We start from the raw sequence: 144,179 nt of genomic DNA, 5'->3' as shown, positions 1-144,179 counted from the left end.
TACACTGTGTGTGTGTGTGTGTGTGTGTGTGTGTGTGTGTGTGTGTGTGTGTGTGTGTGTGTGTGTGTGTGTGTGTGTGTGTGTGTGTGTGTGTGTGTGTGTGTGTGTGTGTGTGTGTGTAGGTCACTCACAGCACCCCAAGGGCATGTTGCATTACAGCGACACCTCCCATATAGGTGCACACAGAGAGGGGGGGGGGGGGGCTCGGAGAGAGGGGGTGAGAGAGGGAAAGAGGGAGAGAGAGTGTGTGTGAGAGAGAGAGAGAGAGAGAGAGAGAGAGAGAGAGAGAGGGGGGGGGCTCGGGGAGAGGGGGTGAGAAAGGGAGAGAGAGGGAGGGAGAGAGAGAGAGAGAGAGAGAGAGAGAGAGAGAGAGAGAGAGAGAGAGAGAGAGAGAGAGAGAGAGAGAGAGGGGGGGGGGGCTCGGAGAGAGGGGGTGAGAGAGGGAGAGAGAGAGAGAGAGAGAGAGAGAGAGAGAGAGGTAGAGACACAGAGAGAGAGGGAGGTTAATTACATCACGCTGTGTGCACTGGAGGATCACCCAGTGTTTTAAATGAGGAGACAATATGAGGCTGTTGGATAATGATTATGGGAACGTTAACACATTGAGTGCCACCTGGTGGATGAAAGTGGCGGTGCTTCATGAGGTGCCAGCGGATCAGAACGTGTGTTCCTCTATATGACGCGCGTCCAGTCTGAGATTAATTAAAACCCATTTTGGGGCGGGAACCCCTTTTGGTGTTATAGCATCATGTCATGCTTTTTAGCTATTGAAAAATAGCAGACCTACGAGCTTGTAGGTCTGCTATTTTTGAAAAAAATTGAAGAAGGACTTGACATATAAACATAGCTTATTCAGAAAACTATGGCATTTTCAAAACAGACATTTTTATAGAATCTGATCTCAGGTCAGAATGGGTTAACTTAATGAATTAACGCATTTAATCGCAACTATTCTTTCCACCGCGGGACGTTAACAAATAGCATCGAGTCAACGCTATAGTGTCGCCACTCTCTCACTGTATTACCCCAGTACAGATATGTACTGTATACTGCCTCTCCGCTGAGTCTGGATGGAAGGTTAAACATCTACTGTATAGCTTCCATTCCGTACATACTTCTACTGTATAGCATCTACTGTATAGCTTCCATTCCGTACATACTTCTACTGTATAGCATCTACTGTATAGCTTCCATTCCGTACATACTTCTACCGTATAGCATCTACTGTATAGCTTCCATTCCGTACATACTTCTACCGTATAGCATCTACTGTATAGCTTCCATTCCGTACATACTTCTACCGTATAGCATCTACTGTATAGCTTCCATTCCGTACATACTTCTACCGTATAGCATCTACTGTATAGCTTCCATTCCGTACATACTTCTACCGTATAGCATCTACTGTATAGCTTCCATTCCGTACATACTTCTACCGTATAGCATCTACTGTATAGCTTCCATTCCGTACATACTTCTACCGTATAGCATCTACTGTATAGCTTCCATTCCGTACATACTTCTACCGTATAGCATCTACTGTATAGCTTCCATTCCGTACATACTTCTACCGTATAGCATCTACTGTATAGCTTCCATTCCGTGCACAATTAGCAGAGTCTCAGTGGCAGAGCTATACTTGGCAGGTGCACAAACGCACGCACGCACGCATTGCGCACACACACACACACACACACACACACACACACACACACACACACACACACACACACACACACACACACACACACACACACACACACACACACACACACACACACACATCAGTGAATATCAATTACAATCAAACTCACTGTTTGCCAGCATCTGGGAGTTAGGGGGGGGAAACACAGTTTGATTTCCCTGTGCAGGACAGCTGAGAGACAGACAGTGTAGGAGAGACAGACAGCAGGACAGCTGAGAGACAGACAGTGTAGGAGAGACAGACAGTAGGACAGCTGAGAGACAGACAGTGTAGGAGAGACAGACAGTAGGACAGCTGAGAGGGAGACAGCGTAGGAGAGACAGACAGTAGGACAGCTGAGAGGGAGACAGTGTAGGAGAGACAGACAGTAGGACAGCTGAGAGGGAGACAGTGTAGGAGAGACAGACAGTAGGACAGCTGAGAGGGAGACAGTGTAGGAGAGACAGACAGTAGGACAGCTGAGAGGGAGACAGTGTAGGAGAGACAGACAGTAGGACAGCTGAGAGGGAGACAGCGTAGGAGAGACAGACAGTAGGACAGCTGAGAGGGAGACAGTGTAGGAGAGACAGACAGTAGGACAGCTGAGAGGGAGACAGTGTAGGAGAGACAGACAGTAGGACAGCTGAGAGACAGACAGTGTAGGAGAGACAGACAGTAGGACAGCTGAGAGGGAGACAGCGTAGGAGAGACAGACAGTAGGACAGCTGAGAGGGAGACAGTGTAGGAGAGACAGACAGTAGGACAGCTGAGAGGGAGACAGTGTAGGAGAGACAGACAGTAGGACAGCTGAGAGGGAGACAGTGTAGGAGAGACAGACAGTAGGACAGCTGAGAGACAGACAGTGTAGGAGAGACAGACAGTAGGACAGCTGAGAGGGAGACAGTGTAGGAGAGACAGACAGTAGGACAGCTGAGAGACAGACAGTGTAGGAGAGACAGACAGTAGGACAGCTGAGAGGGAGACAGTGTAGGTGAGACAGACAGTAGGACAGCTGAGAGGGAGACAGTGTAGGAGAGACAGACAGTAGGACAGCTGAGAGACAGACAGTGTAGGAGAGACAGACAGTAGGACAGCTGAGAGGGAGACAGCGTAGGAGAGACAGACAGTAGGACAGCTGAGAGACAGTGTAGGAGAGACAGACAGTAGGACAGCTGAGAGGGAGACAGACAGTAGGACAGCTGAGAGACAGACAGTGTAGGAGAGACAGACAGTAGGACAGCTGAGAGGGAGACAGTGTAGGTGAGACAGACAGTAGGACAGCTGAGAGGGAGACAGTGTAGGAGAGACAGACAGTAGGACAGCTGAGAGACAGACAGTGTAGGAGAGACAGACAGTAGGACAGCTGAGAGGGAGACAGCGTAGGAGAGACAGACAGTAGGACAGCTGAGAGACAGTGTAGGAGAGACAGACAGTAGGACAGCTGAGAGACAGACAGTGTAGGAGAGACAGACAGCAGGACAGCTGAGAGACAGACAGTGTAGGAGAGACAGACAGTAGGACAGCTGAGAGACAGACAGTGTAGGAGAGACAGACAGTAGGACAGCTGAGAGAAAGACAGTGTAGGAGAGACAGACAGTAGGACAGCTGAGAGACAGACAGTGTAGGAGAGACAGACAGCAGGACAGCTGAGAGACAGACAGTGTAGGAGAGACAGACAGTAGGACAGCTGAGAGACAGACAGTGTAGGAGAGACAGACAGTAGGACAGCTGAGAGACAGACAGTGTATGAGAGACAGACAGTAGGACAGCTGAGAGGGAGACAGTGTAGGAGAGACAGACAGTAGGACAGCTGAGAGGGAGACAGTGTAGGAGAGACAGACAGTAGGACAGCTGAGAGACAGACAGTGTAGGAGAGACAGACAGTAGGACAGCTGAGAGACAGACAGTGTAGGAGAGACAGACAGCAGGACAGCTGAGAGACAGACAGTGTAGGAGAGACAGACAGCAGGACAGCTGAGAGGGAGACAGTGTAGGAGAGACAGACAGTAGGACAGCTGAGAGGGAGACAGTGTAGGAGAGACAGACAGTAGGACAGCTGAGAGACAGACAGTGTAGGAGAGACAGACAGTAGGACAGCTGAGAGACAGACAGTGTAGGAGAGACAGACAGCAGGACAGCTGAGAGACAGACAGTGTAGGAGAGACAGACAGCAGGACAGCTGAGAGGGAGACAGTGTAGGAGAGACAGACAGTAGGACAGCTGAGAGACAGACAGTGTAGGAGAGACAGACAGCAGGACAGCTGAGAGGGAGACAGCGTAGGAGAGACAGACAGTAGGACAGCTGAGAGGGAGACAGTGTAGGAGAGACAGACAGTAGGACAGCTGAGAGGGAGACAGTGTAGGAGAGACAGACAGTAGGACAGCTGAGAGGGAGACAGTGTAGGAGAGACAGACAGTAGGACAGCTGAGAGGGAGACAGTGTAGGAGAGACAGACAGTAGGACAGCTGAGAGGGAGACAGCGTAGGAGAGACAGACAGTAGGACAGCTGAGAGGGAGACAGTGTAGGAGAGACAGACAGTAGGACAGCTGAGAGACAGACAGTGTAGGAGAGACAGACAGCAGGACAGCTGAGAGGGAGACAGCGTAGGAGAGACAGACAGTAGGACAGCTGAGAGGGAGACAGTGTAGGAGAGACAGACAGTAGGACAGCTGAGAGGGAGACAGTGTAGGAGAGACAGACAGTAGGACAGCTGAGAGGGAGACAGTGTAGGAGAGACAGACAGTAGGACAGCTGAGAGGGAGACAGTGTAGGAGAGACAGACAGTAGGACAGCTGAGAGGGAGACAGTGTAGGAGAGACAGACAGTAGGACAGCTGAGAGGGAGACAGTGTAGGAGAGACAGACAGTAGGACAGCTGAGAGGGAGACAGTGTAGGAGAGACAGACAGCAGGACAGCTGAGAGGGAGACAGTGTAGGAGAGACAGACAGCAGGACAGCTGAGAGGGAGACAGTGTAGGAGAGACAGACAGCAGGACAGCTGAGAGACAGACAGCGTAGGAGAGACAGACAGTAGGACAGCTGAGAGGGAGACAGTGTAGGAGAGACAGACAGTAGGACAGCTGAGAGACAGACAGTGTAGGAGAGACAGACAGTAGGACAGCTGAGAGACAGACAGTGTAGGAGAGACAGACAGCAGGACAGCTGAGAGGGAGACAGCGTAGGAGAGACAGACAGTAGGACAGCTGAGAGGGAGACAGTGTAGGAGAGACAGACAGTAGGACAGCTGAGAGACAGACAGTGTAGGAGAGACAGACAGCAGGACAGCTGAGAGGGAGACAGCGTAGGAGAGACAGACAGTAGGACAGCTGAGAGGGAGACAGTGTAGGAGAGACAGACAGTAGGACAGCTGAGAGACAGACAGTGTAGGAGAGACAGACAGCAGGACAGCTGAGAGACAGACAGTGTAGGAGAGACAGACAGCAGGACAGCTGAGAGGGAGACAGTGTAGGAGAGACAGACAGTAGGACAGCTGAGAGACAGACAGTGTAGGAGAGACAGACAGCAGGACAGCTGAGAGGGAGACAGCGTAGGAGAGACAGACAGTAGGACAGCTGAGAGGGAGACAGTGTAGGAGAGACAGACAGTAGGACAGCTGAGAGAGAGACAGTGTAGGAGAGACAGACAGTAGGACAGCTGAGAGGGAGACAGTGTAGGAGAGACAGACAGTAGGTTTCCATACTGCAGAGTCAGTCATTTGTCTTAACACATTCTGAACGGGAACCCCTTTTGGTGTCAGCATCATGTTATGCTTTAGTTATTGAAAAATAGCAGACCTACAAGCTCGTAGCGCGCCACCGAGTGGCGCGCTACGAGCTTGTAGGTCTGCTATTTTTGAAAAATCGAATAACGACTGACATTTTTTTTAGAATCTGATCTCAGGTCAGAATGGGTTAACAACTCAGTGACACGCTTGAAATACAAAATGTGTTCTGCGGCCATGCAGCAGATGTTATTTCCTGAATAATGTGCCAGCGGACATGCATCGTTATGTGGTGATCATCAGGGCCGATGTTGATGGAGTAGAAAGTACAGAAACTGGAGAGTTATATTTCTAAGAATCATTGCTCTATATGTAATGTTCTGGCTTCCTCTTTGGGGCGCAGAATCATTTCCATGGATCACAACGTAAACACCTTCCTTTCCTGTTGAGTGGTGCAACCCCTCCTATAGACAGCTATGGGTGTCCCCTGAGTGGTGCAGCCCCTCCTATAGACAGCACAGCACAGCACAGCACAGCACAGCACAGCACAGCACAGCACAGCACAGCACAACACAACACAACACAACACAACACAACACAACACAACACAACACAACACAACACAACACAGCACAGCACAGCACAACACAACACAACACAACACAGCACAACACAGCACAACACAGGACAGGACAGGACAGCACAGTACAGTACAGTACAGCACAGTACAGTACAGTACAGTACAGTACAGTACAGTACAGTACAGTACAGTACAGTACAGTACAGTACAGCACAGCACAGTACAGCACAGAAAAGCACAGCACAGCACAGCACAGCACAGTACAGCACAGTACAGTACAGTACAGTACAGTACAGTATAGCACAACACAGCACAGCACAGCACAGCACAGCACAGCACAGTACAGTACAGTACAGCACAGTACAGGACACAGCACAGAACAGCACAGCACAGCACAGCACAGCACAGCACAGCACAGCACAGTACAGTACAGTACAGCACAGTACAGGACACAGCACAGAACAGCACAGCACAGCACAGCACAGCACAGCACAGCACAGCACAGCACAGCACAGTACAGCACAGCACAGTACAGGACACAGCACAGAACAGCACAGCACAGCACAGCACAGCACAGCACAGCACAGCACAGTACAGTACAGTACAGTACAGTACAGTACAGTACAGTACAGCACAGTACAGGACACAGCACAGCACAGCACAGCACAGCACAGCACAGCACAGCACAGCACAGCACAGTACAGTACAGCACAGTACAGGACACAGCACAGAACAGCACAGCACAGCACAGCACAGCACAGCACAGTACAGTACAGTACAGTACAGTACAGTACAGTACAGTACAGTACAGTACAGTACAGTACAGTACAGTACAGCACAGCACAGCACAGTACAGTACAGTACAGCACTGTACAGCACAGCACAGCACAGCACAGCACAGCACAGTACAGTACAGTACAGTACAGTACAGTACAGTACAGTACAGTACAGTACAGCACAGCACAGCACAGCACAGCACAGCACAGGACAGGACACAGTACAGTACAGTACAGTACAGTACAGTACAGTACAGTACAGTACAGTACAGTACAGTACAGTACAGTACAGTACAGTACAGTACAGTACAGTACAGTACAGTACAGTACAGCACAGCACAGGACACAGTACAGTACAGTACAGTACAGCACAGCACAGCACAGCACAGGACACAGTACAGTACAGTACAGCACAGCACAGCACAGCACAGCACAGCACAGCACAGCACAGCACAGCACAGCACAGCACAGCACAGCATTTGACATTACAATGACATTTTGTGTTATTATTTCCAAAGCAAAATAAAACTACAATTTTCAGAAATGAAAAAACAAATCATCCTTTTCTCTATTTATCTAATGTCTATTAATTTCAACTGGATTGAGTCCAATTTGAGACACAATGTGTCTTTTGGGTCTCAAGATATAAAAGGTCTGTTTACTACTGGACTGTATCTCTGTCACCCTGTAATACAGTCTATAAAGGTATGGTTCATATCACTGTATCTCTGTCACCCTGTAATACAGTCTATAAAGGTATGGTTCATATCACTGTATCTCTGTCACCCTGTAATACAGTCAGATATAAAGGTATGGTTCATATCACTGTATCTCTGTCACCCTGTAATACAGTCTATAAAGGTATGGTTCATATCACTGTATCTCTGTCACCCTGTAATACAGTCAGATATAAAGGTATGGTTCATATCACTGTATCTCTGTCACCCTGTAATACAGTCAGATATAAAGGTCTGGTTCATATCACTGTATCTCTGTCACCCTGTAATACAGTCAGATATAAAGGTATGGTTCATATCACTGTATCTCTGTCACCCTGTAATACAGTCAGATATAAAGGTATGGTTCATATCACTGTATCTCTGTCACCCTGTAATACAGTCTATAAAGGTATGGTTCATATCACTGTATCTCTGTCACCCTGTAATACAGTCAGATATAAAGGTATGGTTCATATCACTGTATCTCTGTCACCCTGTAATACAGTCAGATATAAAGGTATGGTTCATATCACTGTATCTCTGTCACCCTGTAATACAGTCAGATATAAAGGTAGGGTTCATATCACTGTATCTCTGTCACCCTGTAATACAGTCAGATATAAAGGTATGGTTCATATCACTGTATCTCTGTCACCCTGTAATACAGTAAGATATAAAGGTCTGGTTCATATCACTGTATCTCTGTCACCCTGTAATACAGTAAGATATAAAGGTATGGTTCATATCACTGTATCTCTGTCACCCTGTAATACAGTCAGATATAAAGGTATGGTTCATATCACTGTATCTCTGTCACCCTGTAATACAGTCTATAAAGGTATGGTTCATATCACTGTATCTCTGTCACCCTGTAATACAGTCAGATATAAAGGTCTGGTTCATATCACTGTATCTCTGTCACCCTGTAATACAGTCTATAAAGGTCTGGTTCATATCACTGTATCTCTGTCACCCTGTAATACAGTCTATAAAGGTATGGTTCATATCACTGTATCTCTGTCACCCTGTAATACAGTCTATAAAGGTCTGGTTCATATCACTGTATCTCTGTCACCCTGTAATACAGTCTATAAAGGTATGGTTCATATCACTGTATCTCTGTCACCCTGTAATACAGTCTATAAAGGTATGGTTCATATCACTGTATCTCTGTCACCCTGTAATACAGTCTATAAAGGTATGGTTCATATCACTGTATCTCTGTCACCCTGTAATACAGTCAGATATAAAGGTATGGTTCATATCACTGTATCTCTGTCACCCTGTAATACAGTCAGATATAAAGGTATGGTTCATATCACTGTATCTCTGTCACCCTGTAATACAGTCTATAAAGGTATGGTTCATATCACTGTATCTCTGTCACCCTGTAATACAGTCAGATATAAAGGTATGGTTCATATCACTGTATCTCTGTCACCCTGTAATACAGTCAGATATAAAGGTATGGTTCATATCACTGTATCTCTGTCACCCTGTAATACAGTCAGATATAAAGGTCTGGTTCATATCACTGTATCTCTGTCACCCTGTAATACAGTCAGATATAAAGGTATGGTTCATATCACTGTATCTCTGTCACCCTGTAATACAGTCAGATATAAAGGTATGGTTCATATCACTGTATCTCTGTCACCCTGTAATACAGTCTATAAAGGTCTGGTTCATATCACTGTATCTCTGTCACCCTGTAATACAGTCTATAAAGGTATGGTTCATATCACTGTATCTCTGTCACCCTGTAATACAGTCAGATATAAAGGTCTGGTTCATATCACTGTATCTCTGTCACCCTGTAATACAGTCAGATATAAAGGTATGGTTCATATCACTGTATCTCTGTCACCCTGTAATACAGTCAGATATAAAGGTCTGGTTCATATCACTGTATCTCTGTCACCCTGTAATACAGTTAGATATAAAGGTATGGTTCATATCACTGTATCTCTGTCACCCTGTAATACAGTCAGATATAAAGGTCTGGTTCATATCACTGTATCTCTGTCACCCTGTAATACAGTCAGATATAAAGGTATGGTTCATATCACTGTATCTCTGTCACCCTGTAATACAGTCAGATATAAAGGTATGGTTCATATCACTGTATCTCTGTCACCCTGTAATACAGTCAGATATAAAGGTATGGTTCATATCACTGTATCTCTGTCACCCTGTAATACAGTCTATAAAGGTCTGGTTCATATCACTGTATCTCTGTCACCCTGTAATACAGTCAGATATAAAGGTATGGTTCATATCACTGTATCTCTGTCACCCTGTAATACAGTCAGATATAAAGGTATGGTTCATATCACTGTATCTCTGTCACCCTGTAATACAGTCAGATATAAAGGTATGGTTCATATCACTGTATCTCTGTCACCCTGTAATACAGTCTATAAAGGTATGGTTCATATCACTGTATCTCTGTCACCCTGTAATACAGTCTATAAAGGTATGGTTCATATCACTGTATCTCTGTCACCCTGTAATACAGTCAGATATAAAGGTATGGTTCATATCACTGTATCTCTGTCACCCTGTAATACAGTCTATAAAGGTATGGTTCATATCACTGTATCTCTGTCACCCTGTAATACAGTCAGATATAAAGGTATGGTTCATATCACTGTATCTCTGTCACCCTGTAATACAGTCTATAAAGGTATGGTTCATATCACTGTATCTCTGTCACCCTGTAATACAGTCAGATATAAAGGTATGGTTCATATCACTGTATCTCTGTCACCCTGTAATACAGTCTATAAAGGTATGGTTCATATCACTGTATCTCTGTCACCCTGTAATACAGTCAGATATAAAGGTCTGGTTCATATCACTGTATCTCTGTCACCCTGTAATACAGTCTATAAAGGTATGGTTCATATCACTGTATCTCTGTCACCCTGTAATACAGTCAGATATAAAGGTATGGTTCATATCACTGTATCTCTGTCACCCTGTAATACAGTCAGATATAAAGGTATGGTTCATATCACTGTATCTCTGTCACCCTGTTATACAGTCAGATATAAAGGTATGGTTCATATCACTGTATCTCTGTCACCCTGTAATACAGTCAGATATAAAGGTCTGGTTCATATCACTGTATCTCTGTCACCCTGTAATACAGTCAGATATAAAGGTATGGTTCATATCACTGTATCTCTGTCACCCTGTAATACAGTCAGATATAAAGGTATGGTTCATATCACTGTATCTCTGTCACCCTGTAATACAGTCAGATATAAAGGTCTGGTTCATATCACTGTATCTCTGTCACCCTGTAATACAGTCAGATATAAAGGTATGGTTCATATCACTGTATCTCTGTCACCCTGTTATACAGTCAGATATAAAGGTATGGTTCATATCACTGTATCTCTGTCACCCTGTAATACAGTCAGATATAAAGGTCTGGTTCATATCACTGTATCTCTGTCACCCTGTAATACAGTCTATAAAGGTCTGGTTCATATCACTGTATCTCTGTCACCCTGTAATACAGTCAGATATAAAGGTATGGTTCATATCACTGTATCTCTGTCACCCTGTAATACAGTCTATAAAGGTATGGTTCATATCACTGTATCTCTGTCACCCTGTAATACAGTCAGATATAAAGGTCTGGTTCATATCACTGTATCTCTGTCACCCTGTAATACAGTCAGATATAAAGGTATGGTTCATATCACTGTATCTCTGTCACCCTGTAATACAGTAAGATATAAAGGTCTGGTTCATATCACTGTATCTCTGTCACCCTGTAATACAGTCAGATATAAAGGTATGGTTCATATCACTGTATCTCTGTCACCCTGTAATACAGTCAGATATAAAGGTCTGGTTCATATCACTGTATCTCTGTCACCCTGTAATACAGTCAGATATAAAGGTATGGTTCATATCACTGTATCTCTGTCACCCTGTAATACAGTCAGATATTAAGGTATGGTTCATATCACTGTATCTCTGTCACCCTGTAATACAGTCAGATATAAAGGTATGGTTCATATCACTGTATCTCTGTCACCCTGTAATACAGTCAGATATAAAGGTATGGTTCATATCACTGTATCTCTGTCACCCTGTAATACAGTCTATAAAGGTATGGTTCATATCACTGTATCTCTGTCACCCTGTAATACAGTCAGATATAAAGGTATGGTTCATATCACTGTATCTCTGTCACCCTGTAATACAGTCAGATATAAAGGTATGGTTCATATCACTGTATCTCTGTCACCCTGTAATACAGTCTATAAAGGTATGGTTCATATCACTGTATCTCTGTCACCCTGTAATACAGTCAGATATAAAGGTATGGTTCATATCACTGTATCTCTGTCACCCTGTAATACAGTCAGATATAAAGGTCTGGTTCATATCACTGTATCTCTGTCACCCTGTAATACAGTCAGATATAAAGGTATGGTTCATATCACTGTATCTCTGTCACCCTGTAATACAGTCAGATATAAAGGTATGGTTCATATCACTGTATCTCTGTCACCCTGTAATACAGTCAGATATAAAGGTATGGTTCATATCACTGTATCTCTGTCACCCTGTAATACAGTCAGATATAAAGGTATGGTTCATATCACTGTATCTCTGTCACCCTGTAATACAGTAAGATATAAAGGTCTGGTTCATATCACTGTATCTCTGTCACCCTGTAATACAGTAAGATATAAAGGTATGGTTCATATCACTGTATCTCTGTCACCCTGTAATACAGTCAGATATAAAGGTATGGTTCATATCACTGTATCTCTGTCACCCTGTAATACAGTCTATAAAGGTATGGTTCATATCACTGTATCTCTGTCACCCTGTAATACAGTCAGATATAAAGGTATGGTTCATATCACTGTATCTCTGTCACCCTGTAATACAGTCAGATATAAAGGTCTGGTTCATATCACTGTATCTCTGTCACCCTGTAATACAGTCTATAAAGGTATGGTTCATATCACTGTATCTCTGTCACCCTGTAATACAGTCAGATATAAAGGTATGGTTCATATCACTGTATCTCTGTCACCCTGTAATACAGTCAGATATAAAGGTATGGTTCATATCACTGTATCTCTGTCACCCTGTTATACAGTCAGATATAAAGGTCTGGTTCATATCACTGTATCTCTGTCACCCTGTAATACAGTCTATAAAGGTCTGGTTCATATCACTGTATCTCTGTCACCCTGTAATACAGTCTATAAAGGTATGGTTCATATCACTGTATCTCTGTCACCCTGTAATACAGTCTATAAAGGTCTGGTTCATATCACTGTATCTCTGTCACCCTGTAATACAGTCAGATATAAAGGTATGGTTCATATCACTGTATCTCTGTCACCCTGTAATACAGTCAGATATAAAGGTATGGTTCATATCACTGTATCTCTGTCACCCTGTAATACAGTCTATAAAGGTATGGTTCATATCACTGTATCTCTGTCACCCTGTAATACAGTCAGATATAAAGGTATGGTTCATATCACTGTATCTCTGTCACCCTGTAATACAGTCAGATATAAAGGTATGGTTCATATCACTGTATCTCTGTCACCCTGTAATACAGTCTATAAAGGTCTGGTTCATATCACTGTATCTCTGTCACCCTGTAATACAGTCAGATATAAAGGTATGGTTCATATCACTGTATCTCTGTCACCCTGTAATACAGTCAGATATAAAGGTATGGTTCATATCACTGTATCTCTGTCACCCTGTAATACAGTCAGATATAAAGGTCTGGTTCATATCACTGTATCTCTGTCACCCTGTAATACAGTCAGATATAAAGGTATGGTTCATATCACTGTATCTCTGTCACCCTGTAATACAGTCAGATATAAAGGTCTGGTTCATATCACTGTATCTCTGTCACCCTGTAATACAGTCAGATATAAAGGTCTGGTTCATATCACTGTATCTCTGTCACCCTGTAATACAGTCAGATATAAAGGTATGGTTCATATCACTGTATCTCTGTCACCCTGTAATACAGTCAGATATAAAGGTATGGTTCATATCACTGTATCTCTGTCACCCTGTAATACAGTCAGATATAAAGGTATGGTTCATATCACTGTATCTCTGTCACCCTGTAATACAGTCTATAAAGGTATGGTTCATATCAATGTATCTCTGTCACCCTGTAATACAGTCTATAAAGGTATGGTTCATATCACTGTATCTCTGTCACCCTGTAATACAGTCTATAAAGGTATGGTTCATATCACTGTATCTCTGTCACCCTGTAATACAGTCAGATATAAAGGTATGGTTCATATCACTGTATCTCTGTCACCCTGTAATACAGTCTATAAAGGTATGGTTCATATCACTGTATCTCTGTCACCCTGTAATACAGTCAGATATAAAGGTATGGTTCATATCACTGTATCTCTGTCACCCTGTAATACAGTCTATAAAGGTCTGGTTCATATCACTGTATCTCTGTCACCCTGTAATACAGTCAGATATAAAGGTATGGTTCATATCACTGTATCTCTGTCACCCTGTAATACAGTCAGATATAAAGGTATGGTTCATATCACTGTATCTCTGTCACCCTGTAATACAGTCAGATATAAAGGTCTGGTTCATATCACTGTATCTCTGTCACCCTGTAATACAGTGAGATATAAAGGTCTGGTTCATATCACTGTATCTCTGTCACCCTGTAATACAGTCTATAAAGGTATGGTTCATATCACTGTATCTCTGTCACCCTGTAATACAGTCAGATATAAAGGTCTGGTTCATATCACTGTATCTCTGTCACCCTGTAATACAGTCAGATATAAAGGTATGGTTCATATCACTGTATCTCTGTCACCCTGTAATACAGTCAGATATAAAGGTATGGTTCATATCACTGTATCTCTGTCACCCTGTAATACAGTCTATAAAGGTATGGTTCATATCACTGTATCTCTGTCACCCTGTAATACAGTCAGATAAAGGTATGGTTCATATCACTGTATCTCTGTCACCCTGTAATACAGTCAGATATAAAGGTATGGTTCATATCACTGTATCTCTGTCACCCTGTAATACAGTCAGATATAAAGGTATGGTTCATATCACTGTATCTCTGTCACCCTGTAATACAGTCTATAAAGGTATGGTTCATATCACTGTATCTCTGTCACCCTGTAATACAGTCAGATATAAAGGTATGGTTCATATCACTGTATCTCTGTCACCCTGTAATACAGTCAGATATAAAGGTATGGTTCATATCACTGTATCTCTGTCACCCTGTAATACAGTCAGATATAAAGGTATGGTTCATATCACTGTATCTCTGTCACCCTGTAATACAGTCAGATATAAAGGTATGGTTCATATCACTGTATCTCTGTCACCCTGTAATACAGTCAGATATAAAGGTATGGTTCATATCACTGTATCTCTGTCACCCTGTAATACAGTCTATAAAGGTATGGTTCATATCACTGTATCTCTGTCACCCTGTAATACAGTCAGATATAAAGGTATGGTTCATATCACTGTATCTCTGTCACCCTGTAATACAGTCAGATATAAAGGTCTGGTTACCACTGGACTGTATCAGTGTTGTTTTCGTCGACTAAAACTAAGACGAAGAATGTTCGTCGACTACCTTTTTTCACTGACAAAAACAAATGGAAACTAAATGAAAACTAAGCTACGGTGACAAAAACTAAGACTGAATATACTGACAATTTCGTCAACAACTAAAAACTAGACAAAAATGTCAGGAAGGGACTAGTGGACAAGAGATCCACTATAAGTCATTTTAAACTTGGTTGCATGCTGAAAATAGCCGATCTACAAGCTCAAAACGAGCTTTTGAGCTTGTAGATCGGCTATTTTCAGCAAGTGTAAAAACACTCATTACGACAGCATCAAGACCCGCCAAAATACATTTTAGTCGACTAAATCAACTGTAGATTTAGTCGACTAAAATCTTATGACATTTAGTCGACTAAAACTAGACTAACACTAAGACATTCCAGGTGACTAAAATGTGACTAAAACTAAATGAAGTTTCAGTCCAAAGACTATGACTAAACTAAAATAGAAATGTGCTGCCACTGTATCTCTGCTACCCATAGTTAAAAGTTTAGTTTATTGAACACATTGATAAAGGTCCCTCATGCTGCGTTTCCAGTTGCTGCGGTTATACAGCGCAGTGTGAAGGCAAACCGCAGGGAATTAAATATGCAACAATCCCAACTTCTCGTCCACGCCCATTCAACATCAGTACCGAAGTATTAGGTGGGAATGTGACCTATAATGCACAGTCTATGTTAACGGTTATATAAATGCACCATTTACCATTTATTTACCAACACAACGTTTAGGAGCCTCTGGTTTAGAGCCCTTGAGGGATGCGGTTATCTCCTCCCCCCCCCCCATGTTAACCCTTGGACTACCAATCCCAATTATTTTGTTTGGGTAACAAATTGGCATATTTTTAATTCATCATTTTCACATTAATAGAAAGATCTGGTGGTTTGAACAGATTTTTTTTTCAACGATCGACAACATCTGGTAGTATTTTGACCCTAGTCACTAGCTTCAGCTTGGCTGGTCCGGATTGCTAAGCTAATGCTATATTTTTCATAACTAAGTCAAATTAACCTCAAATCAACCCCAAAACATTGCAAAATATCACATTTTTTTACAGCGACGCACATAGAGACGGCGCACGTGCACGATCACACGGATTTCGGCCGTTTTCTGGTAAATTACATCCAACATTAGTGATATTAGCGAAAAAATACAAATTTTTGCTCCGTTGAACCCTAGATAACTGACATTTATTGACATTCCGTTAATTCCGTGAACGGGAAACGGATTAGCAATAATCCGTTTTTTCCGTTAATTGTAGCCCAGGGGTTAATACATTTGCACTGTAGTAAAGTTTCAACGTCGAGTTGCACTGTGTTAACCCATTAAAAGGGACGCGATTTTCGGAATTTTTAGCAGCGTTTTCGGTTTTCCGAAAAACGCATCCAGTGTGCCAAAACCACCTTTAGACCTGAGGTTGATTCTAAAAAAAAAAAAGAGTCTTCTAAATCCTAACAGTTTAGTGAAAAAACATATGTTTCTATGTCAGTGGTGCTCAACCTTTTTCATGTCAAAGACCCTAAAAACATATATGTAATTGGCCTGCCGATGACTCCCATCCAAAGCAAAGATTTGAGTTAAAAACGTTCGCTCTAGAAGAATATGAGAAAAGGATTTGTGCCAGGATTATTTTTTTAAATAGCAAGCTTCAAGCTCATAGCGTAGCGCCGATTGCCGCGCTATGAGCTTGTTTATCTGCTATTTTTCAATATAGCTAAAAGTATAACATAATGCTTAAAACACCAAAAGGGGTTCCTGTCCAGAATGGGTTAATGACTCTCAATGTACAGTTGCACTGTATTAATGTCTCGATGCTGTGTGTCTGTGTGTGTGTGTGTGTGTGTGTGTGTGTGTGTGTGTGTGTGTGTGTGTGTGTGTGTGTGTGTGTGTGTGTGTGTGTGTGTGTGTGTGTGTGTGTGTGTGTGTGTGTGTGTGTGTGTGTGTGTGTGTGTGTGCGTGCGTGTGTGTGTGTGTGTGTGTGTGTGTGTGTGTGTGTGTTCCAGGAGCTGACGGATCAGATGAGAGCCTTCGTGGAGCGCTACGGGGAAAAGGCAGACGGGAAGATCGGCATTGTTGACGTGAGTGTTGTCACCGTCACCGTAGATTAGGAGTTAGGTTAGGTTAGGTTTTAGTCAGCCTGTATAATGGGAGGTGGACGGCAGCGTAATCCGGTCTACGATCGCTAAAGAAGGAAAGGCAGAGCCGAGAAAAATAAGAAATAAAAATAAATCAGCGATCCGGTTTGATATCAATGAAGCTCATCAGACGGAACGTTCCGCCAGGAGCAGCTCATTTGTTAAATCCACGCAAACGTGGGACTCGTAGCCTACTCGTGTCCAATAATCTTATATGCGGTAAATAGTTGAAAAAACTAAAAACAAAACAAACTAAACAATATATACAGTAAAGACTATAGTTACTTGTAAGATTGTGACTCATTAGCAAAGTACCAGAAGTGTCTATTTTCTTTTTTATTTATTTAATCCATTCTGATCGGGAACCCATTTTGGTGTTAGCATCATGTCATGCTTTAGCCATTGAAAAATAGCAGATCTACAACGCAAACGTGGGACTCGTAGCCTACTCGTGTCCAATAATCTTATATGCGGTAAATAGTTGAAAAAACTAAAAACAAAACAAACTAAACAATATATACAGTAAAGACTATAGTTACTTGTAGTGTGTGTGTCCAGTGGAAACCTCGTATGAATCTGATCTCAGGTCAGAATGGGTTAAATGATGTACATTTGAGTGTATAATGCTAAAAACGGCCTGCAGTGCAACATGTGGGCTATACCGTAACCGTAACACCAGCAGATGTTTCTGCTTCTGTTATAGGCTTCATTGAAGTCGATACGATGTGGGCATCGTTCATGAATACATGAATACATGAATACATGAATACATGAATACAGCACGCTGTGGAAATAAAACCAGTTTAGATGTTACACCCACCAAACCTGAGACACATCACTGTAAATCCCTGGAACATGTGACGCGTTTAAACCTAAACACCATGTGTGTATTTGTGTAATAATAAAATGCCAAATGTTTATTAATGGTCATAAAATACAGTAGAACACGAGTTCACTCAAACACCTCACGAGAACACCTAGTGTTAAAATTCTAAACACCTATAATATAGCCTCGATACCCAGGCTTTCATTTCGTCTGCGCGAAAGATGAAAGCCTGGAAAAAGCCGTGGGCTGAACCAGTCTAAAAGTGGGAGTCAACCCTTCCGGGTGGGCGTCGCTCTAAATGATGTGACGTAGCGCTGCACTAGGGGGGAGAGGAGGGGCCGGGGGTGACGGACAGATCGATGAGATCCAATCAGGGTGCGCGCATTTCTGAGGCGCGACCCGCCCCTCTAGACCAGAAATGTCTCTGCTTAGGTCAGGCTACCTATAATATGACTGACTTTGATTGTAAAAACTAAACACGTTTATGTGTTTAAAAAGTGTTACAGGCGATTAAACATGTTCTTCTGTTCATAATCTAAACACTGTGACACGTTTAAAAAGTGTTACAGATATGTGTTTAAAACGGTTTATAACCTAAACGCTTGGGTTTAGCGTGTAGGGTAGGTAGAAGCTCATTTAAATATACAGGGGTGGAGGATTGGAACAAAATCCCAAGGGAAATTACATTTGCCCAGTCTCTGAACATTTTTAAAAATATGTTGAAAAAGTGGCTGATGGGCAAGTTAGTATAGTGCTGTATTTATCTATTTGTATCTATTTATTGTCTTTTGTTTATTGATCTATGACGGCCGGTTGTAAATGTCATTAGTATTGTAATGTTAGTACACATGTTCTTCTTATCATATGCTGTAACTATTTATTTATTTATTTGGATCACAATGGAAATAAGTCCTCTGACTTCTTGCGCAATCCTGATAATTCTGTACTGCTCTCCTATGAATTGTATCATGAATATATCAAATACATCAAATCAAATCAAATCAAATACATGACAGAGGAAAAGCACAATCCTCCATTCCTGAGAGGAACTCAGAGGGCTTTCCTGTCGCTAAAACCGTGGCTCAAAATGCCGAATTAATGATGGACCTTGATATGAAAAAGGCTGACAGAAAAACCCACTGAATATAAGTTAGAATAACTACACATTTGACGGTGTATACATCTTGCTACCCACACAGGCCACGGGTCAGGAGTCTAGTCTCCTGTTCCCTAGGGTGCGCTGCGGGTCGGGAGAGGGTTGGGTTAGGTTTAGGTGTCTGCCCCGGGGGAGGTTAGGGTTAGGGTGAGGGAGGAGGTAGGTTGTCGTTCGGACCAATGCTCCGTCGGATGAAAGTACTGCACTCGTTCCCTAGCGGGAGAGTCTGTAACAATTATCACAATAATCACAATACACAGAACAGAATTACACGCTTATACAACATGTGTGTGGCGCGTTGAAAGCAGTTTAGGCAAACTGACCTGAACTGGACCGGGGGGGGGGGTAGGCGACCGGAAATAGGCCAATATAACGGCATAAAACCGCCCCAAAACGGCTCCAAAAAACAGCAAAAATGTTGCGCGCGGGTGAAGGGGGGCCCTTCGAGCTTCAGTGCCCAGGGGCCCTCAGAGGTGTTAATCCGGCCCTGTGGAAAGCGTTCATATCGAGGCCGGGCGGGCGGACGGACGGACGGACGTTTGATAGACTGAGGAAATGAATAGGGGTGTATACATACAGTAACATTACATTTGCAGCACAAAGTGTCAGCAGATACATTAGCCAGTGGAACGGAGCGGCTGGTAGCGTTATTCTTATTATTATTATTATTATCCCAGGCTGAATGGCTTTGTGTAACGACTACGCCGCTGAACAGCAGCAGCAGCAGATGGAATGGAGTTGATAACATATTGATTCATGCTCAGGACACAACCCATAATCGCTTCTTGTTGCCGGAACCATTTGAGGATAATTGCGTTTCTGCGCACATATATATATATATATATATATATATATATATATATATATATATATATCCCATTCTGACCTGAGATCAGATTCATACGAGGTTTCCACTGGACACACACTGGTCTGATTAACCCATTCTGACCCGAGATCTGCAGATTCTAAAAATGTCAGTCGTTCTTCGATTTTTCAAAAATAGCAGATCTACAAGCTCATAGCGCGCCACTCGGTGGCGCGCTATGAGCTTGTAGATCTGCTATTTTTCAATAGCTAAAGCACGACATGATGCCGACACCAAAATGGGTTCCCGTTGAGAATGGGTTAAATATATGAGTCCAACATATGTCTTTCTTTGTATCGGCAAAAACAGGCACAGTTGTGTATACGGATGGTGGCGGTATTGTCTAGTCTAGTTTACCATTTACAATAGTAGGCATTTAGTTAACGCAGAGCGAGTTAACAAGCGAGTTAACAACAAAAAGCTAAATACAAAAGCAGGCGAAAAGTCCAAACAAGGTATAATGTTATATTGCATGGGATACTCTCTTTGGTGGAGCCTGGGAGTCGATGGGCGCTGAGGTGGAGGGCTTGTTTTACTGGTTATAGGGTTATAGGTTCAGGCATAGTTTTAGGTGAGGTTATATTATAACCCCGCCCTACTAGTAGCAGCTGGCGCTGTGAAACAAGCGCCCCATCAGCGAGCGTTAACATTAAGGAAGTATTTAGACCTGTGTGTTATTTCATCCACAGTTGGTCCAGATTTTGCCCACAGACGAGAACTTCCTGCTGTTTTTCCGGCAACAGCTGAAGTCCTGCACAGAGTTTATGCTGGTACGTTTAACCCCTTCATCACCACCAGTGTTGTTTTCGTCGACTAAAGCTAAGACGAAAAATGTTCGTCGACTACCTTTTTTCACTGACAAAAACGAATGGAAACTAAATGAAAACTAAGCTACGATGACTAAAACTAAGACTAAATATACTGACAATTTCGTCGACAAATAAAAACTAGACTAAAATGTTAGGAAGGGACTAGTGGACAAGAGATCCAGTATAAGTCATTTTACACTTTGTTGCGTGCTGAAAATAGCCGATCGGCTATTTTAGCAAGTGTAAAAACACTAATTACTACGGCATCAAGAGCCGCCAAAATACATTTTAGTCGACTAAGTCAACTGTAGATTTAGTCGACTAAAATCATATGAACTTTAGTCGACTAAAACTAGACTAACACTAATACATTCCAGGTGACTAAAATGTGACTAAGACCAAGTGAAAATTATTCAGGAGACTATATGACTAAAACTAAAATAGAAATTTGCTGCCAAAAACAACACTGAAACCAAGAACAGTCCAGACTATTATTATCCATAATGTATGAATAAATCATGGTTAAGTGGGTCAGGACAGCCTTATAGGCCTTTTCAGGGAGTTGTCAGAATAAATGATGGACTTCGTGTTAACTGCCGTCGACAGTATTTAGTTTGATGACAAGTATAAGACGCGCGAACGCGGCTCGTAAATTGCAATAACAACAATTTAGAATACATTTATTGAAAAAAGCGTTCATATTTTTGCGGGAGAGACGGATTAGGAGCAGAAATGAAGCACCAGCATATCGATCCATTCATCACCACGGAGAGCGCCCTGGATTAGGAGATACGAGTCATTCTTTCCGCCGCGCTAACATGGGAGTCAATGACAAGCTAATAGTTACACTGAGCGTTAGCACACGGCAAGCGAAAAGCGAAATGCCAAAAAAAAAAAAATTAAAAATTCAGAATATTCTTATCTCGCCCCGCGTCTCTAGGACACAGACGTCGTAGGCACTAATATTTCGGGATCCTTATGACGACCTCACACGTCGTATGAACTGAAACGGTTAAAGGAGAATCCAGACTGTCTGTAATCTGATGTTATCCATGAACCAGTTCTAGAGGCAACGCAAACAAATAATACATCCGTCCTGAGCGAACCTCAGCTCTGACCGTGCACAGAGGGGTTCATAACCTCAGCTCTGACCGTGAACACAGAGGGGTTCATAACCTCAGCTCTGACCGTGAACACAGAGGGGTTCATAACCTCAGCTCTGACCGTGAACACAGAGGGGTTTATAACCTCAGCTCTGACCGTGAACACAGAGGGGTTTATAACCTCAGCTCTGACCGTGAACACAGAGGGGTTCATAACCTCAGCTCTGACCGTGAACACAGAGGGGTTTATAACCTCAGCTCTGACCGTGAACACAGAGGGGTTTATAACCTCAGCTCTGACCGTGAACACAGAGGGGTTCATAACCTCAGCTCTGACCGTGAACACAGAGGGGTTCATAACCTCAGCTCTGACCGTGAACACAGAGGGGTTCATAACCTCAGCTCTGACCGTGAACACAGAGGGGTTCATAACCTCAGCTCTGACCGTGAACACAGAGGGGTTTATAACCTCAGCTCTGACCGTGAACACAGAGGGGTTCATAACCTCAGCTCTGACCGTGAACACAGAGGGGTTTATAACCTCAGCTCTGACCGTGAACACAGAGGGGTTCATAACCTCAGCTCTGACCGTGAACACAGAGGGGTTCATAACCTCAGCTCTGACCGTGAACACAGAGGGGTTCATAACCTCAGCTCTGACCGTGAACACAGAGGGGTTCATAACCTCAGCTCTGACCGTAAACACAGAGGGGTTCATAACCTCAGCTCTGACCGTGAACACAGAGGGGTTCATAACCTCAGCTCTGACCGTGAACACAGAGGGGTTCATAACCTCAGCTCTGACCGTGAACACAGAGGGGTTCATAACCTCAGCTCTGACCGTGAACACAGAGGGGTTTATAACCTCAGCTCTGACCGTGAACACAGAGGGGTTTATAACCTCAGCTCTGACCGTGAACACAGAGGGGTTTATAACCTCAGCTCTGACCGTGAACACAGAGGGGTTTATAACCTCAGCTCTGACCGTGAACACAGAGGGGTTCATAACCTCAGATCTGACCGTGAACACAGAGGGGTTTATAACCTCAGCTCTGACCGTGAACACAGAGGGGTTCATAACCTCAGCTCTGACCGTGAACACAGAGGGGTTCATAACCTCAGCTCTGACCGTGAACACAGAGGGGTTTATAACCTCAGCTCTGACCGTGAACACAGAGGGGTTTATAACCTCAGCTCTGACCGTGAACACAGAGGGGTTTATAACCTCAGCTCTGACCGTGAACACAGAGGGGTTTATAACCTCAGCTCTGACCGTGAACACAGAGGGGTTCATAACCTCAGATCTGACCGTGAACACAGAGGGGTTTATAACCTCAGCTCTGACCGTGAACACAGAGGGGTTTATAACCTCAGATCTGACCGTGAACACAGAGGGGTTCATAACCTCAGCTCTGACCGTGAACACAGAGGGGTTCATAACCTCAGCTCTGACCGTGAACACAGAGGGGTTTATAACCTCAGCTCTGACCGTGAACACAGAGGGGTTTATAACCTCAGCTCTGACCGTGAACACAGAGGGGTTTATAACCTCAGCTCTGACCGTGAACAGAGGGGTTTATGGCTAAATCGCTTACTTTGATCGCTCAACAAAATGGGGGTAAAAAGGCTAAACAACAAAGCAACAACAAAGTTAACAAGCAAGCAAGCACTTACTGTATGTAAGTAAGTTTACAATTGCTGACATACTTCGTTCTGTGACTGGTATCAGGGGTAACAAGACAACTCACCCCTTTTACCCTTTTTGGTGAGTTGTCCGGACAACTCACCAAAAAGTGACTTTTTACGGGGTGAGTTGTCTTCACTTTTGGCCACTTTGGGGGTGAGTTGTCTTCACTTTTGGCCACTTTGGGGGTGAGTTGTCTTCACTTTTGGCCACTTTGGGGGTGAGTTGTGTTCACTTTTGGCCACTTTGGGGGTGAGTTGTCTTCACTTTCGGGGGGTGAGTTGTCTGACTGAATATGTACATTTTGAGCTCTTTTATATACTTTACTGAATATTTCACAAGAATATAACACAAGAGTCAAATGTAATGTATTTTATTTAAATATAGAAACAACAGTTTTTACATAAAATATAGAAAGGTAAAGAACTCACCCCCCCGGAAAGTGAAGACAACTCACTGGGGTGAGATGTCCAGTATATTCATATCAGGGCCCATGCTGGCATAATGTTGGTTGTTTTTCTGCCCCCTGCAGGCCTGGAGGAGTTACGACGTCGACCACAGCGGCTACATCGAGGCAGACGAGCTGAAGGTGAGAGAGAGAGAGAGAGAGAGAGAGAGAGAGAGAGAGAGAGAGAGAGAGAGAGAGAGAGAGAGAGAGAGAGAGAGAGAGAGAGAGAGAGAGAGAGAGAGAGAGAGAGAGAGAGAGAGAGAGAGAGAGAGAGAGAGAGAGAGAGAGAGAGAGAGAGAGGTGCATGCTGGGAGTTGCGGTCCGTACTGTTCAGTGTTCTTTTCGTCGACTAAAACTAAGACGAAAAAAGTTCGTCGACTACCTTTTTTCACTGACTAAAACTAAATAAAAACGAATCTATGATGACTAAAACTAAGACTAAATATACTGACAATTTCGTCAACAAATAAAAACTAGACTAAAATGTTAGGAAGGGACTAGTGGACAAGATATCCAGTTTTATGTTGGGTTGCATGCTGAAAATAGCAGATCTACAATCTCACAACGATTGTAGATCTGCTATTTTCAGCATGCAACCAAAGTGTAAAATATGTCATTACAACGACATCAAGGCCTGTCAAAACACATTTTAGTCGACTAAACCTGTAGATTTAGTCGACTAAAATCGTATGACATTTAGTCGACTAAAACTAGACTAAACACTAATACATTCCAGGCGACTAAAATGTGACTAAAACTATAAGTGAAAACTATTCAAGAGACAACGACTAAAACTAAAATAGAAATTTGCTGCCAAAAACAACACTGGTCCGCAGAGAGGTGCATTCTGGGAGTTGCGGTTCCGTGCTGTTAGGTATAACTGTGAGAGGATGAGTCCCATATAGAGCCATGAATGAAGCTACAGGAGGAATGCTATGAATTATGACCGAAGCAATTCGCGGCCAAACATCATTTTCGGAGGTCCCTGAAAAAGTGTGAGAACTATACAGTATACTGTAGTTATCTGTGTACATATGAATGAACTCTAGTGACCTCCGGTGTGGTTTGCCTATGGCGTCGTTTAAAACCCATTCTGACCTGAGATCAGATCCTTACGAGGTTTCCACTGGACAACACACTGGTCTGATTATTAACCCATTCTGACCTGAGATCAGATTCATACGAGGTTTCCACTGGACACACACTGGTCTGATTATTAACCCATTCTGACCTGAGATCAGATTCTAAAAAATGTCAGTCGTTCTTCGATTTTTCAAAAATAGCAGACCTACAAGCTCGTAGCGCGCCACCGAGTGGCGCGCTACGAGCCAAACTATCCCGACAGACAGGTGCGCACGTGCACGTGCACACGCAGTCACACACGCACACACACACACACACACACACAAAGGGGAGGACATGATATAACCACCAAATTGTGCGTGGTCAGACGCATGCCAAACAGCACTGACCCTCCTAACGTCAGACTGGAAATAATATGCAAAGCACCATTTAAAAAAAGGAAAGCGCTGACTGTGTAAAAAAACTAAATGTTAATGTGAAGCTGGCCTTCCTCTGCAGGTGGTCAAAGAGACAGGAAGGATGTGACCGTCGCCCTTATATGGGCCTCAGTCTTAACCTAGAGTTTATACTTAAGCAATATTACACCAGAGGGTGTTAAGGGGTTAACGTGATTATTGCCACGACAGGGTCGAGTTCCGCAAGCATCACTGAAGTGGCAATAATCACGTTAAAAATGATGTGACCGTCGCCCTCATAGCCTCATTCTTAAGGATGTGACCGTCGCCCTCATAGCCTCAGTCTTAAGGATGTGACCGTCGCCCTCATAGCCTCATTCTTAAGGATGTGACCGTCGCCCTCATAGCCTCATTCTTAAGGATGTGACCGTCGCCCTCATAGCCTCAGTCTTAAGGATGTGACCGTCGCCCTCATAGCCTCAGTCTTAAGGATGTGACCGTCGCCCTCATAGCCTCATTCTTAAGGATGTGACCGTCGCCCTCATAGCCTCATTCTTAAGGATGTGACCGTCGCCCTCATAGCCTCATTCTTAAGGATGTGACCGTCGCCCTCATAGCCTCATTCTTAAGGATGTGACCGTCGCCCTCATAGCCTCAGTCTTAAGGATGTGACCGTCGCCCTCAGAGCCTCAGTCTTAAGGATGTGACCGTCGCCCTCATAGCCTCAGTCTTAAGGATGTGACCGTCGCCCTCATAGCCTCATTCTTAAGGATGTGACCGTCGCCCTCATAGCCTCAGTCTTAAGGATGTGACCGTCGCCCTCAGAGCCTCAGTCTTAAGGATGTGACCGTCGCCCTCATAGCCTCAGTCTTAAGGATGTGACCGTCGCCCTCATAGCCTCAGTCTTAAGGATGTGACCGTCGCCCTCAGAGCCTCAGTCTTAACCTAGAGTTTACTTTACTTTATGTTGGTCCTTTTTGAGTGGTGCAACCACTCCTATATAATGAGCTTTGTGTGTCTCTGGCTGGCTGTGTCCCTGTGTCCATGACTGTGTCCCTGTGTCCATGGCTGTGTCCCTACCTGTGTCCCTGACTGTGTCCCTGTGTCCCTGGCTGTGTCCCTGGCTGTGTCCCTGACTGTGTCCCTGACTGTGTCCCTGTGTCCCTGGCTGGGTCCCTGGCTGTGTCCCTGGCTGTGTCCCTGGCTGTGTCCCTGCCTGTGTCCCTGGCTGTGTCCCTGGCTGTGTCCCTGGCTGTGTCCCTGGCTGTGTCGCTGACTGTGTCCATGGCTGTGTCCCTGACTGTGTCCCTGACTGTGTCCCTGACTGTGTCCCTGACTGTGTCCCTGTGTCCCTACATGTGTCCCTGGCTGTGTCCATGGCTGTGTCCCTGTGTCCCTGGCTGTGTCCCTGACTGTGTCCCTGGCTGTGTCCATGGCTGTGTCCATGGCTGTGTCCATGGCTGTGTCCATGGCTGTGTCCATGGCTGTGTCCCTGGCTGTGTCCATGGCTGTGTCCCTGGCTGTGTCCCTGGCTGTGTCCATGGCTGTGTCCATGGCTGTGTCCCTGTGTCCATGGCTGTGTCCCTGGCTGGGTCCCTGACTGTGTCCATGGCTGTGTCCCTGGCTGTGTCCCTGGCTGTGTCCATGGCTGTGTCCCTGGCTGTGTCCATGGCTGTGTCCCTGGCTGTGTCCCTGGCTGTGTCCATGGCTGTGTCCATGGCTGTGTCCCTGTGTCCCTGGCTGTGTCCATGGCTGTGTCCCTGTGTCCATGGCTGTGTCCCTGGCTGTGTCCCTGGCTGTGTCCCTGTGTCCATGGCTGTGTCCCTGGCTGTGTCCCTACCTGTGTCCCTGGCTGTGTCCCTACCTGTGTCCCTACCTGTGTCCCTGGCTGTGTCCCTGGCTGTGTCCCTGGCTGTGTCTCTGTGTCCCTGACTGTGTCCCTGTGTCCCTGACTGTGTCCCTGACTGTGTCCCTGGCTGTGTCCCTGACTGTGTCCCTGTGTCCCTGGCTGTGTCCCTGGCTGTGTCCCTGGCTGTGTCCCTGGCTGTGTCCCTGGCTGTGTCCCTACCTGTGTCCCTGGCTGTGTCCATGGCTGTGTCCCTGGCTGTGTCCCTGGCTGTGTCCCTGGCTGTGTCCCTGGCTGTGTCCATGGCTGTGTCCCTGACTGTGTCCATGGCTGTGTCCCTACCTGTGTCCCTGGCTGTGTCCATGGCTGTGTCCCTGGCTGTGTCCCTGGCTGTGTCCCTGGCTGTGTCCATGGCTGTGTCCCTACCTGTGTCCCTGGCTGTGTCCCTACCTGTGTCCCTGGCTGTGTCCCTACCTGTGTCCCTGGCTGTGTCCCTGGCTGTGTCCATGGCTGTGTCCCTGACTGTGTCCCTGGCTGTGTCCCTGGCTGTGTCCCTGGCTGTGTCCCTGGCTGTGTCCCTGACTGTGTCCCTGGCTGGGTCCCTGGCTGTGTCCCTGGCTGGGTCCCTGGCTGTGTCCCTGGGTCCCTGGCAAAGATACAGGGGACAACACAAAGAAAATTTGAGAGAGAGAGAGACAACACATTTCAGTGACTTTGTGAATGATAGGATAAAAGGAGAACTGCCAAAACGTTGTTGGTACGAAAGTGTAGAGTTGCGTTGTGCCAGAGGGCACAACGGTGACATTCCTTCTGTCCGGCAGCTGTTATTTTGTTGTGTGTGTGTGTGTGTGTGTGCGTGCGTGCGTGCATGCGTGCGCGCGTGCGTGAGTGCGTGTACTTCAGCACAAAGTTGCAACGTTTGCAAAACACAAACGAATGGTTATTTGTCACCATATACTGTCCAATCAGATGAGAATAGAGTCTGCCATCAGAACATTTTAAGACCTACCTATTAAAGCATGATCAAGTCCTTAAAGGGCCACTTCACCGCATATACAACCAGACCTCATTTTAGGGGTTTGGGAGACAATGTTTGGAACTATAGCCTCAATGGGATAGTTCCAATGTGTGGAACTATAGCCCATAGCACCCGCTTTGTCTCAATGGGATAGTTCCAATGTTTGGAACTATAGCCCATAGCACCCGCTTTGTCTCAATGGGATAGTTCCAATGTTTGGAACTATAGCCCATAGGCACCCCGCTTTGTCTCAATGGGATAGTTCCAGCCATTAGGAGCAATGTTTGGAACTATAGCCCATAGGCACCCCGCTTTGTCTCAATGGGATAGTTCCAGCCATAGGAGCAATGTTTGGAACTATAGCCCATATAGGCACCCCGCTTTGTCTCAATGGGATAGTTCCAGCCATTAGGAGCAATGTTTGGAACTATAGCCCATAGGCACCCCGCTTTGTCTCAATGGGATAGTTCCAGCCATAGGAGCAATGTTTGGAACTATATAGCCCATAGACACCCGCTTTGTCTCAATGGGATAGTTCCAATGTTTGGAACTATAGCCCATAGCACCCCACTTTGTCTCAATGGGATAGTTCCAATGTTTGGAACTATAGCCCATAGGCACCCCGCTTTGTCTCAATGGGATAGTTCCAATGTTTGGAACTATAGCCCATAGGCACCCCGCTTTGTCTCAATGGGATAGTTCCAATGTTTGGAACTATAGCCCACAGCACCCCGCTTTGTCTCAATGGGATAGTTCCAATGTTTGGAACTGTGGGCAGAACTGGGGCAGAAGACAACCATTGAGCAAGCTTGTCTGTTCAAAACCACGTGAGGCCCGTTGGAAATTAAGTGTGAAACCGTCCGACACACAGAGCACACAGGAGACACCGAGAAGACAACAGGGTGTCAAGGGCCTGCTGCTGAAGACTAACAGGTTGTTGTTGTTGTTGTCGTTTGTAGAACTTCCTCAAGGACCTCCTACTGAAGGCTAACAGGACATACGACGAAGACAAACTGGACGAATACACCCTGACCACGGTACGTTACATATACCATCCCTGTACTACTTCTAAAGATACAGACAGATAAAGGAAAGGAAAGGTACTATGTTTCCTACGGGCCAACAGATCAGTTTAAAACCCGTGGCTTTCAAACATTTTCATATCAAGGTCCAATTATTTTTTCGGCATTTGAGCCACAGACCACCATCTGAGCCACAGACCACCATTTGAGCCACAGACCACCATCTGAGCCACAGACCACCATTTGAGCCACAGACCACCATTTGAGCCACAGACCACCATTTGAGCCACAGACCACCATTTGAGCCACAGACCACCATTTGATGGCATTTAGCTTCTCAGACCCAAAATTCTTTGTCCACATTTCCATGCTGTAATACATTTAACACAATCTGTGCTTCCCCTATAAGCCAGAACGTGGCGCCGGTGCCAAAGAAACCCATGCTATAAGCTGTTAGCCTGCTTAATAAACCAGACTAATATCGCACGGACCGCGGATATTAGTCTGGGGAGGCTCAGCTTGGATTTAATTTCCAGGGGGGGGGGGTTGAAACATTTTCTCTTTGACGCAATTGGTCAGAGGTACTGTCAGTCAAAGGTCTCAAGCATTGAAAGTCACTGTACCAAAGCCCGCCCATACTGCATACCGTGTCCCGATTGGCCGCCCCATTTCTCTGGTGTAGGAAATGGGCGTACAATTGAGCCTCTCCAGACCGTAATCGACCGTAAACGGCTGATTCGGTCTGGTTTATTAACCAGGCTAATAAGCTGTTACATTCACAACTACTGATAGTCTAGACTATAGTCTTTAATAACTACAGTAATGTTGCGTTTTTTCTTTCAGCTCAAAATCTTTGACGCCAACAACGACGGGAAGCTGTGTCTGTCTGAGATGGCCAGGTGGGTGACACTCTGGGGGTTCATGCCTGCGCTGCCGGGTAGGACTAACTCTGACCTGAGATCAGATTCATACGAGGTTTCCACTGGGACACACACTGGTCTGATTAACCCGTTCTGACCTGAGATCAGATTCATACGAGGTTTCCACTGGACAACACACTGGTCTGATCAACCCGTTCTGACCTGAGATCAGATTCTATAAAAATGTCAGTCGTTCTTCGATTTTTCAAAAAAATAGCAGACCTACAAGCTCGTATCGCGCCACTCGGTGGCGCGAGATGAGCTTGTAGGTGAGCTTGTAGGTCTATTTAGGTGGTCCCGTTTAAAAAAAGGTCCCAAGACTGGTGGTGATTGAACCTGCACCCAAAAAGGTATAACAACGTGTTACAGTGCGTTTCAATAATTATACAATTCCAATGACGTTTGTTTTGAGACATTTGGTGTAGAGGGAAAAAGAGGATGTGGAAAATAGCCCAATATATATAAGTTCACAACACACATTTTTTTAAAGGTCCTTGACATGAAATATTGAGAAACACGGATACAGAAACATGAGGTATTTCAGAAAAGACTTAAAGGTTTTATGACATTAATTTTCATTTCTTTTTCTTTTTTCTTTTAGGTTTTATGACCTCAATTACACCCAAAAAACCTGAACTTTGAACATTCAGTGGATTTTCTGTGGTCTGAAGTTTTCTTTGGGGTTTTTGGGGCCTTTTGAGCTACAATGAAAACAGGCAGCACAGTGAAACAGTGACATCTGCTGGCAAATCCCATTGACATATATGGGATTTGCAGTAAGTGATGTCACTTACTGCCGGCAAATCAGAGCAGCTGTTTGAGCCAGAAAACCCCAGATCACAGAAAATCTACTGAATGTTAAAAGTTCATGTTTTTTGGGTGCGATTGAGATTAGACAACCTAAAAAAAACAAGAACAATTCCAAAACCTTTTTTTTAATGTCACAATCCCTTTAAATGTCGACGTCAGGTCTAAATTGGTCAACATGTTGATCTGACACCGGCTGTGTTCCATTTCTAAACATGTTGATCTGACACCGGCTGTGTTCCATTTCTAACATGTTGATCTGACACCGGCTGTGTTCCATTTCTAACATGTTGATCTGACACCGGCTGTGTTCCATTTCTACCATGTTGATCTATAACACCGGCTGTGTTCCATTTCTAACATGTTGATCTGACACCGGCTGTGTTCCATTTCTAACATGTTGATCTGACACCGGCTGTGTTCCATTTCTAACATGTTGATCTGACACCGGCTGTGTTCCATTTCTAAACATGTTGATCTGACACCGGCTGTGTTCCATTTCTAACATGTTGATCTGACACCGGCTGTGTTCCATTTCTAACATGATGATCTGACACCGGCTGTGATCCATTTCTAACATGTTGATCTGACACCGGCTGTGTTCCATTTCTAACATGTTGATCTGACACCGGCTGTGTTCCATTTCTAACATGTTGATCTGACACCGGCTGTGTTCCATTTCTAACATGTTGATCTGACACCGGCTGTGTTCCATTTCTAACATGTTGATCTGACACCGGCTGTGTTCCATTTCTACCATGTTGATCTGACACCGGCTGTGTTCCATTTCTAACATGTTGATCTGACACCGGCTGTGTTCCATTTCTACCATGTTGATCTATAACACCGGCTGTGTTCCATTTCTAACATGTTGATCTGACACCGGCTGTGTTCCATTTCTAACATGTTGATCTGACACCGGCTGTGTTCCATTTCTACCATGTTGATCTGACACCGGCTGTGTTCCATTTCTAACATGTTGATCTGACACCGGCTGTGTTCCATTTCTAACATGTTGATCTGACACCGGCTGTGTTCCATTTCTAACATGTTGACCTGACACCGGCTGTGTTCCATTTCTAACATGTTGATCTGACACCGGCTGTGTTCCATTTCTAACATGTTGATCTGACACCGGCTGTGTTCCATTTCTAACATGTTGATCTGACACCGGCTGTGTTCCATTTCTAACATGTTGATCTGACACCGGCTGTGTTCCATTTCTAACATGTTGATCTGACACCGGCTGTGTTCCATTTCTACCATGTTGATCTATAACACCGGCTGTGTTCCATTTCTAACATGTTGATCTGACACCGGCTGTGTTCCATTTCTAACATGTTGATCTGACACCGGCTGTGTTCCATTTCTAACATGTTGATCTGACACCGGCTGTGTTCCCTTTCTAACATGTTGATCTGACACCGGCTGAGTTCCATTTCTAACATGTTGATCTGACACCGGCTGTGTTCCATTTCTAACATGTTGACCTGACACCGGCTGTGTTCCATTTCTAACATGTTGATCTGACACCGGCTGTGTTCCATTTCTACCATGTTGATCTGACACCGGCTGTGTTCCATTTCTACCATGCAGGCTCCTACCGGATGAGGAGAACTTTCTACTACGCTTCCAGGTTGGTCTGTCTGTGGGTCTGTCTGTCTGTCTGTGGGTCTGTCTGTGGGTCTGTCTGTCTGTCTGTGGGTCTGTCTGTGGGTCTGTCTGTGGATCTGTCTGTCTGTGGGTCTGTCTGTCTATTCCCTCACTCTGTCTTTCTTTTTGAGGGGCCCTAGCCCCTCCTAGATTCAGCTATTAGTGTAGATTTCCGTCCTACACAAAAATTGGTGTAGGACGGATTCAATGGGAATTAAATTCCCATTCATGATGAACGGAGAATTTTACCTCACAGTGTCTGAGCAAATAGGCTTAGTGTCTATTTCACGCCATGATGATGTACGATGATGAGAGCGCCCCTCACTTCACACGGGTGTGATTATTTAAAAGCACTGTATGATTACTCTCTCCTGTTGTTCACTGTCGCTCCATCTCTCCTGTTGTCTTCACTGTCGCTCCATCTCTGTTGTCTTCACTGTTGCTCCATCTCTCCTGTTGTTCACTGTCGCTCCATCTCTCCTGTTGTTCACTGTCGCTCCATCTCTGTTGTCTTCACTGTTGCTCCATCTCTCCTGTTGTTCACTGTCGCTCCATCTCTCCTGTTGTTCACTGTCGCTCCATCTCTCCTGTTGTCTTCACTGTCGCTCCATCTCTGTTGTCTTCACTGTTGCTCCATCTCTCCTGTTGTTCACTGTCGCTCCATCTCTCCTGTTGTTCACTGTCGCTCCATCTCTCCTGTTGTTCACTGTCGCTCCATCTCTCCTGTTGTCTTCACTGTCGCTCCATCTCTCCTGTTGTTCACTGTCGCTCCATCTCTCCTGTTGTCTTCACTGTCGCTCCATCTCTCCTGTTGTCTTCACTGTCGCTCCATCTCTCCTGTTGTCTTCACTGTCGCTCCATCTCTGCTGTTGTTCACTGTCGCTCCATCTCTCCTGTTGTCTTCACTGTCGCTCCATCTCTCCTGTTGTTCACTGTTGCTCCATCTCTCCTGTTGTTCACTGTCGCTCCATCTCTCCTGTTGTTCACTGTCGCCCCATCTCTCCTGTTGTTCACTGTTGCTCCATCTCTGCTGTTGTTCACTGTCGCTCCATCTCTCCTGTTGTTCACTGTCGCTCCATCTCTCCTGTTGTTCACTGTCGCTCAATCTCTCCTGTTGTTCACTGTTGCTCCATCTCTGCTGTTGTTCACTGTCGCTCCATCTCTCCTGTTGTTCACTGTTGCTCCATCTCTCCTGTTGTTCTGTTGCTCCATCTCTCCTGTTGTTCTGTTGCTCCATCTCTCCTGTTGTTCTGTTGCTCCATCTCTCCTGTTGTTCTCTGTTGCTCCATCTCTCCTGTTGTTCACTGTTGCTCCATCTCTCCTGTTGTTCACTGTTGCTCCATCTCTCCTCTCTTTCAGGGAGTCCAGATGAACAGAGTGGAGTTCAACAAGATCTTTGAGCAGTACGACATGGTGAGTCTTAACTAATTATATAATGTCAGCAATATATTTCAAATGAATAATATGAAACACGACAAAGAAAGTGGGGGAGGTGCAAAGTTCTACCAGGGGCTACACAACAGTGACAGCTTATTACATTCCCCCTGAGCGGTAACGATATGTCATTATGTTTACGCATAAGACAGCCTGTTACATTCCCCCTGAGTGATAACGATATGTCATTATGTTTACGCATAAGACAGCCTATTACATTCCCCTGAGTGGTAACGATATGTCATTATGTTTACACATAAGACAGTCTGTTACATTCCCCCTGAGTGGTAACGATATGTCATTATGTTTACGCATAAGACAGCCTGTTACATTCCCCCTGAGTGATAACGATATGTCATTATGTTTACGCATAAGACAGCCTATTACATTCCCCTGAGTGGTAACGATATGTCATTATGTTTACACATAAGACAGTCTGTTACATTCCCCCTGAGTGGTAACGATATGTCATTATGTTTATGCATAAGACAGTCTGTTACATTCCCCCTGAGTGGTAACGATATGTCATCATGTTTACGCATAAGACAGCCTGTTACATTCCCCCTGAGTGATAACGATATGTCATTATGTTTACACATAAGACAGTCTGTTACATTCCCCCTGAGTGGTAACGATATGTCATTATGTTTATGCATAAGACAGCCTGTTACATTCCCCCTGAGTGGTAACGATATGTCATTATGTTTACGCATAAGACAGCCTGTTACATTCCCCTGAGCGGTAACGATATGTCATTATGTTTATGCATAAGACAGCCTGTTACATTCCCCCTGAGTGGTAACGATATGTCATTATGTTTATGCATAAGACAGTCTGTTACATTCCCCCTGAGTGGTAACGATATGTCATTATGTTTATGCATAAGACAGTCTGTTACATTCCCCCTGAGCGGTAACGATATGTCATTATGTTTACGCATAAGACAGCCTGTTACATTCCCCTGAGCGGTAACGATATGTCATTATGATTACGCATAAGAACCAGCAGGTTTACTCTTTCTTCTAAACTGTTGAAAATAATGATTTGGGTTTTTTTACAAGTTCTCATACTGACAAAGCAACACGTCATGTCTGCCACGAGGTATCGCAGGTTCTTGAGACTCTGCGAGGAACGGCCACGGGATGACTCCGAGAAAAGGTCGGGATTTATAGGAACGTTTCTGCGACAGAGAGTTGCTCTGCGTGTTTTTCGCGAGGGTGAAAATCAGGGCCGGATTAACACCTCTGAGGGCCCCTGGGCACTGAAGCTCGAAGGGTCCCCCTTCACGCGCGCGCAACATTTTTTGCTGTTTTGGAGCCGTTTTGGGCAGTTTTATGCATTTTTCTTTTTTTGGGGGGGCCCTGGTGCCCAAAGTGCCCATATGGTAGATCCGGCCCTGGTGAAAATACACGGATGTCGGATCCCCAGAAATGTGACCACGTGTACGACAGTTTGGCACGTACGCATCCTCGGCAACGAGTACGAAGAACGATCCCCCCGCGTGAAGGACACGAGCTTCACTGGAGTGACGGCGGAAAAAAATGGCCGCTTGCTTTTGTCTGGGTTGTTTGCGGCAGGTGGACACGAGGAGAAGACAGGCTTGTTGTGGAAGACGTTCTCCTCCCAAGTCACCAGGAGATGGCGCTGAGAAGGCTCCTGAGAAATAGCATGTTTTTCCCCCTGCATGTTTAGAAATAAAAGATTAATACAAAGAAACTATAAAAATATAAGACAGGGTTTCAAGTCCTTATATGGTGCCTTCTCACGGGCAGATGAAACGATGCAAAGACACTTAGTTTTAGTCACATTTTAGTCTAGTTTTAGTCGACTAAATGTTTTGACAGGCCTTGATGTCGTTGTAATGACATATTAACACTTTGGTTGCATGCTGCGACGCGTTGTGATATTGTATATCTGCTATTTTCAGCATGCAACCCAGCATAAAACTGGATCTCTTGTCCACTAGTCCCTTCCTAACATTTTAGTCAAGTTTTTATTTGTTGACGAAATTGTCAGTATATTTAGTCTTAGTTTTAGTCATCAATAATAATAACAATCCCAACGTTACGTTGGGTCTACTTTCAATGTGCTGTTTGCGAGTTGGACATATGATAGTGCACCTCGGTCTCAGAGGAGTTGGACATTATGATAGTGCACCTCGGTCTAGATCAACCAAAACAGTACTTATTTTCAACACATCACACACCCCATGAAGTCTTGAATTCATGATTAGAATTTATCTGCATTGCATTCGTGAGACAATATTTTGAAGACAGAGTAATCGCCAATATGAGACGTAGGAGTCTTCAAATCACCGGCTTAGGGCCGATTCATACTCCTATTTTACCGCTGTTTCGGCGCTGTAGAGCCGAAATGATTTCGGCTCGACAGAAATTTTCAGTAGCACCGAAGAGCCGACTGTAGGACGGTACCCCCACCCCCCCCCCACCCCCGAACCTCAAATGACGTCACATTGTAGGCTCTACAGAGCCAAATGACGTCACATTGTAGGCTCTACAGAGCCGAATGACGTCACATTGTAGGCTCTACAGAGCCGAATGACGTCACATTGTAGGCTCTACAGAGCTGAATGACGTCACATTGTAGGCTCTACAGAGCCAAATGACGTCACATTGTAGGCTCTACAGAGCCAAATTACGTCACATTGTAGGCTCTACAGAGCCAAATGACGTCACATTGTAGGCTCTACAGAGCCAAATGACGTCACATTGTAGGCTCTACAGAGCCAAATGACGTCACATTGTAGGCTCTACAGAGCCAAATGACGTCACATTGTAGGCTCTACAGAGCCAAATTACGTCACATTGCAGTCTCTACAGAGCCAAATGACGTCACATTGTAGGCTCTACAGAGCCAAATGACGTCACATTGTAGGCTCTACAGAGCCAAATGACGTCACATTGTAGGCTCTACAGAGCCAAATGACGTCACATTGTAGGCTCTACAGAGCCAAATTACGTCACATTGTAGTCTCTACAGAGCCACATGACGTCACATTGTAGGCTCTACAGAGCCAAATGACGTCACATTGTAGGCTCTACAGAGCCAAATGACGTCACATTGTAGTCTGTACAGAGCCAAATTACGTCACATTGTAGTCTCTACAGAGCCAAATGACGTCACATTGTAGGCTCTACAGAGCCAAATAACGTCACATTGTAGGCTCTACAGAGCCAAATGACGTCACATTGTAGGCTCTACAGAGCCAAATGACGTCACATTGTAGGCTCTACAGATCCAAATGACGTCACATTGTAGGCTCTACAGAGCCAAATGACGTCACATTGTAGGCTCTACAGAGCCGAACCCACTTTTATTCGGCTCTAAAATAGGAGTATGAATCGGCCCTTAGAAAACCTCCGTGAAGTCGAGGCTTCATGGGGTGTGTGATTTATCGAAAATAAGTATTTTGGTGTTGTGTGGCTGTGTTGGTGTGTGTGGCTGTGTTGGTGTGTGTGGGGCTTTGCGTGTGTGTGTGTGTGTGTGTGTGTGTGTGTGTGTGTGTGTGTATGCGCGTGCGTGCGTGTCACGTGTTGTAAGTCACAGATGCTTTCCTCCCCAACACTTCAACACAAAATGTAGGAGACACATCCAACAGATGGCTGTCTATAGTGTCTACCCTCATGAGAGGAAAAGGCTACTATATAACATGACGTTGAGTTTACTGTGTGTGTGTGTGCGTGCGTGCGTGCGTGCGTGCGTGCGTGCGTGCGTGCATGCGTGCGTGCGTGCATGCGTGCGTGCGTGCGTGCGTGCGTGCGTGCGTGCGTGCGTGCGTGTGTGTGTGTGTGTGTGCGTGCGTGTGTGTGTGTGTGTGTGCGTGTGTGTGCGTGCATGTTTCAGGATGCAAACGGCCACATGGATGAAAATGAGCTGGGATCTCTGCTCAAAGACCTCTGTGAGAAAAGCAACAAGGTCAGTGAACATGTGTGTGTGTGTGTGTGTGTGTGCATGCATATATAGTGTTTGTAAACTTTGTACCGGTCCGGGCCTGCTGCCATTCTGCCATAATGATCCTGTCACTGTACCTGTATCAGTGAGTGACAAATAAACCCTCTACAAAGGGTTCTGTAGTTGTCTGTTGGTTTGTATCATTCATGTTGTTCTGTAAAAGTGGTGGTATTATTAGGGCTTGTTTGTTTGTGTGTGCCTCGACGGAGCGGGCGGTAGACTTTCTGCTATCTGCGGCTGGTCTGGGACAAATTTGCGCGAAAATGACCGCGGCCGATTATTCGATTATTAATTATTATAATATTATTATTATTACCGATTATTATTGATCCAGCCCTGTGTGTTGTTGTCCTATACAGGAGATCTATAGATCTATACTCTGTTGCTGTGTCTCATGACAGGAGATCTATAGATCTATATTACTGTGTCTCTCATTCAAGGAGCTGGAGGTGTCTCAGATCCCGGAGTATAAGACAGCCATCATGGCCCTATCAGACGGAGGGAAACTCTACCGGACGGAGCTGGCTCTGGTGCTGTGTGCCGAGGACTGAGGAGGACCACCCAGAGGACCACCCAGAACCCAGAGGACCACCCAGAACCCTGCAGAGGACGGCCCGGGCCAGGCCCGGCCATGACCCACGGGTCAACACCCCCCCCCCCCCCTCCCCCCTCCCTCCTCGTACCATGTGTATAAAGTAGCTATATCAACTCCAATCCAAGAATGGATTTGGATATATACATTAGAATTTTGTTTTTGTACTTATTTTTAATTTTTTTGATCGATTTGCCAGCAGCAATGATGTGTGTGCGTGCATGTGTGTGTGTGTGTGTGTGTGTGTGTGTGTGTGTGTGTGTGTGTGTGTGTGTGTGTGTGTGTGTGTGTGTGTGTGTGTGTGTGTGTGTGTGTGTGTGTGTGTGTAGTTACAGGAGTAATCTGTCTAAAGGTTTCTGGTCGATATAGGTGGGATCTAATTAACCCTTGGACTACCAATCCCAATTTTTTTGTTTGGGTAACAAATTGGCATATTTTTAATTCATCGTTTTAACATTAATAGAAAGATCTGGTGGTTTGAACAGATGGTTTTTTTTTTTTTTTTTCATTGCTAGTGTATTCTCTCGAATTGCCTCCAGATGGCGGGAACGCACCATTATGCTGATTTTGGCCAAAATAGACGAATCTTCCTAAGTCACTTCCGGTTCAACGATCAACAACATCCGGTAGTATTTTGACCCTAGTCACTAGCTTGGCTGGTCCCGATTGCTAAGCTAATGCTATATTTTTCATAACGAAGTCAAATTAACCTCAAATCAACCCCAAAACATCGCAAAATATCACATTTTTTACAGCGACGCACATAGAGACGGTGCGCGTGCACGATAGCGCACGATCACGCGGATTTCGGCCGTTTTCTGGTAAATTACATCCAACATTAGTGATATTAGCGAAAAAATGCTCATTTTTGCTCCATTGAACCCCCGATAACTGACATTGATTGACATTCCGTTAATTCCGTGAACGGGAGGTTTGTATTTTTAGCAATAATCTGTTTTTTTCCGGGAACGGTAGGCCAGGGGTTAAAGGTTTCTGCTTTTCTGAGCGTAGCAACGATCGACACAGTTTGAGAATGCAACGATGTCTGTGGCGTTGGACGACGCCACGATGTATCAATGTGTCGTTATGGACGGGCAATGATGTATCAATATTGAATCAATATTGTATCGATATTGTGGCGTGAAACTAGATATGGTCATGGTATTATGGTGATGTATTGGTCATATTGTGTGTGTTGTCGTCTTGTCATGGTTTGCAGCGACATGACTGAACGGTTCTGGCTATTATTATTATTATTATATTATTTGTTTTTTGGTGATTATTTATCAGAAAATCTCATTGTGTATAAAATGTGATCCCCGATATTAAGCATCGTCAGTATTGTCACAATATTGATAATAATATGGAGTCATTTGTCAAAGAATATTGTAATAGTTAATTGTGCCGATATTGCCCAGCCCTACATGAGGTTAAAATCATACTGTTAAAGGGATTGTGACATTAAAAAAAAGGTTTTGGAATTGTTGTTTTTTTTAGGTTTTCTAATCTCAATTGCACCCAAAAAACATGAACTTTTAACATTCAGTAGATTTTCTGTGATCTGGGGTTTTCTGGCTCAAACAGGTGCTCTGATTTGCCGGCAGTTTGTGATGTAAGAGCCTGCAAATCCCATATATGTCAATGGGATTTGCCAGCAGATGTCACTGTTTTCACTGTGTTGCCTGTTTTCATTGTAGCTCAAAAGGCCCAAAAAACCCCCCAAAAAACGTCAGACCACAGAAAATCCACTGAATGTTCAAAGTTCAGGTTTCTTGGGTGTAATTGAGGTCATAAAACCTAAAATAAAAAATAAAAATAAAAATAAATGAAAATGAATGTCATAAAACCTTTAAAGCTGCAATGCCTATAACGTTTTCCCCCTACTTGGGATTCGAACCTCGGGTCCGTCATGTGAACACCAAACAGGGGCATATCTTTGTGCTACCACTAGGTGGTGCTACCACTAGCTTTGTACTGGACCCCCCCCCCCCCCCCCCCACACACACACACACACACACACACACACACACAATGCGAACCTGGTGCCAAAATAGGTGTAAATTAGCCTTAAATGTTTGACTACGATTCATGGTATATATATATACACTGCACTACTAAAGGAGCAATCCGTAAACGACGCACAATCTAATAATACATCCCATAGCTGGGAAGCCTGTTGGTCCTCCAGGGGAGATGTTGTTGCACTGTGAGCTTCCTCTGGTTAAACAGTCCTAACTAACCCTCTAAGACCCAGCGTTGCGTTTATAGCAACAATTATATTTGAATTAAAGGTTTTATGACATTAATTTTCATTTATTTTTCTTTTTTTCTTTTAGGTTTTATGACCTCAATTACACCCAAAAAACCTGAACTTTGAACATTCAGTGGATTTTCTGTGGTCTGAAGTTTTCTTTGGGGTTTGGAAGCCTTTTGAGCTACAATGAAAACAGGCAACACAGTGAAAACAGTGACATCTGCTGGCAAATCCCATTGACATATATGGGATTTGCAGGCTCTTACATCACAAACTGCCGGCAAATCAGAGCACCTGTTTGAGCCAGAAAACCCCAGATCACAGAAAATCTACTGAATGTTAAAAGTTCATGTTTTTTGGGTGCAATTGAGATTAGAAAACCTAAAAGAAATAAGAACAATTCCAAAACCTTTTCTTTTAATGTCACAATCCCTTTAATTAATTAATTATCATAATTATTTTATGTTCTTTTTTCATCAGTGATGTTCATTGCAATGCCATTGGTCATGATATTTGCATAAACAACATACCCCCCCCCCCCCACAGAGGCTGAAATTCACACAGATTAAAAATGTCTGGACTGTGCAATTTTGAACAATTTTGAACCTATGACTTTTGAACCTTTAACCCTAATAAAAGTAAGTAAAATAACTGTAATATATGTTTTTTTTGTGATCATTAGAATGTCTAGAACATGTTTTATTCATTATTGTGAAAGATATCCCCCAAGTGTAAATTATAAATTTATTATATAATTATTATATAATGTGCATAACATTTTCATCAAACTTTTTTTTTACATATTTCTTAACCTAATTCCTAGTAGTACAAAGTAGTATAAGGTTGAAATCTCTTTTTTGCAAGTAGAAATTAATCCGGGTCTTAGAGGGTTAAATGTGTCAGTGGAAGATTAGTAGACCAGCCTACTAGTTATATTGAATAAACGGATACTCTAACTAGCATATACCCATTCTGACCTGAGATCAGATTCTAAAAATGTCTTCTACATCCTGACAGTTTTCCATTCTGACCTGAGATCAGATTCTAAAAATGTCTTCTACATCCTGACAGTTTTCCATTCTGACCTGAGATCAGATTCTAAAAATGTCTTCTACATCCTGACAGTTTTCCATTCTGACCTGAGATCAGATTCTAAAAATGTCTTCTATACATCCTGACAGTTTTCCATTCTGACCTGAGATCAGATTCTAAAAATGTCTTCTACATCCTGACAGTTTTCCATTCTGACCTGAGATCAGATTCTAAAAATGTCTTCTACATCCCGACAGTTTTCCATTCTGACCTGAGATCAGATTCTAAAAATGTCTTCTATACATCCTGACAGTTTTCCATTCTGACCTGAGATCAGATTCTAAAAAATGTCTTCTATACATCCTGACAGTTTTCCATTCTGACCTGAGATCAGATTCTAAAAATCTCTTCTACATCCTGACAGTTTTCCATTCTGACCTGAGATCAGATTCTAAAAATGTCTTCTATACATCCTGACAGTTTTCCATTCTGACCTGAGATCAGATTCTAAAAAATGTCTTCTACATCCTGACAGTTTTCCATTCTGACCTGAGATCAGATTCTAAAAAATGTCTTCTACATCCTGACAGTTTTCCATTCTGACCTGAGATCAGATTATAAAAAATGTCTTCTACATCCTGACAGTTTTCCATTCTGACCTGAGATCAGATTCTAAAAATGTCTTCTACATCCTGACAGTTTTCCATTCTGACCTGAGATCAGATTCTAAAAATGTCTTCTACATCCCGACAGTTTTCCATTCTGACCTGAGATCAGATTCTAAAAAATGTCTTCTACATCCTGACAGTTTTCCATTCTGACCTGAGATCAGATTCTAAAAAATGTCTTCTACATCCTGACAGTTTTCCATTCTGACCTGAGATCAGATTCTAAAAATGTCTTCAACATCCTGACAGTTTTCATTCTGACCTGAGATCAGATTCTAAAAATGTCTTCTACATCCTGACAGTTTTCCATTCTGACCTGAGATCAGATTCTAAAAATGTCTTCTACATCCTGACAGTTTTCCATTCTGACCTGAGATCAGATTCTAAAAATGTCTTCTATACATCCTGACAGTTTTCCATTCTGACCTGAGATCAGATTCTAAAAATGTCTTCTATACATCCTGACAGTTTTCCATTCTGACCTGAGATCAGATTCTAAAAATGTCTTCTACATCCTGACAGTTTTCCATTCTGACCTGAGCTCAGATTCTAAAAATGTCTTCTACATCCTGACAGTTTTCCATTCTGACCTGAGATCAGATTCTAAAAATGTCTTCTACATCCTGACAGTTTTCCATTCTGACCTGAGATCAGATTCTAAAAATGTCTTCTATGTCAAGTCGCTCTTCGATTTTTCAAAAAATAGCAGACCTACAAGCTCATAGCGCGCCACCGAGTGGCGCGCTATGAGCTTGTAGATCTGCTATTTTTAAATAGCTAAAGCACGACATGATGCCAACACCAAAACGGGTCCCCGCATAAAATGGGTTAAGCTTAGTTACCGTTGCCACCAACGCATGGCATCAGCCTGTCATTCCGATGGCGCATTAAGTCTGACACCGTGGCGTCGCATGCGGTTTAGGTTTAGGGACAGTCGTTAGTCGTAATGACGACATGCATGCGGTTAGGTTTAGGGACATGGTTAGTAGAGTAATGACGACATGCATAAGGATTGTTTTATAATTGCATCCACGCACAGACAAATAATGGATTGCAGCTTTAATTCAACTCCATGTGTTTCTAACTGTCATTCATTTATGGGGACCCCCTGGAATCCCTGAAATCTTATAGCCCCCCCCCCCCCCCAAATGCGCCATTTTTCCATGATTATTAGTGAGGACCTATTATAATTATGAAGATAGGTTGAAAAGTGGTGAAGTGGTCCTTTAACACTTCCTATATGAAACCCATGTCTACAATGCATTATAAACATGCCGTCATGCAGGTGATAAGAAGCGGCCTGCTGACTCCTCATGCATTGAAGGAAGCATGAGTTCAGTTCGGGTCTCTCCCCAGGTTGGCAGAGGGAGAGTATATATAGCGCCCAGGATTACAGTTTAGACAATTTGTACTACGTTACACAATTGGGGGATATTAATAGACACGGGTTTGGGTTTCATAGTATACGTATACGGAGCTAAACATCGCATTATGTTTTTTGCAGTGTTTTTGCATGTTATAGCAGTCGAAGAGAGGCTTTGTTAATGCAGAGACAGTTACTACTAAATACTATACTACTAAATACTACTAACTACTACTAATACTAACCAGTGTTGTTTTTGGCAGCAGATTTCTATTTTAGTTTTAGTCATTTAGTCTTTGGACTGAAACTTCATTTAGTTTTAGTCACATTTTAGTCACCTGGAATGTCTTAGTGTTAGTCTAGTTTTAGTCGACTAAACGTCATAAGATTTTAGTCGACTAAATCTACAGTTGATTTAGTCGACTAAAATGTATTTTGGTGGGCCTTGATGCCGTCGTAATGAGTGTTTTTACACTTGCTGAAAATAGCCGATCTACAAGCTCACAACGCGGATTGGCTATTTTCAGCATGCAACCAAAGTGTAAAATGACTTATACTGGATCTCTTGTCCACTAGTCCCTTCCTAACAATTTAGCCTAGTTTTTATTTGTCGACGAAATTGTCAGTATATTTAGTCTTAGTTTTAGTCATCATAGCTTATAGTTTTCATTTAGTTTCCATTCGTTTTTCGTCTTAGTTTTAGTCGATGAAAACAACACTGCTACTGACTACTAACTACTACTATTATTACTGCTACTGAAATCTAAACGCCTACTTTATACCTCGTCGGTGTCGTTTCGGCGAAAAGATAACAGACCCTTACAAAGATAACAGACCCTTACAAAGATAACAGACCCTTACAAAGACAACATACCCTTACAAAGACAACAGACCCTTACAAAGATAACAGACCCTTACAAAGACAACAGACCCTTACAAAGACAACAGACCCTTACAAAGATAACAGACCCTTACAAAGACAACAGACCCTTACAAAGATAACAGACCCTTACAAAGATAACAGACCCTTACAAAGATAACACACCCTTACAAAGATAACAGACCCTTACAAAGATAACAGACCCTTACAAAGATAACAGACCCTTACAAAGATAACAGACCCTTACAAAGATAACAGACCCTTACAAAGATAACAGACCCTTACAAAGATAACAGACCCTTACAAAGACAACAGACCCTTACAAAGATAACAGACCCTTACAAAGATAACAGACCCCTTACAAAGATAACAGACCCTTACAAAGATAACAGACCCTTACAAAGATAACAGACCCTTACAAAGATAACAGACCCTTACAGAGATAACAGACCCTTACAAAGATAACTGACCCTTACAAAGATAACAGACCCTTACAAAGATAACAGACCCTTACAAAGATAACAGACCCTTACAAAGATAACTGACCCTTACAAAGATAACTGACCCTTACAAAGATAACAGTCCCTTACAAAGACAACAGACCCTTACAAAGATAACAGACCCTTACAAAGACAACAGGCCCTTACAAAGATAACAGACCCTTACAAAGATAACAGACCCTTACAAAGATAACTGACCCTTACAGAGATAACAGACCCTTACAGAGATAACAGACCCTTACAAAGATAACAGACCCTTACAAAGATAAAAGACCCTTACAAAGATAACAGACCCTTACAAAGATAACAGACCCTTACAAAGATAACAGACCCTTACAAAGATAACAGACCCTTACAAAGATAACAGACCCTTACAAAGATAACAGACCCTTACAAAGATAACAGACCCTTACAAAGATAACAGACCCTTACAAAGATAACAGACCCTTACAAAGATAACAGACCCTTACAAAGATAACTGACCCTTACAAAGACAACAGACCCTTACAAAGATAACAGACCCTTACAAAGATAACAGACCCTTACAGAGATAACAGACCCTTACAAAGATAACAGACCCTTACAAAGATAACAGACCCTTACAAAGATAACAGACCCTTACAAAGATAACTGACCCTTACAAAGACAACAGACCCTTACAAAGATAACAGACCCTTACAAAGATAACAGACCCTTACAGAGATAACAGACCCTTACAAAGATAACAGACCCTTACAAAGATAACAGACCCTTACAAAGATAACAGACCCTTACAGAGACAACAGACCCTTACAAAGATAACAGACCCTTACAAAGACAACAGACCCTTACAAAGATAACAGACCCTTACAAAGATAACAGACCCTTACAGAGATAACAGACCCTTACAAAGATAACAGACCCTTACAAAGATAACAGACCCTTACAAAGATAACAGACCCTTACAGAGATAACAGACCCTTACAAAGATAACAGACCCTTACAAAGATAACAGACCCTTACAAAGATAACAGACCCTTACAGAGATAACAGACCCTTACAAAGATAACAGACCCTTACAAAGATAACAGACCCTTACAAAGATAACAGACCCTTACAAAGATAACAGACCCTTACAGAGATAACAGACCCTTACAAAGACAACAGACCCTTACAAAGACAACAGACCCTTACAAAGATAACAGACCCTTACAAAGATAACAGACCCTTACAGAGACAACAGACCCTTACAAAGATAACAGACCCTTACAGAGATAACTGACCCTTACAAAGATAACAGACCCTTACAGAGATAACAGACCCTTACAAAGATAACAGACCCTTACAAAGATAACAGACCCTTACAAAGACAACAGACCCTTACAAAGACAACAGACCCTTACAAAGATAACAGACCCTTACAAAGACAACAGACCCTTACAAAGACAACAGACCCTTACAAAGATAACAGACCCTTACAAAGATAACAGACCCTTACAAAGATAACAGACCCTTACAAAGATAACAGACCCTTACAAAGATAACAGACCCTTACAAAGATAACAGACCCTTACAAAGATAACAGACCCTTACAAAGATAACAGACCCTTACAGAGATAACAGACCCTTACAAAGATAACAGACCCTTACAAAGATAACAGACCCTTACAAAGATAACTGACCCTTACAAAGATAACAGACCCTTACAGAGATAACAGACCCTTACAAAGACAACAGACCCTTACAAAGACAACAGACCCTTACAAAGATAACAGACCCTTACAAAGATAACAGACCCTTACAAAGATAACAGACCCTTACAGAGATAACAGACCCTTACAAAGATAACTGACCCTTACAAAGATAACAGACCCTTACAAAGATAACAGACCCTTACAGAGATAACAGACCCTTACAAAGATAACTGACCCTTACAAAGATAACAGACCCTTACAAAGATAACAGACCCTTACAGAGATAACAGACCCTTACAGAGATAACAGACCCTTACAAAGATAACAGACCCTTACAAAGATAACAGACCCTTACAAAGATAACAGACCCTTACAGAGATAACAGACCCTTACAAAGATAACTGACCCTTACAAAGATAACAGACCCTTACAAAGATAACAGACCCTTACAAAGATAACAGACCCTTACAGAGATAACAGACCCTTACAAAGATAACAGACCCTTACAAAGATAACAGACCCTTACAAAGATAACAGACCCTTACAAAGATAACAGACCCTTACAAAGATAACAGACCCTTACAAAGATAACAGACCCTTACAAAGATAACAGACCCTTACAGAGATAACAGACCCTTACAGAGATAACAGACCCTTACAAAGATAACAGACCCTTACAAAGATAACAGACCCTTACAAAGATAACAGACCCTTACAAAGATAACAGACCCTTACAAAGATAACAGACCCTTACAGAGATAACAGACCCTTACAAAGATAACTGACCCTTACAAAGATAACAGACCCTTACAAAGATAACAGACCCTTACAAAGATAACAGACCCTTACAGAGATAACAGACCCTTACAAAGATAACAGACCCTTACAAAGATAACAGACCCTTACAAAGATAACAGACCCTTACAAAGATAACAGACCCTTACAAAGATAACAGACCCTTACAAAGATAACAGACCCTTACAAAGATAACAGACCCTTACAGAGATAACAGACCCTTACAGAGATAACAGACCCTTACAAAGATAACAGACCCTTACAAAGATAACAGACCCTTACAAAGATAACAGACCCTTACAGAGATAACAGACCCTTACAAAGATAACAGACCCTTACAAAGATAACAGACCCTTACAAAGATAACAGACCCTTACAAAGATAACAGACCCTTACAGAGATAACAGACCCTTACAGAGATAACTGACCCTTACAGAGATAACAGACCCTTACAAAGACAACAGACCCTTACAAAGATAACAGACCCTTACAAAGATAACAGACCCTTACAAAGATAACTGACCCTTACAAAGATAACAGTCCCTTACAAAGACAACAGACCCTTACAAAGATAACAGACCCTTACAAAGATAACAGACCCTTACAAAGATAACAGACCCTTACAAAGATAACAGACCCTTACAAAGATAACAGACCCTTACAGAGATAACAGACCCTTACAGAGATAACAGACCCTTACAAAGATAACAGACCCTTACAAAGATAACAGACCCTTACAGAGATAACAGACCCTTACAGAGATAACAGACCCTTACAAAGATAACAGACCCTTACAAAGATAACAGTCCCTTACAAAGACAACAGACCCTTACAAAGATAACAGACCCTTACAAAGATAACAGACCCTTACAAAGATAACAGACCCTTACAGAGATAACAGACCCTTACAGAGATAACAGACCCTTACAAAGACAACAGACCCTTACAAAGACAACAGACCCTTACAAAGATAACAGACCCTTACAAAGACAACAGACCCTTACAAAGATAACAGACCCTTACAGAGATAACAGACCCTTACAAAGATAACAGACCCTTACAGAGATAACAGACCCTTACAAAGATAACAGACCCTTACAAAGATAACAGACCCTTACAAAGATAACAGACCCTTACATAGATAACAGACCCTTACAAAGATAACAGACCCTTACAAAGATAACAGACCCTTACAAAGATAACAGACCCCTTACAGAGATAACAGACCCTTACAGAGATAACAGACCCTTACAGAGATAACAGACCCTTACAAAGACAACAGACCCTTACAAAGATAACAGACCCTTACAAAGATAACAGACCCTTACAAAGATAACAGACCCTTACAGAGATAACAGACCCTTACAAAGATAACTGACCCTTACAAAGATAACAGACCCTTACAAAGATAACAGACCCTTACAAAGATAACAGACCCTTACAGAGATAACAGACCCTTACAAAGATAACAGACCCTTACAAAGATAACAGACCCTTACAAAGATAACAGACCCTTACAAAGATAACAGACCCTTACAAAGATAACAGACCCTTACAAAGATAACAGACCCTTACAAAGATAACAGACCCTTACAGAGATAACAGACCCTTACAGAGATAACAGACCCTTACAAAGATAACAGACCCTTACAAAGATAACAGACCCTTACAAAGATAACAGACCCTTACAGAGATAACAGACCCTTACAAAGATAACAGACCCTTACAGAGATAACAGACCCTTACAGAGATAACAGACCCTTACAAAGATAACAGACCCTTACAAAGATAACAGACCCTTACAAAGATAACAGACCCTTACAGAGATAACAGACCCTTACAAAGATAACTGACCCTTACAAAGATAACAGACCCTTACAAAGATAACAGACCCTTACAAAGATAACAGACCCTTACAGAGATAACAGACCCTTACAAAGATAACAGACCCTTACAAAGATAACAGACCCTTACAAAGATAACAGACCCTTACAAAGATAACAGACCCTTACAAAGATAACAGACCCTTACAAAGATAACAGACCCTTACAGAGATAACAGACCCTTACAGAGATAACAGACCCTTACAAAGATAACAGACCCTTACAAAGATAACAGACCCTTACAAAGATAACAGACCCTTACAAAGATAACAGACCCTTACAAAGATAACAGACCCTTACAAAGATAACAGACCCTTACAAAGATAACAGACCCTTACAAAGATAACAGACCCTTACAAAGATAACAGACCCTTACAGAGATAACAGACCCTTACAGAGATAACAGACCCTTACAAAGATAACAGACCCTTACAAAGATAACAGACCCTTACAGAGATAACAGACCCTTACAAAGATAACAGACCCTTACAAAGATAACAGACCCTTACAAAGATAACAGACCCTTACAAAGATAACAGACCCTTACAAAGATAACAGACCCTTACAGAGATAACAGACCCTTACAGAGATAACTGACCCTTACAGAGATAACAGACCCTTACAAAGACAACAGACCCTTACAAAGATAACAGACCCTTACAAAGATAACAGACCCTTACAAAGATAACTGACCCTTACAAAGATAACAGTCCCTTACAAAGACAACAGACCCTTACAAAGATAACAGACCCTTACAAAGATAACAGACCCTTACAAAGATAACAGACCCTTACAAAGATAACAGACCCTTACAAAGATAACAGACCCTTACAGAGATAACAGACCCTTACAGAGATAACAGACCCTTACAAAGATAACAGACCCTTACAAAGATAACAGACCCTTACAGAGATAACAGACCCTTACAGAGATAACAGACCCTTACAAAGATAACAGACCCTTACAAAGATAACAGTCCCTTACAAAGACAACAGACCCTTACAAAGATAACAGACCCTTACAAAGATAACAGACCCTTACAAAGATAACAGACCCTTACAGAGATAACAGACCCTTACAGAGATAACAGACCCTTACAAAGACAACAGACCCTTACAAAGACAACAGACCCTTACAAAGATAACAGACCCTTACAAAGACAACAGACCCTTACAAAGATAACAGACCCTTACAGAGATAACAGACCCTTACAAAGATAACAGACCCTTACAAAGATAACAGACCCTTACAGAGATAACAGACCCTTACAAAGATAACAGACCCTTACAGAGATAACAGACCCTTACAAAGATAACAGACCCTTACAAAGATAACAGACCCTTACAGAGATAACAGACCCTTACAGAGATAACAGACCCTTACAGAGATAACAGACCCTTACAAAGATAACAGACCCTTACAAAGATAACAGACCCTTACAAAGATAACAGACCCTTACAGAGATAACAGACCCTTACAAAGATAACAGACCCTTACAAAGATAACAGACCCTTACAAAGATAACAGACCCTTACAAAGATAACAGACCCTTACAAAGATAACAGACCCTTACAAAGATAACAGACCCTTACAAAGATAACAGACCCTTACAAAGATAACAGACCCTTACAAAGACAACAGACCCTTACAAAGATAACAGACCCTTACAAAGATAACAGACCCTTACAAAGACAACAGACCCTTACAGAGATAACAGACCCTTACAAAGATAACAGACCCTTACAGAGATAACAGACCCTTACAGAGATAACAGACCCTTACAGAGATAACAGACCCTTACAGAGATAACAGACCCTTACAAAGACAACAGACCCTTACAAAGATAACAGACCCTTACAAAGATAACAGACCCTTACAAAGATAACAGACCCTTACAGAGATAACAGACCCTTACAGAGATAACAGACCCTTACAAAGACAACAGACCCTTACAAAGACAACAGACCCTTACAAAGATAACAGACCCTTACAAAGACAACAGACCCTTACAAAGATAACAGACCCTTACAGAGATAACAGACCCTTACAAAGATAACAGACCCTTACAAAGATAACAGACCCTTACAGAGATAACAGACCCTTACAAAGATAACAGACCCTTACAGTGATAACAGACCCTTACAAAGATAACAGACCCTTACAAAGATAACAGACCCTTACAAAGATAACAGACCCTTACATAGATAACAGACCCTTACAAAGATAACAGACCCTTACAAAGATAACAGACCCTTACAAAGATAACAGACCCCTTACAGAGATAACAGACCCTTACAGAGATAACAGACCCTTACAGAGATAACAGACCCTTACAAAGACAACAGACCCTTACAAAGATAACAGACCCTTACAAAGATAACAGACCCTTACAAAGATAACAGACCCTTACAGAGATAACAGACCCTTACAAAGATAACTGACCCTTACAAAGATAACAGACCCTTACAAAGATAACAGACCCTTACAAAGATAACAGACCCTTACAGAGATAACAGACCCTTACAAAGATAACAGACCCTTACAAAGATAACAGACCCTTACAAAGATAACAGACCCTTACAAAGATAACAGACCCTTACAAAGATAACAGACCCTTACAAAGATAACAGACCCTTACAAAGATAACAGACCCTTACAGAGATAACAGACCCTTACAGAGATAACAGACCCTTACAAAGATAACAGACCCTTACAAAGATAACAGACCCTTACAAAGATAACAGACCCTTACAGAGATAACAGACCCTTACAAAGATAACAGACCCTTACAGAGATAACAGACCCTTACAGAGATAACAGACCCTTACAGAGATAACAGACCCTTACAGAGATAACAGACCCTTACAGAGATAACAGACCCTTACAGAGATAACAGACCCTTACAAAGATAACAGACCCTTACAAAGATAACAGACCCTTACAGAGATAACAGACCCTTACAAAGATAACAGACCCTTACAAAGATAACAGACCCTTACAAAGATAACAGACCCTTACAGAGATAACAGACCCTTACAAAGATAACAGACCCTTACAGAGATAACAGACCCTTACAGAGATAACAGACCCTTACAAAGATAACAGACCCTTACAAAGATAACAGACCCTTACAAAGATAACAGACCCTTACAGAGATAACAGACCCTTACAAAGATAACTGACCCTTACAAAGATAACAGACCCTTACAAAGATAACAGACCCTTACAAAGATAACAGACCCTTACAGAGATAACAGACCCTTACAAAGATAACAGACCCTTACAAAGATAACAGACCCTTACAAAGATAACAGACCCTTACAAAGATAACAGACCCTTACAAAGATAACAGACCCTTACAGAGATAACAGACCCTTACAAAGATAACAGACCCTTACAGAGATAACAGACCCTTACAAAGATAACAGACCCTTACAAAGATAACAGACCCTTACAGAGATAACAGACCCTTACAGAGATAACAGACCCTTACAAAGATAACAGACCCTTACAAAGATAACAGACCCTTACAAAGATAACAGACCCTTACAGAGATAACAGACCCTTACAAAGATAACAGACCCTTACAGAGATAACAGACCCTTACAGAGATAACAGACCCTTACAAAGATAACAGACCCTTACAAAGATAACAGACCCTTACAAAGATAACAGACCCTTACAGAGATAACAGACCCTTACAAAGATAACTGACCCTTACAAAGATAACAGACCCTTACAAAGATAACAGACCCTTACAAAGATAACAGACCCTTACAGAGATAACAGACCCTTACAAAGATAACAGACCCTTACAAAGATAACAGACCCTTACAAAGATAACAGACCCTTACAAAGATAACAGACCCTTACAAAGATAACAGACCCTTACAGAGATAACAGACCCTTACAAAGATAACAGACCCTTACAGAGATAACAGACCCTTACAAAGATAACAGACCCTTACAAAGATAACAGACCCTTACAAAGATAACAGACCCTTACATAGATAACAGACCCTTACAAAGATAACAGACCCTTACAAAGATAACAGACCCTTACAAAGATAACAGACCCCTTACAGAGATAACAGACCCTTACAGAGATAACAGACCCTTACAGAGATAACAGACCCTTACAAAGACAACAGACCCTTACAAAGATAACAGACCCTTACAAAGATAACAGACCCTTACAAAGATAACAGACCCTTACAGAGATAACAGACCCTTACAAAGATAACTGACCCTTACAAAGATAACAGACCCTTACAAAGATAACAGACCCTTACAAAGATAACAGACCCTTACAGAGATAACAGACCCTTACAAAGATAACAGACCCTTACAAAGATAACAGACCCTTACAAAGATAACAGACCCTTACAAAGATAACAGACCCTTACAAAGATAACAGACCCTTACAAAGATAACAGACCCTTACAAAGATAACAGACCCTTACAGAGATAACAGACCCTTACAGAGATAACAGACCCTTACAAAGATAACAGACCCTTACAAAGATAACAGACCCTTACAAAGATAACAGACCCTTACAGAGATAACAGACCCTTACAAAGATAACAGACCCTTACAGAGATAACAGACCCTTACAGAGATAACAGACCCTTACAAAGATAACAGACCCTTACAAAGATAACAGACCCTTACAAAGATAACAGACCCTTACAGAGATAACAGACCCTTACAAAGATAACTGACCCTTACAAAGATAACAGACCCTTACAAAGATAACAGACCCTTACAAAGATAACAGACCCTTACAAAGATAACAGACCCTTACAAAGATAACAGACCCTTACAAAGATAACAGACCCTTACAAAGATAACAGACCCTTACAAAGATAACAGACCCTTACAAAGATAACAGACCCTTACAGAGATAACAGACCCTTACAAAGATAACAGACCCTTACAAAGATAACAGACCCTTACAAAGATAACAGACCCTTACAAAGATAACAGACCCTTACAAAGATAACAGACCCTTACAAAGATAACAGACCCTTACAAAGATAACAGACCCTTACAGAGATAACAGACCCTTACAGAGATAACAGACCCTTACAAAGATAACAGACCCTTACAAAGATAACAGACCCTTACAAAGATAACAGACCCTTACAGAGATAACAGACCCTTACAAAGATAACAGACCCTTACAAAGATAACAGACCCTTACAAAGATAACAGACCCTTACAAAGATAACAGACCCTTACAAAGATAACAGACCCTTACAGAGATAACAGACCCTTACAGAGATAACTGACCCTTACAGAGATAACAGACCCTTACAAAGACAACAGACCCTTACAAAGATAACAGACCCTTACAAAGATAACAGACCCTTACAAAGATAACTGACCCTTACAAAGATAACAGTCCCTTACAAAGACAACAGACCCTTACAAAGATAACAGACCCTTACAAAGATAACAGACCCTTACAAAGATAACAGACCCTTACAAAGATAACAGACCCTTACAAAGATAACAGACCCTTACAAAGATAACAGACCCTTACAAAGATAACAGACCCTTACAAAGACAACAGACCCTTACAAAGATAACAGACCCTTACAAAGATAACAGACCCTTACAAAGACAACAGACCCTTACAGAGATAACAGACCCTTACAAAGATAACAGACCCTTACAAAGATAACAGACCCTTACAAAGATAACAGACCCTTACAAAGATAACAGACCCTTACAGAGATAACAGACCCTTACAGAGATAACAGACCCTTACAGAGATAACAGACCCTTACAGAGATAACAGACCCTTACAAAGATAACAGACCCTTACAAAGATAACAGACCCTTACAAAGATAACAGACCCTTACAAAGATAACAGACCCTTACAAAGATAACAGACCCTTACAAAGATAACAGACCCTTACAGAGATAACAGACCCTTACAAAGATAACTGACCCTTACAGAGATAACAGACCCTTACAGAGATAACAGACCCTTACAAAGACAACAGACCCTTACAAAGATAACAGACCCTTACAAAGATAACAGACCCTTACAAAGATAACAGACCCTTACAAAGATAACAGACCCTTACAGAGATAACAGACCCTTACAGAGATAACAGACCCTTACAAAGATAACAGACCCTTACAAAGATAACAGACCCTTACAAAGATAACAGACCCTTACAAAGATAACAGACCCTTACAGAGATAACAGACCCTTACAAAGATAACAGACCCTTACAAAGATAACAGACCCTTACAGAGATAACAGACCCTTACAAAGATAACAGACCCTTACAAAGATAACAGACCCTTACAAAGATAACAGACCCTTACAAAGATAACAGACCCTTACAAAGACAACAGACCCTTACAAAGATAACAGACCCTTACAAAGATAACAGACCCTTACAAAGATAACAGACCCTTACAGAGATAACAGACCCTTACAAAGATAACAGACCCTTACAAAGATAACAGACCCTTACAAAGATAACAGACCCTTACAAAGATAACAGACCCTTACAAAGATAACAGACCCTTACAGAGATAACAGACCCTTACAAGCTGTATGGTGCGTCGCGGTACTATAGTGAGCTTGTAGATCAGCTGTTGTCTCGTACGGCAGCGTTTAAACCTTGATAGATCCTTGAACCCCCCTCGCCCCCCCCCGGTCTCTGTTCCTGTTCTTGTGCACTGCTCAAAATCCTGAGTGTTCATTTAAGAAATTGATTAATTATTAACGCTGAGGGTTTTCACTGTGTATAAAGTACAGTATATATAGCGCCACCGGCCGTATATTCACGCAACGGTAATATAATAATAATACTATCAATAAAAAGTGTATTCCACCCGTCAAACTGGCAACGCGTTTCCACGAGTATTTATGGCACGCACACACGCAGGGCCGGATTAACACCACTGAGGGCCCCTGGGCACTGAAGCTAGAAGGGCCCCCCTTCACGCGCACGCAACATTTTTGCTGTTTTGTAGCCGTTTTGGGGCGGTTTTATGCCGTTATATTGGCCTATTCCCCCCCCCCCCCCCCAGAGTGACAGCCAATCTAGCGCATTGTTGCTGCTTTAGACACAATTGCACTTTTCAGCTGCCCTTCTCACCAACAATAAAACACTAATCTTTTTAGACACCATTTATTTCATTCGGATTAGCAGGGAAATTATGTTTTTTTTTAGGGGCCCCTGGTGCCCAAGGGCCCCTGGGCACGTGCCCAAAGTGCCCATATGGTAGATCCGGCCCTGCACATACACACGCACGCACACTGTGTGTTTATTTGTCCGTCTCTAAATGTTATGATGAATTGAACATGGTGGACCCTATATTGTAAACAAGTGTAATGCTTTTATGGTGTCGTCCACAGTTAAGTTTTGTATCGTACTGTAATTCTAAAATCAAACACACATTTTACTAACTGTAAGACTATAGGCCTACCATAACTCTAAAAAAAGAGTTAAAGATCAATGAGGGTCCATTTGGTTCCATTTAACCCCTTAAGGACCGCTACACTGGTGTGGATCATTTTCTACAGTGTGATATAATATTGGTATACTTGTACTTCCGTCGTCCACCACTGGAGGGTGCAGATGAGCATCTACGGCAGTGGTTCTCAAACATGTTCATGTCGAGAACACCCAGATGAATGTGCATTTGGCGCAAGCACGCACACACACACACACACACACACACACACACACAGAGGGAGTCTCCAGCAGGAGGAAACTACACTACAGGAGAGGAGAGGAGGGGAAGGATGAGAGGAGAGGAGAGGAGAGGAGAGGAGAGGAGAGGAGAGCTCCTCAAAACGACACTGTGACAGAGAACTGATCTTATCTCCTAATTGACTCTGTCCTCTGGATGAGTGCACGGTCTGGTGTGTGTGTGAGTGTGTGTGTGTGCGTGTGTGTAATAGAGAGATATATTGAGTGAGAAAATGTGTGAGATAGAGAGAGTGAGTTACTTTATGTCACAGACAGACAGACAGACAGACAGACAGACAGACAGACAGACAGACCTCAGGTATAGGATGATAAAAAAACAGTGGCAACCGTTTTCAATTATGAAATATAGAAACGTCACAAATTCATGTTTGACCATTTTATATTTTATTGTACGACCACGACATATCATCCAATCATAATATAACAGGCAAGTCAACTCAAACAATACTGCAGATTTACAAGCAATGTTTCATACCGTGTTAAAATTATGTATATATACCAATTTATGTATGTACAACTTGAAGAAAGAATCTCATACAGTACTACAAGTACATTCACAGTGACATCATAACCATCATAAACAATGTTACAGTTAACCCATTCTGAACGGGAACCCAACTAACTAATTAACTGTATCCCATTTGTTGCAATACACGGTGAATCTATCTAATCTAATGTTACGCTCATATTAACCCATTCTGAACGGGAACCCATTTTGGTGTCAGCATCATGTCATGCTTTAGCTATTGAAAAATAGCATATCTACAAGCTCATAGCGCGCCACAGAGTGGCGTGCTACGAGCTTGTAGGTCTGCTATTTTTGAAAAATGGAAGAACGACTGACATAGAAACATAGCTTTTTCAGAAAACTGTCAGGATGTAGAAGAACATTTTTATCTCAGGTCAGAATGGGTTTTTACACGGTGAATCTACTCTGACGTGACTGTGTCCTGTCCTGTCTAAAATGTTACGCTCATATTAACCACCCAGATTTTTACCACCATCACCGTGTAAGAAAGTACGGTAGAAAGTACAGTACAAACATATCCGTCCTGTGTGTGTGTGTGTGGTCTAGGAGCCCTTGGTGTTTCGGATCATTGCCTCCATCATAGCCCACTGTTCCTTAGTGACCTGGAAGAGACACGCGCGCACACACACACACACACACACACACACACACACACACACACACACACACACACACACACACACACACACACACACACACACACACACACACACACACACACACACACACACACACACACACACACACACACACACACACACACACACACACACACACACACCAATGTAGGCATTTAGCAGACGCTCTTAATCCAGAGCGATTTACATTAAGCAAGAACAAAAGCATGGGAATACATCACATAAAAGCATTTATCATGAAACATGCGTAAGCTAAGAAAGTAACAGTGGAATATCTATATAATGAAACTATACATACACTATACATAATAAACTATACATATTTACTACTATGCTATACATATGTACTATGGCGTGCTATGACTACATACAATGCAATTATAGTGCCGTCTACAGTTATAAACCTGACTTTACTGAGTGATACAATATATATAGGCCTATACAGTGGAATAACCTTATTGATTGATTGATTGACTGATTGATTTAATTAATGGTGAACTGACTGACTATGATAACAGTAAATAAAGTGTTACAGTTACAATAGTGTGGTTGCCCTGTTAGGGTGTGCATGCGTGCGTTAGAGTGGTCAATGGGTCCGTGTGTGTGTGTGTGTGTGTGTGTGTGTGTGTGTGTGTGTGTGTGTGTTAGCCGTCTGGCTCCAAAACTGTGGAATGCACTTCCCATTGCAGTCAGAACTGCAGCATCACTCCCAATCTTCCGCCGTAGTCTGAAAACCCACCTTTTCAGACTCCATCATGGCCCATAGCACTTACCCTACCCCCTTAGATAGCATTTCTGTTGGCTTAGATAGCATTTGATACAGACTTATAGCATGTTATGTAGACAGCACTATAATTGCATTGTATGTAGTCATAGCACTTCATAGTACATATGTATAGCATAGTAGTATAGATGTATAGTTTATATGTATAGCTTCATTATATAGATATTCCACTGTTACTTTCTTAGCTTACGCATGTTTCATGATAAATGTTTTTATGTGATCTATTCCCATGCTTTTTTGTTCTTGCTTATTGTAAGTCGCTCTGGATTAAGAGCGTCTGATAAATGCCTAAATTGTAAAAACAATGTATCTTGTATTGCCTATTCACTATTTTCACCATGTATTGATGAACGAATTAAGAAAAATACTTCCAACACTGCACTTGGTGCATTCCACTTCTATTTCGATCTACAGCAGACAGACCGCTTTGACAAGAAATGGGCTATTTCAGGCGAATGTCCCCCCCCCCCCCCCCCCCCCCCCAGAATAGGTACAGTATAGCCTACAGTAGGCTGGGGTTCAAGTGCGTAACAAAAATTACAGTAACTTTCATTCTAACTGATATTTCAGTGAGTCAAGCCTCGTTTGAGTGAGTCAGCAATGTGGTTTCCCTGTTAGGGGGCAACCACACTAATGGATTTAACCCATTTTGGGGCGGGAATTATGTTATAATTTAGCTATTGAAAAATAGCAGATCTACAAGTTCATAGCGCGCCACCGAGTGGCACGCTATGAACTTGTAGGTCTGCTATTTATTTATTTATTTTAACGTAAAAAAGGTGGCGCAAATCCTGACAGAAAACTGTCAGGATTTAGAAGACGTTTTATGAATTTCGGTTTTAAGTAGGGCTGTCAATCGATTAAAATATTTAATCTGATTAATCGCATGATTGTCCATAGTTAACTGTGATTAATCGCAAATTAATCGCATATTTTTTATCCGTTCTAAATATACCTTAAATCAGTGGTTTTCAAGATTTTTCATATCAAGGTCCATTATTTATTCTGCATTTGAGCCACGGAACCACCATTTGATGACATTTAGCCTTCCAGACCCAAACTAAAGAACTGTATTGATGTTGGCCAATGGTACCATTACGAGAGATAACAGGCCATGTTGATCAAAATAACATGTTTTCTAAGGTTTCTAATTGTGTAGACTTAAATTAACTTAAGTAATTCAGCTGTTTAACAATTATTCAACTCTTCAGTGTAAAATTGCCATGCGTCTCTCAACCATTCTGTCAAACTTCACAGTGCGTTAATCGCGCGTTAAAAAAAAATAGTGCCGTTAAAAGGATTGTGAGTTAACTAGTTAATAGTGCGTTAACTTTGACAGCCCTAGTTTTAAGATATACAAACTATCCAAGAACTCATTAGAAAAAGACTAAAACAGTAACCTTTTCAGTAAAAACTAAACCTTTCACACTGGTTTTCAGCTCCACTGCACTGCAAACCATGCCCTGCACTATTGAGCTTTGTCACTAAGAGAGTTGATAGCAGCCACAGACATACTGCATACGTACTGTAACCCCATCTGGTGTTAGCATTATGCTATGCTTTAGCTATTGAAAAATACCAGTTCTAAAACGGGTAGTCCCAATACTTCATTCTGATTGGCTGGTTACCGTCACGTGACCGGTGTAAATTTCACCGATAACCCACTGCTTCAATCACTTTGTATCAAACTGCAGCCTTGTAGCTGAACTGGGGAAGGGGAGCGCTTGATTGCTTTACAAACACATGCCGTGCGGGCGTCTAAGCACCGCCCGGCTCATATGACTGTGAATGCGTGGCTCCAGGCAGCCCCGTAAATACATCAAGCGCTATTCTCCCGTCACATAGGCTACTTGCGGAGCAAAACAAGGAAGTGTTTTGGCTCTGGGTCGCTCGCTCTGGTGGCACAAAGCGTAGATACTTTTGTGAATTTAATAGTTTTAATATTGCTATATGTTTGTAACCGTTTTAGAAAAGCGGTCGGGTCTTCGTACGCTCCCAGGCAGTGTAAAATACCCGGTAACCTGAGACCTCTCGTGGCTTATTGCTTAAATCTACAAGCTCGTAGCGCGCCACCGAGTGGCGCGCTACGAGCTTGTAGGTCTGCTATTTTCTTTTTACATCGAAGAACGACTGACATAGAAACATAGCTTTTTCAGAAAACTGTCAGGATGTAGAAGACCTTTTTAGAATCTGATCTCAGGTCAGAATGAAAACTGTCAGGATGTAGAAGACATTTTTAGAATCTGATCTCAGGTCAGAATGAAAACTGTCAGGATGTAGAAGACATTTTTAGAATCTGATCTCAGGTCAGAATGAAAACTGTCAGGATGTAGAAGACATTTTATAGAATCTGATCTCAGGTCAGAATGAAAACTGTCAGGATGTAGAAGACATTTTTAGAATCTGATCTCAGGTCAGAATGGAAACTGTCAGGATGTAGAAGACATTTTTAGAATCTGATCTCAGGTCAGAATGGTAAACTGTCAGGATGTAGAAGACATTTTTAGAATCTGATCTCAGGTCAGAATGGAAACTGTCAGGATGTAGAAGACATTTTTAGAATCTGATCTCAGGTCAGAATGGTAAACTGTCAGGATGTAGAAGAACATTTTTAGAATCTGATCTCAGGTCAGAATGGAAAACTGTCAGGATGTAGAAGACATTTTTAGAATCTGATCTCAGGTCAGAATGGGTTCTTGGAGGACAGACAGTAACCATGGAATAACATCCCAGGTTACCATTAGGAAATCCATATAGCCTATTTATTTAACATTGCCTATCCCAGTGATGTCTTAATAACAGCTATAGCTCTTGCCTGGGACTTTAATCCATTCTGACCTGAGATCAGATTCATACGAGGTTTCCACTGGACACACACTGGTCTGATTATAACCCATTCTGACCTGAGATCAGATTCATACGAGGTTTCCACTGGACACACTGGTCTGATTTTAAATTAGCTGTGTTTTCTGTGTCTCTTATGTCTTATTCTAATTGTATCCATTTTAAAGTGCACTGTTGCACTCTGTATTTGTATTTGTTTTTATTCTGTAAAGCACTTTGAATTGCCTCGTGTATGAAAGGTGCTATATAAATTAAATCGCCTTGCCTTGCCTAAGATAATCACCTTGTAAAGCACTTTGAGCTGCATTTCATGTCATGAAAGGTGCTATACAAATAAAGTTTTATTATTTATTATTATTACTTCAATTCATGAGAAAACCATGAATAAAAACCAGATGGACTCTAGGACTCTAAAAGCAGACGGACTCTAGGACTCTAAAAGCAGACGGACTCTAAAAGCAGACGGACTCTAGGACTCACCCTCCTGAGCTCATTAAACTCTCCTGCCATGGAGACATACTCCCCTCCATCCATCCTGATCACCTACACACACACACACACACACACACACACACACACACACACACACACACACACACACACACACACACACACACACACACACACAAATTTAGGCATTTAGCAGACGCTCTTAACATCACATAAAAACATTTATCATAAAACATGCGTAAGCTAAGAAAGTAACAGTGGAATATCTATATAATGAAACTATACATATAAACTATACATATAAACTATACATATTTACTACTATGCTATACATATGTACTATGGTGTGCTATGACTACATACAATGCAATTATAGTGCTGTCTACATAACATAAGTCTGTATCAGATGCTATCTAAGTCTACAGAAATGCTATCTAAGGGGGTAGGGTAAGTGCCACACACACACACACACACACACACACACACACACACACACACACACACACACACACACACACACACACACACAATCCGTGGTCATCATATGAGCAAAAGTCCCTAAAAAGCCAACTTGAAACAAAAACGTGCTCGATGATGTCATTACACATGAGACTATTCTGATTGGTTCAGAAACATACAGGCTTCCGTCTCAGAGTGAAACTTAAAGGGATTGTGACATTAAAAAAAAGGTTTTGGAATTGTTCTTGGTTTTTTTAGGTTTTCTAATCTCAATTGCACCCAAAAAACATGAACTTTTAACATTCAGTAGATTTTCTGTGATCTGGGGTTTTCTGGCTCAAACAGCTGCTCTGATTTGCTGGCAGTAAGTGACATCACTTACTGCAAATCCCATATATGTCAATGGGATTTGCCAGCAGTGTTTCACTGTTTCACAGTGTTGCCTGTTTTCATTGTAGCTCAAAAGGCCCAAAAAACCCCAAAGAAAACTTCAGACCACAGAAAATCCACTGAATGTTCAAAGTTCAGGTTTTTTGGGTGTAATTGAGGTCATAAAACCTAAAATAAAAAATAAAAATAAAAATAAATGAAAATGATTGTCATAAAACCTTTAAAAATAAAATGACTGAAAAGGTCCATTACTGTTCTACTATTACTCAGGGCTCCAGAGAGTCCATACCTTAGAGTATATATGGATAGAGACGGCACCCGGAGGAAACCCTGAGGCCAAATGGACATAGTGGCCGGATTTGGTATTGCAGCTCGAGCCAGCGCTGCTCCGTTGACTATCATTGAAGCACGTTCATGTGTTTGAGGCCATGACACGTGAACGAATGTTTCATACGTGAACGCAGCACAAACGGCACAATGATAGTCAACGGCCAGCGCGTTCATGTGTTTGGGGCCAATCCATCCCAGAATGCACTCTGTTCCTACCAGGAAGGAGGAGTGAAATCGCCTCATGCGCTTTTGAGCAACTCAATGCAAGTGGATGAAAGGAGAACTCGGGTGTCTTCTCTATAGATATATATATATACTCTATGGTCCAGACCCCCAGCTACAGTAGGCAGGGTTTCCTGCACAGTGTTGTTGGCATGGCGCTGCGCTGTAACCTGCTGTTGGGTTATACATGGCGCTGTGCCATGCTTGAAATAAATCGCGCCATGCCAAGCTGCCAAAAAACAAACAAAAAAGAAAGTTTTTTTAGGGGGCTAGTGAATCATGCTGTGTGTGATATGAAATGTCCAGTGTCCCCCCAGTGCCACCCCAGTGCCACCCCAGTGCCTCCCCAGTGTCCCCCCAGTGCCACCCCAGTGTCCCCCCAGTGCCACCCCAGTGCCACCCCAGTGTCCCCCCAGTGCCTCCCCAGTGTCCCCCCAGTGCCACCCCAGTGCCACCCCAGTGTCCCCCCAGTGCCACCCCAGTGCCTCCCCAGTGCCTCCCCCAGTGCCACCCCAGTGTCCCCCCAGTGACTGCAGTGTCCCCCCAGTGCCACCCCAGTGCCTCCCCAGTGCCACCCCAGTGCCTCCCCCAGTGCCTCCCCAGTGTCCCCCCAGTGCCTCCCCAGTGCCTCCCCCAGTGCCTCCCCAGTGTCCCCCCAGTGCCACCCCAGTGTCCCCCCAGTGCCACCCCAGTGTCCCCCCAGTGCCACCCCAGTGCCACCCCAGTGTCCCCCCAGTGACTGCAGTGTCCCCCCAGTGCCTCCCCAGTGTCCCCCCATTGCCTCCCCAGTGTCCCCCCAGTGCCTCCCCAGTGTCCCCCCAGTGCCTCCCCCAGTGCCACCCCAGTGTCCCCCCAGTGACTGCAGTGTCCCCCCAGTGCCTCCCCAGTGTCCCCCCAGTGCCTCCCCAGTGTCCCCCCAGTGCCACCCCAGTGCCTCCCCAGTGCCTCCCCCAGTGTCCCCCCAGTGTCCCCCCAGTGACTGCAGTGTCCCCCCAGTGCCTCCCCAGTGTCCCCCCAGTGCCTCCCCAGTGTCCCCCCAGTGCCTCCCCAGTGTCCCCCCAGTGCCTCCCCCAGTGCCACCCCAGTGACTGCAGTGTCCCCCCAGTGCCTCCCCAGTGTCCCCCCAGTGCCTCCCCAGTGTCCCCCCAGTGCCTCCCCCAGTGCCACCCCAGTGCCTCCCCAGTGTCCCCCCAGTGCCACCCCAGTGTCCCCCCAGTGACTGCAGTGTCCCCCCAGTGCCTCCCCAGTGTCCCCCCAGTGACTGCAGTGTCCCCCCAGTGCCTCCCCCAGTGCCACCCCAGTGCCTTCCCAGTGTCCCCCCAGTGCCACCCCAGTGTCCCCCCAGTGACTGCAGTGTCCCCCCCAGTGCCTCCCCAGTGTCCCCCCAGTGACTGCAGTGTCCCCCCAGTGCCTCCCCAGTGTCTCCCCGAGATTATTGCCACGACAGGGACGCGGTCAGGAACGAGACATAGTCGAGTTCCGCAAGCATCACTGAAGTGACAATAATCACGTTAAACCAACACCCTCGAGTGTAATATTGCAATTCTACCACAGTTACCCTTAAAACTAATAAAATAGCTGAAAAAAACATTTTTTTTAATGACAAATGTAGTCACTACGACCACAAATGTCCCAAGAAACTAGCTAGCCTAGCCACCCAGTTTGCTGGGAGAACAGAGCAGCTGCGTTCTTTGTTTTGATTAGGTGTGGAGTGGTTTTGAGGCGCTTCCTATTCATGCCAGTCCACTTCCTCACAAACAGTCCGGTTCCGGATGTTGCCTGTCTGTTTATTCATCTCCATGCCCAAATATGGAGGAATGACGTCATAGTATTGACAGCAGTATTGTCTTTAGCTAATAGCTATCCTGCAATATGACGTAATCATGGAATGACATCACAACCATATCATTGTTGTTTATAAATAATTGTCCGATACTCTAAACATCGGTTAGTGACCTGCAACAAGGGAACCTGAGCTGCCTTCACCCTAACAAACAATTCCGTAAGTTAGTTGTCAGTGCTCATTGACAGTGGAGCTGCGGTGTGAGATGTTTCACTGGACGATACATCTGGAAGGAGAACATATGAAGGACCAGGCTGCTGCTGTGGTGGTCGGACACGAGATCTACTGCTTTGGAGGAGACGGAAACCAGAGACGAGATCACATTGAAGTACACGTCTTCAACACAGTGTCTTTATGCTGGAGGAAGTTGACCCCAGGGACCCCTGGAACAGGAGAACCTCACCTTGAGGTTCCCTCCAGGCGCTACAGTCACACAGCTGTGCTGATAGAATATACCGTCTACCTCTGGGGAGGGAGGACTAACACAGGTTACTGCAACGTGCTTTATGCATTTGATGTCGACTCCCACAGATGGTTCAAACCACAGGTTTCTGGGACCGTTCCAGAGGGGCGGTACTACCACTCAGCCTGTGTCTTGGGGAAGGTCATGTATATTCATGGAGGATGGAAACGGACTGGATTCACTAATGACATGTACAAGTTGGACTCCACCACAATGGTCTGGTATTTAATCAAAACCAGAGGAACTCCACCTCCTGCTTCATGGTGTCACTCTGCCACCATCATCGGGACAAAGATGTTTGTATTTGGGGGCTGGGAGGGTCAGTACCACAACACCATCAGAGTGTTTGACACAGAGACCAACCACTGGATGAACACACATTCTACACAGCTTCTACCAGAAGGACGCAGGGGTCATTCAGCATTTACCTACAATGGAGAGGTGTGCATATTTGGTGGCTGTAATTATAACAATGACCATTATTACTTCAATGATCTGTGGACATTCAACCCAGAGACCTTCTCCTGGAAGAAGGTCGAGCCCAAGGGGAAACGCCCACATGAAATGACGAATATGTGCTGTTGCATGCTGGGAGATCGTGTCATCATCTTTGGTGCAGACAACAGACCAGGTGACCTGTATGTCTTAGACTTCAGTCCGAGCCTCAAGACATTATGCAAGCTAGCAGTTATTCAGTACGGTCTGGATCAGTCTGGACTCCCACACAACATCAGGTGGGAACTGGCAGCCATGACTAGCAACAGCAGCTGAGAAAATAAACATACCGTATATATTACCAAATAACAGCCCGTGCTCAAATAGCCGCCCAGCACCCAATAACGGCCCAGGTTCTGACACCATTCTGCGTAATAACCGCCTCCATCAAATAACCGCCCTCCTCTATATAACGGCCCACGGGCCGTTATTTGCAAACTTAATCAGCCTCAGCCCTCATTTATATTATTATATGCGTGTTCACCGTGTTGAGTTTGCAGATCTCCGCACGCCACTCGATCATTTCACAACAGCAACACCTTTCCTCCTCATCGATAAAATAAATCTATAGGCTATAGTTCCACAAGTGCCTATGCAGCCGCCTATGCACAACCAATTGTTTTAATGCAAAGTGGTATATATTCTGTGAAATGTTCAGGGTTTCCTGCACAATGTTGTTGGCATGGCGCTGCGCCATGCTTGAAATAAATCGCGCCATGCCAAGCTTTTTATTTATTTATTTTCTCTCTTTCTTAGGGGGCTAGTGAATCATGGTGTGTGTGTGATATGAAATATCCAGTGCCTCCCCAGTGTCCCCCCAGTACCTCCCCAGTGTCTCCCCAGTGCCTCCCCAGTGTCCCCCCAGTGCCTCCCCAGTGTCCCCCCAGTGTCTCCACAGTGCCTCCCCAGTACCTCCCCAGTGCCTCCCCAGTGCCACCCCAGTGTCCCCCCAGTGCCTCCCCAGTGCCACCCCAGTACTAGGGCTGGGCGATATGACAAAATCTCATATCACGATATAGAATTTATTTTATCACGATAACGATATACTCACGATATAGCATATTTTTTACGATACCTATTTTTTTATCTAAAAGAATTGATTTTTGTTCAGGTCGAGTACTTTACTGTACTGTACTGTACTGTACTGTACTGTACTGTACTGTACTGTACTGTACTGTACTGTACTGTACAAGCTCTCCTCCCTGGCCTCTGTCTGTGTTAGGCTGCACAACAGTGACACTTGGTGGTGACAATAGTTATGCTATTTCCGTGCTCGGATACAGGGACAGGGACACACATAGCTGTCTATAATGGTTGCACCACTCAAAAAACAATTAAATTCACATTATCCAGTCTACTTATATGAATATAATACTGATGCCCTTCCCATGCACAGACAGGCCCAAAGCAAGTACAAAAATATTACAAAATAAAATGTATATAATAATAATTAGAGGCTGAACTCAATTGTTCAGCCTCTGTAGACATTTTTAAAGCACAGCTCAAGACCCACTTCTACAACATTGCTTTTAATTGATCTTTTATTTTTTGTTATTCATGTCCTCACTGTATTGCATCACTGCTTGTTTTTTAATGTCGTTGCCTTGCTTTTCTTTTTTTCTCCATTGCTCTGTAAAGCACTTTGAGAGCTGCATTTCATGTCATGAAAGGTGCTATACAAATAAAGTTTTATTAGTATTATTAATAATAATTATTATTATGACAATTAAAAAGAAAAAAGAAAGAAATAAGACGTTGCCATTCAGACAGAAGTACAGGCCTGTGTCTGCATTAAATTGGCTTAAGGAAAAAATAAATATCTCATGTCACAGTTTGTCACTACAGTTGTTTCAGTTCATTTAAGCTCTGTATAGGGAATCAACATGTTCTGTTGTAGTTATAGTTTAGTTTGTTAAAGACGTTGGGCAGCTTAACGATGTTTAATTGACTGCAGGCGATAGAGTGAGAGAGAGTGAGAGAGAACGCGATCTTGTCGTCAACTCTCCATGCCCTCTGGGACGAGTGGGGCTTTTTCTTTTCCTTTTTTTTTGATGATCACAACAAAGTCAGCGTCTTGTGTTGTTGTTGTAAGCTGTTGCTGAATTAAGGACTTTTCAAACGGAATAATTTATTTGGAACAATAAAACAAGAGACACGCAGCAGGAGGACTGCACAGGTAAGAGGAACGTCTTCGTCTTGGAAGAAGTTTGCAGTGCACCCGACGACGGACAAGCTTATTGTTCAACTGTGTAAAACATGCGTGGCTCACGCAATTTATCAATTTGACCCAACATGAAACCTGCATTTATAACAGTGAATGACCGGTTACTTTAGGGCGCGTTCGGAAATAGCGCACTGTGCAATGCAAACTGATAGATGAGTTCGCTCCGGTGTGGTATTTCCGAACGTGCCCCTTACACCGCTCTGAATCTCGTCAGCCATCATCTCCCTTCATGTAATCAAAACCACTTCCATATCCATACAATGGAAGACGTTGCCCCTCTTTTAGGTGCAAGCACCACCTCAGCTTGTGTTGTGGTCGTGTTGGCCTTAGAGTATATAATAGAGAAGACATCCGAAAGGTGTTGGCTCACTGTTTTCAGTGCGCGCGGTGGGCTGCTGGGCATGCCGTATATAAGCGCTGTGACGTAAAATACTGCCGTAAAGCGAAACGGCGATATAAGCGATATAGCTTTTTTTTCGTGATAGACATTTTCTATCGAAAATACGATATATATCGTCATATCGCCCAGCCCTACCCAGTACCTCCCCCAGTGCCTCCCCAGTGCCACCCCAGTGTCTCCCCCAGTGCCTCCCCAGTGCCTCCCCAGTGGCCCAGTGGCTTTCGCTGAGTGCGCTCCCAGCACCATGCCAAAGCTTTTTCCTGCAGGAAACACTGGTAGCATAGCCGCTACAGACGAACTAACTGTTCTCCAGACAACCAGCTAGCATAGTCGCTGCAGAGGAACTAACTGTTCTCCAGACACCCAGCTAGCATAGTCGCTACAGAGGAACTAACTGTTCTACAGACACCCAGCTAGCGTAGTCGCTACAGAGGAACTAACTGTTCTACAGACAACCAGCTAGCATAGTCGCTACAGAGGAACTAACTGTTCTACAGACACCCAGCTAGCATAGTCGCTACAGAGGAAGTGTTCTCCAGACACCCAGCTAGCATAGTCGCTACAGTGGAACTAACTGTTCTCCAGACACCCAGCTAGCATAGTCGCTGCAGAGGAACTAACTGTTCTACAGACACCCAGCTAGCGTAATCGCTACAGAGGAACTAACTGTTCTCCAGACACCCAGCTAGCATAGTCGCTACAGAGGAACTAACTGTTCTCCAGACACCCAGCTAGCATAGTCGCTACAGAGGAACTAACTGTTCTACAGACACCCAGCTAGCATAGTCGCTACAGAGGAAGTGTTCTCCAGACACCCAGCTAGCATAGTCGCTACAGAGGAAGTGTTCTACAGACACCCAGCTAGCATAGTCGCTACAGAGGAAGTGTTCTCCAGACACCCAGCTAGCATAGTCGCTGCAGAGGAACTAACTGTTCTACAGACACCCAGCTAGCATAGTCGCTACAGAGGAACTAACTGTTCTACAGACACCCAGCTAGCATAGTCGCTACAGAGGAAGTGTTCTCCAGACACCCAGCTAGCATAGTCGCTACAGAGGAAGTGTTCTCCAGACACCCAGCTAGCATAGTCGCTACAGAGGAACTAACTGTTCTCCAGACACCCAGCTAGCATAGTCGCTACAGAGGAACTAACTGTTCTACAGACACCCAGCTAGCATAGTCGCTACAGAGGAAGTGTTCTCCAGACACCCAGCTAGCATAGTCGCTACAGAGGAAGTGTTCTACAGACACCCAGCTAGCATAGTCGCTACAGAGGAAGTGTTCTCCAGACACCCAGCTAGCATAGTCGCTGCAGAGGAACTAACTGTTCTACAGACACCCAGCTAGCGTAGTCGCTGCAGAGGAACTAACTGTTCTACAGACACCCAGCTAGCATAGTCGCTACAGAGGAACTAACTGTTCTCCAGACACCCAGCTAGCATAGTCGCTACAGAGGAACTAACTGTTCTACAGACACCCAGCTAGCATAGTCGCTACAGAGGAAGTGTTCTCCAGACACCCAGCTAGCATAGTCGCTACAGAGGAAGTGTTCTACAGACACCCAGCTAGCATAGTCGCTACAGAGGAACTAACTGTTCTCCAGACACCCAGCTAGCGTAGTCGCTACAGAGGAAGTGTTCTCCAGACACCCAGCTAGCATAGTCGCTACAGAGGAACTAACTGTTCTCCAGACACCCAGCTAGCATAGTTGCTGCAGAGGAACTAACTGTTCTACAGACACCCAGCTAGCATAGTCGCTACAGAGGAAGTGTTCTCCAGACACCCAGCTAGCATAGTCGCTGCAGAGGAACTAACTGTTCTACAGACACCCAGCTAGCATAGTCGCTGCAGAGGAACTAACTGTTCTACAGACACCCAGCTAGCATAGTCGCTACAGAGGAACTAACTGTTCTACAGACACCCAGCTAGCATAGTCTCTACAGAGGAACTGTATTAGTATACTCACGGCTCCAGACACCCAGCTAGCGTAGTCGCTGCAGAGGAAGGCTGCCAGGTTGGCGATCTCTCCCGGCGTTCCCAGACGGCCGACCGGGATGCGTCCCAGCATGGCCTTCTCAAACATCCCCGTGGGGTCCAGGCGGCTGAAGGCCCCCTGCAGAGACCAAACACAATGCTTTTTAGCTATTGGAAAATAGCAGATCTACAAGCCCATAGCGCGCCACCGAGTGGCGCGCTATGGGCTTGTAGGTCTGCAATTCCTTTTGAAAAAAACGAAGAACGACGGACATTGAAACATAGCTTTTTCAGAAAAGTGTCGGGATGTAGAAGACATTTATAGAATCTGATCTCAGGTCAGAATGAGTTAGGCTGCTCAACAGTGACACCTTAGGACGGTCCCCCCAATGTTATTGTCGTTCTCAAGCAGACATACATAGGGCCATACAGAGGGACATAAAAACGGTTAGCCACCGCTCAAAAACTATTTATCTTGTATTTCCTATTTACTATTTTTTTACCATGTATTGATTACATTTAACACATTTTAAAAAGAAAATACTTCCAACTCTTCTGTTCTTAGTAAAATCAGACCCGTCTGAAGTGAGTGGTGCTCACTTCAGTGGTGTACTGTACTGTACTGTACTGTACTGTACTGTACTGTACTGTACTGTACTGTACTGTACTGTACTGTACTGTACTGTACAAGCTCTCCTCCCTGGCATGTGTGTGCAACAGTAAGACTTGGTGGTGTGTTAAGCTGCACAACAGTGACACTTGGTGGTCACTCTTTTACCTGCTTTTTACTAACGCTAACATTACAAAGATGCTCCAGAACATCGAGATGAACCTGTGTAGTTTATGGCTGCCATAAACTACACAGGTTCGTCTCTACTGTTGGAGCAGCCATAAACTACACAGGTTCATCTCTACTACTGTTGGAGCAGCCATAAACTACACAGGTTCATCTCTACTGTTGGAGCAGCCATAAACTACACAGGTTCATCTCTACTGTTGGAGCAGCCATAAACTACACAGGTTCATCTCTACTGTTGGAGTAGCCATAAACTACACAGGTTCATCTCTACTGTTGGAGCAGCCATAAACTACACAGGTTCATCTCTACTGATGGAGCAGCCATAAACTACACAGGTTCATCTCCACTACTGTTGGAGCAGCCATAAACTACACAGGTTCATCTCTATGTTTATGTTTATGTATTTGATATGGACATAACAATCACATTGCTCATTGCACAATTGTACAACTTGTAGATGCATCGTTTACAGTGTGTTAGCACGAGTGCTAGTTTTCACCACTTGTCCATAGGAGACTTTTCTGAAAATACAAAGTTAAAAGAACACCCAATCTAAAAATAAGAAGTACATTCAATAAAAAGTACTTTCAAGTGAAATTTACAGCAAGGTTACAGTACATTACATAACCTCCAGTACAAAAGTAAACATAATCATTCTCGTAACCAGTCAGGAGCTATACATGTGAGCACAGTTGATCTGATTTCAACCATAGTTTGAGACCTCTATAGAACACATTACCATCCGTCTCTAGTTTTAAGACCGTAGGCAAGGAGTTCCATAAGTTAGCTCCCTTTACTGAAAAGGCAGACTGTCCGAATATGTTGTTACACCTGGGAACAACACAGTTACCACTTGTTGAGGCGCGAGTGGTTGCTCTACCAGAGCTCGGAAGTCTAACTATCAGTCCAGAGAACAAAGGTGAGACATGACCCTGTAAACACTTAAAAACCAATTTGATAGTAGAAAAAAATACAAAATTTTCAAATGTAAAAAGGTTGTGTTTTTTATAGCCTGTTTGTATATTGATGTTATTGGTTTTAAGACAGTTTGAGAGGATTGTGACCATGTTGTGATGCTGTATGATAGGTGTGAGAAAATCATAGCATGCATATACAGCTGTGCAGTTTTGGCTGATAGGTCCCTTCTAATATGACGAAAACAATTTAGATTTGGTTTGACCTTCTTGCATATATGCTTTACCTGTTTTTCAAATTTTAAGTTTTTATCCAAGATTATTCCTAAATATTTTACTTCACCCATTTCCATTTCATTTTTGATGCGTACCTCAAAGGTATCAGCAGCAGGCCTGCTGCGGATGGAGATACACATTGAAACTGTTTTCTGAACATTTAAAGTTAATTGTGATGACTCTAGCCAGTTGGAGATGTTCTCTAGTTCCTGTGTCAGCTGCGCAGCTGCCATGCTGGCTGTTTTAGCAGATGTATAGATGACAGTGTCATCAGCATACATTTGGCAGCTAACGCCTGGGCAGGTATTAGGAAGATCGTTAATGTACATAGTAAATAGCAGTGGTCCAAGTACCGACCCTTGGGGCACTCCCATGTTATTGGGGAGCAGCAATGATTTCTCCCCATTGACCCTGACACACTGCTGTCTCCCTCCCAGATATGACTTAAACCACTGTGAAGCTTCTGCTGACACTTTAAAATGTTTTAACTTGGACAACAAGACTCCATGATGGACAGTGTCAAAGGCCTTTTTTAGGTCCAAGAACACTGTCCCCACAACTTGTCCCCTCACCAGTAGACCTTTGAACCTGTCAAGTAAGTAACAGTTAGCTGTCTCGGTAGAATGTTTGGGTCTAAATCCAAACTGCTGTGGGTGCAGTAGTTGCTTAGACTCCAAATATTCAGTTAGTTGCATGGCAACGATCTTTTCTAATATTTTTGAGACAACAGGAAGAAGAGCAATGGGTCTATAATTGCTAGCCAAGTCCTTGTCCCCTGACTTGTGGATCGGGGCAATTATTGCCGTTTTCCAGCTCTCTGGGAATCTTTTTGTTTTTATAGATAAGTTAACTAAGTAAGTGATAGGCTCTAGTAAGCAGGTCAGATTTTTTTGAGTGGTGCAACCACTCCTACAACCAGCTTGCAATGTCCTCGTACGTGTTTGTGTGTCTGTGTGTCTGTGTGTCTGTGTGTCTCGTACTTGTTTGTGTGTCCGTGTGAGCATGAGTATGTGACTTAAAAATAGCAGTAGGGGGCGCCAGAAACAGTGAGAGGGGTAGTGACTCTAATGAGAGAGAGTGAGAGAGGTAGTGACTCTAATGAGAGAGAGAGAGATAGAGAGAGAGAGAGAGGGGGGGGGGGGGGGAATTGCACCACTCAGTTCACACGTGTGTGATTTTTTTTTATTAGTACAGCATATAAGCCATGGATGTCCTTTGACATTGAGCTACTCATGTTTGCGATGCATTTTTTTACTGCATCACTAGACACCTCTTTGATTTGGAAATCATCTGGATGAGCATTGTCAGTCTCCTCATAGGGTGACTCGGTGGATCTGAAATTACTGGACAATTCCTCTACAGACTTAATAAAGAAATTGTTGAAAGCATTTGCCATGGCCACATTGTTATCCACAATGCCATTGTTTACTTTCAAACAATTTATTTTAGCGTGTTTATGCCTACTAGAGTCTGCTACTCTGTTGATGTGCTGCCATAGCTTAGAGCTGTTGCCATTGGCCTCTTCAATACGTTTGTGGAAGTAGTTACTCCTGGCCTTCCTTAGCTCAGACAGCACTTTGTTCCTCAAACCTGTGAAGAGCAGGTGATCAGTAGTGTTTTTTGTCTTTAGAGACTTTTTAAGAGCAAGATCTCGCTTTTTAGCGAGCTGGAAGATGTCATTATTGAACCAGGGGAGAGAATATTTCTTTGCCCTACTTGTCCATGTTTTGGTGTATTTATTTATTAAATTGCCCAAAATTGAGGCGAAAGTATTCACACTATTATTTAAGTCCTGTTCTCTAGTTACACATTCCCAGTTTATTTCCATTAAATCGTGTTCAAAGTTAACTATGTTCGCCCTAGGAATTCCTGTCGTTGAGGTTCGACCTTCCGTTTTACTATGGTGAACCAGACGTTTTCCTGTTAGTTTTCTTACAATCAAGGTCATATTATGATCTGAAAGTCCAGTGATAAGATTATATGTTTTTATTGCTCTCTCTGGTCTATTTGTGAAAATCAGATCTATAAGAGTTTCACTCGTCCTAGTGATGCGAGTGGGTTTATCAATCAACTGCTTATATTTATGTTTATCCATTACAGATTTCAGTTTTAATTTGCCCTTTTTATCAGCCCAATTGACATTGTAGTCCCCCAAAAATATAGTCTCATTACATTTATCACAAGCAGAGAGAAGACTTTTCAATTCATTATAAAAATCAGCATTATGAGATGGAGGATTATAAAGCACAACTATGTTAAAATTCATGTTGGGAGAAAGTATTACATTGATTCCCAGACACTCCACGTTTACAGCCAATTCAAGCTCCACACATTTAATACATTCCCTAATATAGATTAGAACACCCCCCCCTGCTTTACCTGTTCTATCTTTCCTGAAACATGTGTATCCAGATATGTTAACTCGGTCAGTGGAGACATTGCTGTTCAGCCAGCTCTCAGTTACACACAGGAAATCCAAGTTGGAGTCAATTAGTACTTTCCTGATCTGATCTATTTTAGGTAACAGACTTCTGATATTTAATTGACCTCCCAATAGTCCTTTGGGTTTTGAGTGTGGGTTCCATATGACCTGTGCGTGGTTTACAGTTTGAAAGAACTTGAACCGTCTCTGTTTTGATGCTGCGCGATGACGTGATTCAAGTGACAGTTGTTGTTTTTTGACCCTCGCGGGATGCCGTTTCTGTTTACACTGTACTACTACTGTCCCAGATGAGTCGCGTTGTATACTGTTTGTTGTTGGAGAGGCATACACAACCTCAGGACTCACCCGAGTGTCAATGGCAGCGGCCCGGGGCCGATCAAACTCCGCTGCTGTTGGAACAGCCGTGTGTTCAAGTTGGTACAGCGTTGCGTTATTCGTCGTTTCCCCGTGATGTAACGGTGGTCGTTGCACGAGCCCCATAGACCAGGGTACCCCAATAGGCGGCCCGCGGGCCATTTGCGGCCCACAGAGCGCCCCCTTGTGGCCCATGAAAGAATTTCCACAAAAAAAAAATGATTTTTTTCTTTTTTTTTTTTTTTTTTTTTAAGGGTCCCAGATATAAATGGCATTAAATGGGGATCAGTAGCCTATGCATGTCAAACTGGGCATCCTTTTCAAATGGGGTCTTGCCCTGAAAATGAAATTTCAGGGCAAGACCTCGACCTCGCGCGTGCAGACTCGGCCCCCAGCCTGGTACGCTAGTCAAAATATGGCCCTTGAGGAAAATTAATTGGGGAACCCTGCCATAGACTCTGTGTCACCTGTGGATTCCTGTCGGCCTGGCGCGTTGATTCCAGCGACGATGGATCGATCACCCGTCCGTGCTCCTGCCAAACAACCCCTCTCGTCGGCCAGTCGACCCCCGTCTATCACGGTTGTGAATGGACAAACGCCACCCAACGCCGCGGCAACGGGGGCAACAGTCTCTCCGGTGAGTTGCGGGGTTGTTAAAGATGGTGTTGTAGTCAGGTGGAGGGTTTCTGTCGCTGGAGATGTTAACTGCGCCGGCGGGATGATGTTCGTTGCATAGCCGCCCTGTTGCGAGGAGGGTCCAGGGTTTAGTTGAACGTCCCCGGCTAATAGCAACAGCAATACAAACATTTTGGCTGTGTGCCAACTGCTGCTCGTTCGTCTGGTAGTAGTTGTGCGTGTTACTGTTGACTCGATGATCTGAGCACGGCCGTCCTTGAGAACCCGTTCAAAGACGACAGCATATCCATGTCCAAAAAATGTCAGTTTTGTTTTTATCACTGGTAGAATGCCAGGTGGAGCCAAGGTGTGCTCCAAACAGTGTTGCTCTCTAGCCACAGCCCACGGTGAGTTGTAGGTGGTTAGAACAGGCACCAGCAGAAGTAGGCAGCAGACGCCGAGGTATAGTCCTGCCTGGAGAAGATTATGTTTTCTTTTGCTTTTACCGCACCATTTCAAATTAGAATTATGCGGTAGTTTGCTAAAGAGCCCTGTTAATGACACAAAAGACTGGCAGATGGAATTAAGGGCAGTGTTATCAAAAAAAGTTTGCAGATGAGTGGAGCCTTCCAAACCACCCACTGCCACTGCCGCCATCTTGTGTCTCACCGTCTTGTGTCTCACAGAATGCTACTGTTGGAGCAGCCATAAACTACACAGGTTCATCTCTACTACTGTTGGAGCAGTCATAAACTACACAGGTTCATCTCTACTGTTGGAGCAGCCATAAACTACACAGGTTAATCTCTACTGATGGAGCAGCCATAAACTACACAGGTTCATCTCCACTACTGTTGGAGCAGCCATAAACTACACAGGTTCATCTCTACTGTTGGAGCAGCCATAAACTACACAGGTTCATCTCTACTACTGTTGGAGTAGCCATACACTACACAGGTTCATCTCTACTGTTGGAGCAGCCATAAACTACACAGGTTCATCTCTACTGTTGGAGCAGCCATAAACTACACAGGTTCATCTCTACTGTTGGAGCAGCCATAAACTACACACGTTCATCTCTACTACTGTTGGAGCAGCCATAAACTACACACGTTCATCTCTACTGTTGGAGCAGCCATAAACTACACAGGTTCATCTCTACTGTTGGAGCAGCCATAAACTACACAGGTTCATCTCTACTGTTGGAGCAGCCATAAACTACACAGGTTCATCTCTACTACTGTTGGAGCAGCCATAAACTACACAGGTTCATCTCTACTGTTGGAGCAGCCATAAACTACACAGGTTCATCTCTACTGTTGGAGCAGCCATAAACTACACAGGTTCATCTCTACTGTTGGAGCAGCCATAAACTACACAGGTTCATCTCTACTGTTGGAGCAGCCATAAACTACACAGGTTCATCTCTACTACTGTTGGAGCAGCCATAAACTACACAGGTTCATCTCTACTGTTGGAGCAGCCATAAACTACACAGGTTCATCTCTACTGTTGGAGCAGCCATAAACTACACAGGTTCATCTCTACTGTTGGAGCAGCCATAAACTACACAGGTTCATCTCTACTGTTGGAGCAGCCATAAACTACACAGGTTCATCTCTACTGTTGGAGCAGCCATAAACTACACAGGTTCATCTCTACTGTTGGAGCAGCCATAAACTACACAGGTTCATCTCTACTGTTGGAGCAGCCATAAACTACACAGGTTCATCTCTACTGTTGGAGCAGCCATAAACTACACAGGTTCATCTCTACTGTTGGAGCAGCCATAAACTACACAGGTTCATCTCTACTGTTGGAGCAGCCATAAACTACACAGGTTCATCTCTACTGCTGGAGCAGCCATAAACTACACAGGTTCATCTCTACTGTTGGAGCAGCCATAAACTACACACGTTCATCTCTACTGTTGGAGCAGTCATAAACTACACAGGTTAATCTTGATGTTCTGGAGCATCTTTGTAATGTTAGTGTTAGTAAAAAGCAGGTAAAAGAGTAACGTTTGAAGCAGACTAACATCAGTCACTTTTCCATTCACTGTAGTAGAAGCTTGGTGTCGTCTCCGCCTACAGGAAATACGTTGGCTGCGACCATTAGACCCACTACGGAATCGCTCTATCCACACTTTTCCTGGGCTGTGTGTGCTCCAGTTCCTGTTGATTTCATTGGATATCATTGGTCATCTGACCAGTTTCATTGGCTTTCATTGGATCAAATCGACAGGAACTGGAGCACACACAGCCCAGGAAAAGTGTGGATAGGAGTGGTCTCAGCGTTGCACTGCACTTGGTGCGTTATTTTTTTCCATCTACACCAGCTGGCTTTGCCAGAAAAGGAACATTCGCCTATTTCAGGCCAATGTTCCTCACCAGAATAGGTATGCTGGGGTTCAATTCAAGTGTAAAATTACGAAATTACAGTAACTTTAAATTTTAAGTTTAACCGATTATTAGAGTTGAGTCAGCCTCATTGTGATTGGCTCCCGTGCTGTCATACCTTAGTCCTGATTGGCCCGGGCTGGATGATGTTGAACCTGAGGCCGTATCGGCCCCACTCCGCCGCCAGGGACCTGGAGAGAGAGAGATCTGATTGGATGCCCGCTCGAAAGTTCCTGTCGAAGTCTGAGTCCTAAAAAAAGAGCTAGGGTACAGCCTTAACCCATTCTGACCTGAGATCAGATTCATACGAGGTTTTCCACTGGGACACACACTGGTCTGATTAACCCATTCTGACCCGAGATCAGATTCATACGAGGTTTCCACTGGGACACACGCTGGTCTGATTAACCCATTCTGACCTGAGATCAGATTCAAAAAATGTCAGTCGTTCTTCGATTTAGATCTACAAGCTCGTAGCGCGCCACTCGGTGGCGCGATATGAGCTTGTAGGTCTGCTATTTTTCAATAGCTAAAGCATAACATGATGCTGACACCAAAATGGGTTCCCGTTCAGAATGGGTTAATGTCCACATGTCTTCTCGTCAAAGTAAGATGTAAATTGTAAACATCGAGAACTGTTTTGAGGTGAGGTGAGGGGAGGCGTCTATCAGATCACAATATCAATAACATTTTCTAACGGTGGGCAATAATAATAATAATAATAATACCGCCGTCCATCCAAGAGCCATAGAACAGAAGAGTTGTGACAAAATAAGCCAAAATCCTACCGAACGCATCACTATGCTCTCTGGATACTTTCACCGGAAGTTAAACATTAAGTGCTTGTTTCACCGCTGTGCCAAGGTTTAGACGATTAAACAAATGCAGTCATTGTAAATGGACGGAGCATTGTGTGTGTGTGTGTGTGTGTGTGTGTGTGTGTGTGTGTGTGAGAGAGAGAGAGACATTCTCTACATCCCTCCATATTGTCTCTCTCTCTCTCATGAAGAATGACTCTTATAAATAGCCCAGCCGTGTCTCTCTCTCTGTCCTCAGATGAACACTAATCCATCCAGCAACTGACGGGATATGTGTGTGTGTGTGTGTGTGTGTGTGTGTGTGTGTGTGTGTGTGTGTGTGTGTGTGTGTGTGTGTGTGTGTGTGTGTGAGTGAGTGAGTGAGTGAGAGATATGTACAACCCAGATCCGGCACAAACAAGGGACTGAATTATTTTCGCTCCTATGCCACCAAAATGTGGAACGCCCTACCAACATTGTGAATCTCTTGACTCCTTCAAAACCGCGCTCAGAGGGCGCCTATACGGACGGACGGCTGCAATTCCAAACTGGCCCCTGTTAAAATCTGAATCTGATGTTAATTAAATGTTCCTGCCGTTATGCTAATGACCGCTGGTTAAATATTCATTCTCACCCAGACAGTGATTTGTGCTGAATGTCCAACTGCACCAGAGCACTGATTCCCCAAGGACCCCCAAATGGACACTATTAGTGTCCATTTGGGGGTCCCTGGCATGTCTGATTAAATCAGACATGCCAGGGACCCCCATTTCAACATAATATATGCCAGGGACCCCCATTTGAACATACCGAGTGGCGCGCTACGAGCTTGTAGGTCTGCTATTTTTGAAAAATCGAAGAACGACTGACATAGAAACATAGCTTTTTCAGAAAACTGTCAGGATGTAGAAGAACATTTTTAAGAACCTGATCTCAGGTCAGAATGGAAAACTGTCAGGATGTAGAAGACATTTTTTAGAATCTGATCTCAGGTCAGAATGGTAAACTGTCAGGATGTAGAAGACATTTTTTAGAATCTGATCTCAGGTCAGAATGGAAAACTGTCAGGATGTAGAAGACATTTTTTAGAATCTGATCTCAGGTCAGAATGGTAAACTGTCAGGATGTAGAAGACATTTTTTAGAATCTGATCTCAGGTCAGAATGGAAAACTGTCAGGATTAGGCATGTGAATCTCGTCTCATCTCACGATTCGATACGCATCTCGATGCACTGCCAGCGATACGATACTTTAGCGATACATGGAATCTCCTGGCGATACGATGCGATACGATTCACCCCTCTACCGATACGATGCGATTTGATGGCGATTCAATTCGGATTTATATTAAAGCTCTATTAATTTCCCAAAACATGTAAAAACTAAAAATGCATTACATTTAAATTCAAAGCAATTTATTGTTTTACTGTAGGTTAGTATTATAGCTCTGCATCTCAAACAACCCAACTTATAGAATTATGTAAGTAAACAAAGGATCTGCTCGTTATTGTGGAATTGTTAGATTACTAATAATCATAGGCTATAGTATAATTATTATATCTCAAAGGTCAATTTGAGGTTTTGAGTATAGAGGGTTCAAGAGATTAAAATGTAATAGCCTATTGTTCATCAATTAATGTTACCAACATATAAATAGAAAATAAACAAATAAACAAAACAAAAATTACAGGTCACACTTGTAGTGCTGTCAAACAAGTCTATGTCTAGTTTAATCTGCAACAGTTTTATAATATAATTGCCTATGTATAGTGGGGGTCCCTACTTGATCTCTCACTCTAAGCTATAGTGGTCCTTGGCTTGACCTGAAAAACATTGAAGACCCTGGCCTGCATGTATTATTAACGTTATAAATACATAGCAGATGTACTATGGATGGAGAAGCTCACAACGCTTCTCCATCCACGCCCCGCTGTGAGCTTGTGGATCTGCAATTTTAGGCGTGCGACACCGTCTTGCTGCAGAATATAAATAAGGCTTCTATCCCAGAGAATAGCAGGGGAAAGCTGGACAGTGGAAAGTTGTGCAGCAAGCAGTACACCCTGCTGTGGCGGCGTTGTTGTTGTTCTACACGTGTGTGCAGACTGCAGAAGCTTTCTTTAATTACAAATTGATGATGATCGCGACGCAGATTTCAGATTTGCGTCGGATAATCAGCTGTGGAGTGTGGATCATTACCAGCAGTCCAGCACGCAGCGCTACAGTGAAAAGTCAACTGATCGACGGACAAAGCTACTCGGACAGCTATTTTATAAAGCTAAAGGTGGTGCTTCTTGTTTAATGCGTGGGGCTCACTTCTGTTAGTCGCGGGTGCTATAGCCTTGTCTCAACGTGTCTACTCTGACTGCACCGTCGTACGGTAGCTTCTGTTCACTGACTGTGGGCGCGTTCGGAAAAATACCACACCGGAGCACACTCTCCTATTAGTTTGCATTGCACAGTGGGCTCAGTGCGCTATTTCCGAACACGCCCTGTGTGTGCGCTGCGAGAGACCTTTTTTTTCTCTTCCTTTTTTGATGGTACGTTGAATGCGCCTCGGAAACACAGGATAGGGTGAAATTTACCATGAAAAAACGGTGCAACCACGGATTTTACCGATGCAAGCACTCCGCGAACGATGCATCGAGATTTCACCCGTCAATTTTACCGATACACAGTGAATGAACCGATTCACTCGCATCGCGCACGTCATAATCGATGTATCGATACGTATCGATTATTTTCCACATGCCTAGTCAGGATGTGTGTGTGTGTGTGTGTGCGTACGTGCACAGTGTCTCCACTCCACGGCCTGTGCGTGCGTGTATGTGTGTGTGTGTACGTACGTGCACAGTGTCTCCACTCCACGGCCTGTGCGTGCGTGTATGTGTGTGTGTGTGTGTGTGTGTACGTACGTGCACAGTGTCTCCACTCCAGCCTTGGCTGCAGCGCTGGGAACCACGAAGCCAGAGCCTGACTCAGCGTAGATGGTGGTGATGGCCAGGAATGCTGCCCCTACACACACACAGGCGCGCACACACACACACACACACACACACACACACACACACACACACACACACACACACACAGGCGCACACACACACAGGCGCGCACACACACACACACACACACACACACACACACACACACACACACACACACACACACACACCTGAATGAATGGTACTTCTCGCATCTCGGAGACAAAAGAGGTGTTGGCCAGACTTGGCCATTTCTTCACCGCGGCTTATATTATGTGTGAACTTCTACTACCCCCTAGTGTTACTGTTGTATATTGCATTCAAAATAAATGTTATACTCTTCTTAGCTATTGAAAGATAGCAGATCTACAACAAAGCTCATATAGCTTGTAGATCTTATATTTCTTTTTGGAAAATGTGGTGCAAATCTTTGAATATATTATATTCTTTCAGAGCGAACGTTTTTATCATCAGACCAGTGTGTGTCCAGTGGAAACCTCGTATGAATCTGATCTCAGGTCAGAATGGGTTAATCAGACCAGTAGTGTGTGTCCAGTGGAAACCTCGTATGAATCTGATCTCAGGTCAGAATGGGATAACTCAAATCTGTGCTTGCCTCCAGGGTGACGTTCCTTTCTCTGCCTCCAGGGTGACGTACCTTTCTCTGCCTCCAGGGTGACGTACCTTTCTCTGCCTCCAGGGTGACGTACCTTTCTCTGCCTCCAGGGTGACGTTCCTTTCTCTGCCTCCAGGGTGACGTACCTCTCTCTGCCTCCAGGGTGACGTTCATTTCTCTGCCTCCAGGGTGACGTTCATTTATCTGCCTCCAGGGTGACGTACCTTTCTCTGCCTCCAGGGTGACGTACCTTTCTCTGCCTCCAGGGTGACGTACCTCTCTCTGCCTCTATCAGCCTCTTGCCCAGCTCCAGGGTGACGTACCTCTCTCTGCCTCCAGGGTGACGTACCTCTCTCTGCCTCCAGGGTGACGTACCTCTCTCTGCCTCCAGGGTGACGTACCTCTCTCTGCCTCCAGGGTGACGTACCTCTCTCTGCCTCTATCAGCCTCTTCCCCAGCTCCAGGGTGACGTACCTCTCTCTGCCTCCAGGGTGACGTACCTCTCTCTGCCTCTATCAGCCTCTTTCCCAGCTCCAGGGTGACGTACCTCTCTCTGCCTCCAGGGTGACGTACCTCTCTCTGCCTGTATCAGCCTCTTGCCCAGCTCCAGGGTGACGTACCTCTCTCTGCCTCCAGGGTGACGTACCTCTCTCTGCCTCCAGGGTGACGTACCTCTCTCTGCCTCCAGGGTGACGTACCTCTCTCTGCCTCCAGGGTGACGTACCTCTCTCTGCCTCTATCAGCCTCTTCCCCAGCTCCAGGGTGACGTACCTCTCTCTGCCTCCAGGGTGACGTACCTCTCTCTGCCTCTATCAGCCTCTTCCCCAGCTCCAGGGTGACGTACCTCTCTCTGCCTCCAGGGTGACGTACCTCTCTCTGCCTGTATCAGCCTCTTTCCCAGCTCCAGGGTGACGTACCTCTCTCTGCCTCCAGGGTGACGTACCTCTCTCTGCCTGTATCAGCCTCTTGCCCAGCTCCAGGGTGACGTACCTCTCTCTGCCTCTATCAGCCTCTTTCCCAGCTCCAGGGTGACGTACCTTTCTCTGCCTCCAGGGTGACGTACCTCTCTCTGCCTCCAGGGTGACGTACCTCTCTCTGCCTCCAGGGTGACGTACCTCTCTCTGCCTCCAGGGTGACGTACCTCTCTCTGCCTCCAGGGTGACGTACCTCTCTCTGCCTCCAGGGTGACGTACCTCTCTCTGCCTCCAGGGTGACGTACCTCTCTCTGCCTCCAGGGTGACGTACCTCTCTCTGCCTCTATCAGCCTCTTCCCCAGCTCCAGGGTGACGTACCTCTCTCTGCCTCTATCAGCCTCTTTCCCAGCTCCAGGGTGACGTACCTCTCTCTGCCTCTATCAGCCTCTTTCCCAGCCTCTCTCTGCCTCTATCAGCCTCTTTCCCAGCCTCTCTCTGCCTCTATCAGCCTCTTTCCCAGCTCCAGGGTGACGTACCTCTCTCTGCCTCTATCAGCCTCTTTCCCAGCTCCAGCGTGACGTAAGCGGTTCCGTTCAGGACGATGTCCGTGATGGTCCTCCAGGCGTTGGCCGACAGCTTCTCTGACGGAGACACAAAGTTTCCCGCCGCGTTGTTGATGATCACCTGCACAGATAGTGTTTTACAGTACGGTAACATATGTGTGTTTTACAGTACGGTACGGTACAGATGTGTGTTTTACAGTACGGTAACATATGTGTGTTTTACAGTACGGTACGGTACAGATGTGTTTTACAGTACAGTACAGTACGGTAACATATGTGTGTTTTACAGTACGGTACGGTACGGTACAGATGTGTGTTTTACAGTATGGTACAGTACGGTAACATATGTGTGTTTTACAGTACGGTACGGTACGGTACAGATGTGTGTTTTACAGTATGGTACAGTACGGTAACATATGTGTGTTTTACAGTACGGTACGGTACGGTAACAGATGTGTGTTTTACAGTACAGTAACAGATGTGTGTTTTACAGTATGGTACAGTACGGTAACAGATGTGTGTTTTACAGTACGGTACAGTACGGTAACAGAAGTGTGTTTTACAGTATGGTACAGTACGGTAACAGATGTGTGTTTTACAGTACGGTACAGTACGGTAACATAGTGTTTTACAGTATGGTACGGTACGGTAACAGATGTGTGTTTTACAGTACGGTAACAGATGTGTGTTTTACAGTACGGTACAGTACAGTAACATATGTGTGTTTTACAGTACGGTAACAGATGTGTTTTACAGTACGGTAACAGATGTGTGTTTTACAGTATGGTACGGTACGGTAACAGATGTGTGTTTTACAGTACGGTACAGTACAGTAACAGATGTGTGTTTTACAGTACGGTACAGTACGGTAACAGATGTGTGTTTTACAGTATGGTACGGTACGGTAACAGATGTGTGTTTTACAGTATGGTACAGTACGGTAACAGATGTGTGTTTTACAGTATGGTACAGTACGGTAACAGATGTGTGTTTTACAGTATGGTACAGTACGGTAACAGATGTGTGTTTTACAGTATGGTACGGTACGGTAACAGATGTGTGTTTTACAGTATGGTACAGTACGGTAACAGATGTGTGTTTTACAGTATGGTACAGTACGGTAACAGTACATACATCAGGGAGCCCAGCCACCTCCACCAGCTGATCAACACAGGCTGCCACAGCCTTGGGGTCTCGGACGTCACACTGGATGGCATGGACCTGTGGACACAGTACAGACACATCACAGACACAAATCACAGACACAGTACAGACACATCACAGACACACATCACAGACACATCACAGACACACAGTACAGACACACAGTACAGACACACAGTACAGACACACAGTACAGACACATGGACCTGTGGACACGGACACACTCAGGCTTCTTCCACGGCTACTTCCACGGGCCCCAAAGTTAATATAAACTGAACCAGGCGAGCATGGTTCAGTCTCCGGGTTGAGTACAGAGTGACGTAGAGGGTGCGCTGTGATTGGCCAGTCGCTGTGATTGACAGCCTAACCTTAACCTCAGTAAAACTATACCTAAACCTAACCTTAACCTTAACCTCAGTAAACTATACCTAACCTTAACCTCAGTAAAACTATACCTAAACCTAACCCTAACCTTAACCTCAGTAAAACTATACCTAAACCTAACCTTAGCCTCAGTAAAACTATACCTAAACCTAACCCTAACCTTAACCTCAGTAAAACTATACCTAAACCTAACCTCAGTAAACTATACCAAAACCGAACCTCAGTAAACTATACCTAAACCTAACCTCAGTAAAACTATACCTAAACCTAACCCTAACCTCAGTAAAACTATACCTAACCTCAGTAAAACTATACCTAAACCTAACCTTAACCTCAGTAAACCTAACCCTAACCTTAACCTCAGTAAAACTATACCTAACCCTAACCTTAACCTCAGTAAACTATACCTAAACCTAACCTCAGTAAAACTATACCTAAACCTAACCTTAACCTCAGTAAAACTATACCTAAACCTAACCTTAACCTCAGTAAAACTATGTCTAAACCTAACCTTAACCTCAGTAAAACTATACCTAAACCCAACCCTAACCTTAACCTCAGTAAAACTATACCTAAACCTAACCTTAACCTCAGTAAAACTATACCTAAACCTAACCTTAACCTCAGTAAAACTATACCTAAACCTAACCTTAACCTCAGTAAAACTATACCTAAACCCAACCCTAACCTCAGTAAAACTATACCTAACCCTAACCTTAACCTCAGTAAAACTATACCTAACCCTAACCTCAGTAAACTATACCTAAACCTCAGTAAAACTATACCTAAACCTAACCTTAACCTCAGTAAAACTATACCTAAACCCAACCCTAACCTCAGTAAAACTATACCTAAACCTCAGTAAAACTATACCTAAACCTAACCCTAACCTTAACCTCAGTAAAACTATACCTAACCCTAACCTCAGTAAACTATACCTAAACCTCAGTAAAACTATACCTAAACCTAACTCTAACCTTAACCCTCTAATGGCCAAGTTGCCAACCTTAATAACATCTTATTGTGCCTTAGGCCAGCTTTGGCTGACTTTTTGAATGACAATAGAATAATGTGCGATATGAACACAATGTCACGAAATATCTCATTTTAAAGCTGCACATCTCTAGTTTATACCGAAAAAAATAATATGTTCCTAGCATGTTCCTTCGTTTACTTATAAGCACTTTAGTACACCTTGGTTTGACTTATCACTGAAACCAAGGTCTACTAAAAAGCTTATAAGTAAACGATGGAACAAGCTATAATCATAATTATTTTTTCATTGTAAAGTAGTGACTTGGAGCTATAAAATGAGACATTTCGTGACATTGTGGTCATATCTCACATTTTTCGATTGCCATTCAAAAAGTCGCCAAATCTGGCCAATGCTGGCCAATGCCCCATTTCTTAATTCGTCATTTTAATGCAATAAGAGGGATCAGCGATCTAAATACAATACATCAAGTTTTACTTTCGATTTCAAAGTAATACCCAGAAGTTCCACTTGATGGCAGTAACGTTCCATTATTCTGATTTCTGATCTGGCTTCACTTCCTGTCAAACGAGGTAAACAAAGGAAGCTAATTTGACCCCTAGCTTATAGCTTGGCCGTCCGGATTGCTAAACTAACATTAGCTTTGTCATAACTTAGTCAGATTAAGCTTAAAAACGGCCAGGAACATCCCAAAATATCACATTTTTTGCCGCGGATCACATAGAGACGGCGCGCGTGCACGATAGTGCACGATCGCGCGGGTTTCGGCCGGTTTTTGGTAGATTACATAAAAATAATTAAAAAAGTCAAACAATTGCAATATTTTGTTATAAAAAGACGTACTGACAGGGCAGTACGTCTACTACGCAGATAACGTCATTGGCTTGGAGGGATTTGTTGATTTACTACGTCAATTAACATGGCAGTCTATGGGCTTGACGTAGTCTTGGCAATTAGAGGGTTAACCTCAGTAAAACTATACCTAAACCTAACCCTAACCTTAACCTCAGTAAACTATACCTAAACCTAACCTTAACCTCAGTAAACTACACCTAAACTTAACCGTAACCTTAACCTCAGTAAAGGGTCCATTTGGTAGTGTACCTGTAACACATTTACACATTATTTTCAAACCATAGACTAGTTTTCTGTACTACTGTACCTTGTTCCCGGTCTGGCCGCTGATCTCCTCTGCCGTCTTCTGCAGAACATCTAGTTTCCTAGAGGTCAGAGGTCACAGGAGGACATGGTTATTAGTACAGTCTTCCAGCCTCAGGGTGCTCAGTTCCACTTGAATACTTTAACCCATTCTGACCCGAGATCAGATTCTAAAAAAAATGTCAGTCGTTCTTCGATTTTTCAAAAATAGCAGAACTACAAGCTTGTAGCGCGCCACTCGGTGGCGTGCTACGAGCTTGTAGATCTGCTATTTTTTCAATAGCTAAAGCACGACATGATGCTATCACCAAAATGGGTTCCCGTTCAGAATGGGGTTAAAAAGATGGTTGTCCTAAATTAGATTTTTTTAAGTATACTGACTTCTATAGTGTAGAATAGATAAATGGCACAAATGGAAAAAAAAAGAAAAAATAAATAAGGGGAAAAAAGAAAATAAATCAATTTTTATTGGTCAGTTTTTTTACAAATTTGTCCTGTTTTTGTTTTATGTTTGTTTTTCATCTCCTGGCAAAATACAAAGGTATTTGTTTTTTTTTCAAAAAAAATTATCCCACGATTTTGTAACCCAGTTTTCTTTTTCACCCAGTGCCAATTATCTAATGTAATCCTTGGCGCTACACTTCCTCTGCCAACCTGGGGGGGGGGGGGGGGGGGGAGACCTCATGCCTCCTTCTATGCATGAGCTGCTTCTTTACACCTGACAGGGGGGAGTTTCCCTGGTTGGACGTAGCGCGTGGAAGGAACACGTTATTCCAACCAGTTCCTTTCCCCTCCATCAGGCACATCAGACAGGGGCCCCCAGGGCAGACAGGGGCCCCCAGGGCAGACAGGGTGCTGGTCAGTCTAATACCTGCCGGCGATGACGCACTGGGCCCCCAGGGCAGACAGGGTGCTGCTCAGTCTAATACCTGCTGGCGATGACGCACTGGGCCCCCAGGGCAGACAGGGTGGTGGTCAGTCTAATACCTGCTGGCGATGACACACTGGGCCCCCAGGGCAGACAGGGTGCTGCTCAGTCTAATACCTGCTGGCGATGACGCACTGGGCCCCCAGGGCAGACAGGGTGCTGCTCAGTCTAATACCTGCTGGCGATGACGCACTGGGCCCCCAGGGCAGACAGGGTGCTGCTCAGTCTAATACCTGCTGGCGATGACGCACTGGGCCCCCAGGGCAGACAGGGTGCTGGTCATGGCGCGGCCCAGGCCCGTCCCTCCCCCCGTGATGAAGGCCACCTTGTTGTTGAACGTCCCCGGCAGCAACATGGCGTCCTCGCACGCAGGGAAGAACCGCGCCTGAGGCTGAGGAGGGGCCTCCTTCTGACGCAGAGCTCTGGAGCCATTACTCACTGCCTGGGGAGAGAGGGAGAGAGACATTACTCACTGCCTGGGGAGAGAGAGAGAGAGAGAGACATTACTCACTGCCTGGGGAGAGGGAGAGAGAGAGACATTACTCACTGCCTGGGGAGAGAGAGAGAGAGAGATTACTCACTGCCTGGGGGGAGGGAGAGAGAGAGGCATTACTCACTGCCTGGGGAGAGGGAGAGAGAGACATTACTCACTGCCTGGGGAGAGAGGGAGAGAGAGACATTACTCACTGCCTGGGGAGAGAGAGAGAGAGAGAGACATTACTCACTGCCTGGGGAGAGAGAGAGAGAGAGATTACTCACTGCCTGGGGAGAGGGGGAGAGAGACATTACTCACTGCCTGGGGAGAGAGAGAGAGAGAGAGAGACATTACTCACTGCCTGGGGAGAGAGAGAGAGAGAGAGAGAGACATTACTCACTGCCTGGGGAGAGAGAGAGAGAGAGAGAGATTACTCACTGCCTGGGGAGAGAGAGAGAGAGAGAGAGACATTACTCACTGCCTGGGGAGAGAGAGAGAGAGAGAGAGACATTACTCACTGCCTGGGGAGAGAGAGAGAGAGAGAGAGACATTACTCACTGCCTGGGGAGAGAGAGAGAGAGAGAGACATTACTCACTGCCTGGGGAGAGAGAGAGAGAGAGAGACATTACTCACTGCCTGGGGAGAGGGAGAGAGAGAGACATTACTCACTGCCTGGGGAGAGAGAGAGAGAGAGAGAGAGAGACATTACTCACAGCCTGGGGAGAGGGAGAGAGAGAGACATTACTCACTGCCTGGGGAGAGAGAGAGAGAGAGAGACATTACTCACTGCCTGGGGAGAGGGAGAGAGAGACATTACTCACTGCCTGGGGAGAGAGAGAGAGAGAGAGAGAGACATTACTCACTGCCTGGGGAGAGAGAGAGAGAGAGAGAGACATTACTCACTGCCTGGGGAGAGGGAGAGAGAGACATTACTCACTGCCTGGGGAGAGGGAGAGAGAGACATTACTCACTGCCTGGGGAGAGGGAGAGAGAGATAGATTGATTGAAGTATTAACAGTTTGCAGAATTACAGTACATTTCAAGCACAAACTCAATACACAGACTGTTAACTGTGAGTGGACGACACCATAAAGCATTACACTTGTTTACAACAGGGTCCAGACACCTTGTACATTTAGAGATGACCAGATAGACACTTCTATAATTTATATAGCTAAAGAACAGAACAGGAATTCATCATAAAGGAGGTAAAAAAGGGAAAATAAACATATACAGAGAGGGCAAAGAGGGGTGGGTGGTGGGGGGGGGGATTCAGATTTTACGAGGACAGTTTTGAATTGCAGCCGTCCGTACGTGCCCTTTGAGAGCGGTTTTGAAGGAGTCAAGGGATTCACATGTCTTAAAGGACAACTTTAGTTTTTTTCAACCAAGGTTCATGTTTTAGGTTGTTATTAGAGAAAGTAAAAGATGAGTGTATTTTTTTTTTCATGTGCTGCTTTCTTTCGTTTTAGGGATTTTAGCTCTTTTTGACAGGGAGGGGCGGGGGCATTCGAGCATGGGGCTAAATATGTATTTTCTTACCAAATTTCATGGTGATTTATTTTTGTATTATTTACTATAGTCCTAATAAACCCCAGTTTTGTAAAAAAAATTAGGGCTGTCAAAGTTAAGGCACTATTAACTAGTTAACTCACAATCCTTTTAACGGCACTATTTCTTTGATGCGCGATTAACGCACTGTGAAGTTTGACAGAATGGTTGAGAGACGCATGGCAATTTTACACTGAAGAGTTGAATAATTGTTAAACAGCTGCATTACTTAAGTTAATTTAATTCTACACAATTAGAAAACGTAGAAAAAATGTTATTTTGATCAACATGGCCTGTTATCTCTCGTAATGGTACCATTGGCCAACATCAATACAGTTCTTTAGTTTGGGTCTGGAAGGCTAAATGTCATCAAATGGTGGTTCCGTGGCTCAAATGCAGAATAAATAATGGGCCTTGATAAGAAAAATCTTGAAAACCACTCATTTAAGGTATATTTAGAACAGATAAAAAATATGCGATTAATTTGCGATTAATCACAGTTAACTATGGACAATCATGCGATTAATCAGATTAAATATTTTAATCGATTGACAGCCCGAAAAAAAATACATATTTAGCCCCATGCTCGAAGATTTCTTTAAAATTTCGAGGTCAGGCCTAAATGGGTTAATGTTTGTGTAGGACAAAGTTTGTTCAAACGCCGACCAAAGGATGGGCATAGGAGGGGATAGCACCCCTCACACACTGACCAAAGGCTGGGCATAGGAGGGGATAGCACCCCTCACACACTGACCAAAGGCTGGGCATAGGAGGGGATAGCACCCCTCACACACTGACCAAAGGCTGGGCATAGGAGGGGATAGCACCTCTCACACACTGACCAAAGGCTGGGCATAGGAGGGGATAGCACCCCTCACACACTGACCAAAGGCTGGGCATAGGAGGGGATAGCACCCCTCACACACTGACCAAAGGCTGGGCATAGGAGGGGATAGCACCCCTCACACAGTGTTGTTTTTGGCAGAAAATTTGGCATTTAGTCTTTGGACTGAAACTACATTTAGTTTTAGTCACATTTTAGTCACCTGGAAATGTCTTGGTGTTAGTCTAGTTTTAGTCGACTAAATGTCATAAGATTTTAGTCGACTAAATCTACAGTTGATTTAGTCGACTAAAATGTATTTTGGCGGGTCTTAATGCCATCGTAATGAGTGTTTTTACACTTGCTGAAAATCCGTAAATAGCCGATCTACAAGCTCACAACGCGTCGCAACGCGTTGTGACCTTGTAGATCGGCTATTTTCAGCATGCAACCAAGTGTAAAATGACTTATACTGGATCTCTCGTCCACTGGTCCCTTCCTAACATTTTAGTCTAGTTTTTATTTGTCGACGAAATTGTCAGTATATTTAGTCTTAGTTTTAGTCATCGTAGCTTAGTTTTCATTTGTTTTTGTCAGTGAAAATAGGTAGTCGACGAACATTTTTCGCCTTAGTTTTAGTCGACGAAAACAACACTGACCAAAGGCTGGACACATAGGAGGGGATAACACCCCTCACACAGCGACCAAAGGCTGGACACATAGGAGGGGATAGCACCCCTCACACACTGACCAAAGGCTGGACACATAGGAGGGGATAGCACCCCTCACACACTGACCAAAGGCTGGACACATAGGAGGGGATAACACCCCCTCACACACTGACCAAAGGCTGGACACATAGGAGGGGATAACACCCCCTCACACACTGACCAAAGGCTGGACACATAGGAGGGGATAACACCCCCTCACACACTGACCAAAGGCTGGACACATAGGAGGGGATAACACCCCCTCACACACTGACCAAAGGCTGGACACATAGGAGGGGATAACACCCCCTCACACACTGACCAAAGGCTGGACACATAGGAGGGGATAACACCCCCTCACACACTGACCAAAGGCTGGACACATAGGAGGGGATAACACCCCCTCACACACTGACCAAAGGCTGGACACATAGGAGGGGATAACACCCCCTCACACACTGACCAAAGGCTGGACACATAGGAGGGGATAACACCCCCTCACACACTGACCAAAGGCTGGACACATAGGAGGGGATAACACCCCCTCACACACTGACCAAAGGCTGGACACATAGGAGGGGATAGCACCCCTCACACAGCGACCAAAGGCTGGACACATAGGAGGGGATAACACCCCCTCACACACCAACCAAAGGCTGGACACATAGGAGGGGATAACACCCCCTCACACACTGACCAAAGGCTGGACACATAGGAGGGGATAGCACCCCTCACACAGCGACCAAAGGCTGGACACATAGGAGGGGATAACACCCCCTCACACACTGACCAAAGGCTGGACACATAGGAGGGGATAACACCCCCTCACACACTGACCAAAGGCTGGACACATAGGAGGGGATAACACCCCCTCACACACTGACCAAAGGCTGGACACATAGGAGGGGATAACACCCCCTCACACACTGACCAAAGGCTGGACACATAGGAGGGGATAGCACCCCTCACACAGCGACCAAAGGCTGGACACATAGGAGGGGATAACACCCCCTCACACACCAACCAAAGGCTGGACACATAGGAGGGGATAACACCCCCTCACACACTGACCAAAGGCTGGACACATAGGAGGGGATAGCACCCCTCACACAGCGACCAAAGGCTGGACACATAGGAGGGGATAACACCCCCTCACACACTGACCAAAGGCTGGACACATAGGAGGGGATAACACCCCCTCACACACTGACCAAAGGCTGGACACATAGGAGGGGATAACACCCCCTCACACACTGACCAAAGGCTGGACACATAGGAGGGGATAGCACCCCCTCACACACTGACCAAAGGCTGGACACATAGGAGGGGATAACACCCCCTCACACACTGACCAAAGGCTGGACACATAGGAGGGGATAGCACCCCCTCAAAAACAGCGCCCTGGTTCATTTTGGATTTGACGGAGTCAACAGTCAGTCAGACGGCCCCGGGTCCCTTCCTTGTTGTCATGTGACATGTGATGTCACACTCCTTGTATACACAGAGAAAAAAACTCCTCCGCCCACTTTTTTCACTGAAGAAAACTAAATGGAAACTAAATGAAAACTATCTATGATGACTAAAACTAAGACTAAATATACTGACAATTGAATTGAATGAAGACAAAAATGTTTGAGAGATCCAGTTTTAAGCTGGGTTGCATGATGAAAATAGCAGATATACAATCTCACAACGCGTCGCGAGATTGTACATCTGCTATTTTCAGCAAGACGTCAAGGCCTGTCAAAACACATTTTAGTCGACTAAATCTACAGTTGATTTAGTCGACTAAATGACATTTAGTCGACTAAAATATAGACTAAACACTAGAACATTCCAGGTGACTAAAATGTGACTAAGACTATAAGTGAAAACTATTCAAGAGACTAATGACTAAAACTAAAATGGAAATGTGCTGCCAAAAACAACACTGCTGTCCCCCAGACCAGCAACATGCCAGACAGGCAGACAGTGTTGTACCCGAACGCGTTCAAAGAACGATCGTTCACGAACTCGTTCATATTTAGGGTGAACGTGAACTGAACGCACTGTATTTCTGTTTGATGAACGTCATTGTGAACGCGTTCATTTCTGGCGTGTGTGAACGTCACTTTTCCACGTTCAACTTTCGTTCAAGGGTGAGCCTTCCAGGCGAAATCCCCGGCACTAAAACACACCCTAAACATGCCTTAATATCTATCGGAAAACCCACCAATAAGTCCCTATGCGACACAAATTAACTAATCTTTCTCAGCCGTCACTGGACTGCATCTCTAGCTACTGCATGATGATCATGCACGCTGATAGACGGCAGACACGGTCACAACTCAACACAAACACTGAGGAAACTTGTTGTTTGATTAAACATAATGTGCCATGAAAAATTGCTTCCAATAGCTTAGTTGGTTATTATCGCGTCGAGGAGGTACGTGTCCATAATATCGCCACGAACGGCCAACAAAAGACATCTCTCCTCCACAGTGAGTGAAGCGCAGTGATGCCCGATTTATTCTTCCTCGTACAATGTGTTCCGTGCTGAATAGCTGATATACAAGCTCATAACGCGTCGCGTCCGGTCACGTTGTGGGCTTGTAGATCAGCTATTTTCAGCATGCGGAGATGCAGGCTCTGAGAACATTCAGAAACTTTTGCCTTCACAATAAAATCATGAAAAACATTGCAGCTTTCACATATAATGGTATAATGGTAATGAAGATATTGTAAACGTTGTCACTTAATTAATCCCAAAGGACTTCATTTGGAATAAAGTCTGCGGTCTTATATGGCTATGGGCTGTGGCAATAATAATAATAAAAATTAAAAAAAAAAGAACGAAAAAGAACTATAATAGTTCATTTTTTGGAACGATGAACTTTAGTTCAAATTCTTTAATGATGAACTATGAACGGAACTAGTTCATTTTTAAAATTTTGAACTGTGAACTGAACTAGTTCCTAAATAAAAAGAACTTTCCCAACACTGCAGGCAGACAGTACAATTTACAATTTACAATTTAGGCATTTAGCAGACGCTCTTAATCCAGAGCGACTTACATTAAGCCATTCTGACCTGAGATCAGATTCATACCAGGTTTCCACTGGACACACACTGGTCTGATGAACCCATTCTGACCCGAGATCAGATTCATACGAGGTTTCCACTGGACACACACTGGTCTGATGAACACATTCTTACCTGAGATCAGATTCTAAAAATGTCAGTCGTTCTTCAATTTTTCAAAAAATAGCAGACCTACAAGCTCATATCGCGCCACTCGGTGGCGCGATATGAGCTTGTAGATCTGCTATTTTTAAATAGCTAAAGCATAACATGATGCTGACACCAAAATGGGTGCCCGGTCAGAATGGGTTAAGCAAGAACAAAAAGCATGGGAATACATCACATAAAAGCATTTATCATGAAACATGCGTAAGCTAAGAAAGTAACAGTGGAATATCTATATAATGAAACTATACATACACTATACATATAAACTATACATATATACTACTATGCTATACATATGTACTATGGCGTGCTATGACTACATACAATGCAATTATAGTGCTGTCTAGGGCATTAACATAATAATCGAATAGTCGACTAGTCGACTAGCAAAACACTAGTCGACACTGTTTATTGACATCCGATTATTCGCTAATATTAATTTTTAATATTTTTTTATGATTTTTTTTTTTTTTTTGCTTTTCTACAGCAGACATGCAGTCATGCAGCTGTGAGCTCTGTTGTTTTGTTGGTAGTTCGCCAACTTCAGTACTAATCCATTCTTGGCTGATTGTTTTCATATCATACAAGCCTACTGTACGTGGGTTTTATCATATACAAGCCTACTGTACGTGGGTTTTGCCGTCACCCTCACTCGTGCCGTCACCCTCACTCGTGTAGGTGCGATGGGCGGCGGTGGCACTAGCAGCATTCAAGACAGATTTTCTTTGGGAAAAGCATATGCGATATGCCTCATAGGCTCATAAGATCAATGGGGACAACTGCAGTGTGTAAATACTTTTACTATTGGTGAGTTTATTACTGTAGTTTGTTCAACAAGTTAGATTGGAGACGTGTCGTCGTCATCCGGTACAGTAAAGTATAGCAGGAGTTCCTCCTCGCTCTGCCCAATATTATCCAGTTTGGTGACAGTCAAACTACAGTAGCTCTTGCCGTGATTTCATGTTTCTTCATGCTTATCCAACAAAAGTCCAGGCGTGCCGCGTGTGGCATTATTAAAAACAAACAGCTATGCCGCACGAGCATAGTTCTAATAGTCGCAAAAGACTCGCGATGGAGTAGTTGATCATCTGATTCATAGCCTGGCAGCCTGCTAGCTAGCAAACCTCCCCCTAGCTTGTAGCTCCTTCTAAAAACCAAAGGAACTGTTGTTGTAACTTGTTGTTGAACATTTATGGTTGTATGAAAAACATCGCAAGGTTCATTCCTTCGCCTCCTCCCCGCTTCAGTCTCCACTCCAAAACATTGTGAACAACGTAACATGCCGTAGAACGGTCTTGCGCATCAAAAATAGCAGATCTACAAGCTCACAACGCGTCCATCCGTGAGTCATTGTGGACTTGCAACTTTGACTTGAAACAGCTGAGCTAATTTCGGCCAACCAGAGCGGCATTCAGCGTAATCTAGTAAGAGTGGCGACACTCGCGTTGACTCCCACTGTAACAATGGAATGCGGAAGTGCTCATTCTATCTCAATGGGATACAGTTCCAATGTTTGGAACTATAGCCCATAGGTGTCGCCACTCTCTTAGTACTATTCCACACGGCCTGCATTGAGTGCATTCACCGGCTCTGTTTTGCTTCACTCGCTGGCTGTTTCAGAACGCGATGTTTTAATGCTTGATTGGATGGAATAAATATCATATTTTACCGCCGACTAATCGACTATAAATCGATTTTGATGGTAGTCGAGTCGACTATCAAAAATCACGTTTGGTTAATGCCCTAGTGCTGTCTACATAACATGCTATAAGTCTGTATCAAATGCTATCTAAGTCTACGGAAGTGCTTTCTAAGGGGGTGGGGTAAGTAGTAGGGGAAAGGTTGAATTCAGTATTTTAGCTGTGACGTGAGCGCCCCCTCCTGAGATACTTCCGGGTCCTACTTTTGTGTCGCTTTTGTGTCCCCATAGAGTTATACTGTGACGCTCCGTCGGACTAAATCTGAGACGAAAACAACCACGAAAGTCTAATTTTACCGCTTTCCTTTCCTCGCAACAACAAAGCTGCGCTGCTCTCCCAAATCTGACAGTGACAGGCCGTCTGTCCCACATGGAATACTATCGCCATTTTATTTTATTGTGTCAAATAAATCCTCATAATGCAAACTAGATTCAACATACTCAAGCCTGCACACATTCTAAATATACCCCAGAAATATTTTACCGATCAAATGGACTGTTGCCACCTTCAATAATAATGATAATAATCGTCTTTATTGTCTCCACATCATATATTTTTGTTGTCATGGACACTTGTACAAAACATTAATAATTCCACTCGAGTTGGAAGCATTAAGACCCATTTTAACCCTCTATGGCTTCCTTTCTGAAAAATAACGTCACTGTAAAAAGATTCACGCGTTTAGATATTCAATTTACAATGGGATGCGGACGGGAGCTGGTGCCACTTGGACCCGGACGTAACGTAGCACTACAAAATGACGTCGGACTTAACCCATTTTGGTGTCAGCATCATGTTATGCTTTAGCTATTGAAAAATAGCAGATCTACAAGCTCATATCGCGCCACCGAGTGGCGCGATACGAGCTTGTAGGTCTGCTATTTTTTGAAAAATCGAAGAACGACTGACATTTTTAGAATCTGATCTCAGGTCAGAATGGGTTCATCAGACCAGTGTGTGTCCAGTGGAAACCTCGTGTGAATCTGATCTCAGGTCAGAATGGGTTAAATACTGAATAGAACAGCGCTTCTCAACTATAGGCCTACTATATATAGGGCAGTGGTTCCCAAACTTTTCCATGTCAAGGACCCCCAAATTGACACTCACTATAGCCCCGCGGACCCCCATTTGAAAAATATACGCCAGGGACATCCCCATATAAGGAGAAGATTTGTACGGCTCTATGCAGTGATTCTCAACCCGTTTTTTATTTCAAGGACCCCTTCCCCCCCTCAGTTTGAACTGCATTAGTCTACGGACTCCCCATTCAATGGAATTTCTATCTCTGGGACCCCCAATTTATATTGTAAAATCAATGTTATTTTAACTCTCAGAGTTACAGACCCCATAAGGGTCCATTTAGGTTTTGGTTTTGGTCATTTTAACGTGCCGGTCCGGGGATACGAACTATAGCGACCTTTCCGATATCAAGACCGCTTCTGCAAACCGTTCGGCCACCGCTGCCTTTATAAGAGTCTTCTTGCCTTAGAAAAGGTTGAGAGAAGTTAAGGTTATTATTAACTAGCTACTGTCTCTCACCACCAGTGTTGTTTTTGGCAGCAAATTTCTATTTTAGTTTTAGTCATTAGTCTCTTGAATTGTTTTCACTTAGTTTTAGTCACATTTTAGTCGCCTGGAATGTTCTAGTGTTTAGTCTAGTTTTAGTCGTCCAAATGTCATACGATTTTAGTCGACTAAATCTACAGTTGATTTAGTCGACTAAAATGTGTTTCGACAGGCCTTGATGTCGTTGTAATGACATATTTTACACTTTGGTTGCATGCTGAAAATAGCAGATCTACAATCTCACAACGCGTCTCAGCGCGACGCGTTGTGAGATTGTATATTTGCCATTTTCAGCATGCAACCCAGCATAAAACTGGATCTCTTGTCCACTAGTCCCTTCCTAACATTTTAGTCTAGTGTTTTTTTTTTTTTGACGAAATTGTCAGTATATTTAGTCTTAGTTTTAGTCATCATAGATTCGTTTTTATTTAGTTTTAGTCAGTGGAAAAAGGTAGTCGACGAACATTTTTCGTCTTAGTTTTAGTCGACGAAAACAACACTACAGTGAGCATTTATTAAATAATGTAAATCACCAGTCGATTCGAAGCCGTGTATTTGTGCACAACCAGGAGTACAATATACAATTCTGACAGAGCACATGCATGTTATTATATATATATATATATATATATATATATATATATATATATATATATATATATATCGACTATACACACTGCTACTCTCCTGCACGCGATCATATTTGGTATTATTATTATTATGATGACTTAAGTTAGACTTCTTTAGCTTTATCCAATTCAAAAAGGAGCTGCATATTGGCATGAGAAGTGTCTATTTGTACGTCTCTAAATGTTTTGATGAATTGAACAATAAGGTGGACCCTGTTGTAAACAAGTGTGATGCTTAATTGGGTCGTCCACTCACAGTTAACAGTCTGTGTATTGAGTTTGTGCTTGAAATGTACTGTAAATTCTACAAACTGTTAATAAATAATAAACAAATAAGTGTATATATACAGTAGTTGGAGGTGGAGGAGGTACAGCATTTTGTAAACAGAGCCTATATGTCACATAATTATATGCATTGGTATAAATATGCATGTTAAAGGTTATAATAAAGCTGTTTTGAAACAATTCAATCATCTTCTTACCCTCCTGTGGACACGGAGAGCCTTTAGAGATGAAAGTAAATCATACTTTGCAGCAAAACAAACCCTCCCTGCTAGTAGAGACGCCATCTTGGTTCCTACACAAACTTTTCAATCGACCTCTGACCTAGTTTTAACTTAAAGAGCAGATCTACAAGCTCACAGCGCGTCGCAGCTGCGACGCGCTGTGAGCTTGTAGATCTGCTCTTTTCAATACTCCTTTTTTCCCCCACAGTCACACAAGGGGAGTATGACATGACATCCCATAGCCCGGAGATACGCTCTCGCTCTGACTGTGTGGGGGATGTGATTGGGTGGTTCGTTGTCTAGGGCGACCGAACGGACCAACCACAGCGTTCGCACTGTCTCGCAGCGTCGTCCTCACGGGCTATGGGGTTTTTCCTGCCTACACGGATCCTGCCCTTTTTAACCCTCTAACACCCGCATTCATTTCTACTTGCAAAAAATAGATTTCAACATTACTACTACTTTGTACTACTAGGACTAAGACTAAAAAATATGTTATATGTATAAAAAAATAAAGTTTGATGAAAGATTTATAATTATTATATAATAATTATTATATAATAATATAATAAATTAATAATTTACATTTTGGGGATATCTTTCACAATAATGAATAAAACATGTTCTAGACATTCTAATGATCACAAAAAAACATATATTATAATTATTTTACCTACTTTTATTAGGGTTAAAGGTCAAAAGTCTTAGGTTAAAAAATGTTCAAAATTGCACAGAGTCCAGACATTTTTTATTTGTGTGAATTTCAGCCTCTGTGGGGGGTATTTATATGCAAATATCATGACCAAACGTTTCCTATTTTGTTCTTTATTTTAGAGACTTGGTCTTTTAAAATGTTGCTTTCAAATAATGCCCCTATTTAGTCATTTATTAATCTCGCCTATATATTACACCACGTGTTGCTATATTAGTAACTAAAGATAGTTTGAGTCAAACCGTGTTTTAAATTCAACACTAGCCAGTGGTCTAAAATATAATGGATTGTCGTTCGATTATTATTTTTGAAAGAACCCAATCGTTTTCTGGACCCTGCAGCGAACAATACAGGCCATTCATTATTTGTTTTATACCGGAGATTAATACAAAAATAAATATTCATATAAATTATTTTAAGCCTATAGAATCAAGCCATTCAGGATGCTGGTGAATCATGAGTCATATGATTCATGACTCATGAATTAATTACATTATAATACTACACTTAATAAATAGCCTTTGTTTAACCCATTCTGACCTGAGATCAGATTCATACGAGGTTTCCACTGGACACACTCTGGTCTGATTAACCCCATTCTGACCTGAGATCAGATTCTAAAAATGTCAGTCGTTCTTCGATTTTTCAAAAATAGCAGACCTACAAGCTCGTAGCGCGCCACTCGGTGGCGCGCTATGAGCTTGTAGATCTGCTATTTTTCAATAGCTAAAGCATAACATGATGCCAACACCAAAATGGTATTTTTTGTAATATAGAAGTGTATATTTGTATTCGTCTCTAAATGTTCTGATGAATTGAAAATGGTGGACCCTATATATGTTGTATAAACAAGTTTTATTGTTTAAAATCAGTTTTGGTATATTGACTTTGGTATATATTGCTTTCTTTTCAAATGTATAGGCTATACCCATTCTGCATAGTGGGAAATAAATGTCAATAAATGGTAAATGGAGGATTTATATAGCGCCTTTATCCAAGGCGCTTTACAGAGATTGTGCATTACATTCACCCATTCACACACACATTCACACACCTTTACAGAGATTGTGCATTACATTCACCCATTCACACACCTTTTCAGAGATTGTGCATTACATTCACCCATTCACACACACATTCATACACCGATGGCAGCGGAAACCATGCAAGGCACCAACTAGCACATCGGGAGCAATTAGGGGTTCAGTGTCTTGCTCAAGGACACTTCGACAGTATTAAACTCTGGGGGAGCCCGGGTTCGAACTGGCAACCTTACGGTTACCATCCAGGCACTCTACCCCTGAGCCACCGCAGACAATCGTGATCGAATCACCATGGGATCCTGGTCCCTGGATCATGGCTTAATTGATTATAAGCTTAAAATAACGGATATAAATATACATATATATATATATATATACATATAAATAGACATTTAGCCTCTCAGACCCAAAACTAAATAATATTTTGTTGTCGCTGGATAAGACTTTGTCCACTATATTCCATGCTGTATTGATGTTGTTACCATTATAGGAGAGAAAACAGGCAAACGTTGTTTAAAATAACAATTCTTCTACATCCTCTAATTGTGTAGACTTCTTGTAAATTAATTAAGTAATGCAAATCTTTAACAATGATTTAACTCTTGAGAGCATAAAATTAAACCAAAAGAAAAGCTATGCATCCCATGTGTCTATGATGTGGTATAAACATACTTGAATGAATGAATGAATGAATGAATGAATGAATGAATGAATGAATGAATGAATGAATGAATGAATGAATGAATTTTATTTATAGCACCTTTCCAAACATAAAGTTACAAAGTGCTTTACGGACAAGTTTAGAAACAACAAGAAATAACAAAGCATAGAATCTGAGAATCACATCAAAACACATCAAGGACAAAATTAAATATATACATATATATAGTACACATATACATACATATACATCAGGGGGGCAGTCAGCCAGATATTTCGTGAAGCCTCATTTGAAATCGGTAGTTCATATAATGGCCTGTTGTGGCGCTGGACTGGACCCAAAAAGCCCCATAGCTCCATAGAGGCCCATGTATTTTGGCCCAACTTCACCTAGACTGTATTACCTTAATAAACATGGTCATGAATACTTTCTTCTTCCAGTCACTAGTTTAAAGTCTCATTTCTAATGTCATAATATTCTTTTTGGAAGATTATGGTCCCATTTATAAAATAAATGACCATAAAGTCGCGTATGTTCTGAGGGGCGTGGCTACCGTTACAGTCTATGATCGGGATTCCCCTCCCACTCGAGTCAAAATAAAAACCAACGGAGAAGAAGGGGGGAAGTCCCGCCTCGTTGTCTGGGCCAGCCAATGGCCAACTGGGCCAAAACGGATCTAGAAAGATGGCGATTTACAGTGCATTAGAATGCAAGGGATTTCAGGCTTCATTTTACGTTCATGTTAGACCCGGGGAACGCTTTGTCCATATTTCTAACAGTCTATGATATACATACATACATCAGGGGTGGACAACTGGCGGCCCGGGGGCCACATGCGGCCCCCACCTTCACTTAATGTGGCCCCGGCATGTTAATATCAGAATACTGATATAGTGTTGATTTCAGCTGTTTACAATCTAACATTAAATGACTACTTAATGACGACTATAGTATTAAAATGTTAGACTTTTTGTGTCCAATGTAGTCATATATGTTAACAGTTCATAAAGTTAACATAACTATAACTAAATGCATTTGAAATCCAATAAAAAAGGTTACTTTTCAGGTTTCCAATAAAAAAATAGCAGCAAAAAAAATGCAGGTTTTCAATTCAAATATAGCAAAAATAGCCGATCTACAAGCTCAAAACGTGTCGCATTTGCGACACGTTTTGAGCTTGTAGATCGGCTATTTTTGCTACGACAGTAACATGCACTGTGGCCCCTCTGGAGTGAGGGTGGAAATATATTGGCCCTCGCCATCGTGAATTTGGAAAAGCATTTGACATACAGGTGTGTTTTTAACCCATTCTGAGCGGGAACCCATTTTGGTGTTATAGCATCATGTTATGCTTTAGCTATTGAAAAATAGCAGATCTACAAGCTCGTAGGTCTGCTATTTTTGAAAAATCGAAGAACGACTGACATTTTTAGAATCTGATCTCAGGTCAGAATGGGTTGATCAGACCAGTGTGTTGTCCAGTGGAAACCTCGTATGAATCTGATCTCAGGTCAGAATGGGTAAAAATGTATTTGCCACTGTTGTCCTGCACTTTTTTGCCATGAGAAAATAATTGTGTAAATGTTGTTGCTGTTTTGTTTTATTACTGTTGTTGAGACCGGAGACAAATTTCCACACGTGGACAATAAATTAAACTAACTAACTAACATAAAGACAAAATAATGTAATGTTTGTTTTGAGGACTTAAACAAACATTAGCACCCGTTGCTTAAAGGTATATTCAGTGATTTCACTTAATTCAAATATCACTTATTTTTTTGTTTTGTTGTGATAATCCTCTCTACTATAGAGTGTGCTGACCATATAAGGAGTTCCTCCCTGTCCCCAGGGGGGGGGGGGGGGGGGGGGGGTCAAAAAACCCTTAGGTTTCGTTTTTGGCTCTCTATCCTGATTGGATGAAAGGCTTTGCTGAATATACCTTTAAACAAACATTATTAACCATGCCACATGACGCCTTTGGACGGCTCCCCCTGGTGGCTGAGAGTGCGCAGTTACAGAGATATGAGGCATATAATAGAATGGGGGCCGTGTGCAAAAAAATCCTGGTGCTGGGGGTGACCATTGGCAACCGGCAACCAATGGTCAAAAGGTGATTTATTTTTGGCTAAACCGTTTCATATTTGGTGTAAAGCTTTCGGTACGAACATGTTCACACTTAGCAGATAATGAGTTTAGGTACGAACATGTTCACACTTAGCAGATAATGAGTTTAGGTACGAACATGTTCACACTTAGCAGATAATGAGTTTCGGTACGAACATGTTCACACTTAGCAGATAATGAGTTTAGGTACGAACATGTTCACACTTAGCAGATAATGAGTTTAGGTACGAACATGTTCACACTTAGCAGATAATGAGTTTAGGTACGAACATGTTCACACTTAGCAGATAATGAGTTTAGGTACGAACATGTTCACACTTAGCAGATAATGAGTTTAGGTACGAACATGTTCACACTTAGCAGATAATGAGTTTAGGTACGAACATGTTCACACTTAGCAGTTTAGGTACGAGTTACTGAGTTACTGTCGAAGTGTCCTTGAGCAAAGACACTGAACCCCTGATTGCTCCCGATGTGCTAGTTGGTACCTTGCATGGTTTCTGCTGCCATCGGTGTGTGAATGTGTGTGTGAATGGGTGAATGTAATGCACAATCTCTGTAAAGCGCCTTGGATAAAGACGCTATATAAATGCACCATTTACCATTTACCATTTAACACAAAAAATGCTGGAAACATATCCATACGCTTTATTAATCTCGAACGCCGTATGCGCGAAGCGTATCTATACGTTTTATACGTTTTTTTATTGATTACTGTACATCAACTTCCTATGCGCCGGGACAACAAAGAAAGTAACACCGATCGTCTCTGGGAAGGTCCGGTATGTGATCCGGGAGTTAAAAGCCCCCCCCTCCTGAAAAGAGGTCTGGTCTATGGACTGGCGAGCAAGCTCCCTCCTCCCCAATGCCTCCATTACGACGTACTGGAGTCTGCACGGCAACACGGCATAAACCAACGCAGATGTCGGGATCTAAAATGGAGTTACCCATACTCTAGTGTGTGTGAATACACTCGATTCCCCCTCCCCTCCTGTTTCTACATGGTTTCTCCTGAGGCATCTCTCCATCGCATTACAGTTTCATTCCCCCCCCCACTCACTCACACAGATCCACTGGACACAGCCAGTCTGGCTGTGTGTGTGTCTCCATTCCAACGACAACTCGCCGGTCTGCCGCCTCATTCTCGGAAATATAAACCCGTATATAAACCAAGAATAATCTCCAACGGTCGATCGCCATTTCACGCACACGGACAGGTATACGCGAAACGAATGACGTATTCTCGAAGGACCGCCATAGGAGAAGCAGTATAGATATTATCAACTGTCTTTTTTTCGCCGTCGCGTCAGCCATGTTTGGACAAAGAAGCAGTATACTAGCAGATATCACACCGTGGAACCCCCCCCCCCCACACTGCGAGTTGCGATCAATCGCTTTGCAGTTTGCAATGCATCTCTCTCATTCTCGGAAAAAAGATTCTCGGCAGTTGATCACCATAATCGCCATAGCGCCTTCGCCAGCCAATTGCAGTGATAAGGCGTCTGGGACGTAATCGACCCGTTTGTAATGGATAACGAATACAATCCAAACTGCGGAAGCCATCGAGTTGTCTGTCATTTTGTCGAAATCACAGCCAGCCGGGATTGTCTCTCGCTTATCGCTCCTGTGGTTCATGTCCAGACATGTCGTGGAACCCCCCCCCCCCCCCCCCACTGCGAGTTGAGTCGCTCCTGTGGTTCATGTCCAGACATGTCAACCTCTCAAGTCACCGTTATGCTATCGTTCTGAAACGATCTGTGGAAGGTATCCTACACTGATCCAAGTTGATTTTGTTTACTGAGACAATGATCACATATGTGCACATAATCATCATCATCATCATGACGTTATCATAGCGAGTTATAAAGGTTTAAAGTCACAGAGATTGACAGGCAGATATAAACATAAATAAATTATTATCATATACATACTACACACTGAATGAAAGCCCTAAATGTCTAATTTTAGGAGGAAAACAAATAGAATACACATATCCCATATACTGTTTGTCAGTACTAGGCTATTGAATCCAGTTCAGGCATAAAATTCTCTTTTTCAGAGAGAACTTTAGAGAAAGCATGGACCTATAGAACTATTATTCACAAAATAAGGCATATAGCGACATGTACATACTATATACCGTATGAAACAGAAGACTCTCTGCTTTCATAAGAAAAAAACGAATACTGTAATAATAATAAAAATCACACCCATGTGAAGTGAGCAGTGCAATGTTGCACTGCTCACTTCACATGTGTGTGATTTTTATTATTATTACAGTAGAAGTATTTTTCTTATGAAAGCAGAGAGTCTTATGTTTCATACGGTATATAGTATGTATATGTCGCTATAGGCCTTATTTTGTGAATATTGAGCAGTTCAGGTCCATGTCTTAGTCTTAGTTATCTCTGGTGGGCACAAGCTGAATTCAATGACCAATTACTGTCAAACTGTATATGTGTACAATGTGTACTGTTTTCCTCCTAAAAGTAGACATTCAGGGCTTTCATTCGGTGTATGGTATGTATAGGATAGTATTTGTGCTCATATTTATATCGGTCTGTCGGTCTGAAAAAACTGAACTGAAATGTCTGTCAACTTCAACCTTCCATATCTCTGCTGTTTTTTCAAGCGAGCAGCGTGCCTTCAAAAGCAGGTTTTAGAAAAAGGTCAATATCTCCAGAATGGAAGATGGTAGAATCATAATATTTTTTTTAAATTGAAGTGGACATGTTTGGCCTACTTTTGATTTATGCGATGTGATTCTCGCTATAAGAGGCCCCTCGCTGTGGGCCCCTAAAAAGTTCAAAAGTCCAATGTTAATCGCTTAGCACCAGCAATCCTGAGAATATTTCAAAGCTTAGCATACAATGTGTTAACATGTTCACACTTAGCAGATAATGAGTTTAGGTACGAACATGTTCACACTTAGCAGATAATGAGTTTAGGTACGAACATGTTCACACTTAAAATAATGAGTTCATACTCAAGTTTCCAGCTTGCTGCTGTGTGCACATTTTGCTACAGTGGCGAAAAAAGGCAAAAATGTAACAAAATGTCAAAACTTTAAGTAGCATGTGTGACATGTCAAACTAGAGGGGGTTTCATGATTCTGAATCCATTCCAAGCATTATAGTTTTGCACAAAAAAACACCTTGGGCTAAAAATGGGCAAGTGTTTCAACCAATCAGCTCGGGAGAGTTCAGAAAGCTCCATGTACGGGCAAGTGTTTCAACCAATCAGCGTGTACGAGAGTTTGGGGATCTCCATATATTATATAACATTAACCTCATCCTAAGCAGTGCAGAGTACAGGAAGCAAACAGAAACATGGTGACGGTGAAGCGGCGCTTAGCGTTCTTACTCCTGTTCCTCGGGGCCCTGTCGCCCCCCCCGTACCCCACGGTGGCAGCCGCTGAACTCAGCGGCTGGCCCCTGAAGAAGAAGCCGCCGGCGGCGGTGGTGCCGTTGGAGACCACCGCGGCGGGACCCCTGCTCCGGTTCCAGTTCTGCGTCTCCTGAGGGTACCGGCGGGCGTTCGAGGAGCACGCGCGGGTCCTGACCCGGCGGTACCCGGACGTCCGCATCGAGGGCGACAACTACCCCCCTCCGCCCGTCTACCAGAACGTGGCCTCCCTCCTGTCCGCGTGCAAGCTGCTGCTGATCGGCCTGATCCTCGCCGGCATCAGGGACCCCTTGGTCCTCCTCCTCGGCCCCCCGCGGGCCCCCGTAGGCGGGGGGGTCTGGGCCTGGGGCCAGGAGAACAAGGCGTACGCCTGTGCCATGGTGTTCCTCCTCGGCAACGTGATAGAAGGCCAGCTGTTGTCCACGGGAGCCTTCGAGGTCACGCTGGACGGCGTGACGGTGTGGTCCAAGCTGCGCTCGGGCCTCCTGCCCTCCGTGCAGCAGCTGGTGACCATCCTGGAGAACGAGAGGAACATGAACGCCCGACACTGAGCGACTCCTCAGCCGTCACAGGAGACCGTCTGGGGTCTGTAGAGACACTGAGCGACTCCTCAGCCGTCACAGGAGACCGTCTGGGGTCTGTAGAGACACTGAGCGACTCCTCAGCCGTCACAGGAGACCGTCTGGGGTCTGTAGAGACACTGAGCGACTCCTCAGCCGTCACAGGAGACCGTCTGGGGTCTGTAGAGACACTGAGCGACTCCTCAGCCGTCACAGGAGACCGTCTGGGGTCTGTAGAGACACTGAGCGACTCCTCAGCCGTCACAGGAGACCGTCTGGGGTCTGTAGAGACACTGAGCGACTCCTCAGCCGCCACGGAGACCGTCTGGGGTCTGTAGAGACACTGAGCGACTCCTCAGCCGTCACAGGAGACCGTCTGGGGTCTGTAGAGACACTGAGCGACTCCTCAGCCGCCACGGAGACCGTCTGGGGACTGCAGTGTGAAGTGATATTTATGAAGGTCTGTGCTGAAGGCAGCTTACAGTCTGCTGGCTCAGACTGGATGTCCCATCACTCCTCACCCTTGGTCCCTTAAGAAGTAGGAAGGTGCATCGACCCGCTCGCTATTAACTCCCGAGCCTTCCTGGGATTCTAAATGTCCTTGAGCAACTGACACTGAACCTCTTCCCTGTCTGCTCCCCATGAGCAGATTGGTGGTTGGTGCAGCCTGTCAGAAGGCTCAGAACATATTGGTGGTTGGTGCAGCCTATCAGAAGGCTCAGAACATATTGGTGGTTCATGGTGCAGCCTGTCAGAAGGCTCAGAACATATTGGTGGTTGGTGCAGCCTATCAGAAGGCTCAGAATCGAGGAATGATAGAAAGACATACCGAGGCTTCTGTGATCATTTATAGAGACACCCCACCCAAAAAACAACAACAACCCTGGAAGCAAAATCGCCTAAAGCTAACGTGGCCGAGTATCGTTTGAAAAGCCAGGAAGCGATGATTTAGCAAACGAGCGGCTAACGTTGGACGTTGTTGGTCAAACACCTCAATCTGAGAAAGGATTCGGGGGGAAAAAAGCGTCTTAACCCATTCTGAACGGGAACCCATTTTGGTTTTAGCATCATGTCATGCTTTAGCTATTGAAAAATAGCAGATCTACAAGCTCATAGCGCGCCACCGAGTGGCGCGCTACGAGCTTGTAGGTCTGCTATTTTTGAAAAATCGAAGAGCGACTGACATTTTTTATAGAATCTGATCTCAGGTCAGAATGGGTTCATCAGACCAGTGTGTGTGTCCAGTGGAAACCTCGTATGAATCTGATCTCAGGTCAGAATGGGTTCATCAGACCAGTGTGTGTGTCCAGTGGAAACCTCGTATGAATCTGATCTCAGGTCAGAATGGGTTAAGATCACACGGTCATTACAGGTGTCTATGGCAGTGGTCATATTGGTCAGGGTTACCTATGTGTCTATGGCAGCGGCCATCTTGGCTGGGGCACCTAGGAGTCTATGGAAGCGGCCATCTTAGTTGGGGCACCTAGGCCGAGCCACGTGTTGCCTATAGCAACAGGGACGCTGCTAGGCGGTGGATATCAGCGTGACCGTTCCATTCTGAATCAATAACAATATTTAAAAAAGTACTTAAAAAAGACGATGTTGGCGCCGAGCGGCCATCAGGAGAATACCCCGAAAGATCTCGGCCGCCATCTAACCCATTCTGACCTGAGATCAGATTCATACGAGGTTTCCACTGGGACAAACACTGGTCTGATTAACCCATTCTGACCTGAGATCAGATTCATACGAGGTTTCCACTGGGACAAACACTGGTCTGATTAACCCATTCTGACCTGAGATCAGATTCATACGAGGTTTCCACTGGGACAAACACTGGTCTGATTAACCCATTCTGACCTGAGATCAGATTCATACGAGGTTTCCACTGGGACACACACTGGTCTGATTAACCCATTCTGACCTGAGATCAGATTCTAAAAAAATGTCAGTCGTTGTTCGATTTTTTTCAAAAATAGCAGACCTACAAGCTCGTAGCGCGCCACTCGGTGGCGCGCTATGAGCTTGTAGATCTGCTATTTTTCAATAGCTAAAGCATAACATGACGCTAACACCAAAATGGGTTCCCATTCAGAATGGGCTAATACACACAGCTCTGAAAAAGTACTCACATTTTTGAGGGGCGTGCGCTATAGCCCCTCCTATGGACAGCTTTGTGTGTACGAGCACGGAATGTGCTCAGCTGATTGGCTGAGCACGGCATGTGATGTGTATACATCAGTGGTTCCCAAAGTGGGGTCCGGGGACCCCCCCAGGGGTCCTTGATGGAGTTCCAGGGGGTCTCCAGCTAAATGATAGTCTGGAACCAAATGGACCCTAATGCAGGCCCGGCGCCACGGGGGTGCCAGAGGGTGCCCAGCACCCTCCGTTCCAAATTCTGCATCCTCACTTTTATGTACAAACAGCATAGTTTTACTATATAAAAATTTGATGTGCACCCTCGCCATTTTCAAATGCCCCCTCAGTCATTTCATCCTGGAGCAGAGCCTGCCCTAATGGGTTTGTAACTCAAATGGACACTAACGGGTCCATTAGGTTCCATTTGTACAGTATTAAATGAACATAGATTTTTAGCTAATATCCCAGAGGGTCCCATTGATATAAATGCCATTAAATGGGGGTCCTTCACTAATGCATGTCAAACTGGGGGGTCCTTGAAATTAAACGGGTTGAGAATCACTGCTAGAGGCGAGCCATACAAATATTCTCTTATGGGGGTCCCTGGTTTCTCTTATGGGGGTCCCTGGTATATCTCTTCAAATGGGGGTCCCTGGTTTCTCTTATGGGGGTCCCTGGTTTCTCTTATGGGGGTCCCTGGTATATCTCTTCAAATGGGGGTCCCTGGTTTCTCTTATGGGGGTCCCTGGTTTCTCTTATGGGGGTCCCTGGTATATCTCTTCAAATGGGGGTCCCTGGTTTCTCTTATGGGGGTCCCTGGTATATCTCTTCAAATGGGGGTCCCTGGTTTCTCTCATGGGGGTCCCTGGTTTCTCTCATGGGGGTCCCTGGTATATCTCTTCAAATGGGGGTCCGAATGGGGGTCCGCGGGCTAATGAGCATCAAGTTGGGGGTCCTTTACATGAAAACGTTTGGGAACCACTGCTGTACGCTATGATGAGCGCCGCTCACTTCACACAAGTGTGGTCTTGAAAGTATAAATACTGCAATGTATTTATAACACTCCGTTATATAACCCATTCTGACCTGAGATCAGATTCATATACGAGGTTTTCCACTGGACACACACTGGTCTGATGAACCCATTCTGACCTGAGATCAGATTCATACGAGGTTTCCACTGGACACACACTGGTCTGATTAACCCATTCTGACCTGAGATCAGATTCATACGAGGTTTTCCACTGGACACACACTGGTCTGATTATTAACCCATTCTGACCTGAGATCAGATTCATACGAGGTTTTCCACTGGACACACACTGGTCTGATGAACCCATTCTGACCTGAGATCAGATTCATACAAGGTTTTCCACTGGTCACACACTGGTCTGATGAACCCATTCTGACCTGAGATCAGATTCATACGAGGTTTTCCACTGGACACACACACTGGTCTGATGAACCCATTCTGACCTGAGATCAGATTCATACGAGGTTTTCCACTGGACACACACTGGTCTGATGAACCCATTCTGACCTGAGATCAGATTCATACGAGGTTTTCCACTGGGACACACACTGGTCTGATTAACCCATTCTGACCTGAGATCAGATTCATACGAGGTCTGATTAAATAAGCAGAAGTCCGGTAGTACAAAATGCACTTGGGTAAAAGTACAAAAGTATTGGCATCAAAATGGAATGGAATGAACTTACCATCACAGTCAGAACTGCAGACTCACTCCCTGCAATCTTCCGCCGTAGTCTGAAAACCCGCCTCTTCAGACTCCATCATGGCCCGTAGCACTTTCCGCAAAGGCTCAACTTATGTCACTTAGATATCATTTTATGTAGACATAGCACTATACAGTATATATGCATAGTTTCATTATATAAGATATTCCACTCTTATACGTTCTTAGCTTATGTATATGATTCATGATAACTATGTTTATGTAAATGATGTATCGCCATGTTTTTGTTCTTGCTTGATGTAAGTCGCTCTGGATTGACAAGACCAGACCACACTGGTCTGATGAACCCATTCTGACCTGAGATCAGATTCTAAAAATGTCAGTCGTTCTTCGATTTTTTTTCAAAAATAGCAGACCTACAAGCTCGTATCGCGCCACTCGGTGGCGCGATACGAGCTTGTAGGTCTGCTATTTTTAAATAGCTAAAGCATAACATGATGCTGACACCAAAATGGGTGCCCGGTCAGAATGGGTTAAAACCCTTTAGGTGTACAATCTGTGAGAAATGTTTTAGTCACAAGGGGACTCTAAATAAACACACATTATGATCCACACAGGGGAAAAGCCCTTCATGTGTACAGTCTGTGGTAAACGCTGTACATTATGATCCACACAGGGGAAAAGCCCTTCATGTGTACAGTCTGTGGTAAACGCTGTACATTATGATCCACACAGGGGAAAAGCCCTTCATGTGTACAGTCTGTGGTAAACGCTGTACATTATGATCCACACAGGGGAAAAGCCCTTCATGTGTACAGTCTGTGGTAAACGCTGTAGTTGTTTGGGTCAGCTTAAAACACACATTATGATCCACATAGAGGGAAAAGCCCTATATTTGTACGGTTTGTGGTAAACGCTGTAGTTGTTTGGGTCAACTAAAAACACACATTATGATCCACACAGGGGAAAAGCCCTATATTTGTACGGTTTTGTGGTAAAGGCTTTGGCCTAAAAAATAATCTAAAATTACACATGACGATTCACACGGGGGAAAAGCTTCATACGTGCATGGTTTGTGGCAAAGGTTGTACTTGTAATCACTCGGGCCATCTGAAAACACACATGAGAAGTCATACTGGGGAGAAGCCCTGTCTCTGCACAGTTTGTGATAAAGGATACACTCAAGGTAATACTCTGAAGAGGCACATGGAGACTCATACAGCCCAACAAAACTTGACTTGTACCATTTGTGATCAAAGCTTCAGTCGAAGTGACGATCTGAAGGTGCATCTGATGACTCATGCAGAGGGAAAGACCCTTTAGCTGCAGGTCAAAAAGGTATATAATATATGTCATAACCCCCCCCTGTCTTGACTTTTCTTAACTCTCAAATTAGCTACAAATGTGTGATACATGTGATATCAACATGACCATTTCAAATAAACAGTGTCTGTGTTCATTGTCATTGGAGTAATTGTGTTGTTTTAAAAGTCATTGCTACAGGCCCTTTGTGCTACTATATCGTTACAGAAACAGCAGGTGATATGGAGTAATTGTGTTGTTTTAAAAGTCATTGCTACAGGCCCTTTGTGCTACTATATTGTTACAGAAACAGCAGGTGATATGACTTCAAATCAATATCACGATTATTTGAAAATGTTCTTCCTTTGCTTGTATTTTTTAGAGTAGCCATAAAATGTTAAAGATGTTCTCCCTCATTTCTCCCTCCAGTGATGGCGGTTTGTCGACCTACTGCACAAATCAGTCTTGACATCAGTTGACCCTTTCTTCACTATCATAATAAAAGTAGTTCTTGAGCTGTGCTTCAAAGGAGAATTCCATACTAAAAGGCTTTCTTACCTTTCTTTGTAGTCGTTACGTCCCCACCAAAGAGGTCCAGGTGTTATTTTGTGCAAAAGCTCCTTATTGGCTGTTTCCCCTACCATAAGCCCTAAATGAATTGCATTGAATTGAATGGGAATTGAATGGGGCTATGGGGTGTTGTGCTAATTTGCTTATTTCCATCGCTCAAAATTATAATTTCTTTGTATATATCCTCTCTTCATAATGTAAATAATATCCCAAGCGGCACACTTTACTACTTCTTTCGATGGAAATAAGCGAACTAGCATAACACCCCATAGCCCCATTCAATTCCCATTCAATGCAATGCAATTCATTGAGGGGTTATGGTAGGGAAAATAGCCAATAAGGAGTTTTTGCACAAAAAAACACCTGGACCTCTTTGGTGGGGACGTAACAACTACAAAGAAAGGTAAGAAAGATAAGAAAGCATTCTAGCATGGAATTCTCCTTTAAAAATGTCTAAGGGCATGCCTGTCAAAGGTAGTGGAGGTTTGTTCCACGCCGTCGGCCCCCAGAAGCAGAAAGCTGCTTCACTGTGTTTTTTAGTTGCCATTTTTAGGCACAGCGAACAGGCCAGCAGTGGAAGACCTTAGGGGGGGGGGGGGTGGGGGGGGGGGGGGTGGGGTTGGGACATATTTAGGCAGGCAGTCATGTAGGTAGGAAGGTGCGAGACCATTGAGAGCTTCATACACAAAGAATTTTAAAATCAATCCTAAAAGTAACGGGAAGCCAATGCGGTAAAGCTAAAACTGGAGTAACATCATCTTAGTTTTAGTTAAAACTCTGGCTGCTGCATTTTGGACAAGTTGTAATCTGTCAGCTGTCTTCTTTGGCAGTCCAGAAAAGTGCATTGCAGTATAAATCAAGCCGAGAAAAAAATCAAAGGCGTGGGTCAGCGTTTTTGCATCGTCCAATGACAAATAGGCTCTGATTCGTGCAATATTTCTAAAGTGAAAAAAGGCGATCTTGGTAACATGGTTAACCCATTCTTACACCACTGTAAAAGCTGTTACACAATTAAAACAATAATAAAGACAATTAAAGCATATTTTTTTAGAACAAATATTCAATTTTTTTATTTTTATTAAACATAATATTTCTTTCTGTATTTCTTGATCACATTTGCCTCCAAACAGAAGTATCTCTTTTACAACAGAGGATCTCAAAGTGAGGTCTTTTCATTTAGAAAATGCACCGAGGTGTTCAAAACAACATGCATCAAAATATCATCAAATAATAATAATAATAATAATAATAATAGCTCAAATTTATATAGCGCTTTTCTAAATACCCAAAGCGCTTTACATACAGTAGGAACACTAGGAACAGACTTTAATAAGAAAAAAACAAAGCAAAACATAACAGATACGATAAAAGGATAAACGAGACCTCAGCTGGGGAAAGCTATCCTGAAGAGGTGGGTTTTGAAGGAGAGGAGAGAGAGAGGGAGCAGCTCTGAGATGGTTAGGGAGTTCATTACAGAGGTTGGGGGCAGAGACATAGAAGGCCCTGTCTGTCCCCCCAGGTGTCCCCCCAGGTTGGGGGCAGAGACATAGAAGGCCCTGTCTGTCCCCCCAGGTTGGGGGCAGAGACATAGAAGGCCCTGTCTGTCCCCCCAGGTGTCCCCCCAGCTTGGGGGCAGAGACATAGAAGGCCCTGTCTGTCCCCCCAGGTTGGGGGCAGAGACATAGAAGGCCCTGTCTGTCCCCCCAGGTTGGGGGCAGAGACATAGAAGGCCCTGTCTGTCCCCACAGGTGTCCCCCCAGGTTGGGGGCAGAGACATAGAAGGCCCTGTCTGTCCCCCCAGGTGTCCCCCCAGGTTGGGGGCAGAGACATATGCGGTACTTGGCCTTGCGGAACTTCAGGAGGTTGGCGTCTGTTTAACTGTCCTAACTGTCCAAATGACTTTTTGGTCCAAAATTCTGATTCAATAAAAATTAAAGTAAATGCAGTGAAAACTGCAGATGTGTGTGTGTGTGTGTGTGTGTGTGTGTGTGTGTGTGTGTGTGTGTGTGTGCGTACGCACGTGTGTGAAGTATAATTAAGTATTTCCTGCACACACACGCACACATATGCACACACACAAACACGTGCAGGCACACACCCACATGCGCGCGCACACACAGGCACTCATACATACACAAACACATGCACGTCAGTGTTGATTTCCTCGACTAAAACCATGACGAAAAAGTTAAAACTACATTTTTTCACCGACGGAAACCAAACGAAAACTAAGCTATGATGACTAAAACTAAGACTGAATTTAAACTAAGCTATGATGACTAAAACTAAGACTGAATTTAAACTAAGCTATGATGACTAAAACTAAGACTGAATTTAAACTAAGCTATGATGACTAAAACTAAGACTGAATTTAAACTAAGCTATGATGACTAAAACTAAGACTGAATTTAAACTACGCTATGATGACTGAAACTAAGACTGAATTTAAACTAAGCTATGATGACTAAAACTAAGACTGAATTTAAACTAAGCTATGATGGCTAAAACTAAGACTGAATTTGACTAAAATTGACAATTTCGTCAACAAATAAAAACTAGACTAAAATGTTAGGAAGGGGCCATGTGGACAAGAGATCATTGTATGTTTGGTTGTGGTCGGGTGTTGTGGCGCGTAGTGAGCTTGTAGATCTGCTATTTTCAGCATGCAAAATCTGCCATTACGACAAAAGCAAGACCCGCCAAAATGCATGTTTGTTGACTAAATCAACTGTAGATTTAGTCGACTAAAATCATATGATATTTAGTCACCTAAAACTAGACTATCACTAAAACATTTCAGATGACTAAAATATGACAAACTGACGTACGCATACACATGTACACACGCGCGCATGCACACACACACCACTGAATGGACGCTGTTACAGTGAGGTACCAACTATACCCATTATGCTACAGTACTACATGTAGCTCCTCCTCCTCTATGTGACACTGAACCCCCCCCCCCCCCCCCCCCACTCAGAACCCAACATAGAGAGGTTCACTCACAGAGACACTGAACCCCCCCCCCCCCCACTCAGAACCCAACATAGAGAGGTTCACTCACAGAGACACTGAACCCCCCCCCCCCCCCACTCAGAACCCAACATAGAGAGGTTCACTCACAGAGACACTGAACCCCCCCCCCCACTCAGAACCCAACATAGAGAGGTTCACTCACAGAGACACTGAACCCCCCCCCCCCCACTCAGAACCCAACATAGAGAGGTTCACTCACAGAGACACTGAACCCCCCCCCCCCCCACTCAGAACCCAACATAGAGAGGTTCACTCACAGAGACACTGAACCCCCCCCCCCCCACTCAGAACCCAACATAGAGAGGTTCACTCACAGAGACACTGAACCCCCCCCCCCCCCACTCAGAACCCAACATAGAGAGGTTCACTCACAGAGACACTGAACTCCCCCCCCCCACTCAGAACCCAACATAGAGAGGTTCACTCACAGAGACACTGAACCCCCCCCCCCCACCCAGAACCCAACATAGAGAGGTTCACTCACAGAGACACTGAACCCCCCCCCCCCCCCACTCAGAACCCAACATAGAGAGGTTCACTCACAGAGACACTGAACCCCCCCCCCCCCCCCACTCAGAACCCAACATAGAGAGGTTCACTCACAGAGACACTGAACCCCCCCCCCCCCCACTCAGAACCCAACATAGAGAGGTTCACTCACAGAGACACTGAACTCCCCCCCCCCACTCAGAACCCAACATAGAGAGGTTCACTCACAGAGACACTGAACCCCCCCCCCCCCCCCACTCAGAACCCAACATAGAGAGGTTCACTCACAGAGACACTGAACCCCCCCCCCCCCACCCAGAACCCAACATAGAGAGGTTCACTCACAGAGACACTGAACCCCCCCCCCCACTCAGAACCCAACATAGAGAGGTTCACTCACAGAGACACTGAACCCCCCCCCCACCCAGAACCCAACATAGAGAGGTTCACTCACAGAGACACTGAACCCCCCCCCCCCCACTCAGAACCCAACATAGAGAGGTTCACTCACAGAGACACTGAACCCCCCCCCCCCCCCACTCAGAACCCAACATAGAGAGGTTCACTCACAGAGACACTGAACCCCCCCCCCCCCCACTCAGAACCCAACATAGAGAGGTTCTCTCACAGAGACACTGAACCCCCCCCCCCACTCAGAACCCAACATAGAGAGGTTCACTCACAGAGACACTGAACCCCCCCCCCCCACTCAGAACCCAACATAGAGAGGTTCACTCACAGAGACACTGAACCCCCCCCCCCCCACTCAGAACCCAACATAGAGAGGTTCACTCACAGAGACACTGACCCCCCCCCCCCCCCCCCACTCAGAACCCAACATAGAGAGGTTCTCTCACAGAGACACTGAGTCCCCCCCCCCCCCCCCCCACTCAGAACCCAACATAGAGAGGTTCTCTCACAGAGACACTGACCCCCCCCCCCCCCCCCCCCACTCAGAACCCAACATAGAGAGGTTCTCTCACAGAGACACTGAAACCCCCCCCCCCCCCCCACTCAGAACCCAACATAGAGAGGTTCTCTCACAGAGACACTGAACTCCCCTCCCACACATAGAACCCAACATAGAGAGGTTCTCTCACAGAGACACTGAACTCCCCTCCCACACTCAGAACCCAACATAGAGAGGTTCTCTCACAGAGACACTGAACCCCCCGGCCCCACACTGAACCCAACATAGAGAGGTTCTCTCACAGAGACACTGAACCCCCCGGCCCCACACTGAACCCAACATAGAGTGGTCCAGTGAAGGTGGAGTGGAAGGTGTGCAGGTGTGTGAGTGAGTCAGAGGACACTGTGTAGAAGGACACAGTGCCAGCAGCATGGTCTAGATAAACTGCTACTCTGTCGGAGTAGGAGGAGCCTCTGACAGGGAGGTCAGTGTGCTTCATATTGTGCCACCCAGCGTAGTGTTTATCTTTACCATCACAGACCAGACACCATGAAAGGTCATTGAATCCAAACCCACTGTCATAACCCTGTTTGCTGATATGTCTGTGCGTCACTGCTGCCACAACCCATCCACTACACTGTACCTCACTGTAACAGCGTCCACTCAGTGGTTCCTTACACATCACCTGACGGTAGGTCATAAATCTGTCTGCATGAGGAGGATAGTTCTGATCCTGGTCCACCTGTTCCACCTTCCTGTTGTTCTCAGACAGAGAGAGGAGGCTGTTTGCTGTGTTTGGATCCAGAGTGAGTTCACACACATCTGATGAGAACAACACACAATACAGCACCAGTTTACAATCACACATCATCATAATAATAATAACAATAATAATAATAATAATAATAATAATAATAATAATAATAATAATAATAATAATAATAATAATAACAATAATGTTGACACTGTGTGTGTGTGTGTGTGTGTGTGTGTGTGTGTGTGTGTGTGTGTGTGTGTGTGTGTGTGTGTGTGTGTGTGTGTGTGTGTGTGTGTGTGCGTGTGTGTGTGTGTGTGTGTGTGCGTGCGCGTGTGCGCGGTGCTTGACCACCTGCCCCGCCACGTCCTCTACAGCCGACTGCACGATGCAAAGCGTGCCCCTGGTGGACAAAAGAGGCGCTACAAGGACTGTGTACTGCGTCTGTGTGTTTGTGTGTGTGTGTGTGTGTGTCTGTGTGTGTGTGTGTGTGTGTGTGTGTGTCTGTGTGTGTGTGTGTGTGTGTGTGTGTGTGTGTGTGTGTGTGTGTGTGTGTGTGTGTGTGTGTGTGTATGTGTGTGTGTGTGTGTGTGTGTGTGTGTGTGTGTCTGTGTGTGTGTGTGTCTGTGTGCGTGCAAGCGTGCGTGCGTGCACGTGTGTATCATTTTAGTCGACTACTGCTGATTTGCCTCTAAGGCGTCATAATGCCTGAATTTGGTTGCGTGCACGTGTTGTGTGTGTGTGTGTGTGTGTGTGTTGTGTGTGCATGGTGTGTGTATGCGTGCGTGTGCATGTGTGTGTATGCGCACACGTCTGTATCATTTTAGTCGACTAAATCTACTGCTGATTTGCCTCTAAGGCGTCATAATGCATGCTTTTGGTTGCGTGCATTTGTTGTGTGTGTGTTGTGTGTGCACGTGACTGTGTGTGTATGTGTGTGTGCGTATGCATGTGTGCGTGTGCGAGCGAGCGTCTGTGTGTGTGTTCTTGTGTGTGTGTGCGTGCGTGCATGCGTCCGTGCGTACGTACACATGTGTGCGTACGTGCATGCGTCCGTGCATACGCATGTGTGTGTGCGCGTGCACATGTCTGTGCGCGTGTGTATCATTTTAGTCGACTAAATCTACAGTAATTTGCCTCCAAGGCGTCATAATGCCTGATTTTAGTACACACGCATGTTGTGTGCGTACGTGCGTGCGTACGTCCGTGTGTGCGTCTGTGTGTGTGTATGCATGCATCAGTGTTGATTTTGACAGCCAATTTTGACTTCGTTTTAGTCATAGTCTTTTGAATAAAATGTTCATAAAATAGTCATAATTTAGTCACCTGAATGTCTTAGTGTTAGTTTAGTTTTAGTTAACTGAATATCATATGATTTTAGTCGACTAAATCTAGCTAGTCGACTAAAAGCTCTATGAGCTTGTAGATCTGCTATTTTGGAAAAATCGTGTGAAAATCTTTGAATATTCGTTCACAGCAAAATAAATTACTCATACCCTATCTTTGCTTCTGGTATAGAATTATATTAAGGTTTTTCATGAAACTGTTAGAAAACATTTGTAGAATCTGGTCTCAGGTCTCAATTGGTTAACCCATTAAGACCTGGAACACATCTGTGTCACCTTAACTTTTAACCACATTAGCTGTTGAGAAATAGCAGATCTACAAGCTCGTAGCGCGGCACTCTGATCTACAAGCTCATAGCACGGCACATAGTGCCGCGCTACGGGCTTGTAGATCTTCTATTTTTTTTGTTTTGTCGTGAAAACAAAATAAAACGAAATATTCTTTCACAGTAAACGTTTTTAACTCTAATATTTGCTTCTGGGGGTCCGTGTAATTTCCGTGTATTTTCAGATGGGGGTCGACGGCCAATTTCTGATAATTTGTGGGGTCCTTTTATATTCTATGTTTTATAACATCCTGCATTGTTCTTAACGATGTAGTGAAATGAAAAGTATGTTTTTGTTCACACTTTTAGATAATATTTGTGGTCCTATGGGCATAGGCCTACCTATAACAATGGTTGTTTTTTGCTATTTTCTTTCTTCGTGAAAACAGGTGCAAATCTTTTATACATCTTCTTTCACAGTGACCGTTTTTAACTCAAATCTTTGCTTCTGGGGGTCCATGGAACAACTTATTTTCAGATGGGGGCTGACGGCCAATTACATTCCGGTACATTTTATATTCCATGTTTTATAATATCCTGACCTACATTGTTCTTAAAGACCTACAGTAGTGAAATGAAATATACCTTTTTACGGTCCCTGGAACAACATATTCTCAGATTTTTTACTTATTTTTATAGGGCTAATTTGCCCTATAGTGACTGCTGTCTGTCTGTCAGACTGGCATGTAGTCGGGGGGGGGGGGGGGGGGGGGGGGATTTCACCCAGATTGGACTCGGTTCAGTGGCAGCATTCAGCTGCCTGCCCCCCCCCCCCCCGCGCGCACGCACACACACACACACACACACACACACACACACACACACACACACACACACACACACACACACACACACACACACACACACACACACACACACACACACACACACACACACACACACACACACACACACACACACACACACACACCTACAGTCAATTGACTCAAAGGAGCCCCATAACAAAACAATTTCAATAGGCCTACTGCAGGCATTACTACACTAAACAACGTTGGATTTGTACAGTGCAGAATGCAGATAAGTGTAGATTATTATAATTGTGAGTTTTTTTTTAACATGCAGCGCGAGTCCGCGAGAGCCGATCTACAAGCTCACAACGCGTTGCACTTCAAGTAGAAGCCTGCCGAGTGAGCATGCTCCAAATATCCTAATAAATAAATAAATAAAAAGGTGTCGTGCTTGTGGGGGCAGTTTCTGTATGGGACTCTAGGCTAACTTGACTCTAGAACGCATGCACATTTAGGCATACAAGTGCATACAAGTGATTCTTGTGGGGGACACATGCCTACATATTTTAATCTGAGATTTGGGAACTATTTATTGATTCAGCATGAAGACTAAAGCTTTCTGAATAAATTTACACCAGCGTATGCCTTCTACACTACCTTGAGAGGTGGCGCAGAAATTTGCGGAGATTCCGACCAAACAACGTCACCGTCAAGTTCACAGAGATGGCCATGAATTCCCACGTAACGTGGGAATCCTTGTAAATGCCTGTCCGCTCACGCAACGCTCACGTAACATCAATTATCAATTATCAATCAATCAATTATGAGCGTAAACGCCGTTGTGAATGAGGACCATAGTGCAGCTCAGAGTGCTGCGCTACGAGCTTGTAGATCTGCTATTTATTTATTTTATCGTGAAAACGTATGCAAATCCTTTTAAACTCAAATATTGGCTTCTGGGGGTCCGTGTAACAACATATTTTCAGATGGGGGTCGACGGACAATTTCTGATACTGTTGTAAGGAGATGTATAGAGTCAGTAAAACACTGTTGTAAGGAGATGTATAGAGTCAGTAAAACACTGTTGTAAGGAGATGTATAGAGTCAGTAAAACACTGTTGTAAGGAGATGTATAGAGTCAGTAAAACACTGTTGTAAGGAGATGTATAGAGACAGTAAAACACTGTTGTAAGGAGATGTATAGAGTCAGTAAAACACTGTTGTAAGGAGATGTATAGAGTCAGTAAACACTGTTGTAAGGAGATGTATAGAGCAGTAAAACACTGTTGTAAGGAGATGTATAGAGTCAGTAAACACTGTTGTAAGGAGATGTATAGAGCAGTAAAACACTGTTGTAAGGAGATGTATAGAGTCAGTAAAACACTGTTGTAAGGAGATGTATAGAGTCAGTAAAACACTGTTGTAAGGAGATGTATAGAGTCAGTAAAACACTGTTGTAAGGAGATGTATAGAGTCAGTAAAACACTGTTGTAAGGAGATGTGTAGAGCAGCTGCATGTCTCTCAGTGCAGTGACATTCTGGGATTATTTGCCATAATCATATTAAGAAATATATAATGTTGGTCTAAATACAACGATGAGCGTTGGGGGTACATCAGCTAGGCCAGGAGGTAACAGGGGGTTCACGGCCTAAAATGTTTGGGGACCGCTGGCCTACACGTTATGGTTATTATCATCTTTTTTTCAGTTCATAATGTCACATACTGATGTGGATATGACCCCCCCCCCCCCCCAATACAAATTAACGGCTACGATAACCTTAATAACAGTACAGTAATAATGAATGAAACAGAATATAAACTTACACGTCATGCTCTTCCTCAGACCTGGTGTCAGCCAACACTCTCCACCGTGGTCCACACTGGAGTTGGAGGAGAGACAAAGTCAATATTCTCTATGATAATATAAACTATGATTTTACACATTAAATAATACAGAACAGCATCACAGAATGATTGAGAACATTGTTCTGACCAAAATGTTGTCACGCACGCACGCACGCACAGACCAAGTCTCTCTTACCTAAGAGCGTCCAGTCTGTAGCGTGGATCCTTCACAACAGCAGAGAGCATCGCTTCGCCTGATTCTCCTGGATGATTGAAGGTCAAGTCCAACTCTCTCAAATGGGAAGGGTTGGAGTGCAGAGCTGAGGTCAGAGAAGAACAGCCTTTCTCTGTGACCAGACATCCTGACAAACTGCACACGCACGCACACACACACGCACGCACACACACACACACACACAGAGAGAGAGAGTTTCACAATGTTATATTTTGTCCCATTGATTTTAAAAACTTTTGTTTTATTTTAACACAGTTGAACCCAGTTTCAGGCATACTGACTTGAGAGTCTCCAACATGCAGTGTGGGCTCCCCAGTCCCTCAGCCAGGAGGCTGACTCCAGAGTCCTGAAGGTCATTATTGCTCAGGTCAATTTCTCTCAGGCTAGAGCTGGAGCTGAGAGCTGACGATAACTCCTGACAGCATCTCTTCGACAGGTTGCAGCCACTCAGCCTGAAGAAACAATAGTGGTGCATGTATTAGATTTGATGTTAAATAAAGATCAAATAATATTTGAAATGTATCCAGTTATCAGTGAACCTACAGAGCTTTCTTGGAGGCTTTGAGCACGGGCAGCAACCCCAGAAGAGCCTCCTCTGAAGCAGAGTATTTCTTCAGGTCAAACACGTCCAGCTCCTTTCCTGAAGACAGCAACACAAAGACCATAGCTGACCACTGAGCAGGAGAGATCTTGTCTGTGGAGAGACGTCCTGACGTCAGGTACTGTTGGATGTCGTCCTCCAGAGAATGATCATTCAGCTCATTCAGACAGTGGAACAGATTGATGCTTCTCTCTGGAGATGGATTCTTTTTGATCTTCTCCTTGATGTATTTGATGGTTTTGATGGTCTGGAAGCTTTTCCCTTTTTGTATGAGCTTTTGTACGACCTTCTGATTGGTGTCCAAAGAGAAGCCCATCAGGAAACGCAGGAACAAGTCCAGGTGTCCATTTGGACTCCTTAAGGCCTCGTCTACAGCACTTTGGTAGAGGTGATGAATCTTGGTTTTGAAAACCTTTCCAAATGAGGAGGTTGAGAGTAGGTTGTCACCAGTGTTGATGAAAGTGATGAAGACGTGGAGGGCAGCCAGAAACTCCTGAACACTCAGATGGACAAAGGAGAACATCTTGTCCCTTGTTCCGCGAACCTCTCCAAACAGTTCTGCGTACACTGCTGCGTCGCTGATATCAATGCCAGACGCTGTCAGGTGTTCTTCCTCGAAGATCAGGTCGCCTTTCATCAGCCCTTTAAAAGCCAGTTCCCCCAGAGAGAGAATGACATCATACCGTTTCCTGCCAGGAAAGTTGGTATTCTTGAGTAAGGACTGGATCTCAATGAAGTGGGAGTACATGGCGCCCTGGCTCTTTGGCAGCTCTCCTTTATTCCTCACAATTTCTTCCATAACGTTAGAAGTGATCCAACAGAAGGCCGGGAGGTGACACATGATGTGGACGCTTTGGGACTTCTCGATGTGACAGTAGATTTGTTTGGCCAGCTGCTCATCATCAGGGAACCTCTTGAAGAAGTACTCCTTCTTCTGAGGGTCTCTGAACCCTCTCACCTCTGTCACCCTGTCAACAGAAGGGATCTGGCCGGCGGCTGCAGGTCGTGAGGTTATCCAGAATTTGGCTTTTGGAAGCAAGTTCCCCCTGATGAGGTTTATCAGGAGAACGTGCACTGTGTTTGGCTTCATCGGATCAGTCCATTTCACAGTGTTCAGGAAATCTAGAGCTGGCCTCGATTCATCAAGCCCATCCAGGATGAACAGAATGCTGCACTGTTGGAAGGTGCAGATCTTTATCTTCTTGGTTTCACTGAAGAAGTGATGAAGAAGTCCCTCCATGCTGTACTTGTTCTCCTTGTTCTCCTTCATCTCCAAATTCAACTCTCGGAAAGTGAATGGAAACACAAAGTCGACATGCTGGTTGGCTTTGCCTTCTGCCCAGTTCTGAGTGAACTTCTGAACTTGTACTGATTTACCAATGCCGGCCCCTCCCTTCATCATCACTGTTTTGATGGGATCACTTTGTCCAGGTGAAGGTTCCACTATGTCGTCCATGTTGATTGGTGTTTCTGGTCCAGCTGTTTGGCCGTATGCCAATTCAATCTGCGTGATCTCATGTTCTTTATTGACCTGTCCACTGCCTCCCACTGTGTTGTAGACCTCTGTGAACATGTCACTCACAAGTGGGTTTGTTTCATCTTTTGAGCTCCAGTGATTCAAACGCTGATTCTTCTGCCTCATATTAAACTTGAGCTCTTGTTTACAAGAGCTCAAGTCTAGAGCAAGAGCAAGAGTTTCTAAATGACCAAAGACAAGATGACATCATTAAGCATGTGTTATAGAATGACATCATTATAGATGAAGGTGGGGAAGGTGTACTGCTGTACTTGGAGATACAAAGGTAGAGAACCCGATCTAAGTTCCTTTACTCACCCTTGCTAGCCAAGTCTTGTGATGGAAGTTTAGGTCCTGAATAAGGAGAGGAGGATAATGAAGTGAAACGTTAGTTTGTCTATTGTCTATTGTCATTATACATTAGCATGTATTGATGCTCTATTGTCATTATCTAAGTAACAACATTCATGCAATGGATTGCTGTGTAGTAGTAGTAGTAATGCAGTAGTGTATTTTACAGTGTACCTTGCTGTGTAGTAGCAGTACAGTAGTGTATTTTACAGTGTACCTGGCTGTGTAGCAGTACAGTAGTATATTTTACAGTGTACCTGGCTGTGTAGTAGTACAGTAGTATATTTTACAGTGTACCTGGCTGTGTAGTAGCAGTACAGTAGTGTATTTTACAGTGTACCTGGCTGTGTAGCAGTACAGTAGTATATTTTACAGTGTACCTGGCTGTGTAGTAGTACAGTAGTATATTTTACAGTGTACCTGGCTGTGTAGTAGCAGTACAGTAGTGTATTTTACAGTGTACCTGGCTGTGTAGCCATACAGTAGTATATTTTACAGTGTACCTTGCTGTGTAGTAGCAGTACAGTAGTGTATTTTACAGTGTACCTGGCTGTGTAGCAGTACAGTAGTATATTTTACAGTGTACCTGGCTGTGTAGTAGTACAGTAGTATATTTTACAGTGTACCTGGCTGTGTAGTAATACAGTAGTATATTTTACAGTGTACCTGGCTGTGTAGCAGTGGTGACAGTGATGTTGACTGAACCACTGATGTTACATACTTATAGCGTGATTATAATATTACATGATTATTGCACATTTTAAATGCATAACATGTTTAAAACAATGTGTTGGCTGCCAATAATATGATGATGACACCTTAACGTCATGGCTGTGTTGTTGAACACATACACAGCTTAACGTCATGTCTGTGTTGTTGAACACATACTGTAGGCCTGGTTGACTAGATTTAGAAGACATGTGTCCAGTGCATAGCCTACTGCAGGCCTGGTTGACTAGATTTAGAAGACATGTGTCCAGTGCATAGCCTACTGCATGCCTGGTAGACTAGATTTAGAAGACATGTGTCCAGTGCATAGCCTACTGTAGGCCTGGTTGACTAGATTTAGAATACATGTGTCCAGTGCATAGCCTACTGTAGGCCTGGTTGACTAGATTTAGAAGACATGTGTCCAGTGCATAGCCTACTGCAGGCCTGGTTGACTAGATTTAGAAGACATGTGTCCAGTGCATAGCCTACTGCAGTCCTGGTTGACTAGATTTAGAAGACATGTGTCCAGTGCATAGCCTACTGCAGGCCTGGTTGACTAGATTTAGAAGACATGTGTCCAGTGCATAGCCTACTGCAGACCTGGTTGACTAGATTTAGAAATATTTTGAAGCTCTTGCTGCTGAAAATATATTATTTATATGGAGAAATGCAATCATTTAACATGCATCTCTGTGGGGGAGAAGGACAGCTTGACCTGTCTCCTCGCTGCTAACGTGCCTATTGGACAAGGACGGGTTGGGGAGGGACTTAGCGAACGGCTAATTAGGGGTTCAGAGTCTTGCTCAAGGACACTTCGACACTAACTCTGGGGGAGCCCACAGGGATCGAACTGGCAACCTCACGCTTCCCAAGTGGCCACTCTACCCCTGAGCCACTGCCACCCCTTAAATGAATGAATGAATGAATGAATGAATGAATGAATGAATGAATGAATGAATGAATGATCTTACCAAGGTCCACCAGCAGGCAGGGTTGGTGTTCCATGAGGGCATCATAAAATGCTGCCCGGGCGTTGGTTCCTCCTGGAACTACTGTTGATGTGTACAGAGTCCTCATTTTTTCCATGGTTGTCTTCTCGGCATGAATCTCGCTGTAGATCTCAGGGTGGACCCAGCTGTCTCCTAGACTGTCTACTACAGCCATGACTGCGGACACCCTTTGGGTCAACTGGGGCTTGTGCTGCATCACGAACTGTGCTGTTTGCAAGAGAGAAAAGGAGTGGATGAAATTAGAGAATCCTATGAATGAAAAACAAAGCTCTCTGCATCTCCATATGCCCCACATACAAAGTAATGTAACATATTGTACAACCCTACTGTAGGCTACAGCCCTGGTAAACAGAAGGTAGCACCAGCTACCAACCTACTCACCGGTCACCTCGGACACTGAAATAAAACACTCACCTTTTCTGGATTTTTCTGCATCCATTGCTTCTGAAGTCAAGTCGTTATCAGCATCCTGTTGGATACAGTCATGTTATTTCAATCATAACAATACAGAGTGATGATCGTAATATGGTAATAAATATCTATATCAGTCAATGTGGAAACAATTAGTAGGATAATATATATTTCCATTCCGTCTAACTCTACTATACATATATGGTCTAACTCTACTGCAAAGCACAGGGAGAACATCACATCTAATTCATTGCATTGCCATGAAGACTAATCCCACCGAGACAAACGTTTAATAAGAATTGGGATAAATGAATGATTGATTGAATAATTAATGAACAGATTGGATAATTACAGTATACATTTCAAGCACAACTCAATACAAAACTGTTAACTGTGGTCGACGATCATAAAGCATTACACTTGTTTACAATGGGGTCCACCATGTTCAATTCGTCATAACATTTAGAGACGCACAAATAAACTGTGTAAAGCTGTGAGTGCATTAGTAACCAACAGTACCGTGGTCTGTGGACCTGATGCTGATGCTGATTGGTCCATTGTGGGTTTAATTGATGCCTCGGAGTGGAGCGACAGCAGCTAGCACTGAAGAACCTGGATGCAGTGTTGGGAAAGGTCTTTATTTAAGAACCTGGATGCAGTGTTGGGAAAGGTCTTTATTTAAGAACCTGGATGCAATGTTGGGAAAGGTCTTTATTTAAGAAGTGAACTAAATATTCACAAAATAAGGCCTATAGCGACTATAGCGTACATACTATAGACATATCTGATCATTGTCTCAGTAACAGGGGGGGCAACAAAAGTCTTGATCAGTGTAGGCTACCTTCCACCGATCGTTTCAGAACGATAGTATAACGGTGAGACGCGTTAGTGGTTGACATGTCTGGACATGTTAGGGCAAAGAACCACAGGAGCGATAAGCGAATGGAAAAGAGCTTCATCCACTCGAGAGAGACGCTAATCCCGGCTGTGATTTCGACAAAATGACAGACAACTCGATGGCTTCCACAGTTTAGGATGAGCCATGTGTATTCGTTATACATTACAAACGGGTCGATTACGTCCCAGACGCCTTCATTGCGGTCTTATCACTGCAATTATAATGAATAAAAAGTTGGTTACAATCACACTACGGAGTAGGGATAGTGTTGGCTTTTTCCGAGAATGAGAGAGATGCAAAGCGATCGCAACGCGCAGTGGGGCCTGGGGGGGTTCCACGGCTGTGATCTCTCCTAGTATACGTGCTTCTTTGTCCAAACATGGGTGGTGAAGACGCGACGGCGAAAAAAAGACAGTTGATCATATCTATCTCCTATACTGCTTCTCCTATGGCGGTCCTTCGAGAATACGTCATTCGTTTCGCAAACGTTATGAAATGGCGATCGACCGTTGCAGATTATTCTTGGTTTATATACGGGCAGAGGGCTATCTTTTTCTGAGAATGAGAGGACGAGGTGGCGGTGCAAGGCAGTTGCCATTGGAGGCACAGTGGATGAGTGAGTGGGGGGGGGAACTGAAACTGCAATGCGATCCGAAACGAAGAGGGGGGGCCTACATTGCTGCCTCGGGAGAAACCATGTAGGAACAGGAGGGGAGGGGAATCGAGTGTATTCACACACACTAGAGTATGGGTACCTCCATTTTAGATCCCCTGACATCTGCGTTGGTCTATGCCGTGCAGGCCGGCGAGGCCGCCTCCAGTACGTCGTAATGGATACGGCATGCCCGCATAGACCAGACCTCTTTTCAGGAGGGGGGGGCTTTTAACTCCCGGATCACATACCGGACCTTTGTAGAGCCGATCGGTGTTACTTTCTATGTTGTCCGGGCGCGTATAAATATGAAGTACAGTAATCATTAAAAAAGAAAACATAAAACGTACTAGTACGTCATGCGCATAGCGCGTTCGAGATTAATAAAGCGTATTAGTACGTTTCCAGCGTTTGATGTGTTAAGAACCTGGATGCAGTGTTGGGAAAGGTCTTTATTCAAGAACCTGGATGCAGTGTTGGGAAAGGTCTTTATTTAAGTGGTGCAACCACTTCCTTAAGTAGCTTTGTTTGTGCCTGGGTGGCCGGCTGGGTGGCTACCTGTGCCTGAGCACGGAAATTGCATTTGGTTGGTTTTCAACACATACATACATATTAACTGTATATTTGATGATTTCAGGTGTACAGTACAGTACAGTACAGTACAGTACAGTACAGTACAGTACAGTACAGTACAGTACAGTACAGTACAGTACAGTACAGTACAGTACAGTACAGTACAGTACAGTACAGTACAGTACAGTGTAACATTGAGTCATTTCTCAACCGTTTTGGACGCAGGGCGGGCCCTGTAACAATATGATTGTTAGTTGGCTACGTGTTTCCGCACGGACATGTTATAGTGTAACACCAGTGAAAGTGAATAAAGTGTAAGCAGCTTCAATGCTTTAATTGTCCGTTCTTGAAGTAAGAGAGGCAAGAATGAAACAGGCCTGGCCCCCCCTGGGCGCGATCCTGTTCCGGTTCTGCGGACCCCCCGGGGACCCCCGGGGACCCCCCGGGGACGCCCGGGGACCCCCGCACGGTTACTCTGTCATTTCACGACCGATTCGGACGCGAGGTGGCTCGACGGAAGCGGGCCGGCACCCTGGGCGCGTTTCCTGTGGGTCTGGAAGTTCCGGGGACTTGGATAGCATTTCATACAGACTTATATCATGTGATGTAGACAGACTTAGGTAGCATTTCATACAGACTTATATCATGTGATGTAGACAGCACTAGAATGGCATTGTATGAAGTCATAGCACTTCATAGTATATATGTATAGCATGGTATATATGGGGTTCTCAACCCGTGGGTCGCGACCCCTCAGGGGGTCGCCAAATTATTTTGGGGTGTCCCCAAGAAGAGTTTACATTGTACACATAGTACAGGCATACACCTTCCCTAATGGTTATATCTGGTTTCAGTATTCATTTATGGTGTATTGTCTCTATTATTAAGGTTATTGTAGCAGTCCATTTATATTGGGGGTCGGGGGGGCGGGGCGGGGGTCCCGAGACATTGTCAAAGTATTTCGGGGCTCCCCGGCCAAAAACGTTGAGAACCCATGGTATATATAGTTTATATGTATAGTTTCATTATATCGCTTACGCATGTTTCATGAAAACTACTTTTTATGTATGTGATGTATCGCCATGCTTTTTTTTACATTACACTTACATTGCATGCTTAATGTAAATCGCTCTGGATTAAGAGCGTCTGCTAAATGCCTAAATTGTAAATTGTTATTAAATTAGACTTTATAGCTCACTCATTTGATTGCCTTCGGCATCCTTCCCTGCAGGCTGAATGTCATTTGATTGACACTCCTCATTAATTAATACATAAATACATGTCCCTTAAGGCATTCTGTTGGCTCTAGGACTAGTAGGGACTAGTAGCTGCCAGGTTGGTCTGACTAGCTACTCTATAGTCAGGACTAGTAGCTGCCAGGTTGGTCTGGCTGCCAGGTTGGGGGTCTGGCTAGCTACTCTATAGTCACTATATATATATATATATATATAAGAGAGACAGCGCCCCCACTTCGGTGTACTGCAGGCCAGCCCATAGAAGTCCATTGAAATTCAACTGTAGTTAGCCTACTTTTAAAATAATATGAAATGAAATGAATACTATATTGATTTGAATACAAATATGTTTCCAAATGTATGAAGTGTCTTTGTCAACATATATTGTTGTTTTCTCAATAGTGTATTTCACATTTAATTTACCACTTGAATGAGTTACCCATAATGTTAACGGAGCAGAGGGGAGACGGCAGACAGAGAACCTGTCACTTTTAATTATAGTCAAGGCAGGATTTCAGAGAATGTGCTTATTTAAAGTGCTGAAGGCAAATCGTGTTAATTTATGGCATACATGTTTTCTAGGGGTATTAAGGTCTGCTGAATCCAAATCTGCTGTATGTATAACTCAAAAATGGATGCTAAGCCCTCAAAATGGACCATTTAAATACGGTGGCCAGCATTATGCTGAAACATAATAAAACGCCTATATTTTTGACTAAACAAGGTAGAAATATAGCCTAACTACAATATCAGCCACAAACGGCTTGCTGCTTCTCTATGAATGGTCCAGGCCCTTAAGGAGATAACATCAGTCTAATCACCAAAGTTTCCCCAGATGTAGCCATGGTTGGACTAAGACAAAAATTTGGCCCGGACATTTTCGCGGAATTTGGCCCAGACTGGCCCACCACAACCAACGCGCAGATACTCTACTGACTTATCAGGGGTCGAGGCCCATACAAATACTTGAAATACAAGCCCTTAACAAATCCACATTTAACAGTATACATTTATACAACATAAATGATATACAACCAACAGACAACTAATTTAACATTTGGCCCAGACCAGACCAGAGGGTCAGCCCACCGGGCACATGCCTGGTATGTCCTGTGGCCAAGCCAGGCCTGGATGTAGCCCAGGGCATGCTCTAATGATTTAGTTAGGGCACCCAAGTCAGTGACCTTCGGGGTCGCCACAGCAGCCAAATCCAATATGGCCACCACATATAAACGGTGTGGGCTGTAATGTTTAAACCAGATGATCAACATATGCAAACTTGTGTATTTCACATTTTTAGACAATTAGATACATGTTGAAATACTTTTCTTTATGATTGGGTGGACGCCTAATTCGTATATTTCCGAGATGGCAGTTATAGGAAGATTTGTTATACCTAAATCTTCCTATAACTCTTGGTAAACTTGGTGTATTATGATGATTCAATCTATCTAGACTAGAGCACTTTAATTTGCTTATTATTACCAATACGGTCACTATTCACCAAAATCTATTGTACATTTTCGCCCAGATTGAGTTAAGCTCAAAACAAACAACCTATGCAATTTTCAGATATTGAAACAATAACATAAGTAAGTAAGTAGTTTTGATACAGCTAACATATTAACATTGTTTAGAATTTAAACAATATGTTTAGATCAGACCAGCAATCATTGATACTTCGCCACACGCACACATGCACGCACGCGATTGATGACAACATGTAGCCTACACCTAATAATGTCTGGTACTTTCTTCTTCTAAGTAACTGTAGAAGCGACTTTTTGGGATTATCAGTGATGAGCTCATGGATGATGACATGTAGGGTTAACTGCTGCTTTGTGCTCTCAAACTAACCTGGATTCAATTTATCTGCACTACAGCTTTGAAACCATCCTGAAAAGGACACAAGAATTGTTCTGTACCTGGCCCATGCTGGGGCCAATGGCCATAAAGGCATTTGTCTATCAATTGTAGTTCTTGCAATCCACTTATTTGAGACATTAAGCATCACACGGCTGGATTGGCTTTGGCTGCGGAAATAACTACTGGGACATTCCTGTTCATGATATCTGCAATGCTCCTGGTCTCCAAAAGTCACTGGCTTTGCCTCTCTTCCATGTGCTAACAGGCTGTGAATAGGCAGTTTTGGAGGCAATTAACACTGGATCTGACAGGCAACCTACAGTATAGTTGCCCTCACCTTGGAGCCTGTGCAGATCAACTCTGATGTCCAGCGACTCCTTCATCTGCGTCTTCAGCTATCTCGATTCCCCATACAGTACATCTAGCGATTCTAGCCAGTTGTGTTTTCCACATCAACATCTTTCTTTAGCACATCCATGTGGTTGCAGTGGCTAATCCCATCCCCCTGCTATTGTGTCTGCATGGTTGTCACATTCATGATTTCAGTATATGGGACTCCATAACAGTAAGTAGGTCAAAGTGCCTTCTTATCAGAGTGGGAGGTGCCCAGGATCAAAGCCATGGCATAGTCATAGAGGGTATGCGTGTGACATCATCATCATACCCGGAAGTTATGCGGGAACGCCGACTGAGTGGGAAAAATAAACACTTTCTGGCCTTGACAGCTCATACCTCCAAACAGAAATCTGATTGCATTAAACAACGTCAAACTCACTTTATGCATGCACATACTCTATTGTGGTTGAAAGGTGAGTGATCTACTGAGCAACCAGGCCACCCTCATGTGAGGGTGCCTGCACCAATAATGAGGGTCTAGACGACAACATACAGTATAAGAACATTACAATGTTTCTAATGCTAAAGAAAAAACAAATACACAAGTTTGCCAATATAGTGTGAAATGTTAAGGTACAACAAGGTATTTTCATATTGCCTCGATCTTGGACATATGCAAATTAGGTGTCCAGACACACCCAATCATAAAGATAAGTATTCCAAAATGTTTCTTATCGTCAAACATCCTGAAATGGACACCAAGTTTGCATTTGTAGCTCATCTGGTTCAGAAGTTATAGCCACATCCATTTTCAGGTGGCAGCCATATTGGATTTGGCCAATATGGCAACTGTGAAGGTCATCGGCTCAGGCCCCCTAGCTAAATCATTAGAACATGCCCTGGACTACATCTGGGCCAAATATGGTGCTTTTAGACTGATTAGCACGACATATCCCTAAGGGCCTGGACCAAAGAGGACAATTGTCAGTATAAATTATATAAAACTGGTTTCTTCACAATTAATCTTAAATCAGAATATTGTATTGTATTATATTGTATTCCCCATATATGAAAACATAAAAGAGGAGATTTCAGTCTATTTTCCACCATGTTTAGTCAAACATAATGTGTTTTATTATGTTTCAGCATAGTGGTGGCCGCCATCTTTAAATGGTCCATTTTGAGGGCTTAGCATCCATTTTTGAGCTTGGCATACAGCAGATTTGGATTCAGCAGACCTTAATACCCCTAGAAAACATGTATGCCATAAATTAACACGATTTGCCTTCGGAGTTCATGTATTTGGGAAAGTGACCCAGACTATTAAGTATGTCACTGCCTTTACGAGTCTACGAGCGCCCACTTTGAAGAGTGGAATTCTCAATAGGCTACATCCCGATCGACTTTGTTATTCATGTCTATATTTTGAACATGTCACGGGCTTACTGTATATGTTCTACCTACCGCGGAGCTCCGACGGTGTGTTTTACAGCTGTCAACTTGTTGTGTAATTAACTTGGCTGAACAGTTGCACGGGAAAATAACCCCGCTAAATGGAGGAGTGACATCCTGCCATTTTCAACTACCTAGTGAATTCTCCAGATGAGTATTAATAACAGTCGTGCAAGATGCTGTTTAGATCATTTTCAACAAATACATAGTAAAAAAACGAAATACAAAACAAATATATCTGGATATTGAAAACCTCAAGGGATGCAACCGTGACGTACATACCGTGCGACCACTTTGACTTGAGATTTACAATGCTAGCACTTTTCACAAACTGGTGGAGTATATTATAGTACATTGAGGGTTGTATATTGAGATGGCAGGTAGGTGTTATGTATGGCACTTCACGTCATGTGGTTACGACAGTAACGTAAAGTGCTGCTGCCGTAAGGCTGTGTTGTTATCGTTGCTGTTGCCTGATGCTGCTCTACACAATGAACAGCGGTTTGTAATGTGGTTGCCGGTCCACACCCAGCTTACAGTAAAGTCGTACCTTTTCAGTTCATGTTTATAGGGGCGGCGGTGGCTCAGGGGTAGAGTGCCTGGATGGTAACCGTAAGGTTGCCAGTTCGAACCTGGGCTCCCCCAGAGTTACTGTCGAAGTGTCCTTGAGCAAGACACTGAACCCCTAATTGCTCCCGATGTGCTAGTTGGTGCCTTGCATGGTTTCCGCTGCCATCGGTGTATGAATGTGTGTGTGAATGGGTGAATGTAATGCACAATCTCTGTAAAGCGCCTTGGATAAAGGCGCTATATAAATGCACCATTTACCATAGTTGTACGTTACTCTCCAATACAACAGTAGGCCTATGTGACATTGAAAATGACAAATCAAACATTTGGGACACTTTATTAGAGCACAAAACAAATCGCTACAGCCTCAGTAAGGAACCAGTTAAATGAGGGCATTTTATGATGCCTCTCATAGGGATTGCATTGGCAGCTGCAGTACACCATTGAAACAGACCAGCAGGGGGTGCTGCATGTCTCATTTGGGGACGTGACATTTGTAGTCCCCGTGTGTCTCTGTAGTCAGGACTAGTAGCTGCCAGGTTGGGGGTCTGGCTATCTACTCTATAGAGTGTCGCAGTCCCTCCCCCTTTCAGAACGACGAGTGGCCCAGGAAATGAATCCCAATGCAATTTGCCCATAGCCTTTTCTTAAAGTATTTATTTAAAGACGGTTACGCCGCAGACAAAGCCAACTCGGCAGGAGACAACACTATTTGTTTTGTTTTTCTTCTTATAAATGATTTGATCGGCCCCAAAACATTGTGTTCATTGTCATGATTTGTCACGTTCCGAGTTGGCTTTGTCCGTGACAATGATAGATGCAATACAGTTTGATAGATGCAATAGTCTGGCTAGCTACTCTATAGTCAGGAATAATAGTTGCCAGGTTGGTCTCGCTAGCTACTCTTTAGCAGCTGCCACCCTTTTTCTTTTTTTATCCAATAATGCAATGGCATATTTGTATGAGGAATAAAATGACATGAGAAGTGCACTGTCTTGTCTGTCATCACATGCAACACAGAGAGAGGTTTCTGTGGCTACCAAGGTGGAGGAACATTCTGTTTAAGCGGGCCCGTGCGTGGACGCAAAATCTCCCTCTAGGGCGAGGCCACTTCTCACCCCCAGGGTGTCGTACTGGTACTATATATTCATACGGTCATAATGTACAGCGTAATACAGTAGCAGTGAAACACTGATACTAGTTTGTGTTATTAGGCTCAGGATGGTGAATTGACATCCAGATGAAATCAAAGAGACATTTTACCTTCATAGAGGAGATGACATCGGGGTCATCAGAGGGTCTTCATCCCTCCGCTCAAAGTGGGAAGAACATCTGTGGTGTTTCCCCTGGAAGAGTCAGGAAGAGCAACACAGACCATGAACACTGGACTAGAAACACAAACCATAAACAATGTGGACTAGGACGAAAGTCACTCTCACCAAGATGGGGGTGGGGGTCGATAAACAATATATATATATTATTTGACCCCTGGTCCCTCTGAGGACCCCTAGGGGCCCCAGAGCCCCTGTTGAAGACCCCTGCCTCAGCCCATATGCTAATTGTCCAGATAATGAATAAAGATTCACTCAGTCTTACACACACACACACACACACACACACACACACACACACACACACACACACACACACACACACACACACACACACACACACACACACACACACACACACACACACTCCTCGCCACTCGCCCTACACACTTGCCCTCGATATGCGCATTCACGCGAGGCTGCGCCATATTAAGTGTCGTCCGAAACCATGCAGCCTTGAGTGGAAGTGGCTTATAAAGCCCTCAAGAGCGAGTCTGTGCCGATCTAGACTCCATTGCCTTGTGCAGCCCTGCTTTCTGTCCGCATGGAAACCGCGACCTACAAATGTAAGAACCACCACAAATAAATGATAAATAAACTCCTCCTAAACAATCTTCATCTGATGTAGAATAGACAACGCTCCAACTGATGTTCACAAGGGCTCTTTATTTACCCCACCGTGAAAAAACTATAAATGAAACCACACAAACAAAACAACTTTTAACACAATGATTTATAAACACCATGGATGTATAGGCCTATGACATGTCCTTTTTGAAAGTCATGCTGTATTGACTTTTTCCATATTAATGAAATCCACATGTCACACAAACATACACAATGCAAATTTGCAATGCAATATAACTGTACAAACAAAATAACAGCTAACACAATTGCATGATGGTAACCATGGCAACGAATGGTGTCTGTTTCCTGTTTCTGCACAAGGAGGGCGAGTGCATTTCCAAACAGTTTTTTATACCCAGCACCCTAATCAAGGGAACTGGATTCAGCTGGAGGGGCACTTCCTGACGAGGGAACCTCCCGAGAGCACTTCAAGTCAAGGGACTGGTTTCAGAAAGGGCCTATAACTCTGGGGGAGCCCACAGGGATCGAACCTTAACAACAACTAGTGGGAATGTGTGTGCATAATTTCACGGAAATCACATGCCGTTTTCAACATTTGAGGCATTTAGTTGGAAATGGGCAAATCCTGCAAACTTTGGAAGGCAATCTTAGCCAATGGGGATGGAGTATGGGGAAGCGGCAGGGGCGGTATTGCAGTCGCTGTACCGTTCACTGTTGTGACGAAAAGAGATGAGCCAGAAGGCAAAGCTCTGTGTCTACCGAAGAGGCATTCTGGCAAAGCTCTGTGTCGACCGAAGAGGCATTCTGGCAAAGCTCTGTGTCTACCGAAGAGGCATTCTGGCAAAGCTCTGTGTCTACCGAAGAGGCATTCTGGCAAAGCTCTGTGTCGACCGAAGAGGCATTCTGGCAAAGCTCTGTGTCTGCCGAAGAGGCATTCTGGCAAAGCTCTGTGTCGACCGAAGAGGCATTCTGGCAAAGCTCTGTGTCGACCGAAGAGGCATTCTGGCAAAGCTCTGTGTCTACCGAAGAGGCATTCTGGCAAAGCTCTGTGGCAAAGGGAAACTTACAAGTAATGCATCAATATACATCACAGTGTAGTTGTGGTGCTACCAGCACCTCTCCAGTAAGATACAAATGTTTGTCTGTGGCTTCTAGTTAGGCCTATATAGTCCCCAGGTGTGCCAATTGGTGGCCCCGCCCACCACCACCAACAAGGCAACCTGCTACAACTCCACCTAGTGGGGTAGTGGTGCTACTACTCCACCTAGTGGGGTAGTGGTGCTACTACTCCACCTAGTGGGGTAGTGGTGCTACTACTCCACCTAGTGGGGTAGTGGTGCTACTACTCCACCTAGTGGGGTAGTGGTGCTACTACTCCACCTAGTGGGGTAGTGGTGCTACTACTCCACCTAGTGGGGTAGTGGTGCTACTACTCCACCTAGTGGGGTAGTGGTGCTACTACTCCACCTAGTGGGGTAGTGGTGCTACTACTCCACCTCACTCTCAGCTATAGAGTGGTGAGGTTTTCTACAGATAGTGTGGACAGTTTTATGCAGTGCTGTTTTTGTCGACTAAAACTGACACGAAAAATATTCGTTGACTACCTTTTTTCACTGACGAAAACTAAATGAAAACTAAGCTACGGTGACTAAAACTAAGACTAAATATACTGACAATTCCGTCAACAAATAAAAACTAGACTAAAATGTTAGGAAGGGACTAGTGGGCAAGAGATCCACTATAAGTTATTTTACACTTGGTTGCATGCTGAAAATAGCTGATCTACAAGCTCACGGCTATTTTCAGCAAGTGTAAAATCAGCCATTACGACGGCATCAAGGCCCGCCAAAATACATTTTAGTCGACTAAATCAACTATAGAAAATAGTCGACTAAAACTAGACTAACACTAACACATTCCGGGTGACTGTGAGGAGATCCCAAACGGTTGATCCTTCAATCAATCAATCTGGCCACGCCCTATAAAGTCAAGCCTCGCCCTCGTTTTTGCTACATGAACAACTGCAATACGACCAAACAACGTTACCATGGTTACCATGGTTACGACCAAACAACGTTACCATGGTTACCATGGTTACGACCAAACAAAGTTACCATGGTTACGACCAAACAACGTTACCATGGTTACCATGGTTACGACCAAACAACGTTACCATGGTTACCATGGTTACTACCAAACAACGTTACCATGGTTACCATGGTTACGACCAAACAACGTTACCATGGTTACCATGGTTACTACCAAACAACGTTACCATGGTTACCATGGTTACTACCAAACAACGTTACCATGGTTACTACCAAACAACGTTATCATGGTTACCATGGTTACTACCAAACAACGTTACCATGGTTACCATGGTTACTACCAAACAACGTTACCATGGTTACCATGGTTACTACCAAACAACGTTATCATGGTTACCATGGTTACTACCAAACAACGTTACCATGGTTACCATGGTTACGACCAAACAACGTTACCATGGTTACCATGGTTACTACCAAACAACGTTATCATGGTTACCATGGTTACTACCAAACAACGTATGGAAACCATCGTTAGGTTACATGATGGAAAAGGCCAATAAAAATGTCCCCCCCCCCCCCCCATCTCATACACACACACACGCACGCACGCACGCACGCACGCACGCACGCACGCACGCACGCACCAAGGTGGTCTTTACACGAGAACGGTGTTCGTAAGAAACGGCAAAATAAAGTATGGATTGCTGGGGTCCCTTTAGACGACAACGGTGTTTTCAGGAGATGAAAACGCAACAAAGTGAAACCACCTCCCAGAGTGGAGGTCTTTGAGCAGTCCCGCCCCCTTTCATGGCGACGCCCAGGAAATGATTCCCAATGCATTTTCCCCTCATAGACATTTCAAAAGGTATTTATTAAATGATTCCCAATGCATTTTCCCCTCGTAGACATTTCAAAAGGTATTTATTAAATGATTCCCAATGCATTTTCCCCTCGTAGACATTTCAAAAGGTATTTATTAAATGATTCCCAATGCATTTTCCCCTCATAGACATTTCAAAAGGTACTTAATAAATGATTCCCAATGCATTTTCCCCTCATAGACATTTCAAAAGGTATTTATTAAATGATTCCCAATGCATTTTCCCCTCATAGACATTTCAAAAGGTATTTATTAAATGATTCCCAATGCATTTTCCCCTCATAGACATTTCAAAAGGTATTTATTTGAAGTCGGTTACGCCGCGGACAAAGCCAACTCGAGTTGTGACAACTCATGGCAACAAACACCCTATTTTGGACCAAACTAATAATTACAAAGAAGAAAAACAACCAAAAAAGTGTTGTAACCTGCCGTGTTTTTCTTCTTTCCAATTATTTGTTCAGCCCAAAAAATGGTGTTTGTTGTCATGATTTCTCACAACTCCAGTTGTCTTTGTCCGAGGCTTAAAAGGTCTTTAAATGAAGACTTTATGAAATGTCTATGAGGAAAATGAACTACTATAGGCCTATGTACTGTAATGTAAAGGTCTTTAAATAAAGACTTTATGAAATGTCTATGGGGAAAATGAACTACTATAGGCCTATGTACTGTAATGTAAAGGTCTTTAAATAAAGACTTTATGAAATGTCTATGGGGAAAATGAACTACTATAGGCCTATGTACTGTAATGTAAAGGTCTTTAAATAAAGACTTTATGAAATGTCTATGAGGAAAATGAACTACTATAGGCCTATGTACTGTAATGTAAAGGTCTTTAAATAAAGACTTTATGAAATGTCTATGGGGAAAATGAACTACTATAGGCCTATGTACTGTAATGTAAAGGTCTTTAAATAAAGACTTTATGAAATGTCTATGGGGAAAATGAACTACTATAGGCCTATGTACTGTAATGTAAAGGTCTTTAAATAAAGACTTTATGAAATGTCTGTGAGGAAAATTAACTACTATAGGCCTATGTACTGTAATGTAAAGGCCTTTAAATAAAGACTTTATGAAATGTCTATGAGGAAAATTAACTACTATAGGCCTATGTACTGTAATGTAAAGGTCTTTAAATAAAGACTTTATGAAATGTCTATGGGGAAAATGAACTACTATAGGCCTATGTACTGTAATGTAAAGGTCTTTAAATAAAGACTTTATGAAATGTCTATGAGGAAAATGAACTACTATAGGCCTATGTACTGTAATGTAAAGGCCTTTAAATAAAGACTTTATGAAATGTCTATGAGGAAAATGAACTACTATAGGCCTATGTACTGTAATGTAAAGGTCTTTAAATAAAGACTTTATGAAATGTCTATGGGGAAAATGAACTACTATAGGCCTATGTACTGTAATGTAAAGGCCTTTAAATAAAGACTTTTAGAAATGTCTATGAGGAAAATCAACGGAGAATCTAATTTCCTGGGCCCTGGTAGGGGGCGGGGCTGCGATGCTCTACAGGCCTATAGCCTAAAATTGCAAATAGGCAAGCTATAGGCCTACTGTATATGCTATAGGCCTATGTACTGTATGCTATAGGCCTACTGTATATGCTATAGGCCTATGTACTGTATGCTATAGGCCTACTGTATATGCTATAGGCCTATGTACTGTATGCTATAGGCCTACTGTATGCTATAGGCCTATGTACTGTAGGCCTATGTACTGTAAGCTATAGGCCTATGTACTGTAAGCTATAGGCTTATGTACTGTAAGCTATAGGCCTATGCTTGTCATTGTCACTTGGAAATAAAGGCGTGCAGTCCATTTATGCCTGAATATATTGTTTAAATATCACAGGGATTATATAGGCATCTGATGTCACGCTGCGCTCACCAATCATATCTCACAAGTGCGCTCGCATATATATGTCTAACAAGTGCATCAGATATCTGAAAATGTCAGATCTACAAGCTCACAACATGAGACCTATCATTCACATCA

The 144,179-nt window shown here is 43.7% G+C and overlaps 3 protein-coding genes and 1 pseudogene across 5 annotated transcripts in view; 2 read left to right on the top strand and 2 right to left on the bottom strand.

Annotated features, from left to right (window-relative positions):
* calb1 (calbindin 1) overlaps nt 1–38,861 on the top strand; it is a gene marked incomplete at both ends in the record, with an annotated part of 43,640 nt that extends 4,779 nt beyond the window's left edge. The window contains 9 exons of the mRNA XM_083761278.1: nt 17,138–17,212; nt 20,806–20,886; nt 24,245–24,301; nt 29,462–29,539; nt 30,368–30,423; nt 32,848–32,887; nt 34,264–34,317; nt 38,203–38,274; nt 38,751–38,861. Of these exons, the coding sequence (XP_083617404.1) occupies nt 17,138–17,212; nt 20,806–20,886; nt 24,245–24,301; nt 29,462–29,539; nt 30,368–30,423; nt 32,848–32,887; nt 34,264–34,317; nt 38,203–38,274; nt 38,751–38,861 (624 nt within the window). The remainder of the gene's footprint in view (nt 1–17,137; nt 17,213–20,805; nt 20,887–24,244; nt 24,302–29,461; nt 29,540–30,367; nt 30,424–32,847; nt 32,888–34,263; nt 34,318–38,202; nt 38,275–38,750) is intronic.
* Nucleotides 38,862–58,071: 19,210 nt separating this feature from the next.
* On the bottom strand, nt 58,072–101,321 carry decr1 (2,4-dienoyl CoA reductase 1, mitochondrial). Of its 2 annotated transcripts, XR_014569051.1 has the most exons (11): nt 101,204–101,321; nt 90,272–90,480; nt 89,115–89,172; nt 86,545–86,631; nt 85,384–85,531; nt 83,249–83,348; nt 79,658–79,730; nt 71,732–71,878; nt 62,970–63,032; nt 58,628–58,825; nt 58,072–58,360 (listed from the first exon to the last, which is right to left on the bottom strand). XR_014569051.1 is itself a non-coding variant. In XM_083761409.1 (10 exons), exons 1-10 carry the CDS (start codon nt 101,288–101,290, stop codon nt 58,766–58,768), a joined length of 1,032 nt encoding a protein of 343 aa, XP_083617535.1. In that variant the 5' UTR covers nt 101,291–101,321; the 3' UTR covers nt 58,072–58,765. The 2 variants fall into 2 exon arrangements, 1 of the variants encoding a protein (XP_083617535.1); XM_083761409.1 differs by having other exon boundaries at nt 58,072–58,825.
* Nucleotides 101,322–109,096: 7,775 nt separating this feature from the next.
* Nucleotides 109,097–109,723, top strand: LOC310856060 (thioredoxin reductase-like selenoprotein T; annotated as a pseudogene). Its single transcript has one exon. The product of its transcript is annotated as a thioredoxin reductase-like selenoprotein T (transcript).
* A 10,453-nt stretch (nt 109,724–120,176) lies between these two features.
* On the bottom strand, nt 120,177–135,341 carry LOC310856059 (NLR family CARD domain-containing protein 3-like; the record flags this gene model as incomplete). The annotated part of the gene is made up of 7 exons (XM_083761277.1): nt 120,177–120,700; nt 124,879–124,934; nt 125,096–125,269; nt 125,416–125,586; nt 125,678–127,412; nt 129,285–129,530; nt 135,296–135,341. 7 exons carry the CDS (start codon nt 135,339–135,341, stop codon nt 120,177–120,179), a joined length of 2,952 nt encoding a protein of 983 aa, XP_083617403.1.
* Between the last annotated feature and the right edge of the window lie 8,838 nt (nt 135,342–144,179).

Source organism: Protomyctophum parallelum (assembly GCF_964188405.1).
Source record: "Protomyctophum parallelum genome assembly, chromosome: 3".
In the NCBI taxonomy this organism is placed as follows: Eukaryota; Metazoa; Chordata; class Actinopteri; order Myctophiformes; family Myctophidae; genus Protomyctophum; species Protomyctophum parallelum.
This window is presented reverse-complemented; position numbering and strand designations above follow the sequence as displayed.

Excerpts from the sequence above, each read along its gene's own strand:
- decr1 (XM_083761409.1), bottom strand. The coding sequence starts at position 101,290 with ATGGCGTCTCTACTAGCAGGGAGGGTTTGTTTTGCTGCAAAGTATGAT. Across the intron at positions 90,481-101,203 it reads CTCTCCGTGTCCACAGGAGG|GCAGTGAGTAATGGCTCCAG; the intron begins GTAAGAAGATGA and ends CTCTCTCCCCAG. Across the intron at positions 58,826-62,969 it reads AGTTTAATGAGCTCAGGAGG|GTCACTAAGGAACAGTGGGC; the intron begins GTGAGTCCTAGA and ends TGTCTCTTCCAG.